The sequence below is a fragment of the Phyllobates terribilis genome, unplaced genomic scaffold (genome assembly GCF_046119375.1).
Source record: "Phyllobates terribilis strain yellow unplaced genomic scaffold, ASM4611937v1 Scaffold_9__5_contigs__length_417890890, whole genome shotgun sequence".
NCBI classification, from domain to species: Eukaryota; Metazoa; Chordata; class Amphibia; order Anura; family Dendrobatidae; genus Phyllobates; species Phyllobates terribilis.
In genome coordinates, this window is record NW_027362769.1 from 140,725,447 (window position 1) to 140,847,342 (window position 121,896).

The window sequence follows — 121,896 nt, forward strand, 5'->3', positions numbered from 1 at the left end:
GGTTTTAAATTGAGTTTTTCCACGAATCCCCCATCAATTACATTCAGTGTAGACCCGCAATCAACAAACACCCGAAATTCCATTAATTTTTCCTGAGCAATCGTGGAAGCAGCTAAAAATATACCCTTGGAATTTAAACAGGCAATACGGGCGTGACTGACCATTTTTTTTTCTTTCTTCATCCGAAGCTCACAGCCTTTAATCAAATGACCAGATTTTCCGCAATAGAAGCACAAGCCTTCTGAAAAACGACGGTCTTTTTCTTGAGAGCGAGGTGCCACCGATCCAATCTCCATCGGTTCACTACTGTTAGTACACACATTATCATAACCAGAAACTGACATAGCAGAGGATTTGCTCTCATTAACCCTAGCACGCAGTCTCCTATCCACCCGTATAGCTAATTGCATAGCCTGTTGCAAATCCTCAGGTGTAGGATAAGCAATTAGCAGGTCTTTAACCCTTTCACTGAGCCCAGCAAGAAATAGACTTTTCAGAGCAGAATCGTTCCACCCTGTTTGAGTGGACCAACGACGAAAATGTGTACAATATTTTTCCACATTACCCGATCCTTGTTTTAGACGTCTCAACTCAGTCTCAGCTGATGCGACACGGTCAGGATCATCATATAATAGTCCCAAAGCAGAAAAAAAACTATCCACTGATCTGAAGCATGAATCACTAGGTTGCAAAGAAAAGGCCCACTCCTGAGGCTCTTTGCGCAAAAGTGACATTATGAACCCTACGCGCTGGGATTCATCCCCAGAGGACTTAGGTCTCAAACGAAAATACAATAAGCAAGCATTTTTAAATGAAAAAAATTCTCGGTGTTCACCAAAAAATAAATCCGGCAAACATACCTTAGGCTCCAAGAAATGTGCTCCAGGACAGTTACTCACGTGCTGACGGAGCTCGGCCACCTCCAGAGAGAGTCCCTGCAGGCGATGAGCCAAATCCTGAACCGACACCATGATGGAACAGAAAAATCTTTCCTTAGAGAATTTGCAGGCTGGACTTACTGTTATGTTCTGCTACCAAAGCTAAGGAAAGAGAGGAGATCTGTCCCTACTATAAGACTCAGCTGAATCCCTACGATGTAACAGGGAACCTGATCCTGCGATCAGACCTGCTAAAGTCCTAATCTAGTCTGTACGAAGACCTATAGATGTGGGGAGGGAATCCCTACAAGTACTAAGGACTGGGAGGAATATGGGACACCTCCTAACAGAAATAGTAGCAGACAGACGAACAAACGAAATAGATAGAACATAGAGGTCCGTAGACCAAGCAAACCAACAGAGTTAGATACAGAGCACAGGCTAGCTAGAAAGTAGATATACAATGAAGTCCAGCAAAGCCAGAAGGGCGGAGCAGGATTAAATAGGCCAACAAAGTCATGTGACCAGCAAAGGAAAAAAAAAACCTAACAGCAAGGTTCTAACAACTGCTGATTAGCACTCGTTCACAGGAGCGGCCTACCGGAGGATTCTCCTCTTCTCCTGTGGGCCAGTCCAAGCCTGAGCACACGGATAAGAAAAACAGATGTAGGAATGAGAACAGGGTCCCATGTTCCCCATGTAAATAGAGGGGTAGAGGACCACCATGCTCTATTGGAGCTCCCCTAGACCCATACACATGAATAGAGCGGACGGAGCAGTAGTCACTCATGAGCAATACTGCTCCAGTTATATGTGACTTTAGGACCATTGTTCATGGGAGTGGTGAATATGTATGGGTAAATAAAGACCAGGTCCTTCGGGCACCACATAGAGGGCACATTATCATTCCTCTTTCTTTTATACACTGATATACAGTCATATGAAAAAGTTTGGGCACCCCTATTAATCTTAAGCTAAATGTTTTATAAAAATTGGTGTTTTTGCAACAGCTATTTCAGTTTGATATATGTAATAACTGTTGGATACAGTAATGTTTCTGCCTTGAAATGAGGTTTATTGTATTAACAGAAAATGTGCAATCTGCATTCAAACAAAATTTGACAGGTGCATAAGTATGGGCACCTCACCAGAAAAGTGACATTAATATTTAGTAGATCCTCCTTTTGCAAAAATAACAGCCTCTAGTCGCTTCCTGTAGCTTTTAATGAGTTCCTGGATCCTGGATGAAGGTATTTTTGACCATTCCTCTTTACAAAACAATTCCAGTTCAGTTAAGTTTGATGGTCGCCGAGCATGGACAGCCCTCTTCAAATGATCCCACAGATGTTCAATGATATTCAGGTCTGGGGACTGGGATGGCCATTCCAGAACATTGTAATTGTTCCTCTGCATGAATGCCTGAGTAGATTTGGAGCGGTGTTTTGGATCATTGTCTTGCTGAAAGATCCATCCACTGCGTAACTTCAACTTTATCACTGATTCTTGAACACTATTGCCAAGAATCTGCTGATACTGAGTGGAATCCATGCGTCCCTCAACTTTAACAAGATTCCCAGTGCCGGCATTGACCACAGCCCCAAAGCATGATGGAACCTCCACCAAATTTTACTGTGGGTAGCAAGTGTTTTTCTTGGAATGCTGTGTTTTTTTGCCACCATGCATAACGCCTTTTTGTATGACCAAACAACTCAATCTTGGTTTCATCAGTCCACAGGACCTTCTTCCAAAAAGAAATAGGCTTCTTCAAATGTGCTTTTGCATACCTCAGCCGACTCTGTTTGTGCGTACTTGCAGAAACGGCTTCTTTCGCATCACTCTCCCATACAGCTTCTCCTTGTGCAAAGTGCGTTGTATAGTTGACCGATGCACAGTGACACCATCTGCAGCAAGTTGATGCTGCAGCTCTCTGGAGGTGGTCTGAGGATTGTCCTTGACTGATCTCACCATTCTTCTTCTCTGCCTTTCTGATGTTTTTCTTGTCCTGACACTTCTGGCCTTAACAAGAACTGTCCCTATGTTCTTCCATTTCCTTACTATGTTCCTCACAGTGGAAACTGACAGGTTAAATCTCTGAGACAGCTTTTTGTATCCTTCCCCTGAACAACTATGTTGAATAATCTTTGTTTTCAGATCATTTGACAGTTGTTTTGAGGAGCCCATGATGCCACTCTTCAGAGGAGATTCAAACAGGAGAACAACTTGCAAGTGGCCACTTTAAGTAGCTTTTCTCATGATTGCATACACCTGGCTATAAAGTTCAAAGCTCAATGAGGTTACAAAACCAAAAAAAGTGCTTTAGTAAGTCAGTAAAAAGTAGGCAGGAGTATTTAAAACAAGAAAATGATAAGGGTGCCCATACTTATGCACAGGTCAAATTTTGTTTGAATGCAGATTGCACATTTTCTGTTAGCACAATAAACCTCATTTCAAGGCAGAAACATTACTGTGTCCAACAGTTATTACATATATCAAACTGAAATAGCTGTTGCAAAAACACCAATTTTTATAAAACATTAAGCTTAAGATTAATAGGGGTGCCCAAACTTTTTCATATGACTGTATAATCCTTAATGGGGGAGTTGTTATGACTCAACCCATGTTCTTTCCTTCTTACTTCTTCCTAACTGAAGAGGTATTTCTAGGCTCCTGGCTATAGCTACAAAGCCCTCATATCATGGAGGAGTACACATTCTGCAGAGCATGTCCGGACTTTTGCACATCAGTGCAAGTGGGTGCATAATGGGTTCTTCTCTCATCATCCCCCCCCGGCCACAACAGGTGTTCAGTTACTCATCAGAAACAAGTGGTGTTAGTGAGCGGCGAGGCTTCCCATGAGCTCTGGAGAAGTCTTCAGCTTGTCTACCTAGTCATCCCATGTTCCACTTTCTTCTTGGTGACTCATGGTAACTCCTACTCCTGTTCCGCACTCTCATATCAAGAGCCTCTTTATGCCAGACGAAATTCCTAAATTAGCAGCTTAGTCCGTACATGAAAAATTGGGCCTGAGTTATATCAACGGAAATCCAATAAGGTTAAGAAGCTTAGCGTTAAAATTCTCATTCATTGCTTGGTTTCACGATTTATTTTACCCACCCTAAATTTTCCCTAAAATTACAGGGACAGACATGTTGAGATATAATTGCTGTATGTTTTTAAAGTATTATATTAATCCGCTATAATATAGGAAATGCTCCATTGTTTGTTACGTTCTAACTATTTGTATTATTGCTAAGCCTTCAAATAGAATTAACATACATGATAAATTCTGTATATTTATATGGAGGTCAAAGAGTTCATCACATATAGTATTGATGCAATATTCATTTTCTTGGTATTCTGTATTTCTAAGGGTATGTGCACACGATGCAGAAATGAAGCAGAAAATTTCTGCATCACTTCTGCATCTCCCTGGCATGTGGATTGACAAGCGCTTTCCAGGCGATTTTAGCATCACCTGGAAAGTGACAACTAGGTCACACTATATAAATCCATGCAAACAGCATGGATTTATATAGTGTGACCCGAGAGAATGGTTAAAAATAAAAAATAAATGTATACTTTACCCTCTGATGGCCCGCGTTGTCCTGCTCAATCCGTTCTCCCTCGCCGGCAACTTTGAATTGAAAGACCTGCCGACGTCAGCGTCACGTGACCCGTCACATGACTCTGACGTCAGCGCAGGTCCTTCAACTCACTGCAAGTGCCGGGAACCAAGCAGGAGCGCTGCGCGGGCCGACAGATGGTAAGTATATATATATTTTTTATTTTATTCTTGTTTTACAGATTTTTTTAATGGTACCTGGGTGTGGATGAGACTCTCCTCTCCTCCACACCCGGGTACCATCCGCACATTAGAACGCACCAATTACGCAAGTACAGATGCTGTCTTGCGGAATTGGAGCGTTCTAATGCAAGTCAATGGCGGCGAAAACGCCGCGTTTACGCAAAATTAAATGACATGCTGCGGATTTTTGAGCGCAGCGTTTACGCTGCAGAAAAATCCGCATCATGGGCACAGCACATTCGGATTTCAATTGGGGAACATTGCTGCCCTTCTACCATGCGTTTTTAATGCGTTTCCGCGGCGTTTCCGCAACTGCAAAAACGCCGCGGAAACGCATTAAATACGCATCGTGTGAACTCAGCCTAAGGCTACGTTCTCCCACGTAGTATCTCTACAGGGAACCTTCAATAGCAGGGATGCCTCAGCGACATTTATCACAGCAAAGAACGAGCAAAGAAACTACGTATATTGAAATCTGCACCTACATCCGCAGCATAAATTTACATTCTGCTGATCTCGAACTCGCAGCTCCTGTCAATTTCTTCTGCAGATATATTTTACAGCATGTGCGTGAGATTTTTTAATCCCATGGCACTAGAAAACGCAGCTCATTTACGCAAGTGAATACGAAGCGGAAAATCTGCTGTGTTTTTTCATTTTGGAAACATAGTTTTAGAGATCTAAAACAATTTCTCGGGGAGTTATATCTTTCCTTTAAAACTCAGGAAGCATTAACTAAAGATTTATTAGGATTGACTTTTCATACATCACTTTAAAGGTGCGTCCACACAGGAGTATGCAATGGAAATTACGCAGCAAATCTGCCCTAAATTGGGAAAATGTTGCTGCCGTTAGTGCAGTGGAAATGCTGCAGGTATACACGGTGAATAAATCCACAGTTTGTAGAGGTTAATTCTCCAGCACTACTATATTTATGCTTCGGATCTTCTTTGCAACTCATGGATGAGATTTTATAAATCTCTACAGCAAAGTTGGTACTCTCATACGTAGCGGACTTTCAGACTTGTGTGAATATATCCTGCGTATCCGACCTATGTGAATGTATCTTGCGTATCTGACCTTACTGAATGTACCCTTAAATTAAATGTCTTCAACGTGAAATGCGCCACATTTTTTAACAATGCACCATGGATTGTCTTAAAAACTTAAATTATAATGTCTTGCCTTCCTATTTGCTCCCATTTTCTGGCTTTAAGTTGAATAAATTGACCCCTCCTTACCCAACAAACATCGTCCATTTTTTTTTTTTGAATAGTGGCGAGAGGAATGAAAACTCGTAAGTTATAGCACAAATAGGGTGTTTGACTTTTCATTAAATTCCACCATGTTTCCTTGAGTAACTTCAGTTCCCAAGTTAATTTCCTACTGTGTAACTTGTCCTATTGTTTATTTAAAGTGCCACACCGGGAATGGGTGACGCACCTTAAGGCAGTGGCCCCCAACCTTTTTGACCTTAAGAGCCACATTCAGCTTTGAGAGAGGGTCGCGAGTCACATTTAGGTCTAAGAGAAAGTTGCGAGCTGCATCCAGCTCCCACCCCCCTCAAAGTAGTGACACACAGAGCCCCCATTACTGGTATAATGACAGCCAAAACTTTTCGATAGAAATCACACCGAGGCAGTATACCAAGATCCAGAGGTTCCCACAATACCCCCATTCAATATTCTCGCATCAATCATTCCCACCACACTGTTGCATTCAGCTTCAATCACCTCCTCTGACAGTCAGCATCTATCGTACTGTAGCACCCCGAGTGCTCGGCTGCTACAGGAGTATTGCACCTCAAACCAGAGGTGTGATATTCCACTCCCGAGTAAGGATGGAGTGTGGACCAGGACTCGGTAGGCTGCATGCACCACACACACCCCATTTCCGAGGGACAGCTCAATGGTGCTCCCACAGAAGTGCAGGCACGACAGCTTCTGTCCCTGGCTGGAGTGGGGAGGGGAAGGAAAACCCAGTGGTGTAGGAGCAGATAGGGGTGGGTCTCTGGGCATAGTTAGGAGCCCATTGGTTGCTAGTCACCTGGGCTCACACATAGAGGGAGGTATAAAAGGTGGGCACCATCTTAGATCAGAGTTCAGTTCAGTCAGGAGGAGAAGAGAGAAGGAGCTCAGCCAGGAGGACTGACAGGGAGCTGTGGCTCAGTCTGGCCCCCCTGTAGAGGAGGCCAGAGCCAAAGGAGAGGAACAGAAACAGCAAGGAACTGGAACAGAAAGTAAGAAAGGAACAGGAACACAGAGAAAGGCCCAGAGACACGAAGGCAGAAGGAACCCCAAAGGCCCAGGAGATTGCGGGTGAAGGGTTGGCAGAGCAGGGAACCGGGACCCAAATTGGTGGAGGCAACAGATTCCTCAGCCAAGGACCGGAGGTTGTGACCACATCTTGGTGTGACCCCTCACTACATCCACCAGGAAAGCATACCACATAGGGTCAGGGAAACCGGAGATAGGTTTCGCCAAGAGAAGGACCGAGGAAGCTGGACAAAGGTGGGTCACTGGTGAGGACGGCCAGAGAAGGGAAGAGAAGGGAGCCCTGTGCCACGCTCTGGAATTGCCTGGGAGTTGGTCGAGCCCCTTGCCTGGTGGACGCAGCACGGCTTGGGCAGTCACCGCCGGTACCGAGGTGACTAGGACCAGTAAAGAACTGTGAGTAAAGCATTGGAAACTGCAACCATACGTCTCTGTGTTTCATCGCCGCACCAGCACCATCAGTACTGGGACGCTCACACCATCACTCTCATCATCCACACTAGCTGCCCTGAGGCAATACTCCTCCCGTGGGGAGTTATCCTATACTTGGCTGCGCATACAACATCAGCCTCAGCGGTCTGCAGCGCATCGGCGGTCCCCACTGACCGCAATCCACGGGTGGCATAGTCGGACACTTGTTATTACACTAAGACTGCCACTGGTTTGACCACCCTGGACACGGACCGGGTCACCGCCACGGAGACTACAACCCCCAGCGATCCGGCTCCGGGTATCCCCCTCACAACACAGGCCCAGGGGGCGCGTCAACTTTTGGCGTAGTCGGCAGGATTCAAACCAACCCGCCACCAACGGGTATTGCGTGCCTGAAGAAGATTGTACATGTACCTTGAAAAGAAGTCTCCCGCCATTTCCAGAAGTTTCCCGCCGTCCGGAGTCGTTTCCCGCCATCCGGAGCCGATTCCCGCCATCAGACGCCATCTTGGACCGTTTCCCGCCATCTTCATCCGTTTTTCCCGCCCTGGCAGAGCGGATGCCATTATGTGCGCACCAAAAGACAGCACTAAGCCACCTCCCATCGTGGGCTAGGTCCCAGAGTGGCGCCAAAGAAGGGGCCTGCCCCCAGCAACTATGAGTGCAGCAGTGGAAATGTCCATCAATGTGGGGGGGCTGCCCCTAAGGGTGATTGTCAGCAGATGCCCCCAAGACCACCCCCCATGGGGGCAGATAGGAAAGAAAACTGTGGGGCCGGGCGCGGCCTGGATCAGTCTGGACCTACTGCACCCGGAGATGGAGGGAGCAGCGAACCCCACCAGCACCCTGGCCCGCAGCCTGCTGCAAGCTGAGCCACCCTGCAGCCTGACAGAGTTGCTGGCCCAGCTGCCTAGAGACCCGGACTGCGCGCGTGCGGCGCTGGAAGACCTGAACAGAAGGATGGTCCGGGCGCAGCGGGATGTGTTTGCTGGGTGGAGAGAGGAGTTGGCTCGGCAGCACGAAGATAGCCAGCAGAGGACCCCGCAAGGACCGAGTAGCGCGCTTGCCGCTGGGCGCGGAGAAGAGGAACCGGCGGTGGCAGACGACGCAGCGGAGGAGGCCGTCAAGACCAAGGCAGGTAACGGGGACGACACCACCCCAAGCCCTGAGGCCGCAAGCCTACCCCTACCCTCCTTTGCGGGACCCGAAGCCCCGGGGACCGTACCTGATACCACGCCTCCACCTCCGACAGCTAGGCCTCAGGCTGCAAGCGTCGCTGTCACGCCCCGCCCCGCGCTGTGCCCTCTGAACCCGGGCGCCGTAAAGCAGGAGACGTCACAGGCCAGGACGCAGGGCCTAGTACACCCGGGTGCCACTGCCCCACCAGCGCCCCCTTCCTTGGCGGTGCCACCCCCGGACACGTCGAGCAGACGACCACCGGCCTGGTCGCAAGGCCGAGTGCCCCCGGGCGCTGCTCCCTGACGGGGGTCCCATGCCGTACCACCCCTGGGCGCGGATCTCTTCGCCCAGCATACAGGCCCAGATGGAATGCCCCTGGTGTGGCCGGCCGAGCTGGCCAGCGGCCCCCCAAGGAGAGTTCCACCCCCGTGTGAGCCTCTGATACCGGCTCCGGAGCCCGCAGAAGTTGCCCAGCCCGGTCTACAGGAAGCCCAGCGCGAATGGGACCCCACCGGCGAAGATCTAATGGGGTTCCCCCAAGAAACCCGGGCGGACACAGCCCGTCGCCTGGATTGCTGCCGTCAGCAGCTGGCCACCTTTGAAAGGGAGCGGCGGCAGAGGCGCGTCAGGGAGGAGCGACTCCAGGCCCGGAGCGCAGAACAAAAACGGAGAGCCCGTCAGAACTCCCAAGCCATCCGCGGTCCCAGAGCCACCGGGACTGTAGTAAAATTCCAGCTGGAGCATGGTTGGGGTTTCGTCAGAGACCCGGAGGCTGACACCGACGTCTTCGTCACTAGAAGGGACGTTGAAAGCCACCTGCCAGAGGGACATCACGGCCGTGACCTGTACCCCGGTGACGTGGTCACGTACACCCGGCACAAGGGCGCAAAGGGACTGTACTCCCTCCATGTCCACCGTCTAACGGAGGAGGAACTGCGGTACCGCCCAGACATGGACTACCCTGAGGGCCCGGACGGGTCTGAAGATTACGAGAAAGGAGCATCAGGAGGACACCGTTACTAATGAACGGTAAATGGAACTGTATATAGTTACCCGTAAGGGTATAGAAACTGTTGCTGAGTGGAGTGTGGTCCCCGTTGGGACTAATGTGGAACTGTTAAAGGACTGTTACCTGTGTGAAAGTTACACCCCCCTTTATCCCTTACCTGGGTGGGGACTGAGAACAGCCATCCCCTTCCCTACCTGGCCGAGGACTGAGAGCGGCCATCCCTGTAAATAGTTGCGCTTCCTAAAGCGCCCCCTACTGGTTTTATACAAAAACTGCAACGTCTACCTCAAGATTAACTGGACTGTTGCACCTTTACCTGGTCGCAAGTTGCACAGCGGCCAGAACTCAAGAATATGTTTTGAAAATGTTTTACTTGAAAATGCCTTAATGTGAAAAGTTTATGTGCTGCTAAAATAGTAATGCCAAAGTTTTATATGGTGTTTTTCCAAAAAGAGTTCCGGTGGCATTAGCAAAATGTTTTATAATGTTTATACCAGTAACGTTAAAAAGAAAAGAGTACCTCCCATAAAGGGATGAGTTTTTGGTTAATGTCTTATATGTGAGTGCACTTTAAAAATTTGTATGTTTTAAATTGTTTTTATTCTTTTCCAGCCCGAGGACATGCTGTGGTTTACCAGGGGGAAATGTAGCACCCCGAGGGCTCGGCTGCTACAGGGGTATTGCACCTCAAACCAGAGGTGTGATATTCCACTCCCGGGTAAGGATGGAGTGTGGACCAGGACTTGGTAGGCTGCATGCACCACACACACCCCATTTCCGAGGGACAGCTCAGCGGTGCTCCCACAGAAGTGCAGGCACGACAGCTTCTGTCCCTGGCTGGAGTGGGGAGGGGAAGGAAAACCCAGTGGTGTAGGAGCAGATAGGGGTGGGTTTCTGGGCATAGGTAGGAGACCATTGGTTGCTAGTCACCTGGGCTCACACATAGAGGGAGGTATAAAAGGTGGGCACCATCTTAGATCAGAGTTCAGTCAGGAGGAGAAGAGAGAAGGAGCTCAGCCAGGAGGGCTGACAGGGAGCTGTGGCTCAGTCTGGGCCCAGCTCCACGAGACAGGCCTGGAGAGGAGGCCAGAGCCAGAGGAGAGGAACAGAAACAGCAAGGAACTGGAACAGAAAGTAAGAAAGGAACAGGAACACAGAGAAAGGCCCAGAGACACGAAGGCAGAAGGAACCCCAAAGGCCCAGGAGATTGCGAGTGAAGGGTTGGCAGAGCAGGGTACCGGGACCCAAATTGGTGGAGGCAACAGATTCCTCAGCCAAGGACCGGAGGTTGTGACCACATCTTGGTGCGACCCCTCACTACATCCACCAGGAAAGCATACCACATAGGGTCAGGGAAACCGAAGATAGGTTTCGCCAAGAGAAGGCCCGATGAAGCTGGAGAAAGATGGGTCACTGGTGAGGACGGCCAGAGAAGGGAAGAGAAGGGAGCCCTGTGCCACGATCTGGAATTGCCTGGGAGTTGGTCGAGCCCCTTGCCTGGTGGACGCCGCACGGCTTGCGCAGTCACCGCCGGTACCGAGGTGACTAGGACCAGTAAAGAACTGTGAGTAAAGCATTGGAAACTGCAACCATACGTCTCTGTGTTTCATCGCCGCACCAGCACCATCAGTACTGGGACGCTCACACCATCACTCTCATCATCCACACTAGCTGCCCTGAGGCAATACTCCTCCCGTGGGGAGTTATCCTATACTTGGCTGCGCATACAACATCAGCCTCAGCGGTCTGCAGCGCAGCGGCGGTCCCCACTGACCGCAATCCACGGGTGGCGTAGTCGGACACTTGTTATTACACTAAGACTGCCACTGGTTTGACCGCCCTGGGCACGGACCGGGTCACCGCCACGGAAGACTACAAACCCCAGTGATCCGGCTCTGGGTACTCCCGCACAAGTGCATCCACAACACAGGCCCAGGGGGCGCGTCAGTACCATACTTAAATTATCTCCAACCCACCCAGGGCAGAATATGCACATTCAGATCTGCTCTTTTTTTGCAGGGCTGCTCTCAAAATTCACCATCTGGAGACCTGCTCTTCATAGTTGTTTACTAGACCTGGTGCTAATGCACCAAGCTGGCAGAAAGCCACGAGCCCCACATCACGGGCCCACGAGCCACAGGTTGAGGATCCCTGCCTTAAGGGATCATTAAGATGTGTTTTTCACAAATAGAACTAAAACCTATTACAGTCTATGGGGCTGTAGACATGTCCATGTGTGTAGAGAAATGGACAAAAGAGAGTACAGTGGGGAAATAAAGTATTTAGTCAGCCACCAATTGTGCAAGTTCTCCCACTTGAAAAGATGAGAGAGGCCTGTAATTGACATCATAGGTAGATCTCAATTATGAGATACAAAATGAGAAAACAAATCCTGAAAATCACATTGTCTGATTTGGAAAGAAATTTTTTTAACATTTTGGTGGAAAATAAGTATTTGGTCAATTACAAACAAGCAAGATTTCTGGCTCTCACAGACCTTTAACTTCTTCTTTAAGAGGCTCATCTGTCCTCCACCCATTACCTGTAGTACTGGCACCTGTTTGAACTTGTTATCAGTATAAAAGACACCTGTCCGCAACCTCAACCAGTCACACTCCAAACTCCACTATGGTGAAGACCAAAGAGCTGTCGAAGGACACCAGAAACAAAATTATAGCCCTGCACCAGGCTGCAATAGGCAAGCAGCTTGGTATGAAGAAATCAACTGTGGGTGCAATAATTACAAAATGGAAGACATACAAGACCACTGATAATCTTCCTCGAACTGGGGCTCCACACAAGATCTCACCCCATGGGGTCAAAATGATCTCAAGAACGGTGAGCAATAATTCCAGAACCACACGGGGGGACTTAGTGAATGACCTGCAGAGAGCTGGGACCAACGTTACTCAGGCTACCATCAGTAACACACTATGCCGCCAGGGACTCAAATCCTGCATTGCCAGACGTGTCTCCCTGCTTAAGCCATTACATGTCCGGGCTCGCCTGAAGTTTGCTAGAGAGCATTTGGATGATCTAGAAGAGTATTGGGAGAATGTCATATGGTCAGATGAAACCAAATAGAGCTGTTTGGTAAATACACAACTTGTCGTGTTTGGAGGAGAAAGAAACCTGAGTTGCATCCAAAGAACACCATACCTACTGTGAAGCATGGGGGTGGCAACATCATGCTTTGGGGCTGTTTCTCTGCCAAGGGACCAGGACGACTGATCTGTGTACATGAAAGAATAAATGGGGCCATGTATCGTGAGATTTTGCATGCAAACCTCCATCCATCAGCATGGGCATTGAAGATGAAACGTGGCTGGGTCTTTCAGCATGACAATGATCCCAAGTACATCACCAGGGCAATGAAGAAGTGGCTTCATAAGAAGCATTTCAAGGTCCTGGAGTGGCCTAGCAAGTCTCCAAATCTAAACCTTATAGAAAACCTTTGGAGGGAGTTGAAAGTCCGTGTGGCCCAGCGACAGTCCCAAAACATCACTGCTCTAGAGGAGATCTGCATGGAGGAATGGGCCAACATACCAGCAACAGTGTGTGCCAACCTTGTGAAGACTTACCGAAAACGTTTGACCTCTGTCATTGCCAGCAAAGGATATATAGCAAAGTTTCGAGATGAACTTTTGTAATTGATCAAATACTTATTTTCCACCAAAATTGAAAAAAAAAATTATTTCCAAATCAGACAATGTGATTTTCAGGATTTGTTTTCTCATTTTGTCTCTCATAGTTGAGGTCTACCTATGATGTCAATTACAGACCTCTCTCATCTTTTTAAGTGGGAGAACTTGCACAATTGGTGGCTGACTAAATACTTTTTTTCCCCACTGTAAGTAACTGTAAGCGAATACCACCCTCTGCTACAACAAACTGAAAGTGAAAGTAAAACAAAGAATTGTGCTAGCAGGAACCAAATGGTGCTTGCAGATTTGCAGGGGGAATGACTTTGTCTGCTGGACCTGATCTGGTGACCCAGAGTGTTTCCTGGGTATAAAAGCCCTGTGAGCCAGATTGCAGGGGGCTTTTGGCGCCAAGAGAGTGCAAGGTGCGGATGTGCACCAAACAAGACGTTGCAGCCAGAGATTTGGCGCCAGGCTGCAGAGTGGAGCAGACATGCTTCAGAGGGACCGCAGAGCCCAGCGCAACAAGCCTCAGCCAGAGGCCTGCGCTGCACCAGAGTCGGACACCGCCTGAGAGGCTCCGGACTCCTCACAGAAGCATCCTGAGACCTGTGCATGTTGGTCAGAGTCAGAACCTGTGCTCCACACTGAGTACGTTCCCGGGATCCGACGCCGCCTGTCAAGAGCCGAGGTCTGGACCCCCATACCCCAAGCGTGAGAGACTACTGTCGACGGTCAAGCCGAGAAGAGCTGAGAGAGGATTGCGACGGGAGAAACGAGCCAGCAACCGCAAAGGAATCGCGCAAGTGAACAGGGCCGTCACTTCCAATTCTCTCTCATGGTATCGGGGACAGATGGGATTAAGATCTGGGAGGCTAAAGGGGATTTGATAGACTTTATCCGGAAGAGACTTGTGACCTAGCGGGAAGAACCAATGACCCCCGCTAGGGCCATACAAAGATAACTCATATAGTGACTCCCACGACTGGGTGCATCACACTTTTGCAAAGAGCTTTTCCGTTATTCACTGAAAATATTTCTATTGTTATTCCAAGTTTCTGTATATTACTCCTGTTACTAACTCCATTACATATTAGTTGTTACACATATAAAGTGGTTATATCAATCCCTGACTGTTCTCGCCTTGTGTCTCTGTGTGTTGCATTCTGGCACTTGTGTTACATTTGGCGTAGTCGGCAGGATGCAACATTCAAACACAGAGATGGCGGATCATTCTGAAACCCAACCCACCAGGGGAAGCATTTCCCTTGGATCTATGCTTACCAATATACCAAAATTTACAGTTGACAATGTATTGATGTGCGACTGGGTTGAACGTCTAAAAGTATGTTAAGTATGTACCCCATGACAGCCGCCTTACAGACAGAGTGAGCCTTGTTGACTTTGGCGGGAGAGGCCCGACTGACGGTCATGTTCAGGCAACCACGAGACCGTGATACAGTAGATAAGGTGATCAAGATTTTAGAGGACATGCATGGTAACATGACCGATTTAGGTGATTTACTCACTCGCCTCTTTCGTCGGGTTCAGAGAAAGGGAGAGACAGTTACTCAATACGTGAATGCTCTGCAGGAAGTGACGGCACAAATCACCAAGAAAACTGGCGGTAAATATGTAGGAGCAGGCGCCCTGGATGAAGTATTGAGAGATCAGTTGGTTGCAGGCCTGAGAGACCCTTACCTGAGGCAGGTCCTGAAAGAACGCCTGCATTAAAATCCCAACATGAGTATCCTCAAGGTCAGAGCAGAAGCTAGAGTCCGAGAGCAAGAGGCCCCGACTGTGGCAGGTATGGTCCAAAGCCGAGAAGTTACCGCCTTGGGGACGCTCGATACTGAACAAGATGGGGCTAGTGAATTACGGTAGGAAATGCGAGAAATTAGAGGAGCACTATGGAGCATAAAAGAGGCACTTGCTGATACCTTGGAACCTAATCCCATACCCCGGGGTGATTTATGGCAGGAAATGCGAGAAATTAGAGGAGAGATACGGAACATAAGAAAAACCCATGCAGCAGCCCCAGAATCTCATCCCCTATCCTGGGATGAAGAACGATTACAAAGGGGGTATCCCTCTTCCGGAGGACAACGACACAGACCAAGGCGCCCACCAGGCAGACTCAGAAGTGAGTGATGGACTTGTGGAAAAATGGGACACATGTCGACGAGTTGCCCCATGTGAGACAGCCAACGACGAAGATTTGCCCACTCTTTCAACCATCATGCCTCCTGGAGAGATTGCCGTGCCTGGAGGAGTCACTCCTTGGAGAAGAATGCCTGCCCCCATAGGATGGAGTGGAGAGAGAAGGTCCGCTCATTGCAGAATGACCACAGATGATGGACGGAGACCTGGAGGAAACGGAATGGTGAGCGGAGGAGGGCCTCACCCAGAGCAAGGCAGAGCTGTGACACAGGACGCCAAGAAGTGAGGTAGACGGCGTCATTTTCCTGCAGGGAGATTTCTGCAGTTCCCTGTGTGTCACCCCAGGCCTGGATGCCACAAACTTGTAAGGCTGTGTCTGAGAGCAGGAAGGAGGTTCTCTGGTCATGGACCATTTGCATGCCGCACCTCCTGTCCCAGGCCAGTAGGGGGAGCAGGCTGCCCCTATAAAAACTGGTACTGAGGGCAGGATTAGAGAGACCAGGACCCACTTTTGAAGCATCCAGAAGGGTTCCCAGAAGCAGAGGGACAGGTCAGCCGCAGCTGAGGAGTCCAGGAGGCAAAGGAGGAACAGAAAGCCAGGGACAGAGGCGACGAGAGCCGGTCCTGGCAGAGAGAGACTACACAACCGGACACTGGGGTCCGAGGCTGCCAGGGTTGCAAGCCCTGCAGCAGATAACCAACCCACAAGGGATTTTAGGTTCCTTGGCCTAAGAAGCCTGGAGGCTCCGCCACACAGAGGGACCGGTACAGCACGGAGAAGCTACAGGTACCTAAGGCCCGAGTCGCAAGCCATACAGGCGTAGTACACTTCAAGCTCAGGGACGTGCGCTGTCATACCACTAAAAGGGGAGATAGTCAGCAAGGGCAGAGAGAGAGAACGGTAGGCCTACCCACTCACCCTGACCAGCAGGGCTCACCCGAATGCCCTCAGACACCCAGGTCCATTCCAACCCTGTACTCCTGGTGGGTCTGTGATAAGATCTGCAGTAAAAGACCTTGGACTGCATTATTGGACTCTGTGTGGTTACTGCTGCGCCTGCACCATCACCCCCAGCATCCTGTTACACTGCCCTGAGGCTACACTCCTCCCGTGGGGAGTTGTACTATTCCCTGCTGCATCCCCAACACCAGCCTCAGCGGTCTGCCTTGCAGCGGCGGTCCTCCCTGACCGCAATCCACGGGTGGCGTAGTTGGACGTTACCTAAAACATATGAAAGACTGCCACTGGTCTGACCATCCTGAGCCACGGGACCGGGTCGCCACTACTACTCCCAGCATTGCCCTGAAGTCCGGTCTCGAGTGCCCCACGGCCCAGGGTGCGAGTCACCTGAAGCATGGAAGCAACTCGAGTGGAGCCGGTGTGCGCCACAGAAGTTGAAGATGACGGTGGCCCCAGAGAAGAGGCGGAGGTAGGACTCACGTCTGGTGCACAGTCAGGTGCTGGGGACAGCAATCTAATGCAGCTGAAGGAGGTACCGTGTATGAGGGTGTCACACCGTGTTCTGGATGGCTGTGGGGCTGGAAAGACCCGAGGCCAGTGGCCTGATGGTGAAGTGCCATCCAATGACTTAGTGGAGGAGGTCATTGAGTCCCATGGAGAAGAGCCAGATGTCGAACTTCTGCATGAGGTACCTGAAGTTCTGAGTACTCCTGACAAGAAAATTTAAGAGGGGTTTCGAAGAACTCAGCATGTCCATGTTGGCATCCTGCCCATGAGATACGCGCAGAATGATTTCCTCTGACAAAACGTAGTGCAAGAGAGGCAGGAATGGGCACTAAAACTGTGGGCATCTGGCCTGCCTCTGAAGAACATTAAGGGGCATAGAGACTTTTCACGCCCAAGGACTGGCGAGTTTAAAGAGGGGAGGAATGTAGAGAGATGGACAAGCGAGACTAAGTAACTGTAAATGAACACCACCCTCTGCTAGAACAAACTGAAAGTGAAAGTAAAACAAAGAATTGTGTTAGCAGGAACCAAATGGTTCTTGCAGATTTGCAGGGGGAGAGACTTTGTGTGCTGGACCTAATCAGGTGACCCAGAGAGTTTCCTGGGTATAAAAGTCCTGTGTGCCAGATTTCAGGGGCCTTTTGGCGCCAAGAGAGCACAAGGTGCTGTCACGGGTGTGTTAGAAGTGACAGACAGTTGCCCTGCAGTTGGTTGCAGGAGATCTCTACGTTTGGCATTACAGACATCTTCTTAGAGGCTGCCTCTAGGACCTAGAGGCTACCTTCCTCTGGCTAATTAACTCCCTGGTCTGAGTGTATAAATACCTGCTATGTACAGAGGGAGGTGCCAGAAATATTCATTACTACTTGTGAGACTTCAGCAAGAGCAGTGCTTCCTCTTGTCAGGTGTTTAAGGACGTGTGCGCATTTGTCTGGAGTCGTCTAAAAGCGAAGTGATTTCCCCTGTTTGTCCTTCCTTTTTGTCTTTAGAGTATTTCCCTAGTGTCTAGGTTCCCTTTCCCTCTTCCCTCTGTGTTGCATTAAGTCTTTCCCACACCTGGCGTGACAGGTGCGGATGTGCACCGGCAAAGACGCTGCAGCCGGAGATTTGGCACTAGGCTGCAGAGTAGAGAAGACGTTCTCCAGAGGGACTGGAGGCCTGCGCTGCACCAGAGTTGGACACCGCCTGAGAGGCTCCGGACTCCTCACAGAAGCACCCTGAGACCTTGCGCATGTTGGTCAGAGACAGGACCTGTTCCCCACACTGAGAAAGTTCCCGGGATCCGACGCCGCCTGTCAAGAGCCGAGGTCTGGACCTTCTTATCCCAAGCGTTAGAGACTACAGTCTATGGTCAAGCTGAGAAGAGCTGAAAGAGGATTGCGACGGGAGAGACGTGCCAGTAACTGCGGAGGAACTCGCGCCAGTGAACAGGGTCGTCACTTCCAATTCCCACTCACGGTACCGGGGACAGTTGGGAGAAGGATCTTCGGTTGGGTGGGGGCCGGTTGGTGCGTGGGAGGCTAAACGGGATCTGATAGACTTTATCCGGAAGAGACTTGCGGCCTAGCGGGAAGAACTGGTGACCCCCGCTTGGGCCATATAAAGAGAACTCACGTGGTGATTCCCACGACTGGGTGCATCACACTTTTGCAAAGAGCTTTACCGTTATTCACTGAAAATATTTCTATTGTTATTCCAAGTTGCTGTATACTACCCGTTACTAATTCCCTTGCATGATACTTGTTATACATATAAAGTGGTTATATCAATCCCTGACTGTTCTGGCCTTGTGTCTCTGTGTGTTGCATTGTGGCACCTGTGTTACATGTGGACCACACAAAATCATGGTGACAAATCTGGCTTCGATCCGAGTCATGGACCAAACTCGCCAATACAAGTCTATGGGTTTGTGAAAAAAATCGGACAACACTCGGACGCCATCAATGTGCTGTCCATTTGTTTGATTTGATAGGAGAAGCTTGAGAAACCTCCATCAGGTTTTTTTTTTAAACAAGAAAAACTGATGCACTGACCAAAATTCTGATGAAAGTCTGGTCCGAAACAGCTTCTGAAAATCTGATCCTTTTTTTCTGTCCGAAAAGAATCACTGACATCTGAATGAGCCCTTATATGTAGTGCAGGGTTTAAGGGGGGTGTGCATGGTACCGTTATGTTAAAAGTCCACAATTGGCCAATCCATCCATTTCCACCTTAAATGCATTGCTGACCATTTAAAAGAGCTGAACATTGGTGATGCGTGGCGTTGGACCTCCATCAATCTTATATTGATGACCTATCTTGCGGGTAGGTCATCAATATCTCAGTTCTGAACAGCCCCTTTAAGTTGCACCATTATTCTTTTATGTGTTTGACAACTTTTTTAAGTTAAAGGTTAGAACCTTTTAATGTGGAGGGCGATGTGTTGAGCAGTCTGTGCCTCATTATGGTGGAGCGTGTCAGTGTGGGAATGCCTGATGTAAGGGTGATGTGCGGCCAGGAGTCTCCTTGGACCCATGCGGCGCTGCACACACTGACTCACCCCTACTCATGTGGGAAAGTTTGCAGCCCCATAGATCACTATTTGATGTGGTCAGGTGCTTTTTTAGAAAGCTTCTGCTGGAACACACAGATTACTCCTGGAATACATTTTTCTCTTTCGCTGCCAGGTATTTTCTGGATTACATTTGACAGCGGGCGTCTAATAGTGAATAGTCTGACACATTCGTGTGACACATACATGTGGCGCTGGCATTTCATTGTTCTTTTGTGCACTCATTTTGTTAAGAAAACTCAGTCGATTTAATTGCTTCCCTATGGAAAACCCCAGAGTTCACATCATGATACACTGCGCCAAATGCGCAGCTTTCTCCTTCCTGACTCATGGTGCCTCGTGCCTTATCTTTCCTAGGTAGATTTATGTATATAACGTATTATTGCCTTTCATTCATATTCAAAATCTTGGAAGTTTTCTTCTATTTTTCCCATGATTAGTACTTTTCACTGGGCTTTTATTTAGGTGTGATATGCAATTATTTTTAATTAAATATAAATGTTATACAGGGAAGAAGGAATGCTATGATAGATAGATAGATAGATAGATAGATAGATAGATAGATAGATAGATAGATAGATAGATAGAGGGAAAGATAGATACAATAGATAGATACAATAAATAGATAGATAGATAGATAATAGATACAATGGATAGATGATAGATATATAGATACATAGATAGATAGATAGATAGATAGATAGATAGATAGATAGATAGATAGAGAAATAGAGGGATGTATAGATAGATAGATAGATAGATAGATACTATAGATAGATAGATAGATAGATAGATAGATAGATAGATAGATAGATAGATAGATAGATAAAGATATAGATAGATACTATAGATAGATAAAGAGATAGATGATAGATAGATACTATAGATAGATAGATAGATAGATAGATAGATAGACAGATACAATAAATAGATTGATAGATAAAGATATAGATGGATAGATAGATAGATTGATTGATAGATAGATAGATGATAGATACTATAGATAGATAAAAAGATAGATGATAGATACTATAGATAAAGAGATAGATAGATACAATAGAGATAGATACAATAGATAGATAGATAGATAATAGATACAATGGATGCATAGATAAAGAGATAGATAGATACTATAGATAGATAGATAGATAGATAGATAGATAGATATTGGATATGTACACATATATCAGAAATCACACAGTTAACTAGAACCAAACTACTGTATAAACCATGTGAGAATACTAAGCCCCAGATTATAGAGGTGACTGGGAGCAGCTGCTGTGGCCCGGCCATCACTACGTCATCTGCAGATAAAGCCAAGTGATTCATCATTACTCACAGCTGTTGCAGAACATCTTACTTATCACCTTACAGCCGACACTATGCGTCTATATATTGTTCATCCACAGTGCGGGGATAACCTGATACATCACGGCTGATTGTGTGACTTCTCTGAGCTGGCAGATTGATGGACTCCTCAGTCACACTGGTGTCCAGCACTGGTTACAGGGACAGGAGCAAGAGGCGGCAGCACTGGTTACAGGGACAGGAGCAAGAGGCGGCAGCACTGGTTACAGGGACAGGAGCAAGAGGCGGCAGCACTGGTTACAGGGACAGGAGCAAGAGGCGGCAGCACTGGTTACAGGGACAGGAGCAAGAGGCGGCAGCACTGGTTACAGGGACAGGAGCAAGAGGCGGCAGCACTGGGAATGTTATCAGACTGGTTTCTGGATCTGTTCCCGCAGCAGCTCATATAGCATGACCTTACTGAGGGAAAGTCACAGAATACTGGCCTGGCATAATGGCTAATAACCAATCATTTATGCATTAGGAATTACATATTCTGGTTAATTGTATATATATATTATAAATGTATGTGATGTAGATAGAGATATGATAGATAGATATGAGATAGATATATATTACATAGATATTAGACATATACTCAAGGTATAACTGCAAAATAAATAAATAAGCCTGGCCCAGAATAATGCGCCCCCTCCAGTCGGGGCCGCTCGCTCTGCTCGCCCACACTTATTAATGAAGACTTCAGGGGATGAGAATGTTAATAGGAATTCAGAACACGGCAGCAGCGGGTGGGACGGCACTGGTGGGTGTGTGGACATGACTGACTGTAGCACAGTATCTGTACCAGACTTTTCAGATCACTGGTGAGATCAGCTTCTGAACAGATAATGATCTTTTTTATACCATCACCTGAGTTGCCAACTGTCCTAAAATTCAAGGATAGTCCACAAAAAATAGTTGCTTTCTCCTGTTGTCAGTAGCATTCGGCAGAATAAAGCAACACCTGTGTATTATTTTTTTAACTAAGTTTGTACAGCATGTGTGCTGATATGTGCCAGGACCCAGCGTGCTGCAAGAGGATGGAGTGGGGCTGTAGTCACTATTCTGCTGTTACATCATGTCTTATGCTCCAGTCACCTCCAGAGCTGCAGTCACTATTCTGCTCTTACATCATGTCATATACTCCAGTCACCTCCAGAGCTGCAGTCACTATTCTGCTGTTACATCATGTCTTAGGGTATGTGCCCACGATGCGCAAATGAAGCGGAATTTGTGCGTTTTGCACATGCGGAATTGCCTTGCGTATTCTACTGCATTGTAGATGGCAATTCCGCATGTGTAAACGCACAAAGAATTGACATGCTGCGGAATTTTCTGCACATCAAAAACGCTGCGGAAAATTCCGCAGCATGGGCATTGCAATTGCGGAATGCCATAGGGGATCATGGGGGAAGGCTTACATGTGTAATTCATGCATTTATGCTGCGGAAATTTCCGCACATACCCTTATACTCCAGTCACCTCCAGAGCTGTAGTCACTATTCTGCTGTTACATCATGTCTTATGCTCCAGTCACCTCCAGAGCTGCAGTTACTGTTCTGCTGTTACATCATGTCATATACTCCAGTCACCTCCAGAGCTGCAGTCATTATTCTGGTGTAACATTATGTCTTATACTCCAGTCACCTCCAGAGCTGTAGTCACTGTAATAAGTTGGCAACCCTGACTAGGGGCATGTGCACACATTAAGTGTTTGCTACAGACATTTCTGCATCATAAATGTGTCTCTTGGCCAGAAAAATGCTGCATAAAAAAGTGCATTTTTTTATGTGTGTTTTTTGGACGAAGCTTTAAGTTTCAAAATAATTATCATTTGAGGGACCCAAATAAAATAATAATGGCCCTGGTATGTTACATGACTTTGGTAGTTTGAGTTTAGTCATTATAAACGTTTCCCCTCAGATTAACTTTAAATGTGCAAATTAAATGGTTTGTCCAATATTATCTTAAATGCATGTATTATTTGGCTAAAAGTCATTTTTTGTAAATGGGTTTCATTTAAAACATTCTTTTATAGCCAATGTGTTGCACAGTCTATTACTAGATGCAGAATGGGTTAACTGAGAATCTGTCAGTGAGCTCATTCTGGGAGAATTGGTAACTTTTTTTAGCAGTCTTTTTCAGAGCTCCTCTCAGCTGATGTTTGACCACAGTCCACAACAAAGTAGAATTTAATGAAACTGGATTTCAAAAATTATTTTTATTTCCAAATACTTGCATTAAAGTAATAAAAGCCCCTTTACCAACTTGTACAAAATTGATCAGTTCATAAATCAGTCCATGACTTGTAGATAATCTGATCAACACAGCAAATAATAATAATAATTTCTAACATTTCATAAACTGTGAGATGAGAATATAATAATACAGGAGCCATCTCTGTCTCTTCAGTGGCCATAACCTCATGAACCCACAGAAATTATACAAGGAATTACATAGAATAACACAATGTGAACAGCTGCAGCTATTAGATCTGCTCCAACCTATTTTTTAAGAATTAACCAAGTTCAGCAAATGCTCAAAGTAGAACCATGAGGCGAAAGTAACAACGCCCTGGCAGCAAATTAAGAAAAACTGCTTAAAAATAAATAAAAAACAGGAAAAAATGTTTATTTTTTTAAATTCCTGAACAACTTTATTATGCATGTAGCATGTGACAAGATCAAAATTATTTCCAGTTCATAAGTTATTCCGAAGTTGTGTTAACCTCCTTAACAGAGGATAACTTACTGATCGTTGAGAGTCTGAGTGCTAGGACCCGCAAAGATCCCAAGAAACAGACTCAGGATACATTCACACCTTCAGTATTTGGTCAGTATTTTATATCAGTATTTGTGAGCCAAAACCAGGAGTGGGTGAAAAATACAAAAGTGACGACTTGTTATTATTAGGCTATGTTCACATGTTGCTTTTTGCTACTTTGTTTTCTACGGCCAAAACCTGATCTCTTGGCAGTAAATTAGCTGCAGACAAAAAGCAGGATTTTCTGGCTTTTTTGCTGCTTTTCTTGCTGCGTTTATGCTGCTTCCACCATTCAAGCATGAACAATACAAGATGTTAGATCACCAATGCAAGATGTATGTGAAACCATTACACATTTTTGGGAAAAAAGGGCAATTTTATCAAATTATTTAGTAGAAATTTTTTTTTATGTCTGAAAAAATAGTGACGACTTTAAAAAAAAGTTAAAAACATACACAATTGTGAATGTAGGGGGGAGGGAATTTGAATTGGTCAGGCATAGTTTACCTAAGACATTGGTCGGGCATTGAGTTGATCAGCATTATCTACTTCGAAAACATAGGTAGGGCATTGAGTTGGTAGGGGATTATCTACTTTCACATATTGGTAGGGCATTATGTACTTTCACATATTGGTAGGGCATTATGTACTTTCACACATCGGTAGGGCATTATCTACTTTCACACCTTGGTAGGGCATTATCTACTTTCACACCTTGGTAGGGCATTATCTACTTTCACACCTTGGTAGGACATTATCTACTTTCACATATTGGTAGGGCATTATCTACTTTCACATATTGGTAGGGCATTATCTACTTTCTGTCATGGGTGTGTCAGAGGTGACAGACAGTTGCCCTGCAGTTGGTTGCAGGAGATCTCTCCATTTGACATTACAGACATCTTCTTAGAGGCTACCTGTCTCTAGGACCCAGCGACTCCCTCCCTCTGGCTAATTAGCTCACTGGCCTGGGTGTATAAATACCTGATGTGTCTGAGAGGGAGGTGCCAGCGATATTCATTACTACTTGTGAGGCTTTAGCAACAGCAGTACGATGTCCTCTCTGGAGCTTGAGGCCGAGTTCGCATTTGTCTGGAGTTGTCTAAAGCTAAGCAATTCCCCCTTGTTTGTCTACCCTTGTTGTCTATAGAGTTTAGTGGAGATTGACTAGTGCTCATCTCCTCCCATCCCTAGCCTTAGCCATACGCCAGGGAAAGTCAGGGCATGGCACGTGTGCAGCGATTGGTGAAGAGCCAATATAGGGATGGTAGTTGAGACAGGGTGACACTAGTCCAGACTAGGAGGTCTCCACTCCCCCCCCCCTTTCTCTAGTGTCTGGGCTCCCTTTCCCTCTTCCCTCTATGTTGCACTAAGTCTTTCCCACACCTTGCGTGACACTTTCACACATTGGTAGAGCATTATGTACTTTCACATATTGGTAGGGCATTGAGTTGGTCAGGCACTGTTTACTTTCACACATTGGTAGGGCATTGTTTACTTTCTCACATTGGTTGGGCATTGTTTACTTTAACATATTTGTTGGGCATTGAGTTGGTCGGCATTGTTTACTTTCACACATATCACTAATTTAATTAAACTATACTAATATTAACAGCCAAGTTCATGTGAGGAGACCAAGACATTATGGTTTAAATTTGGCAAAATCACAAAATAGGTTTCAAATCCTGCTGTAACTTTTTTTTTCACTAAAAACACTGCAAAAAATCATGGCAATGTTTTTTACTGCATTTTTGCCCTTACAAATGCTTTCTATGGGTGAAAAAATGCTGCAAAAACACTGAAAGAATTGACACGCTGCAGATTTCAAAAAAGTTTTCCAACTTAGGAAAAAAAAACAGGCGTGTGCATGAGATTTCTGAAACCTCTTAGCTTTTGCTGGTACTGTAAAAAGCAGCTTTTAATTTGCATATAAAAGCAGCAAAAATGCAATATGTGACCATAGGCCTTATACTTTTCCTCTGATTGTTCCACTTCTAATTTTGACTTACAAATACTGATGTAAAATACTGACCAAATACTGAACATGTGAACGTGGCCTCAGAGCCTTATCTTGAATGAAGCGAAGGTGCCAAATATACTTTTTTGAGATCGCTCGGGGGCCCACTAATTGGAATGGGCCCCCATCAATAAGTAAGTTACCCACTAACATAATGATAATAATATACTAGTATTGTGACCAGGTATTGGTAAGTATGGCCTTTTTTCCCGTGATGTTTTTATGGATTTGACGTCCTTTTCAGTAATATTAACACACAATCCCTAGCAGCTCAAATAGTATGCCGCAGGATAAAAGAGATTCTAGCTAAATTAAAACAATGATTTTTATTAGTACAATTAACAGTATAAAAATAACATACAAGAAACAGGGAGGGAAAAAAACTCCAATAGATAGAGGCTGAGTTACACCAGATCCATAAATATAAGAAAAGCAGTCAATGCAAAAATCTGTACATATATCTAATATAGCATATAGAACAGTCCTGTAGGGGGATGAAAAAATAAAGTGTAAGGTAAAATAAATACATTGAAAAAACAAAAGTTTGAACCCCCTGCTTTTTCTCCAGTTTAATTTTTTTTTTTTTTTTTTTAAAAAGCAAAAATCCATATTTGGTGTTGCCGCATCAGTAAAAGTCCGATCTGTGAAAATATAAAATGATTTAAACCCATCATAAAAGTAAACAAATAATTGAAAATACCAAGAAAAACAACAGTTTGGAATCCAAAAAAAAACAAGCCCTGGTACGTGTCTATCAGCTAGAGGATAAATAAGTTAGTGGGGTCTCAGAAAACGGCGACGCAAAGCTAATTTTTCTATAACAAAGTTCAGGTTATTCTTTAAAAGCTAAAAAACTAATAAAAAAAACTATACAAGTTTGTTCTCGCTGTGATAATACTAACTAGGAGAATCATGTCGTCAGGTCTTTTTTCAATGAACGCCGTAAAAACAGAACCCAAAAATAATGTTCTTGCTTTTTTCATCATCACATCTTACTTTTTTCCCCGTTTTTCAGTACATTATAAAGTAAAGTGAATGGTGACATGCAAAACTAAAACTCCTCCAAAATACAAGCCCTTATATCGCTATATCAATGGAAAAAAATTAAAAAAAACAACCTTATGGTTCTTGCTAAAAAAGGAGAAATAAAAAAAACAAAACGCAAAAAAACATGAAAATTGGCCACATCTTTAAGGGGTTAAATTATAAATGAGCCCAAATCATATCCCAAAACCGCTACAGCTTCCACCTGAATAGTTCTTTGCACACGCAATTATTGTATTTGCACAAGAAATGAGTGAGGAATAATCAATGTGCAACCTGGTGGCTCCAAACATGAACCCTGACGTCTTGTCTCGTTCTTGAGGAAATTGTAAAAGGACGAAATCAGTGCCAAGATACGCTGCTCAAATAAAGACGTCTACAAGGCCGAGGCTTGGATTATACCAGCGCACATGAAACTCGCCTCCGCCCACCGAGTTCCTCAGGAAGGTAGACAGTGACTCACGGCTGCAGATTAATCTCAAAGCTGAACCGATCGTTACATGCTTACCTGTGCGTAATCCGTCTCCTCTCGTCGGACTTAAAGGGGAACTGCATTTTTTTCCTTTTATTACATGTATTTAAGGCTGAAAAACAATTTTTTGCAATTAGGTTTCATTATAAATGTTACACCATTTTTCTTTCACAGACTCTTTGTTTCCCTACCCATCCAACTTTAATGTAATCTGTGGTTATAAATCAGCAGAGAGGAACTCAGAAAAAGACAGATAAAAGAGTTACAGACTCTCACGTCATATCGTCAGAGCGAGCTCACTGATAGATTCTTAGTTAACTCATTCTGCAGACAGCAACAGACAGCACAACACAGAGGCTGTGAAAGGACAAATGGTGCAAAAAAAATTAATGAAACCCAAGTACAATTTTTTTTAGCCCTAAATACATGCATTTAAGTAAGAAAGGAAAATTGTTCTTAAACGTGGACAACACCTACCCGGTAACTCTTCTAAGATGTCTATTTCAGTAAACAAACAAAAAAATTCTCATGAGGTATCCAATTAGGTTTAGATTTCTCCATTGTACTACTCCTCTGTTACCCCTCCTGGAAAGTCACAAATAAATGAACAACTGAATGTTACTATTCTCCTTGTGACAGAATGTGTCCCTACAGTGACACTGTTCAGTTAGTACTGACACTGCCAGACTGTGAAAGAGAACACCATATTGATAAAAAGATTAGTAACACCCAGATATCAATGTATTTATATATTTCCAGGAGGAATAACATAGGGATTGCAGTATTCTGAAAGAGGATGCTCTAGAACTATTTCAAGATTATTTCCAATATAGTAAGTTATACCCTAATCTACTGATTCTTGGGGGTTCAACTGCTGAGACCCCGAGAAATCCTGATAACAGAAGTCTTGAACCCATTTCCTGAGCTCTGCAAAATCCCATCCTGAATGGAGAGAAGGTGCGTGCTTGACCTCCATTCTGTCCGTGTCCGCTGTCTATGGGACTGACGGTGATACCTTTTATCACCCATCCTGTGGACGTGCACTATTGCTCCTCACTTATAGGATCGGGCATCGGTGGAGCTTTAGCGGTCAGACCTCCAGCAATCATACGTTTATTACTTATCCTTTGGATGTGCACTGCTGCTCCTCATTTATGGGATCGGGCATCGGTGGAGCTTTACCGGTCAGACCTCCAGCAATCATGCATTTATTACTTATCCTTTGGATGTGCACTGCTGCTCCTCATTTATGGGATCGGGCATCGGTGGAGCTTTAGCGGTCAGACCTCCAGCAATCATCCATTTATTACTTATCCTTTGGATGTGCACTGCTGCTCCTCATTTATGAGATCGGGCATCGGCAGAGCTTTAGTTGTCAGACCTCCAGCAATCATACATTTATTACCTATCCTATGTATGTGCACTGCTGATCCTCACTTCTAGGATTGGGCATCGGTGGAGCTTTAGCGGTCAGACCTCCAGCAATCATCCATTTATTACTTATCCTTTGGATGTGCACTGCTGCTCCTCATTTATGAGATCGGGCATCGGCAGAGCTTTAGTTGTCAGACCTCCAGCAATCATACATTTATTACCTATCCTATGTATGTGCACTGCTGATCCTCACTTCTAGGATTGGGCATCGGTGGAGCATTAGCGGTCAGACCTCCAGCAGTCATACATTTATTACCTATCCCATGGATATGCACTGCTGCTCCTCATTTATAGGATCGGGCATTGGTGGAGCTTTAGCGGTCAGACCTCCAGCAATCATACATTTATTACCTATCCTATGTATGTGCACTGCTGCTCCTCATTTATAGGATTGGGCATCGGTGGAACTTTAGCGGTCGGACCTCCCGCAGTCATACATTTATTACTTATCCTATGGATATGCACTGCTGCTCCTCATTTATAGGATCGGGCATCGGTGGAGCTTTAGCGGTCAGACCTCCAGCAGTCTTACATTTATTACCTATCCTATGTATGTGCACTGCTGCTCCTTATTTATAGGATCGGGCATCGGTGGAACTTTAGCGGTCGGACCTCCCGCAGTCATACATTTATTACTTATCCTATGTATGTGCACTGCTGATCCTCATTTATAGGATTGGGCATCGGTGGAACTTTAGCGGTCGGACCTCCCGCAGTCATACATTTATTACTTATCCTATGGATATGCACTGCTGCTCCTCATTTATAGGATCGGGCATCGGTGGAGCTTTAGCGGTCAGACCTCCAGCAGTCATACATTTATTACCTATCCTATGTATGTGCACTGCTGCTCCTCATTTATAGGATTGGGCATCGGTGGAGCTTTAGCGGTCGGACCTCCAGCAGTCATACATTTATTACCTATCCTATGTATGTGCACTGCTGATCCTCATTTATAGGATTGGGCATCAGTGGAGCTTTAGCGGTCGGACCTCCAGCAATCATACATTTATTACCTATCCTATGTATGTGCACTGCTGCTCCTCATTTATAGGATCGGGCATCGGTGGAGCTTTAGCGGTCAGACCTCCAGCAGTCATACATTTATTACCTATCCTATGTATGTGCACTGCTGCTCCTCATTTATAGGATTGGGCATCGGTGGAGCTTTAGCGGTCGGACCTCCAGCAATCATACATTTATTACCTATCCTATGGATATGCACTGCTGCTCCTCATTTATAGGATCGGGCATCAGTGGAGCTTTAGCGGTCGGACCTCCAGCAATCATACATTTATTACCTATCCTATGTATGTGCACTGCTGCTCCTCATTTATAGGATTGGGCATCGGTGGAGCTTTAGCGGTCAGACCTCCAGCAATCATACATTTATTACCTATCCTATGTATGTGCACTGCTGATCCTCATTTATAGGATTGGGCATCAGTGGAGCTTTAGCGGTCGGACCTCCAGCAGTCATACATTTATTACCTATCCTATGTATGTGCACTGCTGCTCCTCATTTATAGGATTGGGCATCGGTGGAGCTTTAGCGGTCAGACCTCCAGCAGTCATACATTTATTACCTATCCTATGTATGTGCACTGCTGATCCTCATTTATAGGATTGGGCATCAGTGGAGCTTTAGCGGTCGGACCTCCAGCAATCATACATTTATTACCTATCCCATAGATATGCACTGCTGCTCCTCATTTATAGGATTGGGCATCGGTGGAGCTTTAGCGGTTGGGCATCCAGCAATCATACATTTAATTACTATCTGTATATATGAAATTGGGAAAACCCCTTTAAGGCTTCAAGATTTAGAAAAAGCAATGACAGACAGAACTGTTGAGTCCGAGATTAGCACTATCCCCAAATCCTAACACAAATGAAACTTTTGAAAATAAGATTTATAATATTTCCTTAGGTCCTAAGTTAATACAAATACGAGTCGCGCAGGCGGATCACATAATTCTTCAGCCAGATGAAACACAATGCATTAGCTGAAGCAATCGCTTATCTCGGGGGACCTGTCAGTCATGACTGTGTATGGCTCTGATGTCTGCAAAGACTGTGTTACAAGACGAAAATTCTCATTGATTTTTATGGTAATGGCGGCACAGGGAAATAGACGAGAGAAATACATTAATGTTGAATAGACTCGTCCATAGTATCGATTTATTATAATCCAGAGCCTACGTCATGAGAGGACAAGTGGAACTGCTGTTAATAGCCCAGGAAAATAAGGGGCACGTATGTATTTGTGGCCGCTGCCACTCAATTATTACCCATTAATCGCTGCATGGAAGATACAAAAATAATGTTCAGGGTCCTATGTAAAAGGAATTAAAGGGTTTGACCACCTTTGGGAACTTTTTTTTATTTAAATGCATAAATTAGGGGCTAAAAATGATGGTTACAATTGTGTTTAATTAAAAATTTTGTACCGCTTGTCTTTTACAAGCTCTTTGTTTCCCCCGGCACCTTCAACTTTAATGTGTTCTGTGGTCATAAATCAGCTGAGAGGAGCTCATAAAAAGACCGATAAAAGACTTGCAAACTCCTTATCAGACCATCAGAATAAGCTCACTGATGGATTCTCAGTTAACCCATTATGAAGCCAGAAATGGACAGTGCAGCACAGAGGCAACAGAGGGCAAAGGATGCAACATTTTTAATGAAACCCAATTGTAAAAATGATACATACATTTAAGTAAAAAAAAGTCCTTAAAGATGAACAACTCCTTTATTGGGCAAATTTGGTTCCCATCATGGTGCCATTTCCAGTTATTATTCCTCACCCATGGACCCATTAAATATGGTATGGAGGACGCAAAAATAATTTAGTAATTACTAATTGATTTCAAAATCAGTGAATGGGTAACTACTTTCCCCCATAGCCCACTAGCTGTATTCAAAGTGCCACAAGATGGAGATTCATGCAGTTAAAGGGAGTTTAGCATAATTTTTGCAATTGTGTACTGTCGATTGTTGGCTGTAGAACGAGTTAACTGGGAATCCTTCAGTGAGCTCGCTTTGACGGGACAGTATGAAAGTTTTCTCCTCCCTCTTCCTCTCAGCTGATTTATGACCACAAAGATCAGCTCAACTTTCAAGTGGTCATAAATCAACAGAGAGAAGCTCAGTACTAGGTTATGCATGAAAAACTCTCTCGCTTACGAATTCTCAGTTAACTCAATTTGTAGACATCAATAGATAGTGCCATTTTTAAGGAAAACCTGTTGAAAAAAATGATTTTTAGCCACAAATGTATGCAAAAATTTTCCTCAAAGTCATCCATATTCTTTAATTTTTTATTAACATCACACACAGAAAACAGACAAAAAAAAACAATTAGAAAATGCTAAAAGAAATACAAAAAACTAAGGAGGTGCTGATCACCATAAAGATGGAGAAGCAGGGGATCCTGCAAACACCCCACAAACTGACAATGCCTATGGTTTCTACTTTTATCTTTTTTTGCACAAAACAATAATGATTTTTTTTAAGTGTAATACTTATAAAAGATTAATTATTAACTAGTATAACAAACTGTGTACACATTTAAAGGATAGCTTTTGTTCCAGGTGGTTTTTCAGAATAGGTTGTCATTTTGGTGTCTGAAGAATAACACTATTTCTGGCAATTTTATGACTTATTTCTTGTATTTTTCACCAGTTTTCCCCTCTGCAGCCTTTATCTCTAATTTTCAGTTGTCTCTGAGCTGGTGGGTGTTGACTAGCTGTTATGATGTCTGGTATACACAGCACTCCGGTGTCTGGCACATATTCAGAAGGAGCAGCAGCACGGAGGAAATTATGCAGCAGTATTGAGCAGTGTAGCTGCGAATTCAGCACTGGGATGGGATAAAAAAAAAACTTACCAGAAAGCTACAGCACTATCTATCTCTCTACCTGACCTGTTCTTTCATTCTGCTCCTCCCCCACTTTTCTCCAAAAATTGAATAGGCAGTTATAATCTGACACCTCAGTCCATCTTTTTTTTGTCCAAGATGAATTTTTTCTCTATTTTAAAGTGAATGATAAATTCAGAAGACAAGGTGACGGGGAGAAGTGGTTCATAAGTGAAGAAAGAAGTATAATTTTCAGATATATTACAAAGCTTCTTGTATTATTGATTTATGTACTGTTTGTTGACCATTTAAAGGGTTTATGTGAGATTACAAAAACTTGGCTACTTTCAGGCTTAAAGCAATCCTCTCCGGTCAGCTATGTGTGATAATGCAGCGTAATCCCATGTAGTGGACCTGCAATACATAACACAGCCTATAGACAAAAGTGGCGCTGTTTCTGTATAAAGCAGTTATGTTTATATTTTTTGGTTTGTTTTTACTCTTTGGTACAACTCCTTTAAAGTCTTGGAACTTTTCTTTAAATTTCATTTAAATCCAAGAATTCTGGTTGTAGAAATGAAGGCAGTTTACAAGACCCATCAAGCTATTGTAAATCCTTCTGCTATTTTTGCATCTTCTTCTATATTCCCACAATGCCAACAATTCAGGCCGACAAAACACTAAAAGCGCCTAGACCTCCGTAGTCATTGACTCTGACAGAGAGATATGGGACCGTAATGAAAGAGGGGGGCCGTTATAGATGAGGCTCAGACAGGTAGACTGCTCTTTAGCCGCATACTTATTCATGAGCTGGGACGCCATTTCCCTGAAGTGTTTTAGAAGACTGATGGATTGCAGCAACCATTTCTCACATTCTCCACTCGTAATGTTGTGGTCAGATCCATTGATTGTCTCTTTAGCAGTTCAACGATGAAAAAGAAAGGTCAAGGCGACACATGCAGCACATGGAGAGGACATGTCTACAGTATAGTAGTGCTTTCAAAGAATGAGGTGGCCCAGAATAAAAAGGGATAAATATGGAGATCAATGTCTTCAAGAAAGTGTATGGACTTTAATTAAAGGGGTTGCCCCATAAACAACATTTATCACCAAGATGAAAAATGTATGATCACTCAGGTTCGTGCAGATCCCGAGAATGGGAGTCCAAAGTTTCCTGTGTGAATGTGTGACCACCACTCCTATAGACAGTGGGTTGCACATTCTCAGTATTGCTCCATTCTTGGGATTGATGGGAATCCCAATGGTTGAAGTCCAAGTGATCATCCAAGAATGGGGCAGTAATGAGCATGCGCAACCCAAGCTTCATTCACAGTTTATGGAAGTGGCTGTCACACATGCTAACGACTGCTATATTGACACAAGGGGCTTTGGGCTCCCACTTTTGTGTTCAGTAAGTCAGGATCAGGAAGTAAAGGAAGGAAAAACCAAATAGGAGAGGGTAAGTATATGTGCACAGACAAATCACCAAGCAACAGTGTTCAATACAGCACTCCAAAACGCCTCCTCAAGCAACCAACACCTCCAACTCCAGAACCAGGCAGTATGAAACTAACACTGGTAATCCCTGATTGCCAAAGGCGAGTATATGTAGCAGAGTGGAGTGGCCAACACTGAACAGCTGAGACCATCAAAGTAGGAAAGCTCCAGAAGCTCTCAACTGCACAGATTAACCCCTGCACTGCTAGCAGAAACTTGCACTGTTTAATATGATGGTGAAGTGCTTCTAATCAATGCAGGAGTATGTGAAATGAGACACCACGGTCTTCTGGACCCGCTCTGCCACGGAAAACCCATGGCCCATTATGCGTGGTTGGTATGTTTTCACATTAAGACAGTTCACAAAGAACTGCGGGACCACCAGAGTGGTGACGCTGGAACAAAGGAGGGATGACCAGTTGAGTATAAAGTATGTTTTAACACATTTCCTCCTTCGTGGCCAAAAATGTTGGACAAACCCTCTAAATGCCTGCCTCTTTCTGACCCAGTCTACACAGCAAAGCTGACAACTCATATGCAGAAAGCAGGAACTAAATCTAAATTTATTAGACAAAGGACAAACTGATATGTTCCAACACTGCATATGCATATGTAATGTATATGTGTGAACATATATGTGTGTGTATGAATGTTTGTTGTCATGTCCCACTTGGGAATCATGTAGGTTTGTATTGTCATTGTATTGTTACTGTTACACTGCCGTATAATCAGTTTGCCTTTTAGACGTTTGGCCTGTCTCTCTCTCTGTAGCCCAACTCTGATGTAAGTAACCCTTCCCTTCTTGCTCTTTGGTTAGTGTTTGTCATCCATCTTGTCACCTCTATACACCTCTGGTTCAGAATAGTCTTTTTTTACCTACTGTAGCTGTTGCAGCTACTACTACTGTAATTGTGCATAACTACTAGAATTCAGCTTGAAAATAAACCTTCTTGTGGAATCTTCATACATGCCTCTGCAGTCGAGTTGAAGCTATCTGATGAAGTTTCTTGGTGTGAGCACTGGTTCAATTCAGACATCCATAGAAACGCTGTCTCAAGAGCCCCACACTCGCAGCCTAGATATGGAGCCAAAATATTTGTGGCATGTGTTTATCCCAGTGTGTGTATTGTATTGTAGACGGTATTGTGTATTTGACTTCAGGAACTTCATTGAACAAGAGAATGAGGGTCCCCAATCCCCTTGTGTGAATGGATCAGTAGTGTGATCACTGCTCAATTCATTGTCATTCTGTGACTGACAGATAGCGAACGATGTACTTGTAATCTATAAATGGTGATTTGCCTTCTAGGAAATATGATCTTTACACCAGACACTATAGAAACAACTAACTATCCCATTGGGTTATTAAAACTGAGCAGAATTATGAATACAGCTCTGAAGTATAATCACGCAAGATAAGTAAAACAAAGTGTTTACAAAGTTACTCAACTTTATATAAAGATTACGTCTAGGTATCAACTGTGATACAGAGTACTATGGTGAACGTTCCCTTTATTACATTTTTGTCTTTGCTTCCAGTGTCTCCAAGTTTACAAATAAAAAAACAAGTCTGTCTGCTCTAAAATCTAATTTCTGACATCGTCTGTGAGCTTTGTCTGGAGAACAGCTGACACATGTCCATTCTGTGTGTTTTTTTTCCTTACTGCTGCAACATTTCTCAAAGTAAAGCCGACATGTAGAGTGAAATGTGTACGATTTAGTCACTGATGCCTTACGGCACTATGGTAATATTTGTCTGCTTGACGTAGTCATCCAAGTGCACGTATCCAGCCAAAAGCTGTTTCATATGTCAATAATGAAGTGACAGCTATATCACTTACCTAAGGTACGTCCATAAATCCCTAAAATAAAAAAGCAAGGGTTAACCTCACATACATACTCATTATTCCATAACACACAAAATATTATTATTATTATTATTAAGAAGAACATTATTTAACCCCTTTGTGCCTAAAGTAAATTGATACATTTTCCAACAACCTATTTTAAAGAGGAATGTTTTATTGTTACCATGAAGAGCAAAGCATTTAATTTTTACAATGGAGTTTAGGATATTAAAGGGGTTGGTCCATGGCGGTCATTTATGGGGTTTAGATAAGATAGGCCATATATGTCTGATAGATAGATAGATAGATAGATAGATAGATAGATAGATAGATAGATAGATAGATAGATAGATAGATGAGTTCCCACTGATTGGCAATTTTTGGAGCTCCCCTAGAAATGAATGTAGAGTTGAGTATGTGCAACCACCTCTTCATTTCTGAGAGTGAGCACCAAGTCCCAGTTCATGAAATAGATGTGGGTCTCAGTGGCAGGACCCCATCCTTATGACATTTATGGTGTATTGTATTGATATGCTATAAATGTAACAGATGGCACAATAGCTTTAGGGCTTAACTATAGTTAGATGTTATGGGCGCCTATACTCTTTTCATCTGTTGGGATAAAATTAGGTATGCTTCCTTTACATATATACATAGTCTGATCAGTTATCACATCAAAATCACCTGTCTTATATTGCTCTTCTTGTGCCTCCACAAGACCTCTGAAGGCTCATGTTCTACTTTTCATGAAGACGTTATCAGTATGATCTTTAAAGAGGATTTTTCACAAAATTTTTCATGTTGAACTGGTGCTTTTTGTAAGTGCTTTTTTCAGCAGCACATTCCAACTGGAAGCACAAGTGAACTCCGGTCATGAGACCCTGATTACATCATCACAGATTCTTCTGCACTTCTATGTTGCTTCTTGCTTAGGATTGGTCAGCACCTTACAGGAGGAAGAAGTACACGCCCCCAGTGAAAACTATTTAATAACACCAACTTGGACTTAACTAAAGTTATCTCATTAGGTGCCAAATATTTGATTGCTAATATCTCTGTAATGGAAAGGTGAAATTAAAAACCAATAAAACATTTTATTCCTCTCTGCAGCTACTATTACATGATGTGTCCAGTTCTCTATGAAAAACTTGGTGAAAAGTCCTTTTTAAAGGAGATCTGTTTTACAATCTTACAATATAAATTGTTTACATCATGAACTAGAGCTCTTGGAACTGATGAGACTGGTGTACTTACTTTGTAAATCCAAGTCAGGCCATCTTTATATTCCAAATATCTAAATGGAACTTGACTCATAGAATGCACATTATAATATTAGGCGATAATACTTTAGTGAAGGATTATACAGCCATTCTGACATGAGTTTTGAAAGTAAGTGCACCAGCCTCATCAGGTCTAAGAGATCTATTCAATAAAGCATGCAGTTTGCAGTGTGAAATGTGATAACAGATCTGTTTCCAGACCTTTCAATTGAGAGATGGGGCCTCTATGGGCCACACAGTGTATCCACAGTTCGCATGTGCCCCGTTGTGAAACAGGTATATAGACGGACATTGTGCGTCATGTCATAATTACAACACGGCCATTAAGGAAATAATTAGGCAGGCACAGATCTATTCAAAGTTTGAGGTGCCCTTTAAGATACATTTTGTACAAAAGATCGGTCATTCCAAATGGGAAGTCCCTGACATGATAATATTTCATCGCACCTTTAATTCTCACATCTGTTATGTGCCGTTTCTGGTTTTTAACGAAACATCTGTGTAAACATCATTTGTAATGCAGGCAATATTAGATAATTCTGCAAGATAAACATATTTTCCTGGGTATAACTGCTCAGCTGTAACAGTCGTCCGCCCCCAAAGTTGACCTCTTTAATTTCCTTTAAACTTTATAAAAATGTTAAATAAAATATCTTAGATTTAGAAGAGAGATAATTCCCAATGTTAGCACAGCGTGTATCGTATCCAGGTACAGAACATTTAGGTTGCATGCACAGCCAGTTCTCACAAGAGTGAGGAATTTTAGAGCTTCAAAACCGCACATTAAGGATGTACTTAAAGTTACAAGATTGAATCCTGGCACTGTTTTACCCAGTTTCCCCATGACAACACTTCTTGGCATCTGATCTGGAAGCTCAGCTTTGAAAAAGGTATAATAGGAAGCTTCACTAAGATTAAGTTTCATACACCAGCCTAAGAATGCATGGGAGTAGAATGCATTTAATAGATCTCTTAGACCTGATGGTGTGTACTTACTTTGTAAATCCAAGTCAGAATAGCTGTATAATCCGGGTATTAAAATAAGCATTTATGAGTCCAGCTGAAGTAGTTCAGTTTACATATTAGACAGGAAAATGTTAGCAAAGGATTATACAGTCATTCTGACATGATTTTTCAAAGTAAGTACACCAGCCTCATCAGTGTAATCAATCTATTTATTAATGTATAATCTTTGTACTGTGAAATCTGATAATAGATCTGCTTTATGTCATTTAAATTGAAAAATGTGGCCTCCGTGGATTCAAACAATGTATGTGTGGTACGAGTTTGCACATGTACAAACTTATAGCTGTTCTAAAGACAGATATTGATATCTTTGTTGGATTTATGGTTGCCTCACTCTCCCAGTTAAGTGTGTCTTCACATTGCGTTCTACGCCACTTTCAGAACAAGTGCAAAACAGGATGCGCCGACAGGGCCATTAATTATCATGGTGCAGAATGAGTGACAGTGCGCTCTGTTATGCATCATTTTTTTTGCATATGCACGTACTGGACGTGGACACTCAGACACAGTCTCCAGAGCACATGTTGACTCTGTCGACACCATTATAGTCTGTGGCCCCGTCGGCGCATATGCCCGAATCCCGTTTTGCAGGGGGTCGGACATAAGCCCCGACGGGACCACTGAACATGGCTAAGAATGCAATGTGAAAGCACCCCAACACTGCTCACTTTTCCTCCCATTTTAAAAAGTGTTCAAAGGCATCAAAATTAGCAAATTTTAGTACAAATACGGCCTGTGTCAAAATGTATGACTTTTCTGAGACAATATTTATTAGATTCATTGCAAAATCAACTAACTCCCCTTCATTGTACCTTCGATATTAACTGGCAAAAAATTGGTGTCATATTGGAATTTTGCTCTTCCGGATGACCAATCGATAAAATATAGAGTATATTGTCTATGGTTAACTTGTAGCGCTTGATCCCATGCAATTACTGTATTTCCCCATCATATCTCTGCTCAATTTATGCTTTGAAAAACAAAGAAAATGAAATATAGCAAGGGATACAGGTCCTAGTAAGAATTGCACAGATTTTAGGAATATAAACGAGCAAAAAATCCAAAACTTTTAGATAAAATAATTATTTTGAAAAGCGCTGTGATATATTTTAGATGCAGAACTTATATTTAGCTCCAACATTCTGTAATCATTTATTTTGTAATTTATCTTTATAGTGGTTGGAGACCATTTTTCTAAAAGTTTCAAATTTTCTGCCTAGATATAGAATTAAGTGATAACATTTCACATACAATTTGTAGATGGAGCTGAATGATAAAGCAGTAGGCAGTGAGCTTAAAAGCTGCCCCTATTAGTGGCTGCAGGCAGTCAGCCACTGATTGTTTAAAGGGGTGGTCTGAAACTAATACTGATTTTCATCCTAAATGTCTATCTATGTATTTTAATAATACCGCGGGTGAAATAATTATTGAACATGTCACCAATTTTCTAAGCAAATAGGTTTCTAAAGGTGCTATTGATATGAAATTCTCACCATATGTTGTTAACAACCCAACCAATCCACACAGGCAAAGAAATCAAACCATAGATGTACATAAATTATGTGTAATAATGAGAAATGACACAGGTAAAAAGTATTGAACACACTTGCTGATATGTATTTAATACTTCATACAAAAACCTTTGTTGCTGATGAAACTTTAAGACGCCTCCTGTATGGAGAAACTAGTCGCAGGCATTGCTCGGGTGTGCTTTTAGCCCATTCTCCCACACAAACACTCTTCACATCCTGAAGGTCCCGCGGGCTCCTTCTATGAACTCTGGGCTTTAGTTCCTTCCATACATTTTCTATTGGATTTAGGTCAGGTGATTGGCTTGGCCCTTCTAGCAGCTTTATTTTCTTTCTCTGAAACCAATTGAGAGTTTCCTTGGCTGTGTATTTGGGATCATTGTCAGGTTGAAATGTCCACCCTCATTTCATCTTCATCATCCTGGTAGATGACAGCAGATTTTTACCAAGAATGTCTTGGTACATTTGTCCATTCATCCTTCCTTCAATGATATGAAGTTTGCCAGTGCCGTATGCTGAAAAATAGCCACACACCATGATGTTTCCACCTCCAAACTTCACTGTTGGTATGGTGTTTTTGGTGTAATGTGCAGTGCATTTTGGCCTCCAAACATGGTGTGTATTATGGCATCCAAAGAGTTAAATTTTGGTCTTACCTGACCAGACTATATTCTCCCAGTATTTCACAGGCTTGTCTAAATGTTGTTGAGCAAACTTTAAATGTGCTTGAACATGCTTTTTGCTCAGCAATGGAGTCTTGCCTGGTGAGTGTGCATACAGGCCATGGAGGTTGAGTGCATTACTTATTGTTTTCTTTGAAACAATTCTACCAGTTGATTTTAGTTCTTTCTGTAGCTCTCCACAGGTGGTCCTTGGCTATTGGAGAACTCTTCTGATAATTTTTTTCACTCCTCTGTCTGAAATCTTGCGGGGAGCACCTGGTTGTGGCTGGTTTATGGTTGGTTTATGATGAAATAATGTCCCTTCCACTTCAGGATTATGGCCCCAACAGGGCTCACACTGAAACCTTCAATAGCTTAGAAAATCCTCTGTAACTGATGCCATCAGTATGTTTTGCAACAATAAGGTTTCAAAGGTCTTGAGACAGCTCACTGGTTTTACCCATCATGAGATGTTTCTTGTGTGGCACCTTGGATTAGTGAGACACCTTTTTATAGTATTTTTCACTAAGTGGCAGAATTACTTTCTAATTACTGATAGATTTCAGCTGGTGTCATGACTTTCCATGGCCTTTTGCACCTCTCTTTTCTCATGTGTTCAATACATTTTCCCTGTGTCATTTCTCATTATTATGCATAGCTTAAAGGGAATCTGTCACCCCCTGGGACTTATCTGACCTCCAATATGAGGCATACAGGTATATATAGATTCAAATTTCTATTACCTGTATGCCCATACTAAAGTTCTGATAAGTCCCAGGGGGTGACAGATTCCCTTTAATTTATGGACATCTATGGTTTGATTAATTTATGGACATCTATGGTTTGATTTCTGTTCTTGTGTGGATTGGATGGGTTGTTACCTACATCTGGTGAGAATTTCATGTTAATAGCACCTATAGAAATATATTTACTTAGAAAATTGGTGATGGTTTCAATACTTATTTCACCAGCTGTATAATTGCCTTTCTGATATGGTTTAATTAAAAAGTCTCTACCCTTCCCTCTCTAATCTAACTGCTTTATTTATTTTTTTTACCTATTTCCGTTTTGATGACGCTTTGTTTGAGAATCCCCAGTGCATGCTAGGATACTCAAAAGGGACATCATCAGATAGCAAAGGCTGTGGTCATTGCCACAGCCTCTGTTCGCACCCTGAAACGAAGCATCATCAGTGCCCTCTGTTTCAGGAGCTGGGCTAGTCCCTGCTGTACTGAATATGTAAATTTAGAAGTATGCTCAGTACAAGCTCACTGTGCACTATTGTTCTGAGTAACTGTGTGCTCCCTGGCCAGCTCTAACTACAGTGCACAGTGTAAGGAGATTATCTGGTGAGCAGGGAGAACAGACACCAGCCCCACCTCAAAAGTGACATTGGTTTCAGGCATATGGCTGGACTTTGCTCACTGGGTAATCTCCTTACAATGTTCACTGACAGTGCGCTCTTTTGCCGTCTCGTCACTTCTAATTGGAACAAGCAAGGGAGCGCACTGTCACTGTGCAGGGAGCGCACTGTCACTGTGCACTGAGAAGAATATTTCACAGTAACACTTTATTTATGCAGTGATATGAAGCTCTGTTTTAGAATATAAAGATATATTTGTATTATGGATTCAGAGGCAGAGAATTTATCCAAAGTATAGTTGATAAATAATTGTCCGGAATTCCTCTTTAATCATACAGAGGGTTTATAAAGTTCAAGTTGTTGTGGTTGCAGGTTACACACTTGACTTAGCATTAATTACATTTTAACTCAACACATCATCATACCTTTAACAATGAAGGTTCTGTTACAGTGGAAATTACCAGCTAAAGGGAATATGTCTTCTGACAATTACCTATTGTTTAAAACAAGATTTTATGTTAAATGTTTTTTTTTTTAATTTTGATGTTTTTTTTACTTCATTATTTTAATTAAAAAAAAATCTTATAATTTTCACAATGACCACTAGTATTTAGCTCCTACTTCATATTCAGCACATGGACATTAGCAACAATAGACTGACTTGGTACCCACTAAATTGTATTGAAGTGTTTAATGTGTATTATTTTATCAAGGTTAAATTCATTGTGAAGGGAGGGGGAGCAGGTGAGCTGTGACATCACCTATTGTGCATGGTGGATTCTATGTTATCTTCTGTAGATAGAGGTGTTACTTTTCTTTTTAATCCTGCCTGTGAACATAATGAGACTGCAGAAAAGTCTGTACAAAACAGGAAGTGTGAGTCTAATATAAGGCCTAGTGGCCAGTGTCAAAACTGCAATATTTCTATTTTTTTATATAGATTGTGATATGGAGAAAAAAAAATAATATATATATATATATAAATACATATATATATATACTGTATATATATATATATATATATATATATATATATATATATATATATATATATATATATATATAAACTTTGAAAAAAAAAAAATGTAACATAAAAACGTGATTTAAACAATGGGTCGATTTATGAATTAAAGGGACCATGAATATGTATGTTCACAAAGCTAATAAGAAATTAATTAATTTATAGAGAACACTACCCAAAATTGCCTTCTATGGCGGCTGGCAAACCTCTCAAAGACAGTGGTGCCCTTTTCAACTAACCTCATAGTAGGTATAAATTACAGTATGGAAAAATATTACCTCAGGCAAGGTTGTCCCATTGAACAAGCAAAGACGCCCCATCCACTTGTAGCATCCAAATAATACTCCCATAAAAAACTGACATAGTACAGGCATATAATTCCCACATAATTCTGCAATTCAGTCTGATTAATACCACCATATACTACAAAATAATTTTCAGTAATTTTAGTTTAATCATTGGAAGCCCCCAAAATAACAGATGTGCCCTTAGGATGTTGAATGGACATCAAACACTGGCACACTGTATGTTCTCTTGCAGGTCCTGACATTATGGGCATCAGTGATACTTTTACATAATAGTCTCCATATGTGTCCAGAGTTGCTACATCGTAGATGGGCTCTTTATTGTTAGCGATAGAAAACATCCCTGCCTGATGCCATTCATCTTGCTTCTTATTATATCACGTGGTAGCATATAGTCATTGCTCTCACAGGGATTATCCAATACTGTGCAGTGTTTTTATGAGCTGAAACAAGAACTTATTTGCATGCTCCCTATGGCAAGACCGCACTAATATACAGTATATTACAATTCTTTATTATATATTGAATGAATGAGTGAATGAACAGTTCAATCCATAGTCCATATGTCAGGGGGACTCTGCTTCTATTCATTAGGATTCCTCAACTACAGGATCTGTACTGATGCATCAGCACCCAGAGTGTTTCCTCTCCTTCCCTGCTGCACAGTGTCTCCTCTTCCTTTTTGCTACACAGTCTTCTCTCCATCCCTGCTACACAGAGTCTCCTCTTCCTCCCTGCTGCACAGTGTCTCCTCTCCCTCCCTGCTGCACAGTCTCCTCCCCCTCCCTGCTGCAAAGTGTCTCCTCTCCCTCCTTGCTGCACAGAGTATCCTCTCTCTCCCTGCTGCACATAGTGTCCTCTTCCTCCCTGCTGCACAGAGTCTCCTCTTCTTCCCTGCTGCACAGTCTCCTCTCTCTCCCTGCTGCAGTGTCTCCTCTCCCTCCCTGCGGCACAATGTCTCCTCTCCCTTCCTGCTGCAGTGTCTCCTCTCCCTCCATGCTGCACAGTCTCCTCCCCCTCCCTGCTGCACAGTGTCTCCTCTCCCTCCCGGCTGCACAGTCTCCTCTCCCTCCCTTCTGCACAGAGTTTCCTCTCCCTCCCTGCTGGACCAAGTCTCCTCTCCCTCCCTGCAGCACAATGTCTCCTCTTCCTTTTTGCTACACAGTCTCCTCTCCATCCCTGCTACACAGAGTCTCCTCTCCCTCCCTGCTGCACAGTGTCTCCTCCCCCTCCCTGCTGCAAAGTGTCTCCTCTCCCTCCTGCACAGAGTCTCCTCTCTCTCCCTGCTGCACATAGTGTCCTCTTCCTCCCTGCTGCACAGAGTCTCCTCTTCCTCCCTGCTGCACAGTCTCCTCTCTCTCCCTGTTGCACAGTGTCTCCTCTCTCCCTGCTACACACAGTGTCCTCTTCCTCCCTGCTGCACAGAGTCTCCTCTTCCTCCCTGTTGCACAGTCTCCTCTCTCTCCCTGCTGCACAGTGTCTCCTCTCCCTCCCGGCTGCACAGTGTCTCCTCTCTGTCCCGGCTGCACAGTTTCCTCTCCCTCCCTTCTGCACAGAGTTTTCTCTCCCTCACTGCTGGACCAAGTCTCCTCTCCCTCCCTGCAGCACAATGTCTCCTCTCCCTTCTTGCTGCACAGTCTCCTCCCCCTCCCTGCTGCAAAGAGTCTCCTCTCCCTCCTTGCTGCACAGAGTCTCCTCTCTCCCTGCTGCACATTGTGTCCTCTTCTTCCTTGCTGCACAGTCTCCTCTCTCTCCCTGCTGCACAGTGTCTCCTCTCTCTCCCTTCTGCACAGAGTTTCCTCTCCCTCCCTACTGGACCAAGTCTCCTCTCCCTCCCTGCAGCACAATGTCTCCTCTTCCTTTTTGCTACACAGTCTCCTCTCCATCCCTGCTACACAGAATCTCCTCTTCTTCCTCGCTGCACAGTTTCCTCTCTCTACCTGCTGCACAGTGTCTCCTCTCTCTCCCTGCTGCACAATGTCTCCTCTCCCTTCCTGCTGCACAATGTCTCCTCTCCCTCCCGGCTGCACAGTCTCCTCTCTCTCCCTTCTGCACAGAGTTTCCTGTCCCTCCCTGCTGGACCAAGTCTCCTCTCCCTCCCTGCAGCACAATGTCTCCTCTTCCTTTTTGCTACACAGAGTCTCCTCTCCATCCCTGCTACACAGTGTCTCCTCTCCCTCCCTGCTGCACAGTGTCTCCTCTCCCTCCCTGCTGCAGTGTCTCCTCTCCCTCCTTGCTGCACAGAGTCTCCTCTCTCTCCCTGCTGCACATAGTGTCCTCTTCCTCCCTGCTGCACAGTCTCCTCTTCCTCCCTGCTGCACAGTCTCCTCTCTCTCCCTGTTGCACAGTGTCTCCTCTCTCCCTGCTACGCACAGTGTCCTCTTCCTCCCTGCTGCACAGAGTCTCCTCTTCCTCCCTGTTGCACAGTCTCCTCTCTCTCCCTGCTGCACAGTGTCTCCTCTCCCTCCTTGCAGCACAATGTCTCCTCTCCCTTCCTGCTGCACAGTGTCTCCTCTCCCTCCCGGCTGCACAGTCTCCTCTCCCTCCCTTCTGCACAGAGTTTCCTCTCCCTCCCTGCTGGACCAAGTCTCCTCTCCCTCCCTGCAGGACAATGTCTCCTCTCCCTTCTTGCTGCACAGTGTCTGCTCTCCCTCCCTGTTGCACAAAGTCTCCTCTCCCTCCCTGTTGCACAGAGTCTCCTCTCCCTCCCTGTTGCACAGTGTCTCCTCACCCTCCCTGCTGCACAGTGTCTCCTCTCCCTCCCTGTTGCACAGTGTCTCCTCTCCCTCCCTGTTGCACAGTGCCTCCTCTCCCTCCCTGTTGCACAGTGTCTCCTCTCCCTCCCTGTTGCACAGTGCCTCCTCTCCCTCCCTGTTGCACAGTGCCTCCTCTCCCTCCCTGTTGCACAGTGTCTCCTCTCCCTCCCTGCTGCACAGAATCTCCTCTTCCTCTCTGCTGCACAGTCTCCTCTCCCTCCTTGTTGCACAGTGCCTCCTCTCCCTCCCTGCTGCACAGAGTCTCCTCTCCCTCCCTGCTGCACAGAGTCTCCTCTCCCTCCATGTTGCACAGTGCCTCCTCTCCCTCCCTGTTGCACAGTGTCTCCTCTCCCTCCCTGTTGCACAGTGCCTCCTCTCCCTCCCTGTTGCACAGTGTCTCCTCTCCCTCCCTGTTGCACAGTGCCTCCTCTCCCTCCCTGTTGCACAGTGCCTCCTCTCCCTCCCTGTTGCACAGTGTCTCCTCTCCCTCCCTGCTGCACAGAATCTCCTCTTCCTCTCTGCTGCACAGTCTCCTCTCCCTCCTTGTTGCACAGTGCCTCCTCTCCCTCCCTGCTGCACAGAGTCTCCTCTCCCTCCCTGCTGCACAGAGTCTCCTCTCCCTCCATGTTGCACAGTGCCTCCTCTCCCTCCCTGTTGCACAGTGTCTCCTCTCCCTCCCTGTTGCACAGTGTCTCCTCTCCCTCCCTGTTGCACAGTGTCTCCTCTCCCTCCCTGTTGCACAGTGCCTCCTCTCCCTCCCTGTTGCACAGTGTCTCATCTCCCTCCCTGCTGCACAGAATCTCCTCTTCCTCTCTGCTGCGCAGTCTCCTCTCCCTCCTTGTTGCACAGTGTCTCCTCTCCCTCCCTGTTGCACAGTGTCTCCTCTCCCTCCCTGTTGCACAGTGTCTCCTCTCCCTCCCTGTTGCACAGTGTCTCATCTCCCTCCCTTCTGCACAGAATCTCCTCTTCCTCTCCGCTGCAGTCTCCTCTCCCTCCTTGTTGCACAGTGTCTCCTCTCCCTCCCTGCAGGCAGCCTCCTCCTGACATTCCTCTCCTACCCCTGTGTCTTTATACTGCACACAGGAAGGGTGTGCTGTGCAACCGGAGAGCCACATTTATTCTTGCTTGATAGATACTATGATAAATAAATAATCTGCAAATCTCTTTATTTAAAAATTATGTTGTTTTGCTCCAAAAAAATACTTTTAAAGTTACAGACACTCTTTTCTGTCTTACTATCTGTCCATTTCCTTTTATCATGTGTCATACATACAGTGGGCAAGTTCTCCCACTTAAAAAGATGAGAGAGGCCATTAATTGATATCATAGGTAGACCTCAACTATGAGAGACAAAATGAGAAAACAAATCCTGAAAATCACATTGTCTGATTTGGAAAGAATTTTTTTTCAAATTTTGGTGGGAAATAAGTATTTGGTCAATTACAAGCAAGCAAGATTTCTGGCTCCCACAGACCTGTAACTTCTTCTTTAAGAGACTCCTCTATCCTCCACTCATTACCTGTAGTACTGGCACCTGTTTGAACTTGTTATCAGTATAAAAGACACCTGTCTGCAACTTCAAACAGTCACACTCCAAACTTCACTATGGTGAAGACCAAAGAGCTGTTGAAGGACACCAGAAACAAAATTGTAGCCCTGCACCAGGCTGGGAAGACGGAATCTGCAATAGGCAAGCAGCTTGGTGTGAAGAAATCAACTGTGGGAGCAGTAATTAGAAGACATACAAGAACACTGATAATCTCCCTCGATCTGGGGCTCCACACAAGATCTCACCCAATGGGGTCAAAATGATCTCAAGAACGGTGAGCAAAAATCCCAGAACCACACGGGGGGACCTAGTGAATGACCTGCAGAGAGCTGGCACCAACGTTACACAGGCTACCATCAGTAACACACTACGCCGCCAGGGACTCAGATCCTGCATTGCCAGACGTGTCCCCCTGCTTAAGCCATTACATGTCCGGGCCCATCTGAAGTTTGCTAGAGAGCATTTGGATGATCCAAAAGAGTATTGGGAGAATGTCATATGGTCAGATGAAACCAAAGTAGAACTGTTTGGTAGAAACACAACTCAGAGTGTTTGGAGGAGAAAGAATGCTGAGTTGCATCCAAAGAACACCATACCTACTGTGAAGCATGAGGGTGGCAACATCATGCTTTGGGGCTGTTTCTCCGCCAAGGGATCAAGACGACTGATCCGTGTACATGATATAATGAATGGGGCCATGTATCGTGAGATTTTGAGTGCAAACCTCCTTCCATCAGCAAGTGCATTGAAGATGAAACGTGGCTGGGTCTTTCAGCATGAAAATGATCCCAAGCACACCGCCAGGGCAATGAAGGAGTGGCTTCGTTAGAAGCATTTCAAGGTCCTGGAGTGGCCTAGCCAGTCTCCAGATCTAAACCCTGTAGAAAACCTTTGGAGGGAGTTGAATGTCCATGTTGCCCAGCGACAGCCCCAAAACATCACTGCTCTAGAGGAGATCTGCATGGAGGAATGGGCCAACATACCAGCAACAGTGTGTGCCAACCTTGTGAAGACTTACCGAAAACGTTTGACCTCTGTCATTCCCAACAAAGGATATATAACAAAGTATTGAGATGAACTTTTGTAATTGACCAAATACTTATTTTCCACCAAAATTTGAAAAAAAAATTCTTTCCAGACTGTGATTTCCAGGATTTGTTTTCTCATTTTGTCTCTCATAGTTGAGGTCTACCTATGATGTCAGTTACAGGCTTCTCTCATCTTTTTAAGTGGGAGAACTTGCACAATTGGTGGCTGACTAAATACCTTTTTCCCACTGTATCTAGCAGCAAAGTAATCAAGAAGGATTACAGGAGGTGTCGGTGGGTCTTTGTCCCTGAGCTCCTGCTCTCCTGTCTGTGAAATCGCATATACCTAAGTAAAAAAGAGGTCAACTTTCAGTTCAAGGCATGCAAACCATCAGAGAGTGGCAAGATCAATGCATTCTGGAAATAGAGGGAAAGGACATTCCAGCTCTTATAGTACTGGGGGAACATAAAGTCAAAACTGCCCAATGAATAGGTGTGGATGACAAATAACAGTGTTAGATTATAGAATATTCAAAGCACAATAGAAAAAACTGCAAAAAAATGCAAAAAAAATAGAACAAAAGTCCCAATAAAAGTCTCTTTATCAAATTTTCAGGGGAACTAGTTCTATGTAGGAGCAGAAAGTCCACAAAGAACTCCGCAGTAGACATAATAAAATAATGAGATTAGGGACACTCAACATTATCACAGTCTGAATGATGTCATAAAAACTCACAGACCACCGACTTTTGTCTTAATACTTTGTTCTTGCAGATCTTTTAAACAGGCAGATGTTGGATTGTGGCTTTACATTAGGATGTTGTTTTCAACATCTAAATTGTTATTTTCCAAATAATCAGAATATCCAAAACACGGTGTAAAACCAATAGAAAATTTTTATTCCAAAAATGCAATTGACATACAAATGAGCATATGATAGTCATTGCATCAGTTTAATCCAATATGAGAAAATATAACCATATGCTCAGCTTCCTGCCTAACCTGGGGTTTCGCCCTTTCGGCTTCTTCTGGGGGCATGAAAACCAGTATTCTAAGTGTATGGTTATAAATTTCTGATATTGGATTAAATTGAAGAGCTGACTATTCAACGCTCCTTTGTGAGTATGTTAACTGTGTTTTATGACAATTTTAATTCCTGGACATATTAGACTCCTCTCCTATGTGCACCAAAAGCAGTTTTATCTACTGGGGGAAAAGGGCAGCAAGACCATGCTTTTCCACAGGTTTTGTGTGAAAGAACAAGAGCAGCACAATTGCCAATTATTTACATACTTCAATGTTTTGATGTCAAAGACTGGGACATTTAAACTCTGCCCTTGGAAACACCTCCTAAACCATCCAGGAAGACCCCCACAATTGCACTTTTGAGTAGGGTGTGCATAAACCCTGCATCTTTACGACCCATGTCACAGGCTTGCCCTGATCAAATAGTGACTGTCAGCAAGTATTCATTTAAAACCAGCAAGATGCACGTTCATGTAAATAAATCACGCTTACGTGTTTCCGAATATTACAATTCTCAGTCCGAGCCAATTAAGTTGCACACAGTGATCTCCCCCTACTGGCAGCTATGTAAGTCTATGTATGTGTGAAGGGAAGAATGAAACTGCTGATTTGCATTAGTAAATATACCTAGATATTCAGATTGTTTTGTCTGTTCCTATTTCAGGTTTTATAATGCAGCTTTTATCTGTCTTATTGGCTGCTGAGTATAGTTAGTATTTTATCCTGAGCTCATAAGAAGAAAATGATGATTTCCATTAAGAAATGTACCTCTAAAGTTTACCTGCTCTCATGTTATTTCTCTGTCCCATGCTTTACACTGCAGCTGATTATTTTTTTTAGATTGGCTGCTGAATATAATTCTAATTTTATCATGAAGTCACAGGAAGAAAATGATGATTTCCAATATACGAAATTGACCTCTAAATTTTACCTGCTCTCAGGTTGTTTCTTTGTCCCTGTGCCATGCTTTACACTGCAGCTATTTTTTTTAATAAGCTGCTAACTATAAGTCTAAGCCCAGAACATGCAGATTTCCATTAAAGTGAGAATAGTGCTTTAGTCCTGGGTTCATCCCACCGAGGACAACATCTGCATAGAGTTTATATGTCACTCCTGTGTTTGTGTGGGTTTTCACCTGGTCTTTGTGTGGTCTTCCTCCAGGTCTTTGTGTGGGTTTCCTCCAGGTCTTTGTGTGGGTTTCCCCCAGCTGTTTGTGTGGGTTTCCCCCAGGTGTTTGTGTGTGTCTCATCCGGGTATTTTACTTTCCTCCAAAGACATAATGACATTGAATTTGGATTGTGAGCTCCAATGGGGACAGTGCTGAAAATGTTTGTATATGTTAGCAATAAATATACAAACAAAATAACTAAACCAAATGATTCACATCTTAGAGAAAGAACAGAGAGATCGAAAATGTTATGAAATGATCCGTAATGTTTCTTATTTTCTCGCATTGTGCGGTAGAGGTGACTTTCTAGCAAGATTTCGCTCAGTGAAAGGTAACTGAATCTCATCCCATATGCTCAGGAAAACCATTAGCCTTTCATCTTTCTATCATTACAATCAGTCTAAAAGGTTTCACAATGTGACAGTCTGTTTCATCTCAGATAGTTTACTGTTTATCAGCTGCCAAAAATGAACGGTCATCTCAAGTGAGAACGCACTTGTCTAAACGGGTTAATCGAAGTTACGTCTAGTTTCTTTCTCCCATCTGTCTGACGGAAAAGACATCAGAATGGAGAAAAACGTTCCGAGGGTTGACACAAGGTATAAAATAATAGGGTAAAAAAATGAAAACAGGGAGAGTAATGCAGTAAAACTGGAAGATGGACCGAAAAAGGATTCAAATAATGAATTAAGTTAAAAGGAATCTGTTAGCAAGTTTTTGCTATGTATTTTGAAGACAGCATGCTGTAGGGGTTAAAACACAGATTTCTGCTTCTCTTATTCAGCTTTGTGGTTTTGTTTGCTTGCAGTGATTGTTTTAGCACCTGGAGCTTATCATTGTTGGGACACAGCTTGTGCATGCTAGTCCGACACGCCCCCTCCTGTGATAGGCAGCTCACTTTCTATGGACATTGTATATACAGAGCCTGGTGGGGGCGGGGTTAGCTTCCTCAGCTCTGCTGCATTGCTGAATCTAAAAGCTCTGATTGTATCAGAATGGCTGCACCCAGTAATCTAAGTGATACATCGTTGGATTCAGCTTCTCTTTGCCTACATCATGCTGCTCTGATGAGGTAGCAAAAACCTACTCACAGATTCCCTTTAAAGGAGTTTTCCAGGATTAGAAAAACCCAGTTGCTTCTTTTCAAAAACAGTGCCACCCCTGTCTGTAGGTTGTGTCTGGTATTGCAGCTTAGCCCCTTTTACTTCAATGGACAAGAGTCCCAAAACCACACGCAAACCATAGATAGCTGGGGTGCTGTTTTTGGAAGAAAGCAGCCATTGTTTTCTAATTCTGGGCAACCCCTTTAAGTGAATACTTTGTGAAACAGCAAGTAAAGAGGAGAAATGGGTATATCCAGGGGCGTAACAACCGCGGTTGCAGAGGTCACGACCAGGCCAATGTGGGTCAGCGGTCCACCAATGCCAGCAGAAACTTCAACTGGTTGTGTGTCCTTGGACGCACATCCAGTTGAACTGTATTGTGGTGCAGAGACCCGTCGGATTCATGCAAGGCAATACACGCTGTCGGCCAATCAGAGGCCAGCAGCTGATGTCGGCGTCCCCGTGACTGCGGGCTCATGGCAGTGACGTCATGAGCTCACATCATTTGCAAGCTGAAGTGAGCTGCCGGCTTCAGAAGAGGACGCCGCCTGACAGGGGAAGGGAGGGAAGGTGAGTATAATTGTTTTCTTTTCTACACATTAAAGAACAGCGGCAGAACAGGGTTTTTTAGGTTTTAGGATTTTTTATTTAGTGCTACTTTTAATGGTCTTTACAAAGAGGTGTGGCTCGCAGGGTTAATAATGCAGAGCAGTCTAAAGACACGCCCCAGAGGATCTGTGGGCCACGGCCCCTTAATAAAGATCATAAAAATTAGCACTAAATAAAAAGTAACATTTATATGGAACCATATGGCAGATTTAAAAAAAAGCAAAATGGGAATACTCAGGGGAGCAGTGGAAGTAACATAAGAGTATGAAGTGGCCAATTTTGACCTAGTGACAAGGTAAATTTAGGCCCCTTGTATATCAGGGTCCTGACAGTAGTAACACTTGTTCTGCACTAATAATCGATGTGTCAAAATAATATTGAAAGCAGCTATTTCTGCAATACCCTCATATGTTACTGTAGTTATAGTGATGCTTTGACGTTAACAGTTTTTGTTTGCTTTACTACTTCGCATTTGCAGCAGTTTTCACATAAAGGCAGTGGTTTAGCATGGGTGGGAGCAAAAGGGAAGTTGCACCTTGCGCCAATGTGTATGGGGTACAGAATTTTGCACACCCACAGTCAAATTAACAATGCCGGCAAGCGCCTCTTCTCTTTGGAGTGGTGACGTGAGTGCCTGCCCAAAGCTGCTTGCGCACAGTGCAGCAGTCGTGATAAGTTTGCATCTGCTGCTGCACTCTGCATAATCGTTTACCAAGATGGCAGAGGATGAGCAGCTATTGAATCTTGTTCACTGCTGACTTCATTCATTACTAAGAACTGCTTTTACTTTTTTACACTTTATCTATCCCAACTATGGTTTGGCTTACGGCTAGAGTTAGGCCCAAGGATAGGGTTAGAGTTTCAAAATGGTTTGGCACTCTGTATGCCGAGCCGGTGGTCGTGGAAAAATAAGATAGCAAATTCCAAAAATTCCCGGCGCTCTCTGTGATGTTGAATAAATTCTTTATAATCAGTGAACAAAGAAATTTCGTTGCACACGTTTCAGCCCATCCGAGGTTTTTGTCAAAAATTGTTGGCTGAAACGCGTCCTATGAAATTTCTTTGTTCACTGAGTGCCGGGATTTTTTGGAAGTTGCAAGGATAGGGTTAGGGCTAGGGAATTGGTTAGACTTTGAGTTAAGGATAGGGCTAGGGTTAACTTGAGTTAACGATAGGTTTAGGGATAGGGTTATGGCTAAGGATAGGATTGCAGATAGCAAATATAAAAAAAAGTTAAAGTAAAGCGGGGCAAAGAGCAAAGTATAATTCATTAATGGGTTCAATAATGGCCTCAGGGAGTGCGAACAGTTCACAACTAGGAGGCACAAAATGCTTTCCTTGCTCCAGGCGCTGGCAACCTGTGCTACATCACTGCATAAAGGTGAACCAAGGTCTCTATTATCATACTCTAGGCAGGCAGAGGCTTAGACTTTCAGTGACTTTCAGTCTGTCATGTGTTTGGTATCAAGCTGATCCCTGTGTATTCAGGCAGTGTACAGAGATGTAGATCCTATTAACAATCGGCATGATGCCATCTGCAGTATAGGACGGCATCTACACTTGGCAAATCCACAAAATAAAAGAAAACATGTAAATATTCCAGTAATCTTCTCTGGCGTATCTGCTTATAAACATCATATTCTCCGCGGCTCATGCGCCATAAAACCATCTCGCCCAGAATTAAATTGATCTGCATCACATGTTCGGCTTATTAAATCTGGCACGCACAGAAGCAATCGTAATATATTCATGTGCATTGCCGCTCAGGGCTTGATATAGTAAAAAGAAAAAAATAATATCCTTCACTATCTTGGGTAGCGTAGAGCTTAATGCGATCCTCACTTTTAACCCCTAGTCTTCATCGGAGCGCTTAAGAAACTATGTTTGCAGAAAAGAAAAATCCGCATTCCTACCCGGATTGAAAGTGTAAGAACAAAGTTTTGACTGTGCTGATTGAAATGTGAGCTGTAGTCTTAAGACCGTGCCAAGGGGCAGGTTAAGGAAATACATGTAGACTTTAGGACCGTGAGAATGTCCTTTTACCTGGCCGGGCGTCCCCACCTTCTTTAGGTAGTGTACCTGGATTCCTTATAAGGAAAACAAGGAAGTGGATCCGTCCAAGTTGAAAGGTGTTTGTACCTGCTTGGAAACTTTCATTCCTTGTAAACTTCCATTCTTAGTTCACTTCAACCTGTTTTCTCCAGCACTTGTATTTTCTGATACAAGGAATGTAAGTAATGTCATTTAGTCACCAGTTTATGCTTCAAGAAATTTTTTTGCAACATAAGATAATTGAATTTTTTTTCTCTCCTTTTTAATTTTTTTTTTCTCATATCTTTATCCAGCCCGAAGTAAAAACGAATGGGGATTGAATTGGTTTGGCTCTTAGCTTTAATTCTGCATGGAAAAACTCACGTACAAGGTAAGATTTGGGGTTACGTATTATGGCAAAAATGAAAGAGTTTTATAGGAGCAAAGGCTGATGTAGCAGAGCTGAAGTGTGATTTGTTTTCTATCTTCTTACATGGGCCAGTAGGTTCAAAGAGGTAAAGGGCAAATTCAACACTGCTACATCTGCATCAATATTACATCTATATCAATGTTTGTTTACAAATACGATGGTCTATAAATCAGTGTGTAAAACCGTCTCTGTTCTGTATGATTGAGTCTCAGGATGTCACAGGATCATGCAATGAAACTGCACATGTAAACCTTCATTCATTGATTTTCAGCATTATGTAATTATTAATGCGGTAATATTGTGGGATGTCTTAGAAAACTACTCTTTAACAAATTTGGGTAAGAGAATACCCAAGGGCTTGAGTTCTAGATGTCGTAACCTGTATAAAATACAGTAAGAGTGAATAATGATCGTATTTTGATGTAAGGGATTACGTGCGGTCACAGAGTTGGCAATGAAAGCGAGAAAAAATATATGCCGTACAAACAATTGGTAACATGAAAATTGTCAGTGCTTTATATATAAATAAATATAAATATAATATATATATATATATATATATATATATATATATATATATGAAATGTGTGCCACTATAATAGTGCCACTTACTGCCCAAATAAGAGGGCAAAACAGTCCCCAAATAACAGAGCAAAGCAAAGATCCAAATAATCGTTCTTTGTACTATCCAAATAATACTGCAATACAGTCACCACAACATAGTGATAAACCATGCTCAAACAATACTTCCATAGGCTAATGGAGTACCAGTGCCGAAATAATGGAGCCACAAAGTGGTCATATAATTGTACCATACTGTAAATAAATAATAGTGCCATATACTGATTACATAATAGTGCCCAAATTATAGAGCCATAAATTGGTCATATACTAGTGCCATGCAATGATTATATAGTGCCATACAGTGATTAAATGATAGTGCCCAAATAATAGAACCTTAAATTGGCCAAAATACTAGTTCCTTACAGTGATCAAATAATAGTGCCATTGATTGATTAAATAATAGCACCCAAATAATAAAATCATAATCTGGTCATACAGTTTTGCCCCATAATTGGTCATATACTAATGCCATATAGTGACTAAAGGGAATTTGTCAGAATGTATAATCTGTCAGCAGAATGAAGTAGGAACAGAGAGCCTGATTCCAGCGATGTATCACTTAGTTTACTGGGTGCAGCAGTTGTGATAGAATCACAGTTGCTGTAGATCTAGCAGTGCTCGGAATGCTGAGCTGTGTATAACCCCGCCCACACCACTGATTGGCTGCTTTCTGTGTATAATCACACCCACACCACTAATTGGCTGCTTTCTGTGTACATTGTATATTGACAGAAAGCTGCTAATCAGTGGTGGGGGCGAGGTTGGATCAGGAGGCAGGAGACAACTAGTCCTGTAGAGATAATCTCCTGCTAATAAAGCACAGATTTTGCTGAAACGGCAAAGCACAGCGATGTGTAAGTGACACATCGCTGGAATCAGGGTCTCTGCTCCTACATTCTGCTGCTCTCCGGTTACATAGCAAAAATCTGATGACAGATTCCCTTTTAATACCAGTGGCCACAAAATATAGCCTTACATTGGTCATAGACTAGTATCATACAGTGCCATAGAGTGATTAAATAATACTGCCCAAATAATAGAGCCATGAATTGGTCATATACAAGTGCAATACACTGAGTAAATAATTGTGCCATAGTGTTGCTACATAATAGTGCCATACAGTACCCATATGGCGCCATACATAGCCCCCTAAAAATATTCCTGTAGTGTTAATATGAAAATTATAATGTCCATATAATGAAAATGAAAAGACAGAAACCAGGAAGTTCATAATTAACCTGGATTCACATATGGATTTTTTTTTTTCGTGTAGAGGAAGTAAATATTAATATGTTCACCACATCAATAAAACAGTCAGGGCTGGGACACAGAGATTCAGAATACTTGAGTAATCTCAGAGTAGTGTGTACGGGCTGTGGAAATCGTTGCTAGTGAATAACTAGGAATTGAGATCTAAAAATTGTAATCAATTTTTACATAATAAAGCGTCCACGTCATCCATATCAATCAGTGCTTTACTTTTCTCAATCCAGTGTAAAAACTCAGCTCAGAATCACTGATTTAGGACACCTTAAGTCTGAGCACGGGCATATTTAAAAGGGTTGCAGACATAGCAGGTGCTATGGGGCTCAACAACTAAGGGGGCCCACCACTAGAGTACAACCCCATCATATTAGCTTCACTGCCATCATAAAATAAAAACGCTGCATACTTACCTTCCCAGACCAGCGCCGTTCCTCAAATTGCAGAGCTGTGTATCCCGGTAGTCACATGACATTATTATGTCACATAACCACAGCAGCCAATCAGCAGCTACTGATTGGCTGCAGCTGGAAATCCACTCATCTGATATGCTGTAGTGGTCAAGAGACATAACAATATCATGTGACCCCCGGGGATTGCAGAACCGACTCTGGAGGAACGGTGGAGGTCTTTGAGGTGAGTATGCAGTGTTTTTATTTTATGATGTGCAGTGGAGCTATTAAGGAGGCAACGGACAAATCTTTTGCTGTATAGCTTTTGAAGACGAAGAAGGTGTTAAAATATGAAACAGTCCCCATTCCAGGATTTGTTATGGTGCCCTATAGTTCCACAGTTCCTTATTTATATATTATGTTAGTATTGTGACATTATAATGTGTATTTCTTCTGTTGTGATGCCACTGTGTGCATTATCCTTGAATTTTGACATCACTAAGTAAAGTATGCTTATTGCTGGGACATCATTGTGGGCATTATGCCTGTATGGTGACATAACATAATTCTTCACAATGGCGTCTGTGAATTATTCCTGTTACTGTGACATCACACTGTGCATAGTCTCTCTACTGTGACATCACTATGGGCATTTTGCTTTCATTGTGACATTGTAGTGTTTGTTATTTCTTCACAATGGCATCACTGTGCATTCCTGTTATTGTGACATCACTCTTTGCATAGTCTCTCTACTGTGACATCAATCTTTGCATAGTCTCTCTACTGTGAAATCACTCTGTGCATAGTCTCTCTACTGTGACATCACTCTTTGCATAGTCTCTCTACTGTGACATCACTCTTTGCATAGTCTCTCTACTGTGACATCACTCTTTGCATAGTCTCTCTACTGTGACATCACTCTGTGCATACTCTCTCTACTGTGACATCACTCTTTGCATAGTCTCTCTACTGTGACATCACTCTTTGCATAGTCTCTCTACTGTGACTTCAATCTTTGCGTAGTCTCTCTACTGTGACATCACTCTGTGCATAGTCTCTCTACTGTGACATCACTCTTTGCATAGTCTCTCTACTGTGACATCACTCTTTGCATACTCTCTCTACTGTGACATCACTGTGCATAGTCTCTCTACTGTGACATCACTCTTTGCATAGTCTCTCTACTGTGACATCACTCTGTACATAGACTCTCTACTGTGACATCACTCTTTGCATAGTCTCTCTACTGTGACATCACTCTTTACATAGTCTCTCTACTGTGACATCACTCTATGCATAGTCTCTCTATTGTGACATCACTCTGTGCATAGTCTCTCTACTGTGACATCACTCTGTGCATAGTCTTTCAACTGTGACATCACTCTGTGCATAGTTTCTCTACTGTGACATCACTCTGTGCATAGTCTCTCTACTGTGACATCACTCTGTGCATAGTCTCTCTACTGTGACATCACTCTTTGCATAGTCTCTCTACTCTGACATCACTCTTTGCATAGTCTCTCTACTGTGACATCACTCTATGCATAGTCTCTCTACTGTGACATCACTCTGTGCATAGTCTCTGTACTGTGACATCACTCTTTTCATAGTCTCTCTACTGTGACATCACTCTTTGCATAGTCTCTCTACTGTGACATCACTCTTTACATAGTCTCTCTACTGTGACATCACTCTATGCATAGTCTCTCTACTGTGACATCACTCTGTGCATAGTCTCTCTACTGTGACATCACTATGAGCATTTTGCCTATACTGTGACATTACAGCATTTCTTATTTCTTCACAATGGCATCACTGTGCATTATTCCTGTTATTGTGACAACACTGTGTGCAAAGTCTCTGTACTGTGACATCACTGTGGTCATTATGCCTGTTCTGTGACATTATAGTGTTTCATATTTCTTCACAATGGCATCACTGTGAATTATTGTCGTTACTGTAACATGACTGTGCATAGTCTCTCTACTGTGACATTACTGTGGGCATTATGCCTTATAATAGATTTTATACTGTTGATTATTAGTGATACTGGAGTTATGTCTAATATGCATAGGGTCTCTGTCTTTGGCCATGCACTACACCATCAGGGTTTGTTATAAGAATGGAACTACATATACCCCCTATGTATGCATCGGATGTGAGGAAGAGTAGAACCATCAAAAGTTTAGTGGAGGCATTGCTGAAAAACTGCCACCCCTAACTGAATGCATGTCTGTTAGATCACCTGTGTTACCCTATCGGAAAAAAAGGATTTAATAGAGGGGACGTGTTGATATCATGAATTTGATTTTGTATTTTCATTAATAAACAAGTCTGTAAGTCTTGTTTCTCTTACCCACACAAAATGATTTATGTCTTTTCCTGTATCAAATTGTACTGTATAAAAGCAGACCTGTCAATCACAGTATGTGGGCGGGCAAGCAAGACTCACAGGCTTTCTCTGCTTCCCCAGCCACACACAGTGCACCATGTATTTAAATTAATACAACAAATCTGCCAAATACTTTATATGGGCAGAGGAAACAGGACTCACAGGCTTTCACTATGAATCAAGACAGTATTTAAAGAGGATTTTTTAAATCTAAACTGAGTAACTCCTTCAATCTGTGCTGTTCCACTACTTCTGGAACACTTTTTGTTTTTCTTCTGTGCCCGCCTGTTCTAAAGTTTTCACTACAGTAATAATAGTGCAAATTTTCCTTTCAGCCAATTGGGCGTGTGTCACAGAACTTCTCATTGGCGTTTGCTTCTTCACCTCTGACACTGGCCAATCAAAACACAGCCATGCCCACAGAGAACCTCTATGGTATACGCCCAATTGGGTGAAAGGAACATTTGAAAAAATCACTCCAGTTAAAACTGAAAAACTGTGTTACACTCATAGCTGTCAACTGTCCCGAATTTGCCAGAACTGTCACAATTTTTCAGATACAGTCTCTCTAAATATGGCCCCACTCCGGATCGAAGAGGGTTGTATTTTTTGTAAATCCCACCCAAAAGTGCTGACCTTTGTGGATTGAGGACTTTATGGGATGGGAAATAAACGACCATATACTACCAATAGTAATCTTGGTGTGTAGATCTTCAGATTCTAAGTTTCGCTGTGCATCACTCCCTCTGGTGTTTTCCCTGGGATACTCCGTAAAAGAATATAATTGAACCAGTGACAGTGCTGATACATTTTCCATTTGTTTCTCTGAAGTTTTCTCTGTTGGAATAACACTAATATTTCTATAACCAACCATATGTCCCTCTCTTCTGTACCGATATGTAGGCACTTGTTTTCTGGGAAGTACAATGACTTGTGAAGACTGTCTGAAGTTAGGACCACACTGCGCATGGTGCTCTCAGAAGGTAAATCTGTAAGCTCGCGAGGCATGACCAGAAGTGTACTTTTATATTCTGTTACCATGAAATGCTTCAGGCACGGATGGCTTCTTTGTTTTTGTCAGCTTTCTTTGCAGCTGTCTTAGGTATTTTTATTTTTGCAGACTCATCCTAGATGCAGCAGGATAAACCGCCATCTACAGCCCTGAATAAGCTTCATATACTGTTGAATGTGTTTTAACATGTTATATATTCACAATTATCATCAGGCGGTTGCTGATGTGTATCAGATGTTGTGAAACCAGAAACGTTGTTTATAATCTACTGATTTGGTTTTTTTTTTCCTTCCTGGTTTCAGGAAATATACATTTTCTATCTCCATGATTGTAGAGTAGATGGTCTCTCTAAGATATCATGTAAAACTGGGGTTCCAGCTAATCTGATATCCCCCTTGGCTGATCTCTCTTTCCTCTCTCACCATGCAGTCTTACTGGCATGCCGAGTGTCACAGGGATATCGCGACAGAGGGGCCAGAATATTGCGGCGCCTGGTTACACGAACTCTTGCACCGACTAGAACTGATTCACCATTCTAATAAACAGTGCAGGTCTTCCTTGCCCTGTCATTGCAAGGGTTAATCAGTTCAGTTGATCTCCAGACACTCTCCATCCTGAATTGCCTCAGCTGTTCTGTGTTGGCCACTCCTCTCAGGTATATATGCTCACCATTTGCAGTTGGGAGTTGCAAGTGATAGTTTCAACTTCCTGGTTTGGTGGTGAAGGAGAGTTCTGAATTAGTTGCAGTTGGTTAGTGTAGTTTACAGGAGATATCTGTGTGGATTTGGTATTGTGTGTTATCCTAATCCTCTCCCATTTGGTTTACCCATCCTACTGTTCCCTTTATTTCCACTCGGTTGTTTGGTGAGTGTATGTGTACGATTGTTGTTTTCTTTTATCCCTGTCTGTTTCGCCTGTCTGTTGTGTTTGTGTTTTCCTACACACTTTTGTTCCATACATCCCTGGGTGGGGTAGGAAACAGGTTAGCGTGCATAAAAGAGCATAGCAAGGTACATGACCCCAGCATCTCCACCTTCAGAGGTAATCTGGGGTACAGAGATAGCCTAGGGTCTTCCTAGCTTCAGGCACAGGGAAGGAGCCAATTTCTCCATGGAAATCCTGCTACAGTATCTTGACACCGAGGGAGACATACTGCAGCTGCACCCCCCTCCTCTCCATGATTGCAGTGTAGATGAACTTTTCCAAGTATCATGTAAAAACTGTGATCCCAGCTAATCTGATATCCCCCTTTGCTGATCCTTCTTGCCTCTCACAGCATGCAGTCTCACTGACATCTTGATTGAGAGATACTGCAGCTACATCCCCCTCCTCTACATGATTGCTGAGTAGATGAGCTTTTCCAGGTATCATATAAAAACTGTGATCCCAACTATTCTGATATCCCCCTTGGCTGAGCCCTTTCCTCTCTCACAGCATGCAGTCTTATTGTCATCCTGAGGGAGGGATACTGCAGCTCCACCCCCCTTCTTCTCTCCATGATTGCAGAGTACATGGGCTCTTTAGGGTATCATGTAAGCACTGTGATCCCAGCTAATCTGATATTCCACTCCGCATGATGTGAGAGGGGAGCGGGAAGAGGGATCAGCAGTCTCATTGACATCCTGAGGGAGACACAGTGCAGCTGCATCCCCCTCCTCTCCATGATTACAGAGTAGATGTGCTCTTTCAGGTATCATATAAAAACTGTGATCCCAACTAATCTAATCTGCTGCTCTGCCGATCTCTCCTCCCTCTCACAGCATGCAGTCCCACTGACATCATGAGGGTGAGATACTGCAGCTGCATCTCCTTCCTCCCCCACTTTTCTGTTATTACATTATTACACTAGCTGAATGAATTTCAAGGGCATAATGTAACATCAAAATTGAGCAACAATGGGTTCCATAAAATCACAAATGTAAAACTCAGCTTAATATATGTATAAAAGACTCCTCTGATAAAAAAATGGACAAACCCCGACCATATGGACATCTTGGATACCGTAGCTATTCATGGGATTCTCTGGTAGACTAGTCCGATCTTTGGTTTAGTGGCCTGTACATGTATTCCTCTTACAAAATTAAAGTGGTCGTCTACTTTTTTGTACCGTGGAAGAGTAGGAGCTCGGAGTCACTTTCCCTTCTGGGTCAATGGTGCCCCAGTTACATGGATTCCTCACTTAATTGACAATGATACCCAAATTATTTACAGTTATTTTTATATATTGTCCAATATTCACACAGTTCAGGTATTCCTGTTGTCATCGGACATGAATCTTTTATTACAGCATCTTTCTGGCTTATATACAGTGAATATCTTCAATCAGACAAAACAGTGGGAGGAATTCATTGAGCCATTTAAGGGCACTCTCTGTGAGATTCACTTCCTGCCTCAGAAAAAAAACATCATTCATCTAATACAACAGAATTAGACTTTGAGATTGCTTTAGAGATAAATGGAAAATTAATCAATATTACCGTCTGGGCGGAAGTCAAGGAGTGCCCCCGAGATGTCCAGACCTCATCAATGCAGGATTTTACCATCTTCTCGTACTGCTGGGAAATGAGATATCAAGAGTTAGGATTCCCTATGGCTATATAGAATATGAACATAAAAGCCTATGATCACTGAGGATTGGATTTTTGGGTATGAACCAGTTATAATGTAGGGTTGTTGTTGTTTTTTTTTCGTGGAAGCTCAGAATAACTTTCATATTTGTTACCTATGTCTATATGCACAAACCTTTAGAAAAATCATCATGACCGAGACTAAAAAGCTCTGTGATCCAGAGCACAAATTAACAAATAGTCTGAAAAGCAACAGGGGTAGAATTGCTATGGGAGAGACCTGTCAATCACTGGGAGAAGTCGTCTGCATTAGTCTGGTCTCTGGCTAGGAGATCGTCTATATTTTCTCTGAAACACCAGAGACGACCTGTTACTAGAGTTGGGCAAAAAGATTTGCAAGACCCTGGTCCAACGGCCATGTAGTTAGTCCATGGTCGCGGGACCAGAGCCTTGAGAAACTCCTTTTACATACCGGTATCTCCGGTTGGACCAGGGTTCTGCAAATCTTTTAGCTCAACGCTACAAAGAGATTTATTACATGTGAAACCATTGATCTTCTCACTCCATTACTAGAAAAAAGACTCATCTAAATGAGAGAGGGAACATATATCCTCTCTTTCAGATGAGCAATAACAGGAAGAAAAATTACTGTGTTTTACACCCACGGGTTCATCCAAAGACTGTCGAGAGAGAAAGAGGGCGAGGTGACAATAAAAGACTTTCATAGTTTTTAAGGTTGAAGGTAGACTTAAGTCCATCGGGTTCAATCTATGGCCTAACATGTTGAACACTTTGACCTTTCTTTCACTCTCACTTTGCGGCTCCTCCTCCTTCTCCCCTACACAGATACAGAACCGGACAAGAGGAAAACCACCGAATGATAGGTCCAAATCAGATAAGAGACAATGTAAATTCCATAAACAACCTTTATTGTGAAGCAATGGTTAAGTGGCACTACATGCACAAGCATGTCCGCACTGCAAAGCTATACATATAATTTAAACAATCATTGATGTTGCTAAAACATGACAGTCAATGTGCTGGACTGAGTACCAGAAAAGAATGTGAAGGGAAAAGCAGGTAGATAGCCATGATGTATAATCATATGTTAATAAACTAAGAGCCAATGCATACAATACATATATAAATATGCAGTAAATAATAATTAATGATCAATGTATACCGTATGCATAGGTGTTGGTATATTTATAATAAGTCCATAGCATCATACCCTGTAAACAAGAGATGAATCAATAGCTGCATAACTGATCCAGCTAAATAAATGGCACAGCCCCGACGCGCGCTTCGGACACACGTCCTTCGTCACCCCCTAACATGCATGTAGTGCCACTTAACCATTGCTTCACAATAAAGGTTGTTTATGGAATTTACTTTGTCTCTTATCTGATTTGGACCTATCATTTGGGGGTTATCCTCTTGTCATGTTCTTACCGAATGGTCTGCCATTGTAAATTGGTCCATATAGCAAGCACACTATTCCCCATGGACTTGGCGACTTGCAGGTTCTACTATGGTCATTAACTTGTGTTGCTACATTCAGTGTTCCTTGTGTCTGACAGATACAGAACCGGGTAGTAAAAGTTTCCATTCTGTATTTTCTTTCTGAGTTTTGCACCTAGTGCTTGTATCCTGTTATCATTTGAAGTCAAAGATGGACTGTAATATGATACCTAGATCTAAGCCTAAGCTCTAGCCGATACTATTTTTAATTGTCATAATATATTACACATGTCATAGGCAATGAAAAGGTGAAAGTGCCATCCACAGTGACCGTTTTTTTTTATCCATGCCATAGCTGGTGGCTTATTGATGGCAGCTGGGGCTTACTGATCATTCACTATGGTCATAGCCTCAGTACTCAAAAGACAAGAGCATGATTTCGACATATTAGAGGTTTGAAATGAGAACCTTACCCTCAATCTGTCAGGAAACGTATGACCAATACATGGACCCCAATGTTGTACACTGAGCTTGCACATTCTTTTCATTGCTTGATAGGAATTACTGTTTACCCTGTTGCGGTGGAAAAAAACAACTGGTGACCTAGTTATTAGATTGATACTATGTATATGCTTCAGCTTTTAGTGCAATTAAATTGCTACATTTTGTTAATAAACTGTACATGACACTATTATGCACTATAATTTTAAGTAATGTTTTATGTGTTACGCTCTTGTAGACAGGTTTGCCATATAATGCTTGATTATAATGTGGATTGACGCAGCGTTATTTTTACTGAATTGTGCAACTAACGTGGCACTTGTGCGGATGATGCACTGCATATAGGTTGTGAATTGTGGTGTCAGTGTTAGTAATTAGAGAGGAGATATACACTGGTGCAAGAAATGCCTTATGCACGGTAGCAGTTGCAGTCATCAATCGTATCACTGTAAGCAAGGGTTTTGAACATTGTTCTAAAGAATTAATGTGCACTGAACTGCTGGTGACATGGATTTGCCATTGGTCCGAATGGTATCAGCATTTATCATAAGTCCTCAAGCCCCTGTTAGAATTCACAGAGCAATCACTATAAGGATACACTACCCTAGGTTTTTGTAAGGGCCACAGTAGAGTATGTAAGAACTCCAGCCTGAGCTGTGGTCAGTGCCATTTGTTCCGAGAAGCCAAGCTTCCCTGCAAGAGAAAGTATCGCTATATAGAGAGTGCGAATGATCATAGCAGAAGAGAGCATACAGGTTTAATCCCGTGAAAAGTGCATGTAGAGAGAAAAAGAGATAGTCAACCTACAATAAAAGAGGTTAAGAGCCACATAAGAGGAGTCTGTAGACTGATGACTGAGTGTTAAATTCCATGCCAGGGATGACAAGAGACTAATGTCTGAGTGTAAGGCACTGATACACGGTAACTGAGTGAAGTGGACAGGAAGTGTGTACAAGTTACAGCAGGACATTGCTGCCAAGAGAAGGGACCATGAGAACAGTTGTGATCAGTACTGTGATAGTATGCTGAGCTGCTGTGAAAGTGACACAGAGAATGTTGCAATGAGATGGAGTAGCTGCTGAGGGAAGTGTCGGCAGATTGTCACAAGTGTATAACCCACCGATGCAATTGACTATTGTCTACCTCTGTTCAAGTCACCTGTTGCCTCTACTGAGATTGTTGCTTGCTGCCTCCCTGCGAGTTATAGAATTTCTGTTGACATCTGCTTGTGCCTGAATCCTTCTACTGTGTACTTCTACAGAATTTTACTGATCCTTTGGGAGTCTCGGCTCGGTGTGACACTACTGAAGTCCTGCTATCTAAAGGATGCCCTGCAGACCACATTGAATTTCCTATATCCAAGGTAGAAACTCACAGGAGGAATCCCCTTACAGAAGGAGCTCAGAAAAACAGTGATCATGTAAGACAGATCACTCCACAGAAGCTTGTCCTGAAACTCAGGCCAGGTAAGTTATGCGTTAAGGTGCCCATATACCTTACATACAGTGTACCTAAGGCTCTTTTGTCCATCAGGTCTCTCTCCCAAAACATCATACATATTAATGTTTGGTTTCTGCAAAAATATATAAGTTCTCTAAGGTAAGAGTGGAGTAAGGCACTGTCAGACCACTCAGGCAGCGACTTATTACCAAAAAGAGCAAAAGGATCTGCATTTAAATTGAACCTGCTTGATCCTTCTCTCCTCCAAAATCATCTGTCGGAAGGCCCCATATACTGTATATCAGATGATTGGGGAGAGAGGAGGAAACCATTGGGAGACACCTCTGGCATCAGATTACTTCTTAGCTGAACAAAAGGATCAGATTGAATTTATACTGTCCTAATTTTTGTCTCCCACCAACATCATCAGTAGGGACGCCCCCATACACACTGCCAAAATCAATGAATTCCGCCAACTTTAATGTTTCAGAGGGCTTTACGTAATAGCCAGGGTTTCCTTCACCTGAGCAATGACTTTCATCCCTGACCATTAAATCCGATCATCAGAAATTACTTATTATTTAAATCAAGTTTTTGTGCTATGTGTATTTTTTTTAAATTTGCCACAGTTTTTTTTCTTCATATTATGATTTTTATAAAAAAAAAAATAAAATGAAATGAGTAATCCTGCAATTTTCACTCTGGTCACTGGGGACTCCTACCTCCTGTCCTATCAGGAAGAGTTTACATGAGTTTTCTTATCAGCAGAGGCAGCATTACAATAACCAGTAATACCTCTATACACAATGGATAACATAGGCTCCACTAATCAGAATAAGGGTGCTTTCACATTGCGTCCCTGCACCCGTTCAGTGGCACCAAGGGGCTTACATCCGAACCCCCGCAAAACGGAAATTGGACATATGCGCCGACTCAGCCATAGACTATAATGGTGCCAGCAGAGCAAAAATGCCCTCTACCGTGCATCATTTTCGAGGAGGCAGAAACTCAGACGTAATATACTGCATCTGAGTACCCACCTCCAGTAGGCATATACGCCCAAAAATGATGCACGGTAGAGCGCACATTCACTCTACTGATACCATTATAGTCTATGGCCCCATCGGCGCATACGTCCGAATCCCGTTTTGCGGGGGGGTTCGGACGTAAGCATCGATGGGGCCGCCGAACGGATGCCGGAACACAATGTGAAAGCACCTTAAACGGTGTCACAGCTGAGCCTGCTCCCCTTCACGTAACAATGACCTTTGCATACGCTCATTAGACACTTCAATATAAAATAAGGTGTTGGGATCTGAGCATTGAGCCTAATGTACATGTGTTGTTTCCTGAAATAAGTGGAAGTACTAGGCAAAAAAAAGCTCCAGCGGACAGTATGAAGCTTTCCATTTTTTAGTTTTAGTACAGACTGTGCAATGTAAAATAAAAAAAAAATTGTAAAAAATACTTTTAGCAAAAAAAATCTGATTTGATCAACAGGCTATTTTCTGTTGATATTTTCCCGTTAATATAAATACCCTAGGCAAGACAAAATAGCTGTCTGACACCTGCCCCCTGGCCAGCACCAATAGAGTTTGGCCACCAGCCCATTTTTATCCCTGAATTGCTTTATAATATACATACACTTTTTATTTTTTTTTATCTAGAAATGTGACTTTTGGTTCCCACATAAGTAGAAGTCATTGCCCCCTTTTCTGTAGCTACAGCCCTGATGAATGTGAACCTATTCACAGTCTGTTATGTCAGTCTATCATCTACTGGCTCATGCATGGTAGTTATGATTTCTATGTTCATTAGTCAACTGCATTAAAGGGGTTGTCTCATGTCCATTAATGGTTAAATTGCAAAGTACATATAAAAACAAACAACTTTGTAACTTACCTCTTATGAAAAAATTCTCCCGTTCTCAATAAAGGAGAGAATTTTAATTCTATGGTTTACTGTTGGTTTCCCAGGTTACCGGTCACCTCAGAGTGGCTTGTTTTGTAGGCAAGGAGCGCGCGCAAGCTGTTTGCAAGTACAGCTCTGAAGTTGTCCGGATCAGTTCAGTTCAAAGGGGTTGTCCAGTTTAGACTGACTGCAGACTTGTGAATCCTCACAGCATGCACAGTGTGCATTTTCAGGACTCCCCCATGCTGGTGCGGCAAATGACTTTAAGTTTGTGATTTGCTTCCGGCCACATACCAACTAGACTCTATTCAGTTGTTATTCACTTGTATTGAGCAGACCCCGCATGACTAGTTGGCACGTGACTGCACATATGCAAATCGCATATTTGCGGTCACACACCTGTGTGCTATGAGGTTTGACAAGTCTGCAGTCACATAGAGTGACTACTGACTTAGACCCAAAGCCTGGACAACTGTCACAGGTGTGTCAGGTGTGACATATAGTTGCTCTGGAGCCAGCTGTAGAAGGTCACTGCGCTTGGCATTGCAGACGCCTTCTTGATTCTCTCATCTCTTTAGTATAGCTATCAGGGGTGGATTAAGAGTAGCAAGGGCCCCAGGCAGTTTAGAAGACGCGGGCCCTCCCCCTTCCCCCCACACACACACCTGATGCATCACATGTCACATGATCCCCTGTGATAGATCATGTGATAGTTCACATGAAATTAATTTGGCACAATATTAATTATAATAATTTTTTTTAGGCTGCGTGCCCACTATGCGTTTTTTAAGCGTTTCTGCAGCGGCAATTCCGCTGCAGAAACGCTTAAAAAACGCTTGGTAGAAGGTCTGCCATGTTCCCCAATGATAATCCGCATGTGCTGTGCACATGCTGCGGAAATTTCCGCTGCAGATTATCATTGCGGAAAAATCCGCAGCATTACCAATTATTTTGCAGAAGCGCTGCATTTTCGCCGCCATTGACTTGCATTGGAACGCATGGATTACGCATCACTGGATCTGTACATGCGGAATCCTTGCGTTTCAGTGTGCGGATGGTACCCGGGTTTGGAGAAGAGGAGACTCTCCTCCGGACCCAGGTACCATAGAACCTGTAAAAAAAGAGTAAAATAAAAAATAAATATTATACTTACCTTCTGATGGCCCCCGGTGTCTTTATCCGATGCATCCTGGCTTGCCGGCAGCTCGCAATGGTCGGAAAAGGACCTGCCATGACGTCATTTAGTCATGTGACGGGTCACGCGACTGCTGAGGTCGGCAGGCCATCAGAAGGTAATTATATATTTATTTTTTATTTTTTACCATTCTTTTATGGTCACACTATATAAATTCATGCTGGTTGTATGGATTTATATAGTGTGACCAAGTTGTCAAGCACTTTCCAAGTGATGCTAAAATCGCTTGGAAAGCGCTTGTCAACCCGCATGCGGAAATGCATGTGAAGAACGCTTCACTTTTGCTTGTCCCTGGCAGGAAAAACACCTTACATTAATTGTATGACTCAATATTGAGCACACGTAGCCATCTATACACGGTGAGAGGCCGCACGTAGCCATCTATACACAGCGGGAGGCTGCACGGTGCCATCTATACACAGCAGAGGGCCGCACAGCACCATCTATACACAGCGGGATGCCGCACGACGCATCTATACACAGCGGGAGGCCGCACGGTGCCATCAATACACCGCAGGAGGCTGCACGTAGCCATCTGTAAACAGCGGGAGGCCACACATAGCCATCAATACACAGCAGGAGGCCGCACGTAGCCATATATACACAGCGGGAGGCCGCACTGTGCCATCTATATACAGCAGGTGGCCGCACTGTGCCATCTATACACAGCGGGAGGCTACACGTAGCCATCAATACACAGCAGGAGGCCGCACGTAGCCATCTATACACAGCGGGAGGCCGCACGTAGCCATCTATACACAGCGGGAGGCCGCATGTAGCCATCTATACACAGCAGGAGGTCGCACGTAGCCATCTATACACAGCAGGAGGCCGCATGTAGTCATTTATACACAGCGGGAGGCCACACGTAGCCATCTATACACAGCAGGAGGCCGCACATAGCCATCTATACACAGCGGAAGGCCGCACGTAGCCATCTATACACAGCAGGAGGCCGCCCGGCGCCATCTATACACAGCGGGAGGCCGCCCGTAGCCATCTATACACATCTGGAGGCCGCACGTAGCCATCTATATACAGCAGGAGGCCGCACATAGCCATCTATACACAGCAGGAGGCCGCACATAGCCATCTATACACAGCAGGAGGCCGCACATAGCCATCTATGCACAGCAGGAGGCCGCACGTAGCCATCTATGCACAGCAGGAGGCTGCACGGCGCCATCTATACACAGCAGGAGGCCACATGTAGCCATCTATACACAGCGGGAGGCCGCATGTAGCCATCTATACACAGCGGGAGGCCGCACGTAGCCATCTAAATACAGCGGAAGGCCGCACGTAGCCATCTATACACAGCAGGAGGCCGCACATAGCCATCTATACGCAGCAGGAGGCCGCACGTAGCCATCTATACACAGCAGGAGGCTGCACGGCGCCATCTATACACAGCAGGAGGCCACATGTAGCCATCTATACACAGCGGGAGGCCGCATGTAGCCATCTATACACAGCGGGAGGCCGCACGTAGCCATCTATACACAGTTGGAGGCCGCACGGCGACCCCCAGAGACAGCAGGAGGCCGCACGCAGTCACGCACACACAAACATATACAGACATATACATACACGCATAAACACATTTGAAACACAAAAATACTTATAAACAGACATCACACAATGATATCTGCCTGCACACACACTCACTCAATCACACACTCACTCACTCAATCACACACACACTCACACACACTCTCACACACACTCTCACACACACACACACACTCTCACACACACTCACACACACTCACCATCCCCGGGCTCCAGTCCTCCTGCTCCTCTCCGATGGAGCAGTGCAGGCCGGGCGCGCACTGCGTGACATCACAGCTAGGAGACACGGACGCGCACAGGGCCATGTCTCCTAGCTGTGACGCGGCCGTGCCAGCACAGGGAAGTTAACAGCTGCAGTGCTGGCCCGGCCGAAGAAGTAGTAGCGGCCGTGCGCCGCTGCTGGGGGAGCGGTCCGGGGGCCCCCCTGCCACTGTCTGCCGGTATGTGCCGCGGCGCCGCACATATAATGAGGGCAATCTGTCCATAGACACCCCGGAGCCCTGGGCCCCGTGGAGGCCCGGGGCCCCGGGCGGTAGCCCAGATTGCCCTCATTATAATCCGCCTATGATAGCTATATCCTTCTTCCTTTATGACCCAGCAGCGACCTCCTCCTTCTGCTGCTGATTGACACACCCTTGCTTGGTGGTTAAAAACTTTCAGTTTCTCCAGAGAGTCGCCGATGATAGTTCTATGTACATCTGTGCAGACTTGGAGTGCTGGCAGTCGGCTAGTCTCGTCTTTGGTGCCCTTGGAGGACAGTTGGCATTATCTCTCTAGTGTCTGCTCAAGCTAAGTGTATCCCCTTTGTTTGCTTACCTTGTTGTCTTTAGTTTGTAGTGGGGCCTGACTAGTGCTCAGAACGGCCCTTCCCTATCCAGGGCCTAGCTCTAGGGGCATTCAGGGCTTAGGTTTCTGCTCGGCGATTGGTGCAGAACCTATATAGGGACGATAGGGTAGGCAGAGTGATATTAGATCTGCCTATGGGTCTCCACTCCCCCTTCCTCTAGTTGTTGGGCTCCCTTCCCCCTCTTCCTGTCATTGTACACTTATTCCTTCTCTTACCTTGCGTGACAACAACCCCTTTAAATGCCCCCCCATACTGCTCTGATTTTGCAGAGGCAATTCTGCCTCTTCTTGCAGCAGCAGAGAGCACAGTTCAGACTGTGCCACAAGCCCAAACTTTCAGTCATCAGGATTCCTGCAGATAGATGAAACAACCCCTTTAATCCATCATCCAGTAATCCAGAAGAAACCCTAATTATTCAGCCTTTGTTTTCAGATAAAAACTTCTATATGGTGTGAAATTAACGAATAATGCAAAACCTCTAGTCCAATTTAAATGAATGATACTGTATTCTTACTATTATTATTGAACCCCAAACCAATTCAGATACTATAATTCTAACTCTCCGTCCAATAATTCCACCAGGGAATGCAATTACATTTCAAGTTGATGTCCGTCAAAGTGAAGATTACCCGGTAGACTTATATTACTTAATGGACCTCTCGGCCTCCATGAGGGATGATCTGAAAACGATACAACAACTTGGATCTACACTTTCGAAGGAAATGTCTAATCTGACAAGTAACTTTCGCCTGGGATTTGGGACATTTGTAGAAAAGCCAGTTTCCCCATTTATAAATACTGTTCCAGAGTATATAAAGAACCCCTGCCAGTAAGAAACTTACTCACCCTTACTCATAATGTTCCTATAACTGCTGACTGTGATTAACCATAGTAATGTATAATGTGTTACTCATCTGTGACTTATCGAACGATGACAATATAATGTCCATTGCCAAAATGACATAACTTTTTTTTTCCTGTAAATATATCCGAACATACTTGACAAAACGGAATATAAGATAGATATTTTTTTTTTGCTTTATATTATAGCTATCATAGAAATACTGTTTTTTTTCTGAATTCTACTGCTGTACTTAAAGGGGTTGTCCACCTTCCGAGACAGTTTTTTTTTTAATGTAAAAATGCATTTTACCTTCTATAGCCTCTGTGTTGCACTGTCTATGGCTGGCTGCAAAAGGAGGTAACTGAGAATCCCTCAGTCAGCTCGCTATTGCAGTCTGTTACTCTTTTAGCTGTCTTTTTCTGAGCTCTGCTAAGCTGATTTATGATCACAGGCCACAATGTGCAAAGAGATCCAAGTGCCTGTAAAAGCCAAATGGTACAACATTTTTAATGTAACAATTAAATATCCATCTTTTAATAACTTTTAGTTTTTGTGATTCAAACTTCTCTGATAATACATTTCTTGATATATATTTATATGGCCAAGAGTTTTTTGGACACAGAGATTCAAATCCCCTTAATTCCTACAGCTTTGGAATCAAATTATACTTTTTTGCTTGGAAGCTAATAAGATACAGATTTATCATCAAGTTAAATGTATAACTCTGTATGCAATATGCTCTCCAGCTCCCCCTAGTGGTGGCAGAGATTCAGAGGAATTTTACTAGAATCAAAACTTAGCACATAAGTGGTGACTATAACTTTATAATGCAATTCTATTAAACGTTTTATGTTTGTACAATAACTGTTTCTACTTTACATTAGAGAATACCTGGACTGCTTACCCACCTTTGGCTATAAACATGTTTTATCACTGACTCACAATACAACAAATTTCAATGACATAGTGCAAAGGCAAAGAATATCAGCAAATATTGATACACCTGAAGGAGGATTTGATGCCATCATGCAGGCGGCAGTGTGCAAAGTAAGTGGTTATTTATGTTGAATTCTTGCTGAACCAGTACTTATGACAGTACTAGTAGTAATAGTAATAGTAGTAATTGTAGTAGTAGTAATAATAATAGTTGTAGGAGTGATAGTAGTAGTAATAGTGGTAGTAGTTGTATTTGTAATAGTAATAGTAGTAATAATAATAATAGTAGTAGCAGTAATAGTAGTCATAGTAGTAATAGTAGGAGTAGTAATAGTAGTAGTAGTAGTAATAATATTAATAGTAATAATGGTAGTAGTAGTAATATTAGTAGCTGTAGTAATAGTAGTAGTAGGGTTAGGAGTAGTAATAGTAGTAGGAGTAGTAGTATTTGTAGGAGTAGTAACAGTAGTAGAAGTATTAGTAGGAGTAGTAGGAGTATTAGTTGGAATAGTAGTAGTAGAGTAGTAGTAGGAGTAGTGGTAGGAGGAGTAGTAGTAGGAGTAGGAGTAGTAGTATTTGTAGAAGGCAGTCAGGCAACATTTTAATGCCATTTACATCCAAGTAGCATTTTTAAACATGATTCCCTTTAAAGAGTTTCTGTCTTTTTAAATCAAACGTGTAGGAAAACATTGTCTTGCTGCTCTCATCCCCCACCAGATAAAACTTTTTAGTGTTCATACTAGACTAATATGTATTTGTAGAAGTAGTAATAGTAATAGAAGTATTTATAGCAGTAGTAGGAGTATTAGTAGGAATAGTAGAGTAGTAGTAGTAGTGGGAGGAGGAGTAGTATTAGGAGTAGGAGTGGTAGTAGGAGTAGTGGTAGGAGTAGTAGTACTAGGAATAGTAGTAGTAGAAGTAGTAGGAATAGTGATAGGAGGAGTAGTAGGAATAGTAGCAGTAGAAGTAGTAGGAGTAGTGGTAGGAGTAGTAGTAATAGTAGTTGTAGAAGTAGTAGGAGTAGTAGTAGTAAGAGGAGGTGGAGGAGAATCTGTGATATTTGAAGGAAATGTCCAGAAATACTCAAAGAAATAGATATTGTATAAATATTGCTTGTCCCGTTGCTCCTGAAGTATAGCAGCTTGTATGGCTCTGTGCATGCTTGTTTGCTCTCTCCATTAGTAATTTTTGGCTGCAGTTTAACATCAGTGGGAACCTGACACGTACAAAAAATGCTATATACTTGCAGATATGGGGTTAATCTGTAGGTAATTAGCTGTAGAATGCTTCCATTGACAGCTAACTCTGCCCAGGGAGTGATTTACAGCCGCTGCTCACAGTGATGAGTGATGATCGCTCCATACACACCAGGGGCGGACACAGACTGTAGTGGGCCCCTGTGCAAGAAATTTTTGGGGGCCCCCCCTGCGCTTCATAAGGCAACAAAGTTATGTAAACATAACCCCCCCATGTGCAGCTCACCCCCCCGTGTGCATCTCTCACCCCCCCATGTGCATCTCTCACCCCCCCCATGTGCATCTCTCACCCCCCCATGTGCATCTCTCATCCCCCCCATGTGCATCTCTCATCCCCCCCATGTGCATCTCTCATCTCCCCCCCCCATGTGCATCTCTCATCCCCCCCATGTGCATCTCTCATCTCCCCCCCCCATGTGCATCTCTCATCCCCCCCATGTGCATCTCTCATCCCCCCCACTCCTAGTTAATTAATTGTATTTAAGAAAAATAAAACTTGTTATACTTACCCCCATGCGATCCCTGCAGAATCTTGGCGCTCGTCCACGTCGCTGCCACCAGGCTCTCCTGACGTTCGGCCATGTGACGGTGCCACATACATAGCCAACAGCTTTTGTTTTGGCCAAAAGATTTTTAAAGCCGCCACCACGATAAGGTAGACTCTTCTGGCCGGGCCCTACTCTAACCTATTAAAATTTTCTTAAAATATCCAATACTCTTTTTAGAAATATTTTTATTTAGTTTTCTTTAAGGGAATGTGTCATATAAATTTTTTTTTAAAATGACCAATAATACCACATACAGGGAATACCGCCACACCATGACCAGACCACATATTACCACAACATAGTGACCGAATAATACCACACAGAAGGGAGAAAAACTGCGACACCATGACCAGACCACATATTACCACCACATTACTAATATTACCACCACATTACTAATATTACCATAAGTGTCATTATACACGGGAGCTCTATACATGGTATGTATAATGTAAGTGTCCAGGTAATCTAGTGATCACCAGTGACATTATACACAGGAGCTCTGTATATAGTGTCAGTGTACAGGTAATACAGTGATCACCAGTGACATTATACACAGGAGCTCTGTATATAGTGTACAGGTAATACAGGGATCACCAGTGACATTATACACAGGAGCTCTGTATATAGTGTACAGGTAATACAGGGATCACCAGTGACATTATACACAGGAGCTCTGTATATATTGTCAGTGTACAGGTAATACAGTGATCACCAGTGACATTATACACAGGAGCTCTGTATATATTGTCAGTGTACAGGTAATACAGTGATCACCAGTGACATTATACACAGGAGCTCTGTATATAGTGTACAGGTAATACAGTGATCACCAGTGACATTATACACAGGAGCCCGGTACATAGTATATAGTGTAAGTGTACATGTAATGCACTGACTCACTGGTGACGTCTCTAGGTGAAGTCCTTCAGCTACGCTTTTCTCCTTCATCCAGCACAGACCGCCATCACGTCTTCCAGCCAGGACTCGTCTCTGCATAAAATAACACAGTTATCTAGAGCACATTCCCCAACTTCTACATTACGCAGCTGAATACAGACGTGCATCCACCATCAATATATGGTTAGTTATTATGCAACCTACCATTCCAAATATAAATTGTAATCCACCACGGTGCCCCCATTAACTGTAAATAGGCACTTAATATATAATTTAATTAGAACCTCTACTCTATACTTCCTGTTCCCCGCATTCATTATTTACATGCACCCCCTGCCCCAATTCATTATATCATGTCCGTGCTCTCCCCACCCCATCGTCATTTATCATTTACTCTCCCCCACCCCACATTCATTATGTGCAGCTCATTATCCCCCTACTCCTAATTCCCCCATGTGCAGCTCATTTTCTCCCAATTCCCCCATGAGCAGCTCTCACCACCCCCCATGTGCCCCTCTCTCATCCCCCTCCCCCACATGTGCAGCTCTCACCACCCCCCATGTGCCCCTCTCTCATCCCCCTCCCCCACATGTGCCCCTCTCTCATCCCCCTCCCCCCCATGTGCCCCTCTCTCATCCCCCCCATGGGCATCTCTCATCCCCCTCCCCCACATGTGCACCTCTCTCATCCCCCCCATGTGCATCTCTTATCCCCCTCCCCCATGTGCATCTCTTATCCCCCTCCCCCATGTGCATCTCTTATCCCCCTCCCCCATGTGCATCTCTTATCCCCCTCCCCCATGTGCATCTCTTATCCCCCTCCCCCCATGTGCATCTCTTATCCCCCTCCCCCATGTGCATCTCTTATCCCCCTCCCCCATGTGCATCTCTTATCCCCCTCCCCCCATGTGCATCTCTTATCCCCCTCCCCCCATGTGCATCTCTTATCCCCCTCCCCCCATGTGCATCTCTTATCTCCCCCCCCCATGTGCATCTCTTATCTCCCCCCCCATGTGCATCTCTTATCTCCCCCCCCATGTGCATCTCTTATCTCCCCCCCCATGTGCATCTCTTATCCCCCTCCCCCATGTGCATCTCTTATCCCCCCCACCCCATGTGCATCTCTTATCCCCCCCACCCCATGTGCATCTTTTATCATCCCCCTCCCCCCACGTGCACCTCTCTCATCCCCCTCCCCCCACATGTGCACCTCTCTCATCCCCCCCCCCACATGTGCACCTCTCTCATCCCCCCCACCCCATGTGCATCTTTTATCATCTCCCCCCACCCCATGTGCATCTCTTATCTCACTCACACACACACACCCCTCCCATTTCCCCCACTCCTAGTAAATTGTATTTTGAAAAAAACAAAACTTGTTATACTTACCCCCATGCGATCCCTGCAGAATCCTGGCGCTCGTCCAAATCGTTGACACTAGGTTCTCCTGACTTCCGGCCATGTGACGGCGCCGTCACATGACCGGAAATCAGGGGAATCATGAAGGCGCTGCCGCAGGAGCGCAGCGCAGCGCTGAGATGTCCCGGACCCGGCGCTTGGCATGGGGCTGGGGGCCCCATGAGGAGAGAGACTCACAAGAGGGGGCCCCCAACGGGGCTCCAAGGGGGCCCCTACCGGCTGGGCCCCACACTGGAGTCAGGGCAGACATGCCCTGATGGTGGCCCTGCTGGAGGGGCCCCCTCTCCCTCGGGGCCCCCGTTCAATGAACCGGCTGCACGGGCGGTAGTTCCGCCCCTGAACACCCCTATGACTGAAAGCCAGAGGCTCCCGGGAGAAGGGTATAAGTTAATTTTCTCCCAGTAGCCGTTGCTTCCAGTAAGGCAGTCAGGCAACATTTTAATGCCATTTACATCCAAGTAGCATTTTTAAACATGATTCCCTTTAAAGAGTTTCTGTCTTTTTAAATCAAACGTGTAGGAAAACATTGTCTTGCTGCTCTCATCCCCCACCAGATAAAACTGTTTTTAGTGTTCATACTAGACTAATATGTTCAGGAACAGTCTTTATTCTCATGCTCTGTAATTAGTCGATCACTCTTTTGGAGCAGGCAGTAGTTCTTTTCTTTAACAGTATTCTGCCAGCACTACAGGTGATGGGACGTTTTTTTCTTCACTTCCCCGCATGCATCGCTCCTGCCATTGTCCAATAGCTTGCCTGACCCAAATTGAAGGCCCTGCCTCTCTGTTGTACATTTGGACAAATAGAAGAGCAGGAGCAGAGAGACAAGGACCCGCGGCCACTTCATCCATCTTGGTGTTTCTGCTGCTAGAGACAGAGCACATTGGATAGAAGGCAGTGGACAGCACGTTAGACAGAAGGGAGACACCTAGTGACCAGCATTATGGAGTGCAGCAAATAGGTTATTAAAAAAATAGGATAAAATAACCGTAGGCTTAAAAATGCCTTTAAAAATAAGGAGTGTATTTTATTGTCTTCAGTATGAAGACCATATGAGGACAATGATGTCCGCTTGCTTTTTAAAGCACCGGAGCATGGGAATTTTTGAATCCTACGGTTATCTTATCCTATTTTGAATGACCTATTTGCTACGTTTGTACAAACGCACAGTCTCCTCTGTCTAAATCCAATCTCCTTGAAGACACCTGCTGCTGTCTCAGCACCTTGGAGTGACTTTTTGGAGTCACCATTTAGGCAGCTTCTTTGCAGTAAAATGTCAAAATATCTTCCTTCCATTGTAGGACCGAATTGGATGGAGAAACGGATCAATGCATTTGCTGGTGTTTGTGACTGATGAAGATTCTCACTATGGCATGGACAGCAAATTGGCCGGTATTGTGATTCCAAATGACTGTCAATGCCACCTAGACAGCAGCAATGAATATTACATGTCAGCTGTGCAGGTAAAGTCAAATTCTACTCAATGCAATTACTGCACTATTCAATACTTTCTAGTAATGATATACTCACTAATTAATGTCTATGTTGTCATGTAAATGTTTGTGATCCACAAAACAAAACCTTGGGTTATTCTCAAGTTCTTCATTCACTGCTTCTCAGCTTTCTGAATATTGACCGTTCAGACCAGCGGCATCGCTGTGCTTGTCCTTAAAGTGAATCTATCTGCAGGTTTTTGCTATGTAATATGAGAGCAGTATGATGTAGGGGCAGAGACCCTGATTCCAGTGATGTGTCACTTACTGGGTTGCTTGGTGTAGTTTTGATAAAGTTAGTTTTCTCTGCTGCAGATCTACCAGTTCTCTGAATGCTGAGACCTGATTGGCAGCTTTCTGTATACACTGTGTATAGGCAAAAAGCTGCCAATCAGTGGTGGGGGCGGGGTTACACAAAGAAGGAGGACTACATGGCACAAGACAACTAGTCTTCTAGAGATTATCTCCTGCTGATAAAACACTAATTTTATTGAACCTACAAGAAACAGTCCATAAAGTGACACATCACTGGAATCAGAGTCTTTGTCCCTACATCATGCTGCTCTCAGATTAAGTAGCAAACGTCTTATGACAAAGTCCCTTTAACTACGTTCTTCCATCCTGCAAACAGAGGCAGCTTTGCTTCTGCAGCATCAAAAAGCAGCAGCACTGAGGCTGACCAGACCCAGTGGTCCGACTGGCTTCAGAGCAGCGCTTGCCGGCTCTAAAGAAAAGATATTGCAAGCGCACACTCCTTGGCTAGGAAACTGGTCACTGCTGATGGACTGCAGAGGCAATGAGCAGTAAACTAGAATTAACATAAAATCACTGTTCTTGAGAGCAAAAAGGATTTTTAATATTATTGTTTTTTTCTAGCACTTTTCAATTTTACAAATTGCAAAAGTGGTTGTCACTTTTTAAATCTTTTCAGTCATTGAGTTGACAAACCGCTAAAATATTTCCTATTCCACCCGCACTACCATAAGGCTATGTTCACACTAGGCGTTTTTTCAGCGTTTTTTTTTTCTGCAGCAAAACTCACTCTCTTAGCAGTAAAGAAGCTGCAGAAAAAAAGCATGTTTTGCTTGGTTTTTATTGCGTTTTTTTTGCTGTGGTTTGTCATGCTACATTTGTTAAGTTTAGTGGAAAAAAAAAATCTGATTCTATTTCACCAATACACACAAAATACGCTGAAAAACCTGATACCTGCGTTCACTACCCATTACTTTCAATGGGTGAAAAATACTGAAAAAAACATGCTCTGTTGTGGAAAAAAACATGCAAAGCACAAAATACTGGTGACAAAAAAATCAAACTGTGTGCATGAGATTTCGGAAATCTCATAGACTTAGCTGGTACTGTAAAACACAGCTGAAAAAAAGCATAAAAAAACCGCTGAAAAAACGCCTAGTGTGAACATAGCCTAAGGCTATATAGTAGATGAGAACATGGATCGGAATGAGTAGGATAGCTTTATAACCAGTGATTCAATATATCTTCTAATGGTTTCTTCCAGGAATATCCAACACTTGGTCAACTGATAGAAAAGTTGGTGGAGAATAATATTCTGCTTATTTTTGCTGTCACTCAAAAACAGGTCCCCCTCTACCAGGTAAGAGCAAAACACTCATCGACATTATATTTCACATACTGCAGTTGGTTGATCTGTCAGGCAAAATGAAAGGGATATTCCAATCTTTTACATTTATGGAATGTCCTATGAATATGCCATAAATGTCTATTAGATGGGGGTCCCCCCAATTGGACCCGCATGTATCTCAACAACGAAGCCTTATGTCATTGGAGACGTAGTTGGAGATCCTATACAAATTACAGTAATACCTTGACTAGCGAGTGCATCTACTTACAAATTTTCCAAGATACGAGCCTTCGCTCGGTTGATTTATTGTTGTATGATGCAAGCCGAGATCTGAGTTACGAGCTGAGCTTACCACACTCACCACGTGGTAATCCTGCCGTGCAAGCATCTCTGTCATTGCTGTTGCGCATTTGACCTTTTTATTGTCAATCATTTTTTACTACTGCATGTATTTCACATGGGGCTGTACCCAGGGCTGCCACCAGGAATTTCAGGGCCCGATACTGGCAACATTTTTGGGCCCTCTTGAGACTCCGCCCAGGCTCCACCCCCGCTCGGCCTCCACCCCTCAAACCATCCACAGTCCGACCACCCACTCTTGGAAAAACTCCATTTCTGCACCAAATCCTCACCAATCTCACATTAACAGCTCCCATTGAACACCAAATCATATACATAGCCATCAGCTTTTGTTTTGGCCAAAAGATTTTTTAAGCCTCCACCACAACAAAGAGACTCTTTTGTCCAGGCCCTACTTTACTCTAACCTATTATACATTTCTTAAAAGATCTACTACTCTTTTTAGCTATATTTTCATTTATTTTTCTTTAAGGGAATCTGTCACATACATTTTTTTAGAATGACGAATAATACCACATACAAGGAACAAATACCGTCACACCATGATCAGACCACATATTACCACCACATAGTAACCAATAATACCACATACAAGGGACAAATACCACCACACCGTGACCAGACCACATATTACCACCACATAGTGACCAATAATACCACATACAAGGGACAAATACAGTCACACAGTGACCAGACCACATATTACCACCGTATAGTGACCAAATAATATCACATACAAGGGACAAATACAGATACACCATGGCCAGATCACATATTATCACCACATAGTAACCGAATAATACCACATACAAGGAACAAATACCGCCACATCATGGCCGGACCACATATTACCACCACATAGTAACCATTCCTGGCCCCACATCCATCATGTCTTCTCATTCCTGGCCCCACATCCATCATGTGTTCTGATTCCTGGCACCACATCCATCATGTCTCCCAGTCCTCCATATTGCGGCTTTTCACAAAATAAAGTTTATCCTTACCTGACCGTGGTACAGCGTCGCCTAGTCCTTCTTCATATGCGGCGCGGACGCGAAAGACAGTGGCGATCTATGCCGCCAACGTCAGCTGCCGGCTCCTGATTGGCTGGTGGCTGTCAACTATTGCGGTGCAGGAAGCTGGTGGCTTCCTGCATGGCAATATATTTCAACTGAATGTGCATCCGAGGACGCATGTTCACTTAAACACTAAACCGGCCCAACCCATCCCTGCAGCCTAGTGAACAGCAGCAAAACAGAAGGGGTCTGGACTGGGTGAGACATGCTGCAAGCGTGTCTCACCCAGTCCAGCCCCCCCTCTTTGCTGCTGCTCACCGGGCCCCATACACCAGTAAGAGTAGTAATGCCCTGATGGCGGCCCTGGCTGTACATAGGATAATGGTTATTTTTTTCTTTATGCTTCTGCTGTTTTTTCTGTGGCAGTACTGAATGTTATTTCACATGTGCAGCAAGGTACAGTATACTGCACTATTATGTGCACTCTCTGATTCTTTGGAGTGTTGGCTTTAGGGTTCAATATTTGCTATATTTATATGTGAAGATGATTCAGTGAAATTATTAAAAATGAATAAATAAAATAAAATAAAAAAATAAAGAAAAAAAGTATAGTACAATAGTTTATTACACATTTAATAGTTTTTCATACTGTACAGTACTGTATTTGTTATTATTAAAGTAAATTTGTCTTATTTAAAAACACCTAACAAAAAAATTGGTGCGGATTTTGGGGGGCTGGAACGAATTAATAGTATTTCAATTCATTTTAATGGGGAAATTGAATTTGATATACGAACAAATTGAGTTAAGAACTCGGCCACAGAACAAATTAAACTCATAAGTCAAGGTATTACTGTAATTTTAATTCAATCACCTTTCCTCTGACAGCAACATCAATCAAGGCCCCATTCCCAATACAGATGGTGGTCCTGTTGGTGGGATCAGTATCTACTATACATTTATGCCAAATCTTGTGGATATGCCTTAAATATAAAATTATGTACAATATGGGAATACCCCTTTAGGTATTGGGTGTTCTATGGAGGACCCTGTTCATTTTAAGGTGAACATGTGTTGATAAAGTCTTGTGGCCCAAGTTCTGTTTCCCAATTGAAAAGGAAGAGAGGAATGATCAGACGGACACCAGTCTGTCCATACCGGTATACTACTGAAATGTTCCCACAGTTATAACGGTTGCATGACTCATAAGAGTATGGCGATCTAATATGTCATATCTTTATGATTGGTGGGGGTCCAATATTCGGAACCCAACTTATCTTCAGTGTAAGACCTGTGACTCTATTTAGTGGTTTTTTTCTCAGCCCGGTGGCACTTCTGGGCAGGGAACAGCAGCTAGTCCCGTCCGTTTCAATGACGCAGTCCTGTAGTTCTCCTGTACAGCCAATTGCCAGAAGTGTCACTGTACTAGGAGAGTCTGTAGTGGGGCTGACTGCTGTGACCCCCTTTTATCCCATAAACAGGGGCTCTGCATGCTGGACCATGGCTTAATTCACATCTATTGCAGATATAGCTGTTCTATCTCTCCTATAGAAGTAAATAGATTGGTGATCAAGCATGCTCAGTACCACTCCATTCACACAGGGAACTTTCGGACCCCCATTTTTGGAATCGTGAACTTCCCCTAGTGATCATACAATTCGGACCTATCCCACTGACCCATTAATAAGTGCTAGACATTTTGAGTGAAATACAGACTTTAAAAACTGCAATTTCAGCAATGCTCCTTTTTTTTTTTTTATAAAGATTTGCAAAATGTTTATTTTTTTGTAACCAATTTTTGCACAATTAAGTATCTAACCAAAAGGTTCCAGATTTCCGAATAAGCTTTGATTCTAATGGTAAATAACCTAGGTTTTTGTAACCTGTGCATTACGCATTCTGTGGGGATGGTTGTGGTTTCTGTGCTTCTTGTGCTGCTCTGGTGCATCTAGCCTACACAGTGATTTAATATGTAGAATTGCATTAGCCTTTGATTAATGGTGTTTCTTCCCTGGGATGAGCTGGGTCTAAGCTGAAATGAGAATATAATGAGCAATATTTCCTGTGCCTGTGTAATCAGTAAAGATGGCTTGTGTTGTGCAGAATAAAGCAAAGGGAAAATACAAACAATCTAAGATCTTATATTCTATTGAACAGATGTCTTATCTCCCATTAAGCTGTGTGCAAGCCACTATACGGCAGTACATGTGCCAATATATAGTTCTGACTTGGGTACCCTGTTGGAGATGTTATTGGCTTGCAAATTTAGTGGAATACAGGGAAACACCTATAAACATACCTTTAAAGGGGACCTTTCACATTAAACAAATGCTCTAGAGAAGATGGACAAGGATCAGTATAAGATATATGATTATGGTAATTTAGTGATTTAAAGGCTATATACACCATCTTACAATTTTTTTTTATTGTTCATTGCTTCCTGTATGCAGAGTTAAGCAACTTTCTAAATCACCTACTATTTTGCTGCTGCAGAGTGTCTATATTGATAACTCTATTATCTAGCTCAGTGCTCTGCAAAAAAATGTTACAAATCCGTCAGAGCTCCTGGCTCCGACAGCTCTTTCTGATTTCCTTAACTCCCTTCTTTCAGTATTAGGGCTCATTTACAGTATTTTCAGTCCGAGTGCTGTCTGTGAATAAAACAGGCAGAACCTCGGAAAAATGATACTCAATGGGGCAGTGCATGTGAGGGATTTTTTTCACTGACCGAATTTGCATGTTAAAAAAATTGCAGCATGCACAAGTTTCTTCTGTAAATCTGATGAGACTCTCCCATTCAAGTCTATGGGTGCATGAAAAAAATCGGATACCATACAGAGACACAGTCTAGCATCCGATTTTTATGCATTGCAATTTTGTAACATAGGAAACAGTAAATGATTAATAGCTGCTGCTATAAAAAACGGATTGCATATGGATTAAAAGTGAGAAAAAAAATTGTCCTACTTTTCTGAATGATACTCTGAACTATTTTTTATATTAACAACACTTCTTAAATCAAGCTATATCAATTTTATGGGGTGCGTACACAGATCTGCATTGTAGAGGGGGGAAACCATGTACAGTCCCAAATCTCAGAGAGGGCATAGCAAATAGGTCGTACTCGAGGAGAAAATTACATAAAGAGATAATAAGTAAAGTATTGGAGTTGTGCTGATTAGTGAGAACTCACATCCAACCTATATTACTGGGAGAGATACTCCTACAAGAGAGAAATCTAATGCTTGAATAAGGCTGCAAATTGCTTAGCAGGGAGGTCTAAAAATGAATGAAGATTGCAGACTGTAACTTAGAGCAATCTTATTAATTAATCGCAACCACTAACATATGTAAAATCAGTTTTTGAGTCCAGTTGGCGACCTTATCAATAATTGACCACTGGACTCCTAAGAATAGATGGAGCAGAGATTTATAATGGATAAAATATGTTATCTTTTTCTACAAAACTATATATCAATCTGTCAAAACCAGTCAAGATTTGGCCCAGAAGTTGATATCTAGCTACCAGGGCGAATTGCAGAGGTCTTGAAAACAAAGGTTAAATATTGAGTCTCTTTACATAAACTTGAGGTATTTGTCAATAAAAGTTTAGAAACTTCTGAAATGTTTATAACCATAGAAACATCTGACTAAACAATCGAAAAACACTGAAGTTGCAATCTTTGTGAAAACCAAGATGTGTGTCAGTGTCAAAACTTTTGGCTACTATTGTATTTAAAAAAAAAAAGTTTTGTCAATGTTTTCTTAATGTATTACTGGCAACTTGGGCTTTTTTAGACTTGTACTTCCTGTCCTTTAAGGAATAGTTTCCAGGAGTTTTCATATCATCAGATGCAAAATTACAATAATAATAATAATTTTTATTTATATAGCGCCAACATATTCCGCAGCACTTTACAATTAAACGATTGATCTGCAAAAATGTTACAAATCCATCAGAGCTCCTGGTTCTGATAGCTCTTCCACCTCTATGCAAAGCTGATAACACAGGACTCACCAATCACAATAGGTGATGTCCTCCACCTCCTCTTCCAGTTACAATGACCTTTGCCCATGCTCATTAGACACCTCAATGCAAAAGATAAGGTGGGGATCTGACTATTTTGGCTATGTAGATTTGTTAGTTCCAGAAACAATAAGAAGGTAGAATCTAAAAAAAGCCTCTATGACTGGTGTAAAAATTACAAGATTTCTATTTTTTAATCTTTAAAACAAATTGTGATAAGTAAAAATAAACATTGTCAAAAATCAATAATATATTTATCCCCAAAACCTTAAACAATAGGTCATTTTCTGTTAATAGATTTCCTTTAAATTTCTGGTTTACAAAAGTTGTTTCCAAGCACCCTATTAGGAAATTTTCAGTTACTAGAGGAGGTTTCCCATTTAAGACACTAATCTATTAGTCAGACTCGAGTTCAGCTACAAAGAGTGTCTCTTAGGCCACGGCCCCACTATCAGTATTTGGTCAGTATTCGGTCAGTGTTTTTTCTCAGGAGTGGGAGCCAAAACCAGGTGAGGAACAATCAGAGAAAAGGTATAATGGAAACAAGTCACCAATTCTGCATTTATCACCCACTCCTGGTTTTGACTCCCACTCCTGAGAAAAAAATACTGACCGAATACTGACCAAATACTGATAGTGGGGCTCTGAAAGTTCATTGATTTCTGTATATAAAAGATAAACCATTGTAATGCTTCATTTTCCCTGTGGTGGCGCTATGGGGCAAGTAAACATTTGCTGCGGGGTTTCCCTACAGAGTACAATTCACTGCAAGGGGGTTAAGTGACATGACACCGCGAGTTAGATTTATTAATCAAGTTAAGCCAGTTTCTTGCACAAAAAAACATATTGGGTTGTAAAAAAATTTCATTACAAATTTGTAAATTTTGGCTTCTGCAGCCTCTATGTATCACAGTACATAACTGGTGACAAAAAAAAGTTAACAGAGAGTACTTTTGGTGCACAAATAGAAGACTTTTTTTCTCCATTTCTGAAAAATTTGGAGCTTGTACAGATTATTGTGATTGGAATCATGATCTGCAACTTGCAATCCATTACTCTTCATATGCATTCTGCCAGCACTATAGGTGCCATAGCTTCTTTTTCTTCACCTCCTAGAATGTATTGCTCATGCCAATGTTCAATGGCTTGCATGCCCTGGAGTGATAGCCCGCCTCTCCGTTACATCTGAATTTAGTTTGACAGACAGGAAAGCAGAAGCAAAGAGACAAATCTCCGCCTATATTTCTTTTAATCTGTCTTGGGGTTTCTGCTACTAGGAATGGATTACACTTGGCAACAGGCAGAGGACAGCAAGTTACACAGAAGGGAGGCAGCTAGTTTTTACCACTTTGGGGTGATCATTTTTCAGGGTAGATCTATAGATCAAAAGAGATCAAATTGTCAGAATGTGCAGTGATCATTGTAAAAACAAATATATTAATAGGCCAATTTTTTTACGCACCTGCTACACAGTAACCACTGTGTTCCTAAAAACAAAAATATGACTGCATTTGCCAAAATGTAACATGCTTTATCTAAGAGAAGTTCCCAAATAGAAACTTGATCCATTTTATCTACAGCTATCCCTACACTGACAGCCAAAGTAGATGACACATGTTGAAATATTAGGAAATATTTGTATTTTCAGAGTAGCTTGGAAATAACTTCAGGCTGGGCTCCAAGTTAAACAGTAACAATGTCATTGGAAGAATATTCAAGGAATGTTGGCAGAAAGACATTCTCAGGTATTGCTTAAGAGACTATCACATGATATGTCTTTTCTCAGAAACCATTGTAACTCAGGACTACAAAGAAATCCCAGTTGTGAGATCACAAAACTTACTTGTTTGGCTCCATTGTACAATTTTATTAGATATAATATTTCCCTGGGTTTGGGTCAGTCTCCATTTCATGGAGTTACTTCAAGTATAACAAAAGTTTCAAAAGTTTTTTTTATACATCTTAGAGGAATTTAAACGGTCTGTAAATCAGCGGAGGTCTGTGTCTCGAAAACCCCCATCATTGCTCAAAAAAAATGTGCAAAAAGCTCATTTCAGCAAGTGGAAGACTCGTAGACTTTATTTTGCCACTGCTGTGTACACCCTCATGTAGGAGCTGAGCTCTTCTGCAAAGTCAATTGAGTGATCGGTGAGTGTAACTAACGTCTCAAAACCTTTGGACATCTTTGCATTCATTTAAGCTTTTTTCTTCCGCAGCTTACATGTTTTACAATGCAAGCTGCTCGATGCTGTTTAGTGTCAATCCCAACTGCCATCTTCTCTTTGTTGTAAATAGGCTGGAGAGAAAATAGTGTAATAAGGTGTTATCCGATAAAAATTCAGAATTAAAAATAGCAGATTATGCTAACCTGATATATAGGAATGTGTATTTTTAGAATGTTGTTCAGCTGCTGTGGATCCGCGGGTGGTCAAATTGCTTGCAATGGAAACCAGGAAGGATATATGTACTTGTTTGTGCTGCTGATTATTGAAGACTGCAATTTCAGAAAAAACATACAGTTTTCCTGCATGGTGTTTCCTGAGGAAGAACGGTATTATACCGTATTAAAACCGTATGTCTTATTAATTTTCTGAAATTGGTGCCTGCAATAATGAGCAGCGCGAACAAGTCCACAAATCCTTCCTGGTTTGCATGTTCTCTCTGTTGACTCAGTCTTCGGACTATCTTCTAATCTTTTGAACATGCATCTATGCTAAAAATCAAACCAGATTTCAGCTTAGATGAGCATTCAAGAGATAAGAGAAGGGCTGAAGACTGAGGTGTTTGGCAGTGAAAATTGAGATTGAACAGAATCAAGCAGCTTGCAAGGTATTGTACTATATGCAAGCTGCAAAAGAAAAACAGTTGAAAATGTTTCATTAAAGCTAAATTCCAGAAAATTTCTATTTCACATAATTAAAAAAATGCACTAAAAATGCAAAGTTGTAGTAGCCTACTGTTAGTACATTTCACACAGTAATAACTATTTGGCTTTACAAAGAATGTAAAGAAATGTTTTCTGAATTAAAAAGTCAAATGAATCTACTGACTGTACATGCTGGAAATAATAGTGGTACTTCAGAAACTGTTTTTAATCTGTATGTGAATTTCTTATACTGTATATTGGGGGGCTGGCACTGTTTCTGAACCGTAAACTGGGACCAGTGACCTAACTGCGAGGATTTCCAGCAGATTAACCTGCTGAATGTCAAAATTGGTATTGTGGCATTGACAGTATAGGCAAGTCCCGTTGTCTATGGAGTACTCTAAGTTCTTGGATTCTTCCCTGCTGCCCAATATCCCAGTATATACCTCCTAAAAATACTGTATATTACTTGAGGAAAGTTTACAGTTTTTACTTTACAACAAACTTAGTATACTGTTTTATCCTTCCTTATTACAGAAATATGCCAAGCTCATACCCGGAGCCACCGTAGGACTACTGAACAAAGACTCTGGAAATGTATTACAATTGATTTTATCAGCATACAAAGTAAGATATTATATAACTTATTACACGTGTTAACAGTTAGGGGCGTGTCCCTGCAATGTATCCAATCAGTAATGACTATGCATGACTGTATAGGGACACACCCCTTTGACACCCAGTTTTTCATGTATTCATAAATATACAGAAGAAACAGAGAAATGGCACAATGCAGGGTTATGATAATTAATGTAGAATTTATTTTTTTGTAGAGAGTGAAAGTGTTTACTAAAATGGAAATACTAGGGGTAGGGTCCCCTTTAAATGTTTTGTGGATGTGATATAATTTATTGTGCATTGTGAACACATACTTCAAATGTTTGAACAACTAGCTATTAATAAATAGGAGCGCTCAATGGACTGGGGCTTGTGCAGATTAGGCACCCAGAGCAAAAGATAAAGGTGCACCAGCACAATAAGGCAAATCCAAAAATATGTAAAAGGAAGATGAATAAGTATAAAGAAATCTCTTCATTGTAAATGCTGAATAATACAATCAGACATGATTAAAAAAAAAATCTAAAAAGTACAAAAGATGTATAAAGAAAACATAGTCATAGTCTGTAATAAGTCTGACAATTCACCCCATGTACTGATATTATAGACTAGAGCAGAGCTGGGCAAAGCGTGGCCCGCTGGCCACTTTGGGCCCTTTTGGCTGTTCCCGTCTGGACCGCAGACATAGACAGCCGAAGGGCCAAAATCAGTGGCCGACTGGCCGCGCCATACCCTTGCCCGTTGCCTATCTGCTGCTGCTCGTTTCCCAATGTCACCTCTGTCTGCATCCTCAGGAAGTGCAGAGAATCAGTGCACCAGAAGCAGAACGCTGGGGAAACTCTAGCAAGGTGGGTATGTGTTGTTTTTTTCATATGTATATGGAATGTTTGCATATATATGACAGGTTATGTGGGGGCTCATCCTATATTTAGGGGGATATTTGGGGGCTCGTACTGTATATATGGAGGCTATAAGGGGGATCACACTGTATATAGGGGGCTATGTTTGCGCTCGTACTGCAAATAGGGGGCTATGTGGGGGGTTCATGCTGTATATAGTGGGCTATATGGGGACTCATACTGAATATAGGAAGATTTGTAAAGGCTTATACTGTATATAAGAGGCTATGTGGGGGCTCATACTGTATATAAGAGGGGCTATGTGGGGCTCATACTGTATAAAAAGGGGGCTATGTGGAGGCTCATACTGTATATAAAGAGGCTATGTGGGGTCTCATACTGTATTTAAGGGGCTATGTTGGGACTTATACTGTATATAGGAGGCTATGTGGGGGCTTACACTGCATATAGGGAGGCTATGAGGGGGTCACACTGTATAGAGGGGGCTATGTGGGGACTCATACTGTATATAGGAGGCTATGTGGGGGCTCATACTGTATATAGGAAGCTATGTGGGGGCTCATACTGTATATGAGGCTATGTGGGGGCTCATACGGTATATATGAGGCTATATGGGGGCTCATACTGTACACAGAGGGGCTATATTGGGGCTCATACTGTATATAGGGGTCTATGTGGGGGCTTATACTGTATATATGGAGTTATGTGGGGTCTCAAACTGTATAGAGGGAGGCTATGTGGGTGCTCACACTATATAGAGGGGCTCATACTGTATATAGAGGGGCTATATGGAGGCTCATACTATATGTAGGGGCTGTACGGGGGCTCATATGGTATATAGGGGACGCCAGCATACTCTGCTCAATATTAAGTGATACAATTATACTAAAATAATTATAATTAATATGTTCATATTAATATTGTGCACAATTAATTTCATTTTATTGGTTCGGCCTTCCACAACAGTCACGGTCTCTCATGTGGCCCCTCGGGAAAATTAATTGCCCACCGCTGGACTAGAGCAATAATAAACAAAAAATAATAATCCTACAAGGACCATAAGAAATCACTAGCAGTGAAGCATGCCCTTATGAAAAAAAAACAAAATGGCACAAATAATGCAAAGTAACAAAGAATCACCCAAAAATATAAATTGTGTATATGCAATCAAAAATACTATTGATAGAGTAAGGAACATAGGAGCATGATGTTAAGATGAATAATACCAAGTTCAAGGCTCCAAAGAATTAATATACTTAAAATAAGGGATACATTGCTTTCCTTGCTCTCTCGGTGCTTCCGCAGCACTAATATAAGCTATAAATGTTATCTCAAAGGATACATGACAAGATAAAATAGGATAATACAAGACAAATGTGGCTTCTTCTGCTTAAGATATGAGGACCATTCCCTTATCCTATGCATTGCTATGCTCATCACTTTGGTGAAAACTGGGTTAAAAACTCCATTACTGGACTATTTGGTTTCATGTGGATCCAGATGATACAAATCACTTTTCTGTTTAAGTGCTACAGTGGCAAAACCAATATGGATACGTTGAATCCTGCAGCGTTAGTAATGAACTCAAGCCTTGTGCTTTACAGGCTTGCATTAGCCACCAGCCCTCTCTCCTTCCTATCTTGGCTATGTAATCACATTTGACATTAATGGCTGTATAATATGACACACTATTTTATCTGCAGCAGCTGGTTAATGGCCCAGACTTACAAAATAAAGCTGGCCATGACTAAGACTATTATAATGCTGTTAAGTCAGTATGAAGCCAGACAGAGGGGAAATTTAATTTAGCAATGCAAAGCAAAGTAGCATGTAAAAGAGAAGAAGAAGGGACATTAGTCTGCAGAGTTCTTCTCCAATACCAATTGCTAGACTCATAGGAGTTGGTTTTAGAGGACTTCATTAAATTACTTTGGTTATAGAGCCCCTGGATCCTGCGATTGTATTATGAAAAACCTACAATATTAAGAAATATATTGCTAATTTTTTAGCAATTTGCCGAAGAACTGCAGTTTGTTATAACGTACCGAGCACAGAGGGGGGAGGAATGTAACTTGGTCTGTCATCTAGATGCCTGAGAACGGGGAAATAGATTTTATTTATAGGAGATTTATCACCTAAATCTAAACTTGTATTTATAACTAGATAGGGAAACATAATTTGTTTTTATTTTTTGATTGTATATTTTTTATTCTATTTTCTTTAGAGGAAAATAGAAAGAGCTGCTGTTAACAGCATTTAGGCAGCTCGGGCAGGATTGAGTATGTGAGAGTGTTCTGGGCATGCTCTGTGGTCTGTTCAGAGGTCATTGTGCAGGGAGGAGAAGGAGATGCACTGGGACCATCACTTATTATGAATGTTGGATCATGAGTTATCTTTATAGAGGTATTGCCTTTCATTGTAAGGCAATGTTCACATGGAGCGTTTTTTTTTTTGCTGCATTTTTTTATGTAAATTTAAAAGCTGCTTTTTACAGTACCAGCAAAAGCTATCAGATTTCAGAAATCTGGTACACATGCTCGTTTTTTTTCCCTGACTAAATTTGAGAACTGCAGAATTTTCTAAATCTGTAACATGTCAATTTTTTCTGCATTTTTGCAGCGTTTTTTCATCTATAGAAAACAATGAGAAATGAAAAAAAGCTGCAAAAACGCAACAACATTTTTCACTGTGCTTTTATGGCATTTTCATGGCATTTTTCAAGTGTTTTTGGTGAAAAAAACTAACTTTATTGAACATATATTGCAGACAAAACATACATGTAATCCACATCCAAAAAACGCTGCAAAAAACACATAAAAATGCCACAAAAATGCTGAAAAACGGGAGTTTGAAATGCAGCATTTTTACTGACATGAGAGCAGGTTTTGGATACAGAAAAAAAATGCAGCAAAAACGTTGTGTGCGAACAAAGCCTAATCTTGTTTGTAATGATTTTGAAACTGGTGAGAAGTGAACTCTATAGAACAGAAAGTATCAGCCTATTCTGAGACTCAGTGAGAAAATTGCAAGATTTCAGAAACATTTTTTTAATTCTTTTTTCATCGGGTCCAGAAGCTGTATCTGCTTCATTTGAAAGTTACCAAGACTGCTACAGCCTGTGATTGGCTGCAGCAGTCTTGGTAACTTCCAAATTAAGCAGATACCGTTTCTGAAGTCAGTACAGACCTCGAGAGGGGTCTATGCTGGATCCCCAGGGGGGCGATGGAAGTTTAGTATGCCTCGGATTATTATTTTAAAACCATATAAACCGGAAAAAAAAATGTCACTGTTGGAGAACCCTTTTAAATAGTTATTCTCATTTTAAAGTGAAAAAAAAAGTGTCATAATTTTCTAATGTTTTACTTCCAATCTGTCAAAGTCACTGCATTCAATAATACAGTGTTAAAGTGCTATGCACCTTAATTTTCCTACTGACCCTCCATGCGTATGCTTGCTCACCAGAATCGAGCATGCATGTGTTCTCAATGGGGAGTTTAGGTTAAGTCACAGTCAAATTTCTATGTCAATGGCTTATCTCAAGGGAGAACTATAGGATTGGACATGAAAAATTCAACATGTCTGATCTTTTATTCCCCCGACATCATCATATGAAGGGGTACAAAGGTTAGGATGACTTTATGTTGAGTATGGAGACAAAATGAGTAGCATAAATGGGTCTACCATAGGCAGAAAACAAAGATGGATATTGACGCACCCCTGGGCCTGTGTCGCGCAGCGTTGCGCACGCGGGAGCTTACCCGGAGCCGGATCTGTTGAGGGTTGTAGTCTCGTGGCGGTGACCCGGTCCGTGCCCAGGGAGTCAAACTAAGTGGCGCTGTATTAGCAGTAGATGTTGGATGACTACGCCACCCGTTGAATGCAGCTATGGAGCTGCCGCTGCAGGGCAGACCGCTGAGGCCGGTGGTAGGATTGTGCAGCGTGATAGTATCACCCCCAACGGGAGGGGTATGGCCTCAGGGCAGCCGACGTGGATGATGGGGGTAGTAGGAACCACTCAGAGACGATGCGGTGTAGTTCAGGGTCTTTACTGGTGATAAAGATAGACCCTCCCGGAGTACTGGCTAGCGATTGGGGCCTGGTCAGTCCTTGAGCAGATGGGATCTCCCCTGGCCAGGCGGAGTTGTAGGCCTCCCAAACTAACTGTACTCTTCTGGCTACCTTGCTAGAGGCGGGTATAAGTAGCCCACGTCCCTGAGTGTACCGTGTGGTGCTCACCCGTATGGCCGGTGACTCGGGGCCTTCTAGTAGCTTCCGCTCCACGACGGCGGTGCTGGTCCCATGCGTGTGACCGTGCCTTCGGGTTACTTGGCCAGAGGACCTGGAATCCCCTGCCTGACGGATTCTGCTGCTGGGTAGGAGTTAGTCCCCACAGCCTCGGACTCCGGGTCCGGTAAGAAATCTTCTCAGTCAGGGCGAGCTCTGCAGCTGCCAGCCCCTGATTCCTTGTAACACTGCTCCCACAGAGCTCCTGTTGTTTCTTCCCATAGCTGCTTCTCTTCTCTGTCTCTACTTCTGGCATGGCCCAGGAGCTGGGCCCAGCCGGAGCCACAGCTCCCTGTCAGCCCTCCTGGCTGAACTCTCCCTCTGAACTCCCTAACCCTGCCTCAGCCCCAGGTTTATATAGGGGAAGTTCTTCCCCTCCCAGGACTGGGCAGGAGGTGTGGCATGCATAGGATTCCTGACCAAGAAACCTCCCACCTGCTCTCAGACATAACATTGCCGTTACTGTGGAAACCAGACCCCTGGGGTGCCACAGATATTACATAGTGATAGAATAGGATGAGTTTCCAGCACAGCTGATAGCTGTATACACTGGATCATACAGGAGCTCAAACATTAGCATACTATGCAGTGAGTGGAATCACCATCTTGTTAATAGGTCATACATAAAATATATACATTTAGATTATAGTGATTTTTTTATGCTTGCCTTGCAGGCTATAATCCTGTAATCCACTATGGTTTTTCCTTCTACTTCTTCCAGTTTGATAATTTTTCTTGTATAAACTTGGAGAAGAAAACTACAATCGACTTAATTTAAAAAAATATTTGTGTAGTGAGCAATGGTTACATATATAGTGAGTGTGAGTCACGGAGAGATCCCCTCATGCTCCCGCTCACTGATTGTAGCAAAAAGAGACATTCATTACTGATTAAATGCATGTGCGTTTGACATTCAGACTATTGGTACTCTCTAGCAGCAATATGGAAGGGGGGGGTGATCGTCACATACTGGGCTGACATCTGTAGTTACTAATCACTAGCGAATAGAGATGAGCGAACCCAAACTGTAAAGTTCGGGGTTCATATCGTGTCCGGTGCTGAACTTCGAACACGGACTTTTCCTGGAAGTCTGTTTCACAGTTCGGGAGTCTGGAGAGAGAGAGATTTTCCAGCTACAAAATTCAGGTCCCCATTGATTTCTATGGGGTTCAGGTTCAGGTTTAAGTTCGGGAACAGTTCTTATACCGGAACCAAAGTTTGAACTAAAGTTCGGTCAAACTCAATGAACCCGAACTTCCACGAGTCTGCTCATGCCTACTGGTGAATTGACCAGGTGAGTTTAGCTCACCTATATCTACTCTTCAGCTCCATTATAATCCAGAAAATTATTATTTAAAATCTATCAAATACAAAGCAATTTTACATATAATCTGTTTTGTTATGCATATCTATGTGTCTCTATGGTAACAGACTACAATCCCTGTGTAGTCTGATCAAGCAGTCCAGCGGCACCTATACTATTGGTGTAACCTGTGCAGCAGCACACGAGCCCAAGTAGTAAAGAGGCCATAACCACCTTCAAAGAAGCAAGAATATTCTTTCCCAGACACAAAAAGAGTGAGTGCATTATCATGAGGTATTGGACTGGAAGGGGCCCATATACTATTCTTGCACAGGGTCCCTCTTCTGTCTGTGTTCACCCCTGAAGCAGTCATACTGCCCCCTATATCTTGCAAACCTTCTGACAAGCATGCATGTTAATATTAATAAGGAGTGTGCATGGGGGGGATAGGACCACCAGAAACCTCTGACAGTTCTTATTTCTTGATAAAGGATCTAGCAAATTGACATCCAATGGCAGACATCTGGGCACTGTAAGACCCCTTTACAAACTGTCCGGCCTTACTGAATTTTGGGGGATTGCCAATCTTTATGGCTATACATAAATCCTCCCTAAATGACTATTGTTAAAGAAATTGGTGATCTGCCGAGCTGAATATTTGGCTCACCCATTAAGAAATAAGAAAATTGGATTGCTTGCTTTAAAATAAGAATCATTTAAAAAAAAACATTTAAGTAATTTTGAGAATAATTGGGAATCCCAAATTCAGGACCCCAGTATTTTATTCAGTGGTTAGAAAGATTTTCTTCCTGTATATGGACCTGGTATGCCCATGCTATGTAATGTTTTATTTCTTCTGTTGTTGTACTGCATAAAAAAGATGTCAGCTTTACCGTATACACTGGGACATTATAAGCAGAGCCATTTCATTAAAATTACAGCGTGAATAAGTTATTGACAGCTTTGTTGTACTGCTGGTGGCTTAGATAAAGCAGGATAGCGACAGTCTACACAAATTAGGCTCGATATGAAGCTCAGCTGTCACTCCCTGGTCTTTGGAGGAGCGGCTATGCTCCATCACTTTCTACAGACTGTTACACTTTATTGCTATTTATCCAATATGAAAGTTTTACAAAATCTAGCTACAACATCTAAAAAAACCCATGGAGAAAGATATATTATTTTCTAAGGTTGGCTTCACATGTCCAAGTTTCACGGTCCAGTCCGTTTGCTGACTGTCAATTCTGGACCGACTGCAGATCTCCTGACCTGAATTCAACAGCCTCATATACATTTATCAGACTGTTGCGTTCAAGGCAGGAGACCCACGGCTGGCAAAAAAATCGTGGTCCATATACGGACTATGAAACTCGGACGTGTGAAACCAGCCTTAAACATCGTAAGACTGAAACAATTTTACACAGGTTGCCCTTTTTGGACTATACCTTTTAAAGGTGTGCCTTAGGTGGCTGCCTACACTGCCTTACCTTCTTCTTGGCCATGACCACCACTGCTCATCCAACATGAACATGTAATCCATGGACACACAATCACATTTCTCCTCCATTCTGACGTTTGGTCTGCTCAATAACTGAACCCCTTGAACATGTCCTTAGTCTTTTCTGTATTGAACGGCTTGTTGTATGATGTAGCAGGTGCACAGGTGACCCAATATAATAATGGAGCCACAGCTATATACTTTCCTGTTTTTGGTAATAAATACAAGTCATTGGGACAATATCATAGTTAATTTTATGACTCCTCCATGACTTTGTTGTGTTGTGGATCTGCCGGAGATAACTATAAGCTCTGGTGGTTTCTATGTCTCGGGGGCATTACATTCTTAGTAATCCACCAGGTCAACATGCCAGAGCTTGACTGAAATTCCTTCATTTCAGATGGTTCCACAAGAAAACAATCTTACTTTCTATGTGGTCTAGTCTATGGAGTGTTTTCCTCCTGTATCGAAACTTCCTATTATGACATTTTTCTCCGGCTCGGGAGAAATATGTTGTATACAATAAGTTTTGTTCAGACCAATGTGGAATGTGACAAGGTGAAACTTGATGAAGTGAAACTTTACAAGTCGGAAATAAAGTTATGAAACTATAGAGAAAAAAAGGTGTCCAAATTACCCTGCAGATGAGGTGTGGCATTACTTCTAAAATGGGAGGTAGCGGTGACCTGCATACTTCCCAGCCATATTTGGCAAAGAAATGCGCCAATTGCAGAACTGCCTATTCATATGTGTCAGGGGAATATCCCAGCAGTCCTACTGATATGTGCCAGCCATGGCAGTGCCTATGCAAATGTAACCATAACAGTAGTGCTCATGCAAATGTATTAGACCCCTAAATTTGCCAATTACATCCTATGCAAATGTTCTGTCCATAGTGGCATCCATATAAATGTGCAAGCCGCAGCAAAGCCAGTACAGAAGTGGCAGTCAGACAGCAGCGATAGAGGCCTCTGCAAACTTAGAGACAGAGCAAGTCTTCTAAATATGGAGGACAGGTGTGGTATAGAACGGCTGCTACATCTTCTAGTAGGAGGTGACAGACACATTATTAGATGACTGTTGATCTGCATTATCCACCATTAGGGTATCGATCACTGTTCGCTGCAGATTGGACGCAGTGCAAGTGTGCTGTGTGCAATCCACAGCGGCCAGATGTTACAGCAAAGTGGATGGGATTTATACAAATCCCATGCCCACTATGAGTCTGCGGCACACCCACGGAAACAGACATGCGGCGCGTCTTTCCAGGCCGCAGCCTGCCTATTTCCTCCTGCGGGTCCGCATGCGGGCTTTCCCCATAGACCTAACTTCTATGAGGAAAGCCCACCAGTGAGAAAAAGAAAAACAGCCGCCACTCATTTGCATAATGAGCGGAAGCCGAAGATGGCTCGTCCGAAGGTGGCTCGTCCGAAGGTGGCTCGTCCGCAGGCTCGGGGCCGCAACCGGCTCCGGATCGTCTGCACATACCCTTAGAGACTTTTATACTGATGGCGCAGACTGACTTTGTGTATCTGTGTGTTTGCATTTGAGTCCCTGGGTTGAAAATGATGGGAATGCAATAGAAACATTCACTGCAATCCTCATTACTTCCTGATCAATTGATTATTGTATCCCAGAAAACAATCCATATAGAGATAGATAGATAGATAGATAGATAGATAGAAAGATAGATAGATAGTCAGGCAAATAGATAAAATGTAAATTATAGATGATATGTTATCCTTGGTGGGATTTGAACCCAGGACCCCAGCGCTGAAGGCTGCAGTGCTAACCACTGAGCCACTGTGCTAACTCTGTCTTCTTCTGTTTGTTTATATTGCAGTCATAGCAACTTGCACCTGTTCAAACTCGCTTTATTCTGTTCGGAGGCACTGGTCATTTTTTTTGTATACTATGGGAGATGGTGACGACCTCCATATTTGGCCGATCTCCTCCTCCCATCTGCCTAAGCGCTCATTGAGACATTCGATTTTCACATACGAGTGCATACGCATTTTTCACAGATAGCACTTGTACCCGTGATGATCTATACACTATGTCACATGTCGTGATTTGTCGCAGACCAAGAAGTCAATGGGTCTATGAAAAAATCCGAGTGCGATGTGATTTTCACGGACTGTCAGAATGGAGAAAAATTTTGTTTTATTTCACCACATACAGTACAGACCAAAAGTTTGGACACACCTTCTCATTTAAAGATTTTTCTGTATTTTCTTGACTATGAAAATTGTACATTCACACTGAAGGCATCAAAACTATGAATTAACACATGTGGAATTATAAACTTAACAAAAAAGTGTGAAACAACTGAAAATATGTCTTATATTCTAGGTTCTTCAAAGTAGCCACCTTTTTGCTTTGATGACTGCTTTGCACACTCTTGGCATTCTCTTGATGAGCTTCAAGAGGTAGTCACCGGAAATGGTCTTCACTTCACAGGTGTGCCCTGTCAGGTTTAATAAGTGGGATTTCTTGCCTTATAAATGGGGTTGGGACCATCAGTTGTGTTGTGCATAAGTCTGGTGGATACACAGCTGATAGTCCTACTGAATAGACTGTTAGAATTTGTATTATGGCAAGAAAAAAGCAGCTAAGTAAAAAAAAACGAGTGGCCATCATTACTTTAAGAAATGAAGGTCAGTCAGTGTGAAAAATTGGGAAAACTTTGAAAGTGTCCCCAAGTGCAGTTGCAAAAACCATCAAGCGCTACAAAGAAACTGGCTCACATGAGGACCGCCCCAGGAAAGGAAGACCAAGAGTCACCTCTGCTTCTGAGGATAAGTTTATCCGAGTCACCAGCCTCAGAAATCGCAGGTTAACAGCAGCTCAGATTAGAGACCAGGTCAATGCCACACAGAGTTCTAGCAGCAGACACATCTCTACAACAACTGTTAAGAGGAGACTTTGTGCAGCAGGCCTTCATGATAAAATAGCTGCTAGGAAACCATTGCCAAGGACAGGCAACAAGCAGAAGAGACTTGTTTGGGCTAAAGAACACAAGGAATGGACATTAGACCAATGGAAATCTGTGCTTTGGTCTGATGAGTCCAAATTTGAGATCTTTGGTTCCAACCACCGTGTCTTTGTGCGTTGCAGAAAAGGTGAACGGATGGACTCTACATGCCTGGTTCCCACCGTGAAGCATGGAGGAGGAGGTGTGATGGCGTGGGGTGCTTTGCTGGTGACACTGTTGGGGATGTATTCAAAATTGAAGGCATACTGAACCAGCATGGCTACCACAGCATCTTGCAGCGGCATGCTATTCCATCCGGTTTGCGTTTAGTTGGACCATCATTTATTTTTCAACAGGACAATGACCCCAAACACACCTCCAGGCTGTGTAAGAGCTATTTGACCAAGAAGGAGAGTGATGGGGTGCTACGCAAAAGGGCCAACAAGTGCTAAGCATCTCTGGGAACTCCTTCAAGATTGTTGGAAGACCATTTCCGGTGACTACCTCTTGAAGCTCATCAAGAGAATGCCAAGAGTGTGCAAAGCAGTCATCAAAGCAAAAGGTGGCTACTTTGAAGAACCTAGAATATAAGACATATTTTCAGTTGTTTCACACTTTTTTGTTACGTATATAATTCCACATGTGTTAATTCATAGTTTTGATGCCTTCATTGTGAATGTACAATTTTCATAGTCAAGAAAATGCAGAAAAATCTTTAAATGAGAAGGTGTGTCCAAACTTTTGGTCTGTACTGTACAAGAAAAAGGGATGTTACTCAGATCACACTCTGGTCAAACTTTAATCAAAGTCTGATCAGAATAATTGATACGTTGTTCTCGTACGTGGACAAATTGAACATTTAAATGAGTCCTAAGGCTGATTTTAATAAGCGATGGATCCTACCTGCCCTTTAAATTTGTAGCTTATAGCCCGGGAGAAGCATGTTTGATAAATATTAGGTTTAAGGTTCCATCAAAGAACCTTGTCAGAGAGATAGCTATAGACAGATAGATAGGTATAAAGAGAGAGAGAGCTAGATAGATAGAGACTAGATAGATAGATAGATAGATAGATAGATAGATATTCTATATACTTTCACATATGTACACATTCACCATTATGGGAAAAAAATGTAAATACTTGTATGTTTTCTAAAATGTTATATATATCTAAAAAAATAATAATGTTGCTTTTTTTGCATATTGTGTTTCCATAGAAGAACCTTTTGCTGTAGGTTAATTTCCATTATTTTTTGTGGGGTTTCAATTACACAGTGTAAACAGCACGGTGCAAATAATGTAGAAAGTGCTTACTCTTTTTTTTCCCAGTAATACCATCCTGGCAGTGATTAAGGCTCCAGTGACTCACATACACATTCGCAAGGGGCCGCCAGAAATTGCTGACCTTTTGGCAGATAGTAGCTAAATGTTAATGTTTCACTGCAATATTGCTGAATCACATCTCTTTGCTTAGGAACTGAGGTCGGAAATTGAGCTCGAGGTGTCAGGAGACACGGATAGACTTAACCTTTTCTTTACTGCAAACTGTAACAATGAAACAGTCATCCCAAATAGTAAAAAGTGCCAGACAATCAAAGTTGGAGATCGGGTAAGTACAGTATCAAGTTAAAAGTCACACAAATATATATAATTTTATCTATCTATCTATCTATCTATTGCTCTATCTATCTATCTATTGCTCTATCTATCTATATATGCATTTATCTTATCTGTGGCCGTATCTTGAAGTTTGTGGACCCCAATTCAAATCTCCAATATGGCCCTTAACTATTGCAGGTCTTTAATAGTATTAGTCTTTTCATGTGGGTCAAAGGGACATTTTGGGCCCCATTGTCTCCAGGGCCCTGGTGCGATTGCAACCTGTGCAATTATTATAGTTATGCCCCTGGCATCCATCTTTCTTTCTTTCCTCCCATTCATCAATCTGTGCATTAGTTTAGGTGGCTCTCCTTTTTTTTGGGTTACTCTACCAGCCATATCCTGCAGCTTTTCTCTCTCTTTTTTTGTGCCATACTTCTAGCAATATCTCAAAGATGGAATAAAGTTGTTTTCTCCCCACCCCCCCTCAATGAAAAAAAAAATACTTTGCAGAAAACCCTTAGAATACCAGACCTGCTACATCTCTTAAAGGCACAATTAGGTTTCAGGTGGCGGTATCAAACATGTTAGATCTGGAAGTTGGCAAATTCAGTCCAATAGACCACATATCACCTATCCACAGCATAGGTCATAAACGTATGATTACTAGGGGTTTGCCGATTGGTACCCCAACCAATCATGAGAGCTTCCAAAATCTCACTGCTTCATAGGAAAGGTGGTCGCACCTGCTCACTACAGCTTCTCAGGATCTTTGGGGGTCTCAGCAGCCAATCTGGGACAGGTCATAAATGTTATTTGTGGTCCAAGCCCTTTGCCACTATCTTTAGGTTAAATGATAACATTTTGTTTACCTGACTCTGCCACTAGAGGGAGCTCACTGTATACAGATTTACTTCTGCAATCTATATAAATGTATGTGCGGACAGCTCCCCTTAGGGGCTGATGCATATGGATTGCAGCTTTTCCCATTGCTTTTTGCAATCACGTATGGAGAAGGTGCATTTCTAAACAGGAACAAGTTAATGTATTATATTATTGTGTATATTTTCAGGTTTCCTTCAATGTGACCGTGAGCTCAACCACCTGTGAAAAACAGACAAGGCACATTATAATAAAGCCTGTGGGTCTTCAGGACAGCCTGGAGATTGAGATCCAGCCTGAATGCTCGTGTTCCTGTAAGGCAGAGGCTGAAGATGCGAGCGCCGAGTGCAACCAGGGCAGCGGATCGTTACAATGCGGCGTTTGCGTCTGTAAACCCGGATTCTTAGGAGCCCAATGTGAATGCAACGAAGCCTCGCTGAACAATAGCTCCTGTAAAGAACTGGGCACGTGCTCCGGACGGGGGGAGTGCTTCTGTGGACAATGCATTTGCAGCCCCTCCGTGTACGGACTGGTTTATGGACCTCGCTGTGAATGTGATGACTTTTCATGCGTCAGGCACGGAGGACTGATTTGTGGAGGTAAATAGTAACCACTAGAAGTAATGAAAAAATAAATAAATGCAAGTTCCCTGCTTACTATGTGGGATCTAGTTTAGTAACTATATATTCTTTTTTCCCTGGTAATCTGCTGCAGGTCCTTACTATAATCCTAAAATATTCAATGGTGTTTGTTGCCACCCAGTTGGGCTCCCAATCTAAATTCCAAATTAGCGTACCTATATAGTTCTCCCTTGAAGGAAACACGAGGAGAACATACTAATTTCATGCCCTTGGTCAGATGTGACTCCAGATCCCAGGCAATAGAGCTAACCTCTGAGCCGCTGGGCTGCACATAGCTGTAATTTACCTTGTAATAATAAAGCATACGTCCCAACCATCCTGGATTCAGGGGGGCAGACCCAAATTTGTAAAGCCGTCTCACTATCCCAGGAGGTCGGGGGAACGTCCTGACTTTGATTATACCTGTTTCCTTAGAACAAAGATATAGCTAATAAAACAGTGGCGCAAAGAGCTGTAGTAAGTAGGGGTCCACCATAGTGTATCCTCTTCTGAGTCCTCTGCTTATCAGAATAATCTCTAGCTGCTTATGCACAGAGTTAGTGACACAGGTGCTGAGCTGACCGATCACTGCCATCATCTGTACTCCAAAGGAGCACATTCTGATATCAATGGATCTGAAGGCAGAAAATAGACCGGGACAAAAGCCGGGGTTTGGAAGCCACTTACGTGCAATTTTTTTGTTTGTTACAGAAATGAAGACAAATTCAACAATAAAGTGATTTGCAAAGTATCATAACTAGACAGAATTATTAAAATAAAAGATTAGTGATTCTTAGGGTATGCATATGTTGTGGTTTTTACAACATTTTTTTCTGCACCAAAAACCAGAGTAGTGGCAGGGAAAACACTGTAAAATAAGTTTGTTTTTGTTGCCTTTTATGTGCATTTATATGTGCGTTTTTTCATTATTATTATTATTTATTATTATAGCACCATTTATTCCATGGCGCTTTACATGTGAAAAGGGGTATACATAGCAAAAACAATTGCAATAATCTTGAACAAAACATGACGGCGATTGGTACAGGAGGAGCGAGGACCCTGCCCTCGAGGGCTCACAATCTACAAGGGATGGGTGAGGATACAGTAGGTGAGGGTAGAGCTGGTCGTGCAGCGGTGGTTACTGCAGGTTGTAGGCTTGTCGGAAGAGGTGGGTCTTCAGGTTTCTTTTGAAGGTTTCCACGGTAGGCGAGAGTCTGATGTGTTGGGGTAGAGAGTTCCAGAGTAGGGGGGATGCACGGGAGAAATCTTGTATGAGATTGTGGGAAGAGGAGATAAGAGGGGAGTAGAGAAGGAGATCTTGTGAGGATCGGAGGTTGCGTGCGGGTATGTACCGGGGGACTAGGTCAGAGATACAGGTGCATCTCACTAAATTAGAATATCACCAAAAAGTTAATTTATTTCAGTTCTTCATTACAAAAAGTGAAACTTACATATTATATAGAGTCATTACAAACAGAGTGATCTATTTCAAGTGTTTATTTCTGTGAATGTTGATGATTAAGGCTTACAGCCAATGAAAACACAAAAGTCATTATCTCAGTAAATTTGAATAATTAACAAAAAAACACCTGCCTGCAAAGGCTCCCTAAGCGTTTAAAAATGTCCCTTAGTCTGTTTCAGTAGGCTCCACAATCATGGGGAAGACTGCTGACTTGACAGATGTCCAGAAGGCAGTCATTGACACTAAGTGAATGCAAAGTACATTTTTTTTGCATTTGGAAATCAAGGTCCCAGAGTCTGGAGGAAGAGTGGAGAGGCCACAATCCAAGCTGCTGGAGGTCTAGTGTGACGTTTCCACAATCAGTGATGGTTTGGGGAGCCATGTCATCTGCTGGTGTAGGTCCACTGTGTTTTATCAAGACCAAAGTCAGTGCAGCCGTCTACCAGGAAATTTTAGAGCACTTCATGCTTCCCTCTGCCGACAAGCTTTTTGGAGATGGAAATGTCATTCTCCAGCAGGACTTGGCACCTGTCCACACTGCCAAAAGTACCAATACCTGGTTTACACACAACAGTATCACTGTGCTTGATTGGCCAGCAAACTCGCCTTAACCCCATAGAGAATCTATTATAGAGAATTTATGGGGTATTGTCAAGAGGAAGATGAGAGACACCAGACCCAACAATGCAGACGAGCTGAAGGTTGCTATCAAAGCAACCTGGGCTTCCATAACACCTCAGCAGTGCCACAGGCTGATCACCTCCATGCCACATTGATGCAGTAATTGATGCAAAAGGAGCCCCGACCAAGTATTGAGGGCATTTACTGAACATACATTTCAGTAGGCCAACATTTTGGATTTTAAAAACATTTTTACTTATAAAGTATTCTAATTTACTGAGATAATGACTTTTGTGTTTTCATTGGCTGTAAGCCATAATCATCAACATTATCAGAAATAAACACTTGAAATAGATCACTGTTTATGATGACTCTATATAATATGAGTTTCACTTTTTGTATTGAAGAACTGAAATAAATTAACTTTTTGATAATATTCTAATTTAGTGAGATGCACCTGTATATGGAGGAGACAGGTTGTGAATGGCTTTGTATGTCATGGTTAGGGTTTTGAACCTGAATCTCTGGGTAATGGGGAGCCAGTGAAGAGATTGACAAAGAGGAGAGGCCGGGGAATAGCGGGGGGACAGGTGGATTAGTCGGGCGGCAGAGTTTAGAATAGATTGGAGGGGTGCGAGAGTGTTAGAAGGGAGGCCACAGAGCAGGAGGTTGCAGTAGTCAAGTCGGGAGATGATGAGGGCGTGCACTAGTGTTTTTGCAGATTCATGGTTGAGGAATGTGCGGATCCGGGAGATGTTTTTAAGTTGGAGTCGGCAGGAAGTGAAAAGGGCTTGGATATGTGGTTTGAAGAAGAGTTCAGAGTCCTGCGTTACCCCAAGGCAGCGAGCTTGTGGGACTGGGGAGAGTGGACAGACATTGACATTGATGGATAGGTTAGTTGGGGGGGTTGAATGAGATGGCGGAAAGATGATGAATTCTGTTTTGTCCATGTTAAGTTTTAGAAATCTAGCAGAGAAGAAGGATGAAATCGCGGACAGACATTGTGGGATTTTGGTTAGTAGGGAGGAGATATCGAGTCCAGAGAGGTAGATCTGTGTGTCATCAGCATAGAGGTGATAATGAAAGCCATGGGACTCTATGAGCTGTCCCAGGCCTATGGTGTAGATGGAGAAGAGCAGAGGTCCTAGAACTGAACCTTGGGGAACACCAACAGATAGGGGGAGAGATGACGAGGTGGTGTGTGAGTGGGAGACACTGACTGTCCGGTCTGTTAGGTATGAGGAGATCCAGGTCCAGGAGGAGGAGGAAAGAGTAGTGTCGCTTGGATTTGGGGGTTAATAGGTCGTTGGTGACTTTAGTCAGTGCAGTTTCAGTAGAATGGTGTGGTCGGAAACCAGATTGGAGGCGGTCAAAGAGGGAGCAGGAGGAGAGGTGGGAGGACAGTTCAGAATGGACGTGTTGTTCCAGTAGTTTTGAGGCGTAAGGGAGAAGTGATATGGGGCGATAGCTAGTAAGAGAGGATGGGTCAAGGGAGGGCTTTTTGAGGATGTGTGTGATCGAGGCATGTTTGAAGCATGAGAGGAAGACGCCAGTTGTTAGTGACATTCTGAAAAGGTGGGCTAGGGTTGGGATGAAGATAGTGGTAAGGTTTGGGATGAGGTGGGACGGGATTGGGTCAAGTTCACAGGTGGTGAGGTGTGACTTGGAGAGTAAAGAGGAAATTTGATCTTCCGTAATGGTGGAGAAGGTCATTATGGAGGAGGAGGATTGAGTAGGTGTGGGGAGGGGCTGTGGGGATTTTAGGCAAAAGCTTTGTCTGATGGTGTCAGTCTTCTGCTTCAAGAATGAGGCTAAGTCTTCAACTGAAATAAGAGGAGAGGGAGGAGGCGCTGGGGGACGCAGGAGAGAATTGAAGGTGTTGAATAGTTGTTTGGGGTTGTGAGACAGGGAGGATATGAGAGATGAGAAGTATGTTTGTTTTGCTGCAGTGAGTGTGGACTTGAAGGTAGTGAGGGACTGTTTGAATGCGATGAAGTGCTCATTCATCCGTTCATTTTAATGGATGAAAAGCACTGCAAAAACTCTGAACTAATTGACATGCTGTCAAAAATGCAGCAAGGCTTAAAATACGAGTGGAAGAAAAAAAATACAGCGTGTACATGAGATTTCAGAAATGTCTTTGATTTTGCTGGTACTGTAAAACACTGGCAAAGGGTACAAAAGTGCAAAAAACATTTTTGAATTTCTGAAGATTCATGGCCACCTCTTTACAAGGATGAACCAGAATGAAGACTCACCTCTATGTGCAGAATTATCTTCCAAGTAAGGATTCCAGGGGTCTTATAGGGGTATTCACATGTCAACCATTGATGGCCAAGATAGAAATATCCTTCTGTGTGTAGTGACTACAAGTGGTCTGCACTACAGAAGCAACCACGTGGTCTGCACTACAGAAGCAACCACGTGGTCTGCACTACAGAAGCAACCACGTGGTCTGCACTACAGCAGCAGCCAAGTATTCTGCACTACAGAAGCAACCACGTGGTCTGCACTACAACAGCAGCCAAGTGGTCTGCACTACAGCAGCAGCCAAGTGGTCTGCACTACAGAATCAGCCGTGTGGTCTGCTGTACAGAAACATCCAAGTGGTCTGCTCTAGAGAAACAGACAAGTGGTCTGCACTACAGAAGCAGCCATGTGATCTGCACTACAGAAGCAGCCATGTGATCTGCACTACAGAAGCAGCCAAGTGGTCTGCACTACCGAAGCAGCCAAGTGGTCTGAACTATGCGACTTCTAGAACGCTTATAGAAGTAAATGGGAGTTACAGAATGAGCCCAGCGCAGTGAACTGCTCTTTCCCTAACTTACTGCATAGTTACGGCCGCTTGGCTGTTTCCGTTGTGCCGACCACTTCTGGTCACCGCACTCCGAAAGATGTTCTCATTACAGCCATGAACTGCTGACCAGTGAATACCCCTGTAAATGAGAAAACTTGTTTCAAAGCCTTATATTGCCTAAAAACAACAAATCTCTTTTATCCATAAATCCTCTATTCAATATTTTGGAAATTCTGCAAGTGACACCCATTACGACTTTCATCAAGACCCTGTTAGAAGGGAGGGGAGTTATAGTGTTGGGAGTTATAGTTTTCCGCAGCTGTGGAGGCACAGGTAGCAAACCAGTAATAGTGCCTTGTTCTTGTCGCACCTATAGGTCATGGTATCTGTGATTGTGGAGAGTGCGTCTGTCAGAGCGGCTGGACCGGACAGTACTGCAACTGCACATCAAGTATCGACTCCTGCATCTCTGAAACTGGAACCCTGTGTAGTGGGAGAGGAAGGTGTGAATGTGGCAGGTGCATCTGTAACAGCCCAGGCGTCTCTGGAGATACTTGTGAAAAGTGTCCGACTTGTGGAGACCCCTGCAGCTCACAAAGGTAAAGTCTCAACCCTGTAAATTCCACTCGTGCACTGTTCATATGTCCAATCCTGAAAGAAGGATATTGGAAGCGATTCATAAAAATTAAGATATGGATGTATGTAAAAAGACACAGATATATTAGGATGCAGAAAGTGAGTACTGGGGTATTCCCTTCCTCTAGGATCTGCCATCACTTTATGATTGGCGGAGGTCCGACCTCTGTAATGTCATGAAAAGCAGGGTGGCACTGGTTAAAAAATGCTGTTGGGAATACAGTGCTAAGAGTCTGAATGTCATTAGGAGACCCCAAAGAGTCAGTCCTACAGATTTAAAGGGGGTGTCCCATGAACAAAGTACATTTAATCAGTAGATCTTGGAATACCAATAAGTTCCACAATTGAATGTGTTAAATGTTCCTGAGCTGAGATAATCTTATAAATGTGCCCCTGCTGTTTACTGTGTAACGGCTGTGATCAACCATGCACAGCTGCTCCAGTTCATGGTTAGCACATATCACAGCACTTGGCCAGGGGAGGAAGCATAAGTCACTTATGATAAGTATATAGACAAAACAGCAAGGGCTCACAGCTGCTACTTTCTTCCCTGCCTGAAGTAACACATTTCCTTGCCTGTTATATCACAGGACTGAGTGTTTCTGCTGCTGCTCCAGCCCTCTGAGCTCATCACAAATCAAGTCAGTGATGTAGGAGCTCCAGCGGTTTTTGAGCTTATATGTCATTGACTTGATTTATGATGAGCTCACAGGACATGTGACATGGCAGAAACACTCACTCCTGTGCTAAAACAGGCAGGGAAATGTGTTACCTTAGAAAATAGCATTTGCGAGCCCTTGCTGTTTCATCTGCATACTCCCTTATCATAAGTGACTTATTTTTTCCCCCTGGCCAGGGGCTGTGGTATGTGCTAACCATGAACTGGAGCAGCTCGGCATGATTGGACACAGCCATTACACAGTACACGGCAGGGGCACATTTATAACATTATCTCAGCACAGGAACATTTTTTAACATATCCAATTGTGAAAATGATTATAGTAATTATTATTCCAAGATCTTATAATTAAAATGTACTTTTTGTGGGATATCCCCTTTGATGAGTTATTCCCGACATTGAACGTTATCACCTATCCACAACATTGTTGATAAATTTCTGATTGGTCTGGAGCCAACCACTGGGACCCCTAACGGTCCGAAGAATGGGGATGTGAAATGCTCCATCCGAAATCAGCATTGGATACACATCCATGCCTCGCCTCCATTCATGGGTCATCGGAGATAACGCAGTACAGTTCCTCCAACTGTCCCATAGAGAATGATTGGAGCATTGGTGGCATATTCAGATGGAACATTTTAAAGTCCTGTTCTAGGGATTGGTGAATGTTGCAGTGGTCGGATCCCACAAATCAGCAAGTTTTCACCTAACCACAGAAACGTAAGACTTGATTCCAACGATCAAGGGTGTATGTAGCCCAATTGGTCACCAGCGATGGAGCATGGTGAAAAATAAATGATGCTCTTTGTAAAACCACAGGAATGAAAAGCATAGAAATATCATCACCGCTCTCCGAGAACCTAAAGCAAAGACCTGTCAGTATAACCACTCATGTATTCCCAGTACAGCCCAGTATACAAGATCTTTCCATGACCGAGCTGAGCTGAATACATCCCTGATGAATTTAGCGCCTCCAGGCAGTGACAGGGGCAAGGTCACAAGTCAGGACGTGACATCTGAGTCCTAAAAAATGACTATGCATGAGCTTCAGGTACGATGACTAAAGCGTAATTTATTATACAGCCCTGTCTGACTTGTGTAGCCCGCAGGACTGTCTCAGGAACATATGGAAGGACGGAGAGAAATGTGAGACCGGGGGATATTTTTCAGGACAATGAATATTATCCATCGGTGGAATGTGCTCAGCAGAGAACTTATGACTTTTGTATGTTCACTTTTTTATTGTGCTTGGTGACAGGCGGAGATAAATGACCTGTTTGTTCCTTTATGCAGACCCTGCGCTGAATGCCATCTGCTTTCAGAAGAGCAGCAACCTGGGGTATGTGCAGAGACATGTAACCTGATGGATGGCACCGTCAGCGGAGACGACGCAGCCAGGAATCAAGAATGTAAGCCTATAATTGCTTATAATGAGCCCAGAACAGAAATATTTTACCTGGAAATCATCCCAGTTGGATTAAAACATGTATTATTTTTTATAATTAGGTTATGTGACACATATTTAACATGAAAGATATCATAGAAAAAACACAAATCGAATACATCCAAATGGAAACAGCCAACAAACTGCTGTTGATGGCTCTCTCATTATCCAATCTAGTAAATTACCATAACAACACTTCCGTATACACCAACAGTAGAGATGAGCGGACCCATGGATGTTCAGGTTCTTCGGTTCGGGTATCAGAACTGTACCCAAACTCCAGGAGAAATGTTCGGAGGTCAGCACCGGACACTAGGTGTCCGTACAAACCCCGAACTTTATAATTCGGGTTCGCTCTTCTCTAATCACCAGTTAAAATAAAGAGGACCAGTCTACTCTTTACTTATGGCACTTGTAACCCTAGAAAAACAACAATTCTGGAGCAACTTTTCGTAGAACTCTGTGTTGTGCCATTCCTCTGTTATCCTTCCTGCAAATGTGGTGTTGAATATTTATACCCTTTTGTAATTTACATACATTTCCAGGAGGAATAACAGAGGAACGACACAACCAGAGTTCTAAGAAAATGTGTTTCAGAATTTTTAACTTATGACAAACAATTTCCAAAATGCAGCGTGTGGATAAGATTGAGTTAAAAGTAACTCCTCTACTTTGCTGGTGCTGCAAAATGCTGTGGATTTTATGTGCAGAAAATCCACTTGTAAATCCAGACCAAATGCAGGATGTGTGAACCTAGCCTAAGGGTCTGCAATCTGTGCATTAACTGTCACTGCTATTGAGGGCGCCACCGATGATCTGATGACACCCAAGACTCGTGATGACAAATCCCAATACTATTATTGAGCAGTATTAATTATACATTGTATAGCACTATTATTAAACTGCACACTGGGAATGTATCTGACACTCTATGTATACTGGTATATATTTGATGTGTAAAAACCATACAACACTTTTACCAGCATGCTGTTTTAATGAGGCGTCATTTTGTGCTTGTAAAGTAGAGTAATTTTTGGACATGGTCCTATATAGATGGAGGTGATAATTTTTGGAACTTTTCTGTATTCATCAAATTCAGAAGTCCACCAGCGCCCAGCTGCCACCAAGCTTAGAAAGATCTTACCCATAAATAACAATTTTTCTCCTAGCGAGTCACATTACACCGAGCCGACATTCCTTGTTTTCTTAACATAACTGATTCCAACTGTTGTGACAATGTACGGCAAGCCATGCATAGTAAGAGGCCGCCCCGGGGTATCTCAGTGCTTCCATAGAAGAATTTCTATCTCTGCTCCAATGTCTTCAGGTAACTGGAAAGTAATGGAGAACACAGTTTCCTTTACACAAAAAATGAGGCCATTATGTGCCCCCGAGCCCTTTACGAGGTCCTTAGTCGAGGTCCTTTGAATGGCGGAGCCATTTTCGCACCGTTGAATACATTACATGGTCAATGGTGACTGACATATGCTGGATATACTTAGACAAGAATAATCTAAGCCTGGCTGAGATTTTATCCCTCCAAGCTAAGGAAAAGACAAGAAAATATTGAACGTTCTGTAGCAATTTCGTCTATGGACTTCTGTCTCAACCATTGGCGAGCCGGCCGTGACATGACAATCCATCAAGGCTGTTGTGTCGATGTCATGCATTTTATTTGTCCTGTCTCTTTCTCTTCTCTTCCCTTCAGATTTCTCAGAGGATAAATCTATTTTCTGCACCATGCAAGGTGAAAATGAATGTACTATTACATTTAGGATGGCGACGGATGAGGAAGGAAAGAAAGTCATTTATAACATACGCCAAAATGGTAGGCATTTAATATTGTCTGTCAGGGATTTTAATGTAAGGAGGGAAAATGTGACAAATGATTTCTGCCTAACAAAATAGTTGGCAAACACAATACGAGCAGTTAAAGCATAGATCTTGTCTCATTTGATGATGACAGGAGGAACAGGAATGGGATTTAGCGGGTTTGGTCATTAACAAGTATATGGAGATTTACATCATAGGAGAAAATAATATCCCAAAACCATCCGTGCACAGGTCTCCCCTGTCGATAGACCAAAGCCTTTCTTACGTTGGGCTCATGGACATGACCTTATCACACCAGATCCGAGTACTACGGATCTACAAGTAATCTACGAGGGCTTATGAAAGCGGATGCGTTGGCACACCCACTATGTGCCACTGTATGACCAAATATTGACGCCTCGTCAGGTTTCTACGTATCCTCTACCCTGGAGAAAATGTTATGGAAATGGGAAAGTTGTGAAAAAATAGCAACCCCCTAAAATATTCAAAAACTTCAGAGTTGGAAAACCAACTAATGGCCTATCCCGAGAGTAAAATCCTGGAACACCCCTTTAAATAAAATCTCTGCCAGGGAGAAATTATGTCAATCTTTCGCCACGTTCAATATCATATCCTGACTGATTATTTGGTCGTTAAGCTAATGAAAGGCAGTAGGAATATTGTGACATCAGTTCTTGCACCATGCAGTCCAAGAACTTTGACATCACTCCGCACATTATCCCTTTATTGTGACATTACTGTGTGTAATCATTCCCGTACTGTAATATTGTTTATATTAATCCTTTCCAATTACATCTCTGTATGTATTAAGGTGTTATCCAGGCTTGGGGTTCACTCTATATGACTGCAGATTTGCTAATCCTCATAGTGCGCACACTGCACACTGTCAGGATCTCCAGGGCGAGCGCATGTACGATTTGCATACATGTGGCCACCTGCCTACTAGACATTCTAGGCCTCGCTCAATACAAGCGAATTGAGCGAGGCGGTACACATCTAGTCAAAATGTGTCTGGAAGTGTGCATATTGCATACTTGTGGTCACATGACCACCCCCTCCCATCGCTGGCACAGGAGAATCCTGACAGTGTGCACTGTGCACACTGTGAGGATTCACAAGTCTGAACTCACATAGAATGACTGCAGAGTTGAGCCCCAAGCCTGGACAACCCCTTTAAGGGTGTATATTATTTCTTAGTGTGACATCATGGTGTACATTAATTGTGTACTATGACATCACTGTATGCATTATTACATGACAGTGTGTATTACTCTGTATTATGACATCAAAGAGTACATTATTCTTGTATTGTAACATCACTTTGCTTATTTTTCCTTTACTGTAGCATTACTGTATGCATTATTTCTGTACTGTACCATCATTGTGTGCATCAGCCTATACTGTGGCATCACTGTGTGTATTATTTCTGTATGGTGACATCACTGTGTGCATTACCCTGTGCTATGACTTTACAGCATGCATTAGGGAGATCAAAATAATCAAAAGCTTTCAATTTTCTGAACTTCCAGCTCCAGGTGCTCATGATACAGTGATGCTCCATTCCAGGGTTTGGTATTTGGTACAATGGTAACTGATTACACCCCTATTCATTGGCTTAGCATATACAGTGGCATGTAAAAGTTTGGGCATCTCTGGTCAAAATTATTGTTATTGTGAACAGTTAAGCAAGTTGAAGATGAAATGATTTCTAAAAGGCCTAAAGTTAAAGATGACACATTTCCTTTGTATTTTGGGCAAAATATATATATATATATTTTCATCTTCATCTTAAAAATTACAAAAAGGAAAATGGGCCGATGCAAAAGTTTGGGCACCCTTGGAGATTTGTGTGCTCCGATAACTTTAACCAAGGTTTCAGACCTTAATTAGCCTGTTATGGTTATGGCTTGTTCACTATCATCATTAGGAAAGGTCAGGTGATGCAAATTTCCCAGCTTTATAAAAACCCAGCCTCCTCTAACCTTGTGCCAAAAACAGCAGCCATGGGTTCTTCTAAGCAGCTGCCGAGTACTCTAAAAACGAAAAGGGTGGAGGCCCACAAAGCAGGAGAAGGCTACAAGAAGATAGCAAAGTGTTTTCAAGTTGCCCTTTCAGCAGTTCGAAACATAATTAAGAAATGGCAGATAAGGGGAACAGTGGAGGTCAAGATAAGGTCTGGAAGACCAACAACATTTCAGTGAGAGCTGCTCCTAGGATTGCTAAAGAGGTAAATCAGAACCATCGCTTGACTGCAAAGCACGTTCAGAAACATGTAGCAGACTCTGGAATTGTGGTACATTGTTCTACTGTTCAGAGAAACCTTCACAAATATGGCCTTCATGGAAGAGTCATCAGAAGAAAACCTCTCCTGCATCCTTACCATAAAATTCAGCTTCAGAAGTATGCAAAAGAACATCTAAACAAGTCTGACGCACATTGCAAACAAATCCTGTGGATCAATGAGGTTAAAATAGAACTCTCTGGCCACAATGATCAAAGGTATGTGTGGAGAAAAAGGGGCACAGAATTTCAGGAAAAGAACACCTCACCAACCATTAAGCATAGGGGTAGATCCTTTATGCTTTGGGGTTGTGTTGCCGCCAATGGCACAGGGAACATTTCACGGGTAGAGGAAAGAATGGATTCAATGAAATTTCAACAAATTCTTGATGCAAACATAAGACCATCTGTAAAGAAGCTGAAGTTGAAAAGAGGATGGCTTCTACAAATGGATAATGATCCTAAACACGCGTCACAATCCACAGTACACAACCTCAAAAGGTGCAAGCTGAAGGTTTTACAATGGCCCTCACAGTCCCCTGATCTGAACATCATTGAAAATCTGTGGCTAGACCTCTAAATAGCAGAGCATGCAAGACGATCCAGGAATCTCACAGAACTGGAAGAATTCTCCAAGGAAGAATGAATGAAAATCCCTCAAACAAGAACTGAAAGAATCTTTTCTGGCTACAAAAAGCGTTTACAAGCTGTGATACTTGCAAAAGGAGGCACTACTAGGTACTAACCATGCAGGGTGCCCAAACTTTTGTATTGGCCCATTTTGCTTTTTGAAATTTTTAAAATGTAAAAGTTGAAAATATATATATATTTTTTTTGCCTAAAATACAAAGGAAATGTGTCATCTTTAACTTTAGGCCTTTCAGAGATCATTTCATCTTCAACTTGCTTATAACTGTCCACAATAACAGTAATTTTGACCAGGGGTGCCCAAACTTTTACATGCCACTGTAATAATGTAATGGATCAGCCTACAAAGTAGCCATCATACTCATTATAAAACCTAGTCCTTTGTCAGTTTTAAGACTAAGCAATGGTTAAATGTCTTTTTAAATCTATTTTAGTCATTTAATAATGTATCTAGTCGTCATCATTATCAGTAAGTAACCACCCATGATATTAGCACAAGAGATCACATATCAGTCCGCCCCTGCACATGTCCGTATCTTACACCCACAGGGCGACATTCCCATTCGTATGATCATATGATACCATAATTCCCACCGCTGCTCGAAGCTCCGTCCATTAATACATTCGATGTTAATCTTGCACCTCGCTGTAGCAGCATTTGTCTCGGGAAGCGCTCTGAAATGTATTTCTGTAAATCTCAGTCCTTCCCTGGTATTGTTTGACACCGAATCCCAGGAGAAATCATCAGTCTGTTGGTTTGTCAGCATTCCCCAGCTGTCTTCTAAAGCAAAGGTGTCATATGGCGCATTGATCAATTCCTACAGCTCCAAAATGAGACCCTTTGAGCTTAGGGAACGTTGTGCAACCATTTCGCTATCCCCGCAGAATGATGCCAGCCATCAAACACATCTTTTTCTCAACATTGCATTAAGATTCACTTTTTAGGTTCGCGTTCTACTTCTTATTGGAGCCCTATGATGTCTTTCATCTCAATTGCTGTTGAAATGCAAGTTGGATCCGAGATGCATCAACATGTCTTATGCTTTAAGGGAACCTGTCAGCACATTTTTACATAGAGAAGTAGCGATATTGGGGTGTAGACTCTTGTCCTAAAATAAAAACGATACCTTTTTCGTAGAGATCCGATGTACCAGCCATGAGAAATCTGGCTTAGAAGTAATATGCAAATCAGATTGGAACTGCACTGGGGGCGTGTCAGTGCCCTTGGAGGACCGTTTGACACGCCCCCAGTGCACTTACAGCCTGATTTGCATATGGCTTCTAAACTATATTTCTCATGACTGACACATCGGATCTCTACAAAAAAGGTATAATTTTTATTGGGAGACAAGCGGCTGTTCAGTCATACCACTACGTAAATATGTCAAAAATTGATGACAAGTTCCCTGTAAAGTGCACTTCTTGTTTTGTCATTGGGTAATAATAGAATTGTACAACTATCTTAGAAAATATAGTAAAAAAAAATCCTTTCTCGGTGATTGATGCCTTTTAATTGAAAAGTTGCTCACTAACAACTCTCAGTTTTTATTGTTTTTTTCTATCTACTGGCTAACATTAAAAAGATCTATTTTTCCTAGAACTAATTTAAACAGTAATTATATGAATTTTGGTCTAATTGGGCATCCGGTATGATATTTGTGACTTTTTATTATATAATTGTGTTCATATTTTTTTCTTTGTCCCTTTAACGTAACTCATTCAAATTGAAGAAATTGGCTTGTGCTCCATGCACAAAAGGAAGTCGTTACCAAATAACCATTACCCTATTGATGCAGCTAGTGACTAGTGACATCTAGTGGTCATTTTATGAATAACCCTACAACAAGCTGTTCAGATCAGATCAGTCCAGGGTCGGAAATTGGTACAACCTTTGCTGCCACACAGGGGCCCAGGAGGTAATGAGGCCCTTTTCCTCCTTCAAAGCAGGTGGAATTGTGCATTATGATGAGATATTAAACTTCAAAGGCCCCATATATTGTTCTTGCACAGGGGCCTCTTCTTTTGTCTGTGTCCAATACTGGATCAGTCCATGATCATATGTTCTATTAGGACATATAGATGTCATAGATAGGATTCCTAGAGCCAAAACGGATACACCCCAGGTGGAGGAAGAACTAGAAAGAGAGATAGAGGCAAAACTGTATTTTTGCTTTCTAGTAAGTGTTTATCTCAATCCAGTAATGGTTTCACATCTACACTGCTCAGTACTGCTGTATAGCATCCTCCATGCAGCTGCTGTTTCTTAACATGTGCAAAATAGAAACAGGAGAGCAGGAATACCTCATGTCTGTGTGTGCTGTGTATGGGAGACATCATAACTGCTTGTTTCCATCCACTAGCTCAGAGAGAGCTGAAAAATAGATATGCAGCCTGCAGAAGGGAAACTGATGACAATTGCAAAATACAAATCATATATTGGCCATAAATAGTGTTATTTCTCGTGTACACACACAATGACCTGTACACTTTAAAATAAAATAATAAACTTATTATTACAAATTAGAAGAAACAAGCATGAAAAAAAATGCCTATAATCCTCATATATCTGTTGATACCAAACAATATATCAGGTGGTGGACATACTATTGGTGCAACCTGCACAGGTAAAGGGCCCATTTCCACCTCCAAAGCAGGTGAAATTGTGCATTACCATGAGCCCATATATTGTTCCTGCACAGGGGCCCTTTTCTGTCTGTTTCCACCAGTACGATATATTACATGTTTTATTACAATCGGGCATTTTAATCATTTTCATTTTGTGTCTCTCTTTTTTAGATTGTCCATCGCCACCAAACATCCCCATGATCCTTGTGGGCGTCTCCATCGCTATTGCACTGATCGGTATCGTTTTGCTTTGTATATGGAAACTGTTGGTGTCGTATCACGATCGTAAAGAAGTTGCTAAATTTGAAGCAGAAAGGGCAAAAGCCAGTTGGCCGGTATGTGTATATTACCTACTGGGCAGGAGTATAGCAGAGTACTAAAAACATTGTCATCAACAGTGTCCCATATATTGTATCACAGATAGGGCCACTATTAAATTATAGCATCCAGAAACAGTGAAGAAAAAATCCATTTATATACAGTGATTCACCATTAACATTGGCAATCAAAACCTCTCCATCTAAAATATCCTCATGCCTCTATATACTAAGACCGTCCCCTATATGCAAACAAACATGCTCTCATATAGTATAGTTAGCACCTTTAGAAATCAATTTTTGCAATGGGGTGTCAATAAAAGTTTGCGTCTTTTGTCTCTTATATTTTTTTTTTTGCTGCATGTTGCTGGCTGCCGAATGAGTTAACTGAGAATCTGTAAGTGAGCTAATTCTGAGATTTTGTAACTCTTTTATATGTAACTTTTTTAATGCCCATAAAGTTCAGAACAAACTTTGATACAATTATAGATCAGAACAGAGGTTCTTGGAAAAAGAGAGATTGAACAGTTACAAATTTGCTGTAGGAAGGAGTTCACAGACGTATTCTTAGATAACTCATTCTGCAGCCAGCAATAGATGTTACGCCGAGACTATAGAAGGTAACAGTGTGAAATGTTTAATGAAACCCATTTGTAAGAAAATATTTTTAACCAAAAATACATGCATTTAAAAGGGTTGTCCTGTTTAGAGGGTAAAATGGATAAACAGGACAACCCTTTAACTGAAAAAAAAATGTCCATATCCTTTAAAGCTAGTTTTGTACACATCCTGCATAGTTTCTTTACTCCAGACCCAAAATTATTCAAGACACAAAAATTTAGACCCCAGACCAAAACCTTCAATGTAGACTTCCCAGACCAGGCCCCAAAATCAAGACCTAGATGAAACCCTATTTTTCAGTCTCCAAATAAAACCCAATATTACAGAGTCCAGACTGGACTCCAGAGCCTAGTATTTAGAACCCAGACCCAATTTTCCAAAAAAAGACCACATTAATCAGACCTAAGACCAGTCCCCAAAATTCTGACCGTATAAATTATTCACATTTGACATTTGTCTCTTCTTCTGACGATTTGGTGCCTGTGCACATGACATCCTGAGCTGAGAGCAGAATGGGATGAATACCTAATATAAGTTGTATTATTCAATAGTTTAGTGGCCAACTGTATCAGGACTCCTCCCGGGTGGAAAGTGGCCAGGGATTGTGTAAACTCAGCCCAAAAGTGGGCGTTTCGGTGCATTCATGGGAGGGATGGGTCGCTCCCAGGTGGGGAGAAGCTGAGTTGGAGGAAGAGCTTCAATATCACCAAAAATATTGGCAACTATGCAATAAGTTATAGAACATTTAAATAAAAAGCTGCCCCTCTACTTGTGCATGTTTGCTCTTATCTTAGGGATAGCACCATCTTTACAATGTAATATCTGTCATTTTTCTTTTTTCCTTTTAGGAGGGAATGAACCCATTGTACAAAGGCTCTACTACTACCTTTAAAAATGTCACCTACAAACCAACAAATGGCATAATGTGACATTATCCACACCCCGGTCTTCTCTGTGCACTTCAAAGCTCAAGATTGTATTTATGCTGGAAGGACTACTGATAGCCATAGTGTTACACTGGCATTCTGAAAATCTCAAAGCTTAGGTTATAGCAGCGGCCTGCAGATGTCAGCTCCTATGTGCTACATAGAGACAGGAGAGCAGGAATCCCTCATGTCTGTGCATAGAAGACGTCCTAGCTGCTTGTCGGGATATGGTGAGAGTTGTAGTTATGCAACAACTGGTTAGAAACTAGAGCATCATTCTATCATATGTGGCGCCCTCTACAGGCGCTGCTCCCTTTTTTAAAAAAAAACTGTTCAGACTTTTTAGTCTGCTTTTTTTTTTTTATTTGGTTCAGATCTGGCTAGCAGTTTTGCCAGACTTGAAGAATCGTACTGCCCCCAAAGCTATCCTTACCTGAGCTGAACCGCCATCAGCAATAGGATCATGGAAACCATGACGGTACCCTAATGGACCGCATTAATAGTAAAGGGGGCTTTATAGAACTACACTACATTACTGGTCATATTGACCAATTCCACTCCTGGCTTCTTGACCATGTGGCCAAATTTTGGTCTATAGTCTGGGTATTTAATATGATACTGATATGTGGCATTGAAATGAGATTATGAAAAATGTTGACTGTTTAGTTCCCGAAAATACTTCTAATTAGAAATGTTGTATAGTTCTTCTGATTCGCTATGTTGCTTACTCCATGTGCAGGGCATTGCAGTAGCTTAGATATCCATGGTTTGGACTACTAACAGCTAACTGTCACTATATGAGTGGTCGTAACCATAGATACCTAAGCTACTGCAATGCCCTGCACATGGGGTAAGTGACATAGCGAATCAGGGGAACTATACTACATTTCTAATTGGAGGTATTTGGTAATATTATTATTATTACACCTACTACATACTGAGAAAGGATCTTGGAGATGGGAATACCCCGTTAAGGAGTGCACCGCTCCACTGCCTCCCAGCTTCGTGTTTTCCAGGGGCGGTGTGCTCCTGACAGTTTGGACAAGCGGCATGGCAGCACCGCTGGTCCAAAACTATGCTCTCCCTTACAGCTAGCAGAGTCAGCTTTGCCGGATCCAGTGATCTGCCCATCCAGCCCACTTCAAGGCTCTAAAAAGCATAAAGGCTGTAATCGGTGTGCACTCCTTGCCTAGGTAACTGGCCACTCTGTAACTTCAGTGGTGGCTGGTAACCTAGCCGATGATCTGTGCACAATAGAATTCCAATCCTTCCCTTTTTGATAATAGAGGGCTTTTAATAAAGAAGGAAATTGCAATGTTGATTTTTTTTGCAAGCACTTTGCAATCTTACCCATTTAAGAACTT

The 121,896-nt window shown here is 42.7% G+C and overlaps 1 protein-coding gene across 2 annotated transcripts; it reads left to right on the forward strand.

The window, feature by feature from the left end:
- Nucleotides 1-54,172: 54,172 nt before the first annotated feature.
- On the forward strand, nucleotides 54,173-121,330 carry ITGB6 (integrin subunit beta 6). 2 transcript variants are annotated; one of them, XM_073647074.1, is made up of 17 exons: nucleotides 54,173-54,328; nucleotides 54,444-54,520; nucleotides 60,134-60,213; nucleotides 66,033-66,237; nucleotides 72,319-72,565; nucleotides 73,465-73,627; nucleotides 78,940-79,101; nucleotides 80,648-80,743; nucleotides 89,538-89,627; nucleotides 90,413-90,466; nucleotides 102,011-102,145; nucleotides 103,208-103,616; nucleotides 108,900-109,122; nucleotides 111,132-111,247; nucleotides 112,991-113,110; nucleotides 118,840-119,003; nucleotides 120,455-121,330. In XM_073647074.1, exons 2-17 carry the CDS (start codon nucleotides 54,460-54,462, stop codon nucleotides 120,533-120,535), a joined length of 2,406 nt encoding a protein of 801 aa, XP_073503175.1. In that variant the 5' UTR covers nucleotides 54,173-54,328; nucleotides 54,444-54,459; the 3' UTR covers nucleotides 120,536-121,330. The 2 variants fall into 2 exon arrangements, with proteins under 2 accessions (XP_073503175.1, XP_073503176.1); XM_073647075.1 differs by lacking the exon at nucleotides 90,413-90,466 and having other exon boundaries at nucleotides 54,174-54,328; nucleotides 120,455-121,328.
- Nucleotides 121,331-121,896: the final 566 nt, after the last annotated feature.

What these genes read in the sequence shown, in the direction of transcription:
- ITGB6 (XM_073647074.1), top strand. Translation starts at nt 54,460, where the DNA reads ATGGGGATTGAATTGGTTTGGCTCTTAGCTTTAATTCTGCATGGAAAA. An exon ending in GCGCATGGTGCTCTCAGAAG is followed by an intron (nt 60,214 to 66,032) that starts GTAAATCTGTAA and finishes GTACTTCTACAG; the next exon opens with AATTTTACTGATCCTTTGGG. An exon ending in TGTCCTGAAACTCAGGCCAG is followed by an intron (nt 66,238 to 72,318) that starts GTAAGTTATGCG and finishes TAATTCCACCAG; the next exon opens with GGAATGCAATTACATTTCAA.